This window comes from Oryctolagus cuniculus, chromosome 7 (assembly GCF_964237555.1).
Source record: "Oryctolagus cuniculus chromosome 7, mOryCun1.1, whole genome shotgun sequence".
Classification (NCBI taxonomy): domain Eukaryota; kingdom Metazoa; phylum Chordata; class Mammalia; order Lagomorpha; family Leporidae; genus Oryctolagus; species Oryctolagus cuniculus.
The window spans coordinates 48,892,996-49,029,402 of record NC_091438.1 but is presented as its reverse complement, the minus strand read 5'-3'; the positions used below and the strand labels follow the sequence as shown (position 1 = coordinate 49,029,402).

The 136,407-nt window shown below is 48.3% G+C and overlaps 8 protein-coding genes, 3 long non-coding RNA genes and 1 pseudogene across 26 annotated transcripts; 5 read left to right on the top strand and 7 right to left on the bottom strand.

The window, feature by feature from the left end:
* Nucleotides 1–3,539: 3,539 nt before the first annotated feature.
* Nucleotides 3,540–20,541, bottom strand: ANKRD35 (ankyrin repeat domain 35). 2 transcript variants are annotated; one of them, XM_017345933.3, is made up of 14 exons: nt 20,306–20,541; nt 14,985–15,115; nt 14,171–14,262; nt 13,748–13,812; nt 12,943–13,000; nt 12,680–12,750; nt 12,301–12,407; nt 10,965–11,149; nt 10,328–10,365; nt 8,165–10,174; nt 5,110–5,199; nt 4,841–4,906; nt 4,270–4,373; nt 3,540–3,724 (listed from the first exon to the last, which is right to left on the bottom strand). In XM_017345933.3, the coding sequence occupies exons 1-13, from the start codon at nt 20,342–20,344 to the stop codon at nt 4,311–4,313; spliced, it is 3,015 nt and encodes a 1,004-aa protein (XP_017201422.2). In that variant the 5' UTR covers nt 20,345–20,541; the 3' UTR covers nt 3,540–3,724; nt 4,270–4,310. The 2 variants fall into 2 exon arrangements, with proteins under 2 accessions (XP_017201422.2, XP_002715430.2); XM_002715384.5 differs by having other exon boundaries at nt 14,171–14,259; nt 20,306–20,489.
* A 4,112-nt stretch (nt 20,542–24,653) lies between these two features.
* Nucleotides 24,654–43,790, bottom strand: ITGA10 (integrin subunit alpha 10). Of its 4 annotated transcripts, none has more exons than XM_002715382.5 (30): nt 43,606–43,790; nt 42,077–42,188; nt 41,773–41,882; nt 41,417–41,508; nt 41,074–41,188; nt 40,287–40,414; nt 39,962–40,110; nt 38,811–38,961; nt 38,099–38,264; nt 37,860–37,933; nt 37,487–37,631; nt 37,136–37,284; nt 36,762–36,905; nt 36,420–36,623; nt 36,033–36,163; nt 35,191–35,357; nt 34,953–35,095; nt 34,059–34,172; nt 33,767–33,852; nt 33,449–33,590; nt 33,191–33,283; nt 32,980–33,056; nt 32,751–32,840; nt 32,269–32,353; nt 31,981–32,094; nt 31,668–31,748; nt 31,425–31,538; nt 30,212–30,307; nt 26,572–26,685; nt 24,654–26,273 (listed from the first exon to the last, which is right to left on the bottom strand). In XM_002715382.5, the coding sequence occupies exons 1-30, from the start codon at nt 43,655–43,657 to the stop codon at nt 26,202–26,204; spliced, it is 3,510 nt and encodes a 1,169-aa protein (XP_002715428.2). In that variant the 5' UTR covers nt 43,658–43,790; the 3' UTR covers nt 24,654–26,201. The 4 variants fall into 4 exon arrangements, with proteins under 4 accessions (XP_002715428.2, XP_008262764.2, XP_008262765.2 ...); XM_008264542.4 differs by having other exon boundaries at nt 36,420–36,620; XM_008264543.4 differs by lacking the exon at nt 36,762–36,905.
* On the top strand, nt 26,698–28,877 carry LOC100357497 (tubulin-specific chaperone A pseudogene; annotated as a pseudogene).
* A 726-nt stretch (nt 43,791–44,516) lies between the features above and the next one.
* On the bottom strand, nt 44,517–53,276 carry PEX11B (peroxisomal biogenesis factor 11 beta). 2 transcript variants are annotated; one of them, XM_002715647.5, is made up of 4 exons: nt 52,973–53,276; nt 52,056–52,171; nt 51,434–51,635; nt 44,517–45,704 (listed from the first exon to the last, which is right to left on the bottom strand). In XM_002715647.5, exons 1-4 carry the CDS (start codon nt 53,026–53,028, stop codon nt 45,299–45,301), a joined length of 780 nt encoding a protein of 259 aa, XP_002715693.1. In that variant the 5' UTR covers nt 53,029–53,276; the 3' UTR covers nt 44,517–45,298. The 2 variants fall into 2 exon arrangements, with proteins under 2 accessions (XP_002715693.1, XP_008262763.1); XM_008264541.4 differs by lacking the exon at nt 52,973–53,276 and adding an exon at nt 52,782–52,921.
* An 8,409-nt stretch (nt 53,277–61,685) lies between these two features.
* On the bottom strand, nt 61,686–63,420 carry RBM8A (RNA binding motif protein 8A). Of its 2 annotated transcripts, none has more exons than XM_002715645.5 (6): nt 63,306–63,420; nt 62,997–63,056; nt 62,788–62,865; nt 62,466–62,602; nt 62,026–62,162; nt 61,686–61,917 (listed from the first exon to the last, which is right to left on the bottom strand). In XM_002715645.5, exons 1-6 carry the CDS (start codon nt 63,370–63,372, stop codon nt 61,872–61,874), a joined length of 525 nt encoding a protein of 174 aa, XP_002715691.1. In that variant the 5' UTR covers nt 63,373–63,420; the 3' UTR covers nt 61,686–61,871. The 2 variants fall into 2 exon arrangements, with proteins under 2 accessions (XP_002715691.1, XP_051713294.1); XM_051857334.2 differs by having other exon boundaries at nt 62,788–62,862.
* A 101-nt stretch (nt 63,421–63,521) lies between these two features.
* Nucleotides 63,522–65,656, top strand: LOC138850551 (uncharacterized). Its single transcript, XR_011390470.1, has 2 exons — nt 63,522–63,649; nt 65,358–65,656. It is a non-coding gene; the product is annotated as an uncharacterized lncRNA (long non-coding RNA).
* A 4,471-nt stretch (nt 65,657–70,127) lies between these two features.
* On the bottom strand, nt 70,128–94,776 carry LIX1L (limb and CNS expressed 1 like). The gene is made up of 6 exons (XM_008264538.4): nt 94,382–94,776; nt 87,525–87,688; nt 81,486–81,626; nt 73,073–73,168; nt 72,633–72,710; nt 70,128–72,292 (listed from the first exon to the last, which is right to left on the bottom strand). The coding sequence occupies exons 1-6, from the start codon at nt 94,671–94,673 to the stop codon at nt 72,050–72,052; spliced, it is 1,014 nt and encodes a 337-aa protein (XP_008262760.2). The 5' UTR covers nt 94,674–94,776; the 3' UTR covers nt 70,128–72,049.
* LOC103350076 (uncharacterized) lies at nt 72,189–81,396 on the top strand. Its single transcript, XR_011390471.1, has 3 exons — nt 72,189–72,327; nt 72,575–72,794; nt 81,257–81,396. It is a non-coding gene; the product is annotated as an uncharacterized lncRNA (long non-coding RNA).
* A 1,610-nt stretch (nt 94,777–96,386) lies between the features above and the next one.
* ANKRD34A (ankyrin repeat domain 34A) lies at nt 96,387–99,877 on the bottom strand. Of its 2 annotated transcripts, none has more exons than XM_008264530.4 (2): nt 99,748–99,877; nt 96,387–98,834 (listed from the first exon to the last, which is right to left on the bottom strand). In XM_008264530.4, the coding sequence occupies exon 2, from the start codon at nt 98,716–98,718 to the stop codon at nt 97,231–97,233; it is 1,488 nt and encodes a 495-aa protein (XP_008262752.1). In that variant the 5' UTR covers nt 98,719–98,834; nt 99,748–99,877; the 3' UTR covers nt 96,387–97,230. The 2 variants fall into 2 exon arrangements, with proteins under 2 accessions (XP_008262752.1, XP_002715690.1); XM_002715644.5 differs by lacking the exon at nt 99,748–99,877 and adding an exon at nt 99,362–99,526.
* On the top strand, nt 98,395–113,752 carry POLR3GL (RNA polymerase III subunit GL). Of its 7 annotated transcripts, none has more exons than XM_017345930.3 (12): nt 98,395–98,532; nt 99,341–99,435; nt 102,800–103,017; nt 103,727–103,762; nt 108,574–108,631; nt 110,666–110,833; nt 111,173–111,302; nt 112,068–112,136; nt 112,436–112,492; nt 112,710–112,783; nt 112,912–113,022; nt 113,283–113,752. In XM_017345930.3, exons 6-12 carry the CDS (start codon nt 110,708–110,710, stop codon nt 113,367–113,369), a joined length of 654 nt encoding a protein of 217 aa, XP_017201419.1. In that variant the 5' UTR covers nt 98,395–98,532; nt 99,341–99,435; nt 102,800–103,017; nt 103,727–103,762; nt 108,574–108,631; nt 110,666–110,707; the 3' UTR covers nt 113,370–113,752. The 7 variants fall into 7 exon arrangements, with proteins under 7 accessions (XP_017201419.1, XP_008262753.1, XP_051713292.1 ...); XM_008264531.4 differs by having other exon boundaries at nt 102,682–103,017; XM_051857332.2 differs by having other exon boundaries at nt 102,639–103,017.
* A 5,696-nt stretch (nt 113,753–119,448) lies between these two features.
* Nucleotides 119,449–134,687, top strand: LOC127493758 (uncharacterized). Of its 3 annotated transcripts, none has more exons than XR_011390458.1 (4): nt 119,449–119,491; nt 121,359–121,525; nt 124,004–133,579; nt 134,253–134,687. It is a non-coding gene; the product is annotated as an uncharacterized lncRNA (long non-coding RNA). The 3 variants fall into 3 exon arrangements; XR_011390459.1 differs by lacking the exon at nt 119,449–119,491 and having other exon boundaries at nt 121,511–121,525; nt 124,004–125,792; nt 125,998–133,579; XR_011390460.1 differs by lacking the exon at nt 119,449–119,491 and having other exon boundaries at nt 121,410–121,525; nt 125,098–133,579.
* TXNIP (thioredoxin interacting protein) lies at nt 127,188–130,842 on the bottom strand. The gene is made up of 8 exons (XM_002715643.5): nt 130,593–130,842; nt 130,048–130,120; nt 129,785–129,932; nt 129,570–129,672; nt 129,173–129,429; nt 128,930–129,086; nt 128,664–128,815; nt 127,188–128,538 (listed from the first exon to the last, which is right to left on the bottom strand). Exons 1-8 carry the CDS (start codon nt 130,840–130,842, stop codon nt 128,503–128,505), a joined length of 1,176 nt encoding a protein of 391 aa, XP_002715689.1. The 3' UTR covers nt 127,188–128,502.
* Nucleotides 134,688–136,407: the final 1,720 nt, after the last annotated feature.

Below are 136,407 nucleotides of genomic sequence, written 5' to 3'. Positions count from 1 at the left end.
TGGCCACTTGGGGAGTGAATCAGCAGATGGAAGATCCTTCTCTCTCTGCCTCTGTCACTCTGTAACTCTACCTTTCAAATAAATAAGTCTTTAAAAAAAAGTTCACTGGAGGGGCAGGTATCTGGCACAATGGTTAAGACCCTGCTTGGCATGACTGCATCCCACATTGGAGTGCCTGGGTGCTGGTTCCAGCTCTGCTCCTGATTCCAGCTTCCTGCTAATGTGCATCCTGGGAGGCAGCATGACATGATTCAAATACTTGGGTTTCTGACACCCATGTGGGAGACTCCAGTTGAGTTCTGGGCTCCTGGCTTCCACCAGGGCTGGGCCAGCATTTGGGGGAGTGGACCAGTGGATGGGATACATCGCTATCTGGTTTTCAAATAAATAAATAAATGTTTAAGTTAATTTGAGGTTATAAGTTTTAGCATCCCCAGAGGATGACAGAAAACTGGGAAGGTAGGCACCTGAATCCAGCCCTGTGTACAAGCTCCATGAGGACAGGAACCTTCTCTGCGTTGTTCATACTCTGTCCCCAGCGCCTGGCACACAGTAGGCTCCTGAAATATGTTTCATAAACTGATGTTACCAAAGGAGGGAAGCTGTGAATCAGGACCAAGTTCCAGATTGAGGGCATCCAAAGACACAGCACAGCCTTCACCTGCTGTCCCCACACAGCCCCTATATCTGAAGCCTGAGGAATGAGGGAGAAGTAGGAATAATGAGTCCCTACCAAAGTCTTGTTAAACAGGCAACTCAGGAGGAATAGAGGGACCATCTGGGAATAAAGACATTTCTTTATGAAAGCAGAGAAGATTCCAGGGCTGGGAGTTGTTGGGATAACAGTTTATGGTTTGTATGGAGGGAGACCGGGAAACCAGAAACTGAAGGTTCCCCTCCTGTGTTAACATTAGCATCATTCACCACTCTCACAGCTCAGCCATCTTGGGATCGGCTTCCAGGAGCCCCAGAGGGAGTCAGAGGCCTGGATTCCATTACTGAAGCTGTTTCCTGACTCATGCTCAATCTTAGCCAAAGGATCTCCCCCTCTCCGGGCCCTTCTCTCTGTAGTTTCTTCCTCTTCCCACCCCACACCCCGTATATAATGAGGAATGTAGCAGTCCTTTGGTATTCTCTGGTAATTCTGAGAGTAAGAAGGAAAACAGAGTTTCTGTTCCTCTTGATAGAAATCACTCAGACCCATTTAATGTCCCCCCTTGGCAGCTGCACCCCTTCTCCAGCCACACCTCCTGTCCCCATGCTCCCTACCTGAAAGCAATCCCCTGCCCCATCCACACAAATCCCAAAGCTGACCCACACCTTCTGCAGGACCTGCTACAAATCTCAGCAACTCTTTTTCTCCCTTGGCCAAACTCTGGAGGCAGACTGCAGCCCTAGGGTAGCCCCCTATCTTCCACACCAGCTTCTCCCCACTCTGCTCTCCACCAGTCTCTTCACTGCCAAACCACTGCTGTCTGACCCAGCGTAACCCAGCAGAGGGCAGGCCCAGGGAAGAAACGGAGGGATCAGAGTGTGGGCCGCTGAACTACAGTCCCACAGTTTGGAGGAATTCACTGCCTCGTTCTTACCTGGCAGTCTGACTGGTAGAGGCACAGGAAAGGGAAAGAGACCCAGAGTAAGTAGCTGAGACACCTTTTTTTCAGTCTGAAAATGGAACCAGAGGGACGTAAACTCTGGGTATTCCTTCATCCTTTTCCCAGGAATCAGACTTTGTGTCTTTCTTTGCACTTGAGGCAATGAATGGTGATCACATGAGACCATGTGTTTCAAATCTAGCCACATTGTTCAACACATGATACAATGTTACACTGAACATCTGGAAAAAAAAAAAATCCCAAGTTTCTCAATCTTCCCTTTTCCTTAAAAGAGATGATGGATTTAGGAGGTAGAGGGGAAAAAAAATAGGACCAAGCTACTTTAAGCACCATTTAGGCGGGCTGGCGCTGTGGCACAGCAGGTTAACACCCTTGCTTGAAGCGCCGGCATCCCATATGAATGCCAGTTTGAGACCCGGCTGCTCCACTTCAGATCCAGCTCTCTGCTGTGGCCTGGGAAAGCAGTAGAGGAAGGCCCATGTCCTTGGGCCCCTGCACCCGTGTGGGAGACCCGGAAGAAGTTCCTGGCTCCTGGCTTCAGATCAGCATAGCTTCGGCCATGGCGGCCAATTGGAGAGTGAACCAGCAGATGGAAGACCTCGCTCTCTCTCTCTCTCTCTCTCTGCCTCTCCTCTCTCTGTGTGTAACTCTGACTTTCAAATAAATAAATCTTTTAAAAAAAGTTTTAAAAATAAAAGAAAGCCCCATTTAGGTCCTGGCTGCTCCACTTTTTTTTTTTTCTCCACTTTCAATCCAGCTTTCTGCTAATGTACCTGGGAAAGCAGCAGAAGGTGGCCCAAGTGCTAGAGCCCATGCACCCATGTGGGGGACCCAGAAGAGGCTCCTGGCCCCTGACTTCAGATCAGCCTAGCTTTGGCAGTTGAGGCCATTTGGGGAGTAAACCAGTAGATGGAAGAAAATCTCTGGATCTCTCTCTCTCTGTGTAACCCTGCCTTTTAAATTAATGAAATGATAAAATCAGTAAATTGAGCCATTTGTGATAAAAAAAAAAAGTAATGAAATAACTCCCAAAACACAGAAGCAACCAAGACGTCCTTCAGTAGATAAATGGACAAATAAACTGTGGTATGTCCAAACAATGAAATATCTTCCAGTGCTTAAAAGAAAGGAATCATCCAGCTATAAAAAGACAAAGAGGAAATATGAATGTATATTTCTTTTTTTTTTTTTTTTTTGACAGGCAGAGTTAGACAGTGAGAGAGAGAGACAGACAAAGAGTTATAGACAGTGAGAGAGAGAGACAGAGAGAAAGGTCTTCCTTCCATTGGTTCACTCCCCTAATGGCCGCCACGGCTGGCGCTGCGCCGATCCGAAGCCAGGAGCCAGGTGCTTCCTCCTGGTCTCCCGTGCGGGTGTAGGGACCCAAGCATTTGGGCCATCCTCTGCTGCCCTCCCAGGCCACAGCAGAGAGCTGGACTGGAAGAGGAGCAACTGGGACTAGTACCTGGCGCCCCAACCGGGACTAGAACCTGGGGTGCTGGCGCTGCAGGCGGAGGATTAGCCAAGTGAGCCACAGCACCAGCCATGAATGTACATTTCCAAGTTAAAGAAGCCTGGGGCAGGTGTTGTGGCACAGCAGGTTAAACTGCCACATGGGACACTTGCATCGCATACCTTAGTGCCTAGTTCAAGTCCTAGCTACTCCACTTCCAATACAGCTTCCTGATAATGTGCCTGGAAAGGCAGTGGGTGATGGCTCAGGTACTTGGCCTCCTCCATGTAGGAGACCCGGATGTAGTATCTGGCTCTGGGCTTCAGCTTGGCCCAGACCTGGTGAGTGAACATGAAATTGGAAGATCTCTTTCACACCCGAACTTTCAAGTAAACTTTTTTTAATCCTAAAAAAAATGGTCCCTCCCCCTGTTCCCTCTTTGATGGAAAAAATGATGACACCCAACACCATACTGCCTCCTGCTTTATTTGCTGTAGACTTGGTTGCCATCCACACCTCTGGTCTCCTCCATGCTGAGGAGTTTCTCAGGTTCTCAGGTTTAGGATCCGTGATGTCAGGTAAGGCCCCTCCTGCCTCCACAACCACACCTCGATGGAGCCTCCATCCACCACTGTGAGGGATGATGCTTTTATTCCTTGAAAGGAGAGATTCAAGGGTGAGATGCACACCTTCTACATCTTCAGTCTTCTCCACCCACATCAGTGTGCTAACAGGGACCTCACCAGTGTGGACTGGAAAAAACGTCACCTTCATAGGGGCAGGAGAAGACTGGGGGATAAGTGCTCTTGAAATAACTGGTGTGCAAGTGAAGGAGAGATTCTGGAATGCATGGAGTTCCACCTCGGGAGCAAGCTCACACCACCCTCCCACGGTCACTCGTCCTCCGGGGCATCCCGCTACTCTAGACCTGGAGAGCCACCCAATCCCGCTTTGCAGCCTCCAGCCCACAGGGCTTTAGTTTGCTTTAGTTTGCCTGCTCACTGATTCCTGACTCCGCCCAGTGATGCCTTATATTACCTCTCCTCGGTCGACTTCACTCAGATGCTCTGGGACCCAGAGGACTATCCAGTGTCCACTGTCACCGTGGTAAAAGGAGAGTCCAATTCCCCACTATAAGCCTGCTTTCCCAAGTCCTTTGTCCCAAGCTCCTTCCCTCATCACCTTCAACCCACAACTCACAGCACAGACGTGTCTCTCTGAGGGCACACCAGGAGGCCACCTCATGCCTCTTGCATACTGAGGATTCGCAGCAGGATATTATAAACATCTTGTTCCATGTAGCCCTGACAGTGAAAGAAAAGAAATAAAAGGAGATGATGGAGAGAGAACAAGGGCAGACAGGTGAGAGAGCAATTCTGTGGCATAGGGGTAGCTATTTACCATGGACCCTCACCTACAGAATTTAACTTCTCCATGGTTCTTGCCCTGTCTTCCTAAAGAGGACAATGATGTTTTACTTCTCAGGGCTACTGTGAGAGTCACACCTCTGAATAAGGAGCAAAGCACCCGATACACCATAGGTGTTCCATTCTGTAGAACTAAAAAGTAGGGGCAAATACTGTGCCCCCAACACATAGTCAAACACAACCGGCTTGATTTTACTGATGAGATCTAGAGACCAGACAGACGGTGGGTGCAGCTCTCTGAGGAATGCCAAGCATGTGCTTTACAAGTCAGATGAGGGACCCCCAAGGACCCCCTACCTCACCCACTCAGTGCTTTACCTGCCCCTAAACTCTGCCACGCTCACCTGAGCAGCATTCAGCAGATGATTTCTATAGGCTGAGATGATCTCTTCATGGTTCTTCTGGGAATCCTGAGAGTGAGAATCCAGGGGAGGTCACGTGCTCCGCTCACCCTTCCCAGTGGTCAGTCTTCCCAGGCCGGCGCCCTTCGCCCAGCCTGCACCACTGCCTGGCCAGGCCTCTGTACTTCTCAGAATTTCCCCCACACAGTCATCACTTCCACTGTCCACTTTCTTCTCTAGCCCTGTCCATTTCCCTGAGGGCCAAAACATACCTGCAGCTGCAGGGCAAGACGAGCCTTTTCTCCCCGAACTGCTAGCACTTCCTCCGAAAGCTGCTCCAGTTTCTTCAACAACTCCTTGATCTGAGTCCAAAAGAAAAAAAAAAAAAAAGGAACCAATGAGGCCCTAGTATTTCCCTCTAAACACCAGCCAGGGTCAAGGTCAGCTTCCTTTTATTAGGAATTTAACATATGCCAGATACTTTTACACATATTATCTCATTTAATGCTCAAAACAGCTTTTCTTCTGTGAAGAACACTTCTCTCTGTTACTATTCACCTTTTATAGATCAGAAGTCTGAGTTAAGTAGTTTGTCAAAATCATGTATACAATAAGTGATAAAGTAAATTTTGAACTAAAATCCCCTGGACTCCGCAGTCCATGCTCTTAACTCAGTACTGGATCCTGATTTACTTCTGGCTGCTGAGCACTAAGGGAAATGGAGAGGGCTGCTTGTGGCTGGTAAGGCAGAGGCACAAAGGCAGTCATGGTAAATCGCAATGGTAGGAGCAGTGCTGATGTGAGGAGTCAGACTGGCTAGTAGGCAGTCAGGTTGGTCCCCGGGGAAACAGAGTACAAAATGCTCACTTCCCCCAAAAGTCCTCTTTAGCAAGGTCAAAACTGCCTGCCTCACTCCTTGGGAGCTCCCAATTTTATCATGAGAATAGCAAGGGAGTGGGGATTCCAACCTTCTGAGCTCACAATTTACAATGAAAACAAGTTCCCTATCCTCTCCCACCCCACCCCCACCCCCAGCCTCTGATGGCATTTTTGTTTTATCCTGAGCAAGCCAGACAGGGCAAGTAAGATTACAGATCAGGTCTTTTGATGGGTTTTGCCCCACACTGCCTGCAGTGCCAGCATCCCGTATGGGCTGCACCCTGATGGGAGACCGGAAGAAGCTCCTGGCTTCCAATTGGCACAGCTCTGGCCATTGTGGCCATCTGGAGAATGAACCATCATGGCCATCTGGGGAGTGAACCAGCGGATGGAAAACCTCTCTCTCTCTCTCCCTCTCTCTCTCTCTCTCTCTCTGCCTCTGCCTCTCTGTAACTGTGCCTTTCAAATAAATAAAACACAAAAACTGGGGCTTAAGGATGTTGAAAAATTTGCCCAAGAACAATCAGTAAGTTTTGAAATGGAAACTGAAATTTAGACAGTCTTAAGTCCAGAGACTACTTTCTTAATCACTATACTACTTTTTTGCATTTTTATCTATTTCCTTTTTTCAAAAGATTTATTTATTTGAGAGGTTTTTTTTACAGGCAGAGTGGACAGTGAGAGAGAGACAGAGAGAAAGGTCCTTCTTTGCCATTGGTTCACCCTCCAATGGCCGCCACGGCTGGCGCACTGCAGCCAGTGCACCGCGCTGATCTGAAGCCAGGAGCCAGGTGCTGCTCCTGATCTCCCATGGGGTGCACAGCCCAAGCACTTGGGCCATCCTCCACTACCTTCCCAGCTGCATTGGCAGGAAACTGGATCAGAAGTAGAACAGCTGGGACTGGAATTGGCTTTCTGGATATTGGATGCAGAAGTCACAAATGGTGGCTTAACCTGCAGTGGCATAGCACCGGTCCCCCACTCCATTTTTCTACTTTGATCTTCCACACAACATAAGATCCCTCCTCTCTTTAATTAATACCACCTCACCCAAGTTGTTCCTCTGGAAAACATTCTGTTTTTAAATACTCTTAGTATATAAAATGTATCTACTTTATAGTTTTTAAATCATTCTAAATGTGATCATATAGTTTTTGTTTTTGATTTTTAAGATTTATCTATTTGGTTGAAAGGCAGAGTTACAGAGAGGTAGAGGCAGAAAGAGAGAAAGAGAGGTGCCTTCCATCCACTAGCCACTCCCCATATGGCTGCTGGAGCTGAGGTGATCTGGAGCCAGGGGCTTCCTCCAGGTCTCCCACATGGGTGCAGAGGCCCAAACAGCTGGGCTGTCTTCCACTGCTTTCCCAGGCCACAGCAGAGAGCTGGATCGAAGTCGAGCAGCCAAGACTCGCGCACTACAGTTGGTGGTTTTACCTACTATGTCACAGCGCCGGCCCCATATAGAGTTTTAATAATAAGTCTGAATTCATTTGCCTCACAGGCAGCTCTATAACTTCTAAATCATTTGTAAATAAACAAAATGGATCTCATTTGAAGCACAAAGACTCACACTCACTTTTAGAACAAGCAGTATCTAACAGGAGTTTTCAAGCTTTTTTTTTTTTTTTTTTTTTTTTTGACAGGCAGAGTGGACAGTGAGAGAGACAGAGAGAGAAAGGTCTTCCTTTTTGCCGTTGGTTCACCCCCCAATGGCCGCCGCAGCCGGCGCATCGCGCTGATCCGAAGGCAGGAGCCAGGTGCTTCTCCTGGTCTCCCATGCGGGTGCAGGGCCCAAGTACTTGGGCCATCTTCCACTGCCTTCCCGGGCCATAGCAGAGAGCTGGCCTGGAAGAGGGGCAACCCAGACAGAATCCGGTGCCCCGACTGGGACTAGAATCCGGTGTGCTGGCGCCGCAAGGCGGAGGATTAGCCTATTGAGCCACGGCGCCGGCCTCAAGCTTTTTTTCTTTACATTGTTCCCCTCTTTGCCGAAGGAAACTTTTTTGCAGAGCCCACTCTGAAGCCGGAGGGGAGAGGGAAGGCTACAGCTGGCTCCACTGTCTTTTAACCCATCAGCCCCTGAGTCACCTCCCAAGAACCTCAGCAAAACCACAACTTCCCTTTATACTATTGGGCCTCTTCCCAGGTTAATGCTCAATTTCAGTCAAAACGCTGATAACCAGTGATGTTCCACGGACGGTGGCTCTGAGCGCAATGCTTCTGAACCCCGGGTCTCCAATTTTAGGACCTAAGCCCCCGGTCCCTCTTCTACTTATCCCCCCTCCCCTCAACCCCAGCTCCTCAGACCCAGAGCGTGGCATGGTGCCTGCGAATCACTGATGCTGTGCTGGGGGTATTAAGCCACGGTTCGCTGGATTCAGCTTAGCAACGCCCCAAACACGCAGAAACTTTCCCCCAAAGCTCCCCCGCGGCCTCGCAGCTGCTCACCTTGGCCTCCTTGTCCCGGCAAGCCCCAATGAGATGCTCCGTCTTCTCTTTGAGCAGCTCCGCTGTTTTCTCGAACTGCTCGGAGCGCCCGCGCATCTCGCTGGCCTGGCGCTCCTGCTCGGCGGCGCGCGCGGCCAGGTCCCCGCTCCTGCGGCGCTCCTCGGCCACCGCTTCCCGCAGCTGGCCCATTTCCCGGCAGGCGGTGTTATACTTTTCCAGCAGCACCTTCAGCTCCTGGCCCCAAGCCTGGGCCTGGGCCACGAGCGAACCCCGGGTTTTCTCGTGCTGCCGCAGGCTGGCCGCCTCGCGGGCCCGCAGCTCTGCCACCTCCTCCGTGGCTTGGTAGAGCAGCTGCTTCAGCTTCCCGATCTCCTGGCTCTTCCCGCTCATCGTGGCCTGGACAGCCCGCAGCTCCTCCTCCAGCTTCCCCAGGTCTTGCTCCAAAGCAGCCACTTGCGGGGGCGCGGGGGCCTTGGAGGAGGCATCCGGCTCCCCACCTGGGGACAGGGACCCACGCAGCTGCTGATTCTCCTTCTCCAGCCGAGCCAGCACCTGCTGGGCCTCCTTGTGCCTGTCCACCAGGGCACTGATGCAGGCTTGCAGCTCCTGCAGGGGCTCAGCCGCCATGCCCCCCGCGCTGCCCTTGCCCACTAGGTCTGGGGGCAGGCAGTCCCACAGCCCTCGGAGGCCACTGCTCTGGGAGGCCAGGCGCTTCCGCAGCTTCTCGGTGGCCTCCTTCTCCAAGGCCAGTTCATCGGTCAGCAGTCCCACACTCCGCCGCAGCTGCTGTAGCTGGACCTGTGCCTCCGGCTTGGGCACAAACTCGTGCTGCAGCCGCTGGCTCAGGGACTTCAGCTCGCCCTGCAAGCGCTGCCGCTCCCGCCCAAGCTCCCCCAGCTCCTCGAGCAAGTTGCTGTTGCTCAGTCTCAGGGCTGACACCTCCTTCTCCAGCTGTGCCTTTGCCAGGCCTGCCCCTCCTGGGGACAGTTCTTCTCCTGGGGCCCCTAGAGGCTCTCCCCGGGCCCCGGGAGCCCTTTTCTCCTCTTCATTTTTTCTGCTGCTTCTTGGGGCTGCCTTTGGGGCTCCCTGTCTGGACTCCTGGGCAGGGACGCCAGGTTTCACCTGTAGCCCTGCATTTGCCCTATCCAGCCTCACCAGCACCTGCTCCAACCGGGCCTCCATCTTCTCCCAGGCAGCTGCTGCAGCCTCAGCCCTGGGAGTCCCCAGGCCTCCCTCCAAGATGGGTCTTGACAAAGCTCCCCTAGCTGCATCCTTCTCACGCCACACTGCAGCCAGTTCCTCTCTTAGTTGTAGCAGTAGCTGGGTCATGGCTGCTGTGCTCGTTGGTCCAGCCGTTGCACCTGCTGGGGCTTGGGCTGGAGCAGCTGGCATAGCATGCAGCTGGTCAGTAACATCAGGGCCAAGGATCTGTCCTCCATGGGCGGTCTGTCCCCCAGGGCCAAGGGTCTGTTCTGTGATTTTCCTGCTGGTCTCAGCCCCTGGGCTCTGGGATAGGCCCTGTTTTTCTGATTGGGACCTTCCATGGACTTCATCCTGGATCTCTCCTGGAGCTGACTCCTCCCCTCTCTTGGGAGTGAATGTTGAGTTTGCTGAGGTTGCAGTCTGTTGCTGCTTCTTTAGCTTTTGTACACATTCAGCCAGGGAGTCCAGAGGACAACCCTGCTCCATACCATCGCCTCCAGGCCGCACACCGGAGCCCTGCCCTTCTGGAGCTCCAAGCTCTGGGGCTAGGAGGAGCCCTAGCTGCTGCACCTGCTCTCGAATCTGGTTCTCCAGACCCAGGTAGGCTGCAGCTTGAGCCTTACACTCTTCTGTCTTCTGCACCAACTCCTGCTCCAATTGAGAAACTTTCCTCTGCTCCTCCTCATATTTGCACCTCCAGTCTTCCAAGCATAGGCCTTCATCCTCCTCTTCCTCCTGCTCCTCCTCGGGTTCTGCTCTCCATGGGCTTTTTGGTGGAGAACCCACCTGAGGCTCAGATGGAGAGGCCTAGGTCAAAAACAGAGCAGTGAAGTGAGGCCCTGCAGCTAATCCAGCCCCTGGAGGGCTTTTCTTCTCTCAGAATGTCTTCATGTCCCAAGGGTCACTGGGATAGCACAGGGTGGCTTAGGAGCAAAAGGGGGAAGGCACTTAGGGTCTTACCTGGGATATACCATCTGGGTGTTGAACTAGCTTCTGACCTGTAAGAAGGAAACATGAGGACAATGAGAGAGAAGACAGCATCCATGAACATCTAGCCCATGTCCTTGGACTTCCTCTGAGATGAGAGGCTCCTCAGTGGTGATAACCCTCACCACGTAGCTTCCTGATGCCAGCAGCTCCTTTTGTATAGTGGGTCTCTAACTACACAGCAGCTTTGCCTTCCTAGCCCAGAGAGTCATACTGGCCACCATTGCCAGGCACTGTCACAGGCACCAGGACCTCAGAGATGAGCAAAATCAAAGCAGCCTGTTATTCAAGGGGTTGACAGCCTAGTAGGGGAGAGCAAGATTGACAAGCAAGTCAGACAAACCTACGAACAACTGCAACCCATAAATGCTAGCAACAGCACTAGCAAGAGTTGCCCTCAGTGAGACAAGACAGCATAAAGTAATTTTGTGAGCGTGTTTTTGGAAAGCTGGTCATCTCATTCTAGCAGCAATAAATAAGTAAACCGTCAGCTAAAAGTGGCAACTGTTCGTCAGATGAATTGCTCCCGGGGGACCAAGTGGGATTCTAAGAAACCTCTTTGATTCTGTGGCTGTCAAAGAGAACCTCGAAATTACAAAAGAGCCTTTACCTCCCCGCCGCCGCCGGTTCAGGGCCTGCCGGAGCAGCTTCCACAGCGCCTTGTCTTGTGTCCGCAGGGCATAGTGCAGGGCGTCATGCCCTGTGCTGTCCACGGCCCCGGCATCTGCCCCGTGGCTCAGGAGCAGCTCGGCCACCTCAGCACTGCCTTTCTCACAGGCCAGGATCAGAGCTGACCTGTGGGTTGAAACAAATCTGAGCAAAAGCTTTCTCCGTTGAATCCAGGCATCCTCGTTCCAGAAATTCCATTCATTCACAGGGGGGCGCTGTGGCGTGGTGGGCTAAGCCTCCGCCTGCAGCACCAACATCTCAAATGGGCGCCAGTTCATTTCCATGCTGCTCCTCTTCCGATCCAGCTCTCTTGCTAATGGCCTGGGAAAGCCATGGAGGACGGCCCTAGTGCTTGGGTCCCTGCGCCCGCATGGGAGATCCAGAAGTGCCTCACCTCTGTCTATAACTTTGCCTCTCAAATAAATAAATAAAAATTCTTAAAAAAAAAAAAAAAGAAAGAAATTCCGTGCCCTGGGTAAGCATTCATTCAGTAGGGTCAGGAAAACAGACCACCACTAGCCAAGGAGAAAATATTAGACCAGATTGGAAATTTTCAAATGTTGTTCCTTAGAGCTGCAGCCTCAGAAAGCAAGGGACCAGTCAGAAGGGCTGCGTTTTTAGCTGCTCCATGTATTGAGGTTCTGCTGCTTCTTTTTTTTTTTTTTTTTTTTTTTTTTTTTTTTTTTTGACAGGCAGAGTGGACAGTGAGAGAGAGAGACAGAGAGAAAGGTCTTCTTTTTGCCGTTGGTTCACCCTCCAATGGCCACCACGGCCGGTGCGCTGCGGCCGGCGCACCGCACTGATCCGATGGCAGGAGCCAGGTACTTATCCTGGTCTCCCATGCAGGTGCAGGGCCCAAGCACTTGGGCCATCCTCCACTGCACTCCCTGGCCGCAGCAGAGAGCTGGCCTGGAAGAGGGGCAACCGGGACAGAATCTGGCGCCCCAACCGGGACTAGAACCAGGTGTGCCGGCGCCGCTAGGTGGAGGATTAGCCTAGTGAGCCGCGGCGCCGGCCTTTTTTTTTTTTTTTTTTTTTAAGGAAAAAAGGATCCTATTGGTTAGAAGAGCAGTAAAGTATGTCAATGAATGCAGAGGTGTTGATTCTACTTCTAGGGTCATCTCTACTAGGCAGGTGGTGGAGGCAGCATGCAGAGCACTATCAGGGAAAAAATATTTCCAAGAACAGAGGCCAACCAGTGTCCTTCCCCAACACACACACACACTCTTGCCCACTGGCTCCTTTCTAGAGCAGTCAGGGAGGCGGGGAGCGCTCACTTGTCATCCTTGTCTGTGACGTTAACTCGGGCGCCTCTCTGCAGCAGCTGGGAGCAGATGGCCGCGTGACCGCCCAGCGACGCAATCATCAGGGGTGTGCGTCCATCCTGCGTCGATTGTAGAAAGGGGACTAGACACCATCCTCCCACCTCCTCCCCTCCCCCACACCTCTCCAGAAAAATGTCCACATCCTGAGGCCAAACACTTCTTTGGGGAGGGTTGGAAACTCTCCAGAAGAGAGGTTTAGCCTCTCTGTAAGGAAAAAGAAGAGGGCCAGGAGAGAAGCTACAGGAGGGAGGCACTGTTCCACCCCGGATCACTGGACTCGGCCAGTGAGGCTGAGAGACAGCAGCAGCCCAGCCGTCCATCCAACACTCACGTTGTCCAACACGTCCAGGAAGGCTTCATGGTCACAGAGCAGGAGAACGCTTGAGGCACAGCCAGAGGAGGCTGGGGGAGAATTGAGGGGCGGGTAGGTTAAGGGGAAACATGAAGAACCCCCTCAGACCATATGCCATCATCTCCGACCACTCCAGCCGTTAGCTTCTTGGCTGACCTTCCCACCCAACGTTAGCCTCTGCTGCCCTTGCCCGCCCTGTGGTCCCTGAGGTCCTGTCCCCCGCCCCGGCCCCTGGCACACACCTGCCCAGTGCAGGGGGCTGCGGTTTTCTGCATCCACAGCGTCTTCATTAGCACCGTGCTGTAAGTAGCCACAAATGGAAGCAGCATGGAATGTGGTGTTGAGGTCCTCGTCCCCCTCCCTCACTGGGTCACCCACTTCCATGGTAATGGGGGACGGGCGGAAGGGCTGCGGCTCTGGGCAAGGGCTAACTGCCAGGCAAGCCCAGCCCATTCCTGGCAAAGGAGAGGCAGCCTGGATTCTCAGCCCTGGTTCCTAAACCTAGGGCCTAAGAAAAATCAGATCATAGAGAAATAAAAATGTTAAGGCAAATAACCGAATCCTTCGCTGATACTCTAGGATCCTGATGGTAAAATTTGGAAAAGGTCAGGAAGAACAAAAGCTGGATAGCCAAGTGCCCAATGGCTTGTTAAGATAACTGTTTTGTTTTTTTTTAATTCCTAGAGATACATTTATAAACTGTCCACATGTCTTTTGATATGTATATATCTCTTGGTTACTAAACCAGGAATTCCTCAAAAACAGAAGGGCTGCAGTTGAACTTGAAGCCCTCTGCCTTCCTTCCACCTGCCCGTCATCACAGCAGTTAGTCTCTGCATTGGCTCTGCAATGGGAGAGCTGACTAGTCCCTGGGAGCTGTGCTTGCTGCCCATGGCAGGTGCTAAATAAATGAGTAAATGATTATCAACACTCTTATTGGGGCTGCTAGGGGCACACTTGACCATCTAGGATTTATAACCACACAGTTAGGAGCCTCTGGGTCTACTTCGTCCCTTCACGGGAATAGTACTGAGGGGTCGCCCTCACCTGCAGTAGGACCTTGACACACTGCGGCTGGCAGGAGATGGTGGCCAAGTGCAGGGCGGTACTTCCTGGGAACAAAGACAGAGAGAGGAAGGGTGGGTGGCCCCACGCATGCTGATGACTCACAGGGAGGGGAGGTAAGAGACGCACAGATAATCAGAGGGAGATTAGAGAAAGAAGCTCTCAGCCACATGGGGCCAGAAAGTCCTGTTCCCCCAGCGCTGGGTACTCTGCTGGAGGTGGCAGGAGGTGAGGTGTCCCCAGTTTGCCAAGAGGTGAACCCCTCAGAACCATGCTGGGCAGAACTTACTGGGGAGAGAAGTTGGGGGCCACTGTTGTATGCTCCAGTAGGGCTCAGCATGAGCCCCCACCACTGCTATACAGGAACAGGCGGAGTCAGAGAGCCCAGCGTGTGGCCCAACTCACCATCCTCATTTTTGCTGTTGATGTCAGCCCCGTTTGCAAGCAGTATAGTCAGACACTCCGTCAGGCCTTTGGAGGCTGCCAGATGAAACCTGCTGGAATCAAGGCAGAAGGATGAGGAGCTGGAGAATCTTAGCAAGCACTGCTCGCGACACTCCCTGCCCTAGACAATCTCAGTGCAGAGAGGGACATTTCCCCAGCCTGGCTTCCCGATAAGGGGAAGGCACAGGGCCTGCAGCCTTAACATCAGAGGAAGCTGGAGGCAAAGACAGAAATAAGAGCGACAGGTCTCAAGGAGGGAGTCTCGGAGTATCATCGGGAGTATCATCGGGGTGTTCAGGAAACACAGAACCCTCAGTGGGAATGAGAGTCAGCAAGAGCAGAGCAGAGGGCTGCACAGGTAGAGGCAGAGGAGGAATAGTATTTCCTGTGTCCTAATCACTCCCTCTACCACTGTGACTACCACGGCTACCCTTTCATTTCTGAGTTCCCAAGCATACACACCTTCGTACTTGCGCAATCAAGAAATACTCTATTTTGCGTATGCATTAGTCTGCTGTTGGTCTAATGGGTTTTTGTCTTTTTTGAGTACTGCCATCAGTCTGGGTTGGGAGGTAGCTGGAGTTCAGGAACAAGATCTTCTTTCCTCACTTTGTTCAGCACTTCGTATATAGCAGAGGGTTATTGGTATGCTTGCTAATTTACATACTGAAAAGGGCTCAGAGGTTGCAGGTATTCCCTAGGCCTACATCCTATTGGTGTTCAGGGCTTTCAGAGGGAACCATTCCAAGGGCTGGGGTCAGGAGGACTTACTTACGGGGACTGGCCGTTGGCGTCCAGCTTGGTGGGCCGGGCAGACTTCCTGGAGGCCAGAGCAGCCACGCGTCCCACGTCCCCCCGTTGCACTGCCTCCAGCAGCTTCTGGTCGCGACGGTTCCATCTCTCCACCTGGTCCCAGGCCAAACATTGTGTGAATACATAGCAAATAGGCATGGTTTGGAGAAAGAAAAGGTAGGATACCAACCGCGGTGCTGTGTGTATGTGTGTGTGTGTGCACATCCCTGAGGGTTTTTCACTGTCCCATCAGTCACTCAGTCAGGATCACTTAGACCTTTCTGGGTGGGCCACCCAGAATATTAGACAACTCATACGCTACCAAGAGCCAAAAAGTGCCTGGACTACTGAATGAGAAATAATTTATGAGCGCTGAATGGATCGTATTTGGAATATCTTTTTATCATCATTATGATTATAGCTGTTGAGTCCCTGACCTCGGAGCAGTCCTAGCCAGGACGCCTTTCCCTTTTGCTCTCTAGGTCTTGCTGGAGCAAACTCAACCAACTTGACCTGCTCCTGATCGGGCCCACACTGCCTCCCACCAGGCCCTGCTGCTGTGCTTTCGGTCTTCAGTCAACTGAGGAGTAAATGAAGGCCTGTGGCTGTAAGTCACAGCTAGGAGTGACTTAAAGTATGTACTACCCATTGGCTTTGGGCTCCAAAGTTGGGAGGGGAGGTACAGAGAGTTTCAGTTTTTCTATATCACGCCCTTAGCTAATCTCTCTTCCTCTTCCATGGCAAAAGACAGGTCTCTAGCTACGCTTGAGGAAGCTGCAAAAGACAGTTCACTTCCTGCACCTCTCCTCCCTCCCAGTGTCCCTGGCGGGGAGCAGCTGTCCCAGACAACAGCCACACCTGGGCATGCATTGTTCTATCATCCAGCTTGAGTTTTGCGGGTGTGTTGGGGGGAGTAATTACGATAATTAAAGCATTATAGGCTGTCAAAGAGGGAGAGCTGTGTTAAAAACAAAAAACACATCGGGGCTGGAAGCACAGACAAAGCCTAGTCTGGCCCAGAGAGGGAGAAGGAAAGAAGCGGTGGCTGTAGAGATCTGCGTGTGATGAAAGGGGCCTCGCTGAGCGCCCTGCCAGCCGGTCTGAGTCTGAGACCTGGTTCTGCTCCATTCTCCGCCATGTGACCTACCGTAGGCTTTAAACACCTCTACACTGTTTCCTCCTCTATAAAGTGTGGGTAGTAATAACTACCTCATCATGCTGTGAGCATTCAACAAGCTTATGTGCATAAAATCTTGTTGTAAACTGGCATCCTTGTAACAAAACAGGAAGTAGTGGTAGACTGGCGGGGGCCACATTCCATTTTATGAGGTCGAATCTCAACAAGAAAGAGGATATAGGAGGTGAAGAAAAACAGGGTCTGTGGAAGCCCCATAACTCATTTTCAAATATTGTTTACATAGCCAGGACAAATTATTAAGCAACAACAAGAAAGATTTAAATGCCCAGCCATAAAATTATCTGGGGCAGATGGATCCTGAGATAATACCCCTGTATGGCAACTGTAAGCCCTCGGAGCCTGCTCAAGTGTTATTTTGATTAACCTCGCAAGATCCCTGGAAAGTAGTCATGACTTTATAACTTATTTTATTTCTTTGGCAGAAGAAGAAATGGAAGCACACTGAAGTTAGTAGGAGCAGACAAGAGTGACAAAACCGAGATCAGAACCCAGGCCATCTGTTGCCCCAGTCCTCATTTCACTGCCACAGCACACTACTGCAGAGCTGCAGGAGAGTTTTACTTACTTCCAGATAAACAGTCTCAGGTTGCCTCCAAGGCAAAACCACCCACCTTCAGATGCTACTCTGCACTGAGAAGAATCGCCAAAGGTTAGTTCTCAAAGGACAAAATAAGCGAAATGACTCCTCCACATACCGGCAGACTCTGACAAGTAAGAACACTCTCCATTGCTCCCTGGTGACTAGATTACCCCCAGGAAAAGCAGAGAACCGGAACAATGCCTTCAGCGAAGAGCAATGACCTCAATCTGAAGTTCTCTGTGTGAAATCTTGATGAATGAAAGTTAGGCATGTGAGGATTTCTTTGAATTTCAGCTTCCTAATGACGTAACAAGCAGATAGCTCCATGTCCATAATAAGTGTACAATAAATGTTAGCTCTAATCCCCTCCTTCCTGCCTTTGCTGGGCATATTTTGGATGTTCCTGGGTTCAGAATTCTCCAGACAAGGGAGTGGAAGGCAGGGATCTTGCTCACATCAAGAATATCAGCCAGGCTGTAGCAATGTGGATCCTTTTCTTTCCAACTAGATATCTAAATCCATGCAATTTACTCCCTATAATCTCATTATACTAAGAGGAGTTTAGAAGGGCTGTGAAGGCCTCAAACTTAAACTCTGCAGAACTGGAGAAAAGCAGCATTGAGGGATGCTTCCGGATTCCAAGACCCAGTCCACGCTCACCCCAGCTCCTTGGAAAGGAGGCACTGAATCATGACTGTAATCTCAAAAAAAAAGAAAAGAAAAGAAAAGAAAAAAGATTAAGTTTTGCATTCCTATAACCAAGATTAGGGGACATTGTAGAATTAATTGTACCCTCTCATTATCTCTCCCTCTCTGTGTATTCATAAGAATCCTATCAAGATAGAAGAACAACAGATAAAGTGACTTCCGCTGCTGTAGGACAAATGAATGGATAAGGAATGGCTGCCCTGCAGGAACCAGGTCCTGGTTGTCAACATATTAAATGCAACAGGCAGGGCTGGCATTGTGGTGTACTGGGTTAAGCTACTGCCTGTGATGCGGGCATCCCAAATGGGTGTTGGTTGAGTCCTGGCTGCTCTACTTCCGATACAGCTCCTTGCTAATGGATCTGGGAAAGCAAGAGAAGCAGCAGAAGATGGTTCAAGTCCTTAGGCCCTTGCACCTACACGGGAGACCTGGATGAAGCTCCTTCGGCCTGGCCCAGCTCCAGCTGTTGCAGCCATTTGGGGAGTGAAATAGCAGATGGAAGATCTCTCTCTCTCTCTCTTTCAAATAAATAAAATAAATCTTAAAAAATTTTTTTTAAAAAAATGCAAGACATTCCTCTAAGCTGATCCACTGCCAACAGTTGGGAGTGATTTTCTAGTCTGCTCCCTAGCTAGAGGAGACTCATACGTAAGACACCCTCAAAAAAATCTTCTAGGTGAGTAAAATAAAGTGAGAATACAGGAGCTGAGCATTTGTTTGGTTTTGTTGAACTTCCTATATCCTGGATGACTTAGATAAGTTTTAAAATGATCACTGATTTTTCAATCCTTACCCTTGACTGAGGGTTTAAGGCTCTGGCCCTCGACCCAGGGGTGTGAGTGGGGATGAAACGAGGCAATCTTCCAGTAGGACTGGAAAGCCAGGCTGTTGGGGCAGCCAGGAAGGCTGTCACACTATTCCTCTGACAAGTGGGGCCCAGAGTGGTTAGCCACCCAAAGGAGTGGAGGAATTTATCGTAAGTATGGGGAAGCTTCATGAGGAAACAATTTGCCGTTGAGCTGACCTATTTTCAAACCTTCTGGAACCTCAGGCTGACTGAGGCAATAATTTTCTTTCCAGCTAGATAGTTCTAATTCCATCCAACTTCCTATAATCTCATTATAGCAAGCTTGTTAGACCAAGAGTTTAGGATGGCTGGACATGCCTCCTGGCCAATGCTCTGCAGAGCTAGAGTTTAGAAGGGCAGAGGCATGGCTCCACATTCTCAGAGCCAGCCCACTGCCTACTCCAGCACCCTGGAAGGAAGGCACTCTTCATGGATTGGAGGATTAGCAATGGGTTGCCCATTTTAAACAGCAGGCAGATTCCACAAAGCTGAAAAGGAAAGACAATCTTGAGGGCTTTGAGCAACTAGCGAGAAGTCTCTATAAATAAGAAGATTGTGATGAGTCTGTCCAGCCTCCGTTGCTGGTCCCTGTAATAGGTAGTATTCAGTCCCTTCTTGACTGGTTGATCAGTGTGTGGAAAGTAGGTGGAGAAGCAGACGTAAGTGGGACAAGGACAGGCCTCAACAGAGTTCCTTCTCTTGCCTCATAGCTTTCCTCCAGGTTTCTATGTCCTGCCCTTGCAGAGTGAGCTGAGAATGTCTCATATTTGCTTAGGGATGACACCACGAAGTCGAGTTAGCAACGCAATATTACTACAAACAGCTGGCTAGTTAATTTCTAAAATGACCTATTATCCCAATGTTCACAAAAATGTCCACCCCCAGATACGGGCTATCTTTGTAGGAGACCTTTAGAGAAAAGGAAGATAGAGCCTCCCTGTGCCACCGCCTCTGTGATCCCCCTGGGTTTTGTTCCGAGAGCAGTAGAGTGACTTCCACTGCGAACTTGCAGAGTAAGTCCACACTATCCTCTTCTCTCATCACTTTTCCCCAATTCAATCAAAAGAAGCAGAGAATACAAGCACTAAACGAGGAGGTGGGGGTTCAGGGCAAAGGAAGCAGTGAGGAAGAAGCAGGCAGAAGGCCTCGACTGGCCCCAGAACCAGTCTGATGACTGAACACTGCAGTGAACTGGCTGGGGTGGATTCTGCAGACAACTCACCCAGTTCCTTGGGGAGCAGCCAGGCAACTGTGCGTCCTCTGGCAGCGCCTGTCGGGCTGGCCAGACTGCAAGATTAACCCCCCAGTGAGCAGGCAGAAGGAGGTCCAGGCGAGAGAGCAAAAGTGGGCCTGCGTGACTGCTGGGCAGAGGGACGGGCAGACTGGGGAGGCCGGAAGGCTGTGCTTGTGGAAGCACCAACTGAGAAGTGACTTGGGGAGATGTCTGTGGGTTAACAGTGCTGGTGCATGGGGAAGGATGGAGGCAAGGCCAGGGGAAGGCAGGGCTGGGAGGACTTGTTGGGCTGACAGGAAACAGAAAGGATGCGGTCCTATGGGAAGGAAAGATTGTGGGAATAGATGGGTACATTAGAACTTGGGAGTGGGCAGGGGCTGGGGAAGACGCCCGTGGGGTGGCTTAACAATGGGAGACTGAGAAGACCTAGACGACAGGGCCTTGGGGAGGGGTCAGAGCTGTAGAAAACAGCCCAAAAGTTGAAGTGTTGATGCCAGGGAGCTAAGGAAGCCAAAAGAAAGATCCTTGTGGAGGCCAGAGGCTAGTAGGAAAGTCAGAGGCTGGGGGGCAGGTTATGGTCAACTTTAGCAAAGCTGGTGGGCTGCAGTGCGGGGACGGAAGCTTCGGAAAGACCGACAGAGAAAAGGCGATAGTGCATGAAGGTGGGACTCAGGACTGTCACCACAGAGCTTGAACCCCATTGCCGTCCCCGGCATCCCATATATTTTAACACCTACCGCCACTTGTGAGCTGGAGCAAGAGAAGATGCGCTTCATGGCCGGGGTCAAGGCCACGGGGGGACGGGGACGCGCGGAGAGAGCCGGGCCACAGGTTCCCAAACCCACTTGCACCGCTGCGGCTGTGTAAGAAGCAACTGTCAAAAAGCCGAGCCGACCCCGCCCCCAGGCCCCGCCCTCGAGCCCGGCCTGCTCAATCGGAGAGGAGAGTCCGAGGGCTGGGCTTAAAGCTCCGCCCTCTCACGCCCCTGCAGGAGCAGAAAGCCCGCAGTCTCCGGCTGCGACAGGGGCTCGGTCCCAAACCTCGCCCTCCCGTCTGAACCCGCCCCCGGCTCTCTCAGGGAAGACCGCCGGCGGGCTCCGGCCGAAGCCCGTCCTCCGGCCGCTGTGCCAGGCGGCGGCTCCGCCCCGAACCCCGCCTCAGCCCCGCCCCTCCGCGCGCCGGCGCGGGAAACGGCCTGGAATCTTCACCAACTGTCGCTTTTAACCGCCAGCGACCGCGCTTACACTATGCAGAGGCCAATTCAGTTACCGCTGCTTCTTCCCTACCCTGTTCCCCGGGCCGCGACCCAAGCACAAAACGATTTTGAAGAGCGCGGTCTGGAAACGGGAGGAGACTGACTGTAGGGCCAAACAGAGCGGCAACCGGGGACAAAACCTGAGGAAGGGAGATTGACTTTTACACTTCTTAACACATCGCTGAGTTAGAAAAGGGCAACGGGGAGGGGGACTTGAGCATTTTTAAGATTACCCCCTGGGTGGGAGAGAGGGGCCAGCGCTGTGACGTAGAGGGTAAAGCGGCCGCCTGCAGTGCCGGCATCCCTTATAGACACGGGTTCGAGTCCCGGCTGTTCCACTTCCGATCCCGCTCTCTGCTATGGCCTGGGAAAGCAGTAGAAGATGGCCCAAGTCTTTGGGCTCCCGCACCCACCCATGTAGGAGACCTGGAAAAAGCTCCTGGTTCCTTCCTTCAGCTCAGCTCAGCTCAGCTCTGGGCATTAAGGCCATTTGGGGAGTGAAACAGCAGATCTCTCTCTCTCTCTGACTCTGCTTCTGTAACTCTGCCTTTCAAACAAATCTTAAAAAAAAAAAAAAAAAACACACACACACACACACCTCATTCCTAGCTCCAGTGTTCTGTTAACTCAAATTCTCATTTTTTTAAAAAATAATTTATTTATTTGAAAGAGTTACACAGAGGGAGAAGGAGAGGCAGAGAGAGAGAGAGCTCTTCCATTTGTTGATTCACTCCCCAGATGGCCACAACAGCCATAGCTGCTCGATCTGAAGCCGGGAGCCAGGAGCTTCTTCCAGGTCTCCCACGCAGGTTCAGGGGCTCAAGGACTTGGGCCATCTTCTGCTGCTTTCCCAGGCCATAGCAGAGCTGGATCGGAAGTGGAGCAGCCACCCGTTTGGGATGCCGGCACTGCAGGCGGCGGCTTTACCTGCCATGCCACAGCCCCAGCCCCCTCAGTCATTCTCGCTTGAACTGCCAACAGTCATAGCCGCCTGGTCTTTCCATCTGTCCTTTCTCTTCCCCATGCCCTGAAGAGCCCGCTAGAATGTATATGCAAATCTACAGGATAAAGTCCAAAGTTCTTAATGAGTTTCCAGGCCCAAAACCTCCTTAAAGAGGAGCTGGAGCCTGTCTGCTTTCTCAGTCTCATCTGAATTCCCTACGCAGTTGGCGATCAATCCTCGCTGGAATGCTTCCTCTCACATTTGGAGGCCCAGGCCAAGTTTTTTTTTTTTTCTGTAGTTTTCCGTACAGCTCTGCCCAACAAAGTGTACCCCTCGTGTGTGACACACTCCTAGTAGTTAGGGCTGCACAGCATTCGCTCTGCGTCTCTGCCACTGTCTACATGTCTGTTTCCACTACTAGACTGGGCTCTTTAATGGTAGGACTTGTATTAGGAGCTTCATGTCTGAGAAAGGAAGCAAGGAAGGGCAAGTGGGGGCGGGAGGCTTGGATGAATCAGTCCTCAGTTAAGTCCCCCTCCATTTGGGGGCTGCCTGGGAGTAAACTGGTTAGGGAAGTGTGTTAACCTAAGTATGGCCTCAGCTCAGTCGCAAAAACAATGCACTCCATAAAGGCTCATATAGCCTGTGAAGGACGCCGAGGGCTACCACGGGCCCTTGCCTGTCACAGAACAACTCCCCAGCATGACACAGAATGGTGTCCCTACCTAGAAGGCCAGACAGGCCACTATTCTGTTAGGCAACAGAGATGTAGCCCCTGCATTACTGTGGCTTAAGCACACAGCTTCCTTGGGGATGCTAGAGGAACCCTGGGTATGTAAAGACATCAGGTTTGATTTCCATCATTAGAACTTTGATCAGCAAGTTATCATCTTAGAGGGTTCAAGAACTTATTTAAAAGTGGATGAGGCAGCGCTGCGGCTCACTAGGCTAATCCTCCGCCTTGCGGCGCCGGCACACCGGGTTCTAGTCCCAGTCGGGGCGCCGGATTCTGTCCCAGTTACCCCCCTTCCAGGCCAGCTCTCTGCTGTGGCCAGGGAGTGCAGTGCAGGATGGCCCAATTGCTTGGGCCCTGCACCCCATGGGGGACCAGGATAAGTACCTGGCTCCTGCCATCAGATCAGCGCCAATGGCAAAGGAAGACCTTTCTGTCTCTCTCTCACTGTCCACTCTGCCTGTCAAAAAATAAAAAAATAAAATAAAAAAAGTGGATGAGGCATAGGATAAGATCTGGTGGAAAGAGACAATAGCATATTAAGAAATAAAGCTTCAGAGTCTAGGAGATGGGTCACCGGAACATGAACACCACTGCTGCTTCAATATGCCTTCTCACTGAATCCTCACAGCACATGGGAAATCATTTTATAGCAAAATATTTCTATAATACTATTTACCATTCGGTGAGCATTTACTAAATGCTTATTTTCCTCGGATGGTCTCATTTAGTCCCCCAAGCCCTAATAGGTTTAAAGATGAAAAAGCCTTGTTAAGTGGTATATAGCTTGATTTAAGCCCAAATCTGTCTTCATTATTAGCTACTGGATGGTGGTATATTTTCACCTGCGCCTCAGGGAAGTTATGGGTTGCTGTCTATCGGCTCCCCAAATCTATATACTTTACACTCTGTAGTCACTTACAAAGGTGAGAATTGGGACCAGCGTTGGGGCACAGTGAGTTAAGCCACAGCTTGCAATGCCAGCATTTCATATGAGTGGAGGTTCAAGTCCTGGCTACTCCACTTCAGATCCAGCTCCCTGCTAATGTACCTAGAAAAGCAGCAGAAGGCCCAAGTGCTTGGGCTTCTGCCATCCACTTGGGAGACCTGGCCATTGCATCCACTTGGGGAGTAAACCAGCAGACCTAAGATCTCTTTGTCTCCCCTTCTATCTCTGAAACCCTGCCTTTCAAAAAAATTAAGAAATCTTTTCTTAAAAAAAAAAAAAAAAAGGAGGCGTGGCCGGCGCCGCGGCTCACTAGGCTAATCCTCCGCCTTGCGGCGCCGGCACACCAGGTTCTAGTCCCGGTCAGGGTTCCGGATTCTGTCCTGGTTGCCCCTCTTCCAGGCCAGCTAGCTCTCTGCTGTGTCCCGGGAGTGCAGTGGAGGATGGCCCAAGTCCTTGGGCCCTGCACCCCATGGGAGACCAGGAGAAGCACCTGGCTCCTGCCATCGGATCAGCGCGGTGCACCGGCCACAGCGGCCATTGGAGGGTGAACCAATGGCAAGAGGAAGACCTTTCTCTCTGTCTCTCTCTCACTGTCCACTCTGCCTGTCAAAAAAAAAAAAAAAACAAAAAACAAAAAACAAACAAAACAAAAAAAAAAAACTCAACAACAACAAAAGAATGAGGTGTGAATTGCTCAAGGACAAGCTTATCTGTAAAGGTAGAGTCACAGAAAACATTTGAAGTATTTCATAGCCTCAGGCGTTTAGCTTAGAGGTTCGGATGCCTGTGTCCCACAGCAGAGGGCCTGGGTTTCATCCTCGCTTCAGCTCCTGACTCAAGCTTCTTCCTATGCAGACCCTGGAAGTAGTAATGATGGTTTACATGATTGGGCTCCTGCCACCCACATGGGAGGCCTGGACTGCATTCCTGGGTCCCAGTTTCAGCCCTGGCTGTTGCAGGCATTCAGGGAGTAAACCAGCAGATGGGAACGCTCACTCTATCTCCATCTCCATGTCTCTTTCTCTATCTCAATCTCTATCTTTCTCTGTTTCTCTAACTCTCAAACAACAACAACAACAATAACAACAAAACCATTTCATAACTTTGTCTTCCAGGGACTCTTACATGATCTCAGGCGAGCCAAGAATCTACTTCTCGCGATTCTGAGCAACCTAAATCCTAGTGAACTAAAAGAGAGCCAGAAGTTATTTGACACTGAACTTTATTTGTTTTGACCATCTGATAGACCGTCCACCCTGCTGGGAAACAGAGACAATGCCCATGCTGCAGAAGGCCTGACATGCCAAAACAAACATTGTAGCCAGGCCTCTGGGGCAGCCTGGGAGGACAGGTTTGGAGGCCGCTGGACAACTGCCCAGTCTTCTGTCTTCTCAGTTCTAAAGGGCCATTCTCCAAATGGCTGTCAGGGCGGCACTCTGGAGAGCAGAAGCTGACTTGTGGATCCAAAGTCTTGATTACAAAGAATCAGAAGTTACCTAGTTGTCTATGAGAACCTGACGGCCTTGACTGACCTTGACCAAAACACAGGGCAGCTGTGGTGAGAGGCAGTTCAGAGACAGAATTTCCCTCCGGGATTTTCACCAAACATCACGCAAGGGCTGGCAAACTGATTCCTCCAGAGAAACTCGACGAAATGTGAGTGTGGTGGCCCCAGAAACATTTTCCTAGGACTGTTTGTGCTACACAACCAATGCTGAGCAAGTGAGGACCTGCTCCCCAGAGACCTCCCCTTGCAGACCCCACTTGTCTGGATCTCAGGGACTGCTGCTTCCCAAAGCTGATAAAGTGAAGGAGTTTCCCACCATCAAGCAGTCACCCCTTCCCTTTTCTCTGCTTTCTATCAGAAAGCCCCAAAGGAGCACGCAAGCTGGAGTTAAGGCCGGAGACAAGTGGAGGAAACGCTGTGACAGGTACGCAGTATTCGCTGCTATTCCAGCTCTTGCCACCTGGGGGCGCCTGGCTCCAGAAAACCGGGCACGAGGCCCTGGCTTCGCTCCCAGGAAAGCTGAAGGCTGGGAAACCAACGCCCAGCAAGCCTGGGGGCAGCTCTGTTTCACCAGCACCTGAGGGCGGCCCAGTGCTCCACGAAGTCTCAGGTTTCGGGGAGCGGAGGGGGGGCGAATGGCAGTTGCCTGTCTAAAGGCTTCTCTGTTCCTTGGAATTGGACAGAATGTCTCTTGTGGCTTTTCCTCCTCCCTCCTTTTTTCCTGTTGACTCTCCCCATCCGGCTCTATGAATCACCAGACTGCACAGGAAAGCAGCAGATGTTGACTTTACTTCTTTCAAGCCAACGTCAGCTCTCTCCTGTGGAGTAGGGGGCAGGCAGGAAGGTGGGGAGGGGGGTGGAGGTATGATAACCCTCGTCCTTTCCCAATTTGAGGGAGGGCAAAGAGGGACCCTGAAAGGTATCAGGAACCTTAGGCAAAAAAATTCTTGATTGCTGCGGCTGGGGGCAAGGGAGCCCGGACAAAGACTCCAATGTTGGCTGTGGAATGAGGATGGTTGGGAGGAGGAAAGCAGAGGGCGTGCGCATGGCCCACGGCGGTGCCAGCCCTGCGCGTAGAGGTAAAGCCTGGACTCTGGCCAGCAGCATCCTCAGGACTGGAAAGTCACGTCAGGCTGCAGGTCTGGGGAGACAGCCCGAAGGCTGCTTCTTGTCTCATCGGGGCCCCCAAACCTCTACTCTGGTGCCAGTCTCTTGAAGGAGCTGCCAGGAAGAACCTTCTAGAGCCTTATTCGACATTCGTCGCTCCAACTTCTCTTTTTTCTTCCTCGGGGATTTTCTTACGGGCAAAGAAGCCAAGCTGTAGACACAGAGAAAAGAGTCCTCATCAAATGCCCCGACTGGGGACCTCGCCAGCAGCCCTCACACTTATCTGCCCTCTTCACTTTTGTTCTCCTTCCAAAAATAAATAAAAATCTATTTTATTTGGCTTAGTTGAATTCAACAAATGTTTGTGGAGTACAACGAGGGAGATCTGGGAGTATGACACCCCCAGCCTGCTTAGCGGCCCAGCACAAATCGTGTTCTCCCTGCTATAATCAAAGATTCCTCAGCTTATGGACACCAGGCTGCAGCCTCCCCACGGAAGCAGTGCTTACCTTCCACAGGCAGAAGACAAGGAGAGCAAGCAGGAGCAGCCCTCCCAGGACACTGCCGATGAGAATCCACAGGGAGACGAGGACGGGGCGGGTCTGAATCACCTCCAGCAGGCTCTGGGGGCAGGGGGTGGTTTCACACATGTGCCCTTTAACCCAGCTGGCCTCCCCCCACTTTACAGCAAAGCCAGCCCCCAAAGAGAATAAATAACCTCTTCCTACTCAAAGGAAGGGAACCAGAGGACGGGGGGTAAAAAGAGATGAAGAGGAGATGGTAATGGGTGCAGGTGTACAGTTGGATAGGGGAAATAACCTTTACTGCTCTATGGCACAGTAGGATAACTATGCTTAATGATAAGTAATTGACTGCATTAGGGCTGGCATTGTGGCACAGAGGGTTAAACCACCACCTGCAACTCTAGCATCTCATATCAGCACTGGTTTGAGTCCTGGCTGTTCCACTTCTGATCCAGCTCCCTGCTGATGCACCTGGGAAGGCAGCAGAAGATGGCCCAGGTGCTTGGGCCCCTGCACTCATGTGGGATACAAGGGTGGAGTTACAGGCTCCTAACTTTGGCCTAGCCCAACCCTGCCCATTGTGGCCATTTAGGGAGCAAACCATTGGATGAAAGATATCTCTCTCTGTCACTCTCCCTTTGAAATAAATACATCTTAAAAACAAAAAACAAACAAAAAAACCTGAGGCCGGCACTGTAACATAGTGGGTAAAGTCACCTCCTGCAGCGACAACATCCCACATGGGTGCCGGTTCAAGTCCTGGCTGCTCCACTTCCAATCCAGCTCCCTGCTAATGCACCTGGGAAAGCAGCAGAAGCTGGCCCAAGTGCTTGGGCCCCTGCACCCATATGGGAAACCTGGAAGAAGCTCCTGGCTCCTGACCTGTCCAACTCCAGCCATTGTGGCCATTTGGGGAGTGAACCAGCAGATGGAAAGATGGAAGATCTCTCTCTGTCTCTTCTCTCTCTCTCTCTCTCTGTAGTGTTGCCTTTCAAATAAATAAATAAATCTTTAAAAAAAAACCCTTATTTTCTAAAAAGAAATTGAATATTTCAAAATAGCTAGTCTAGAGGATTTTGAATGTTTCCACCACAAATAAATGATAGAGGTCTGAGGTGACAGATATGCCAATTATCCTGATCTGATAATCACGTTTTAAACATGTATCAGAATGTCACACTGTACCTCATAAATGTGTATGATTACTATGTGTCAATTAAGAATAAAAATGGGCCCTCCCGGCCACTCGGCTCCCACCCCTCCTCCGCAGCGCTCCGGGACCATGGTCGACCCTCGCATGAGGCAGATCAAGATCAAGACCTGCGTGGTGAAGCGATTAGTCAAAGAAAAAGAGATGTACGAAAAAGAAGCAAAACAACAAGAAGAAAAGATTGAAAAAATGAGAGCTAAAGATGGTGAAAATTATGCCATTAAAAAGCAGGCGGAGATCCTGCAGGAGTCCCGCATGATGATCCCGGATTGCCAGCGCAGGCTGGAAGCCGCCTACACCGACCTTCAGAAGATACTAGAAAGTGAAAAAGACTTGGAAGAAGCCGAGGAATATAAGGAAGCCCGGCTAGTCCTGGACTCGGTGAAGTTGGAAGCCTGAAACCTGTCTGCGCAGGGTGCTTTTCACGCTAAAGCCTGGGGTCCACTCTACAGTTCATTACTGACCACTGCTCTGTTCAATGTGATTGTTCTTATGCAGTTACATGTATTTTTCTTTGCCTCATTTAGTACATCAATGAGTTTATCTAATAAGCTTGTTTATTTCAGATTTTATAAATATTTTTATTAACCTGTTATCATTCAATCTCATAGATATTTTTGACAAAAATAAAATCTGTAGATTCTGTTTGAAGTCTAGCTATTTTCCTTCAGAAACATGAATTGAGTTAAAATAGGATAACCCCCCCCCCACCACCACCACTTTTTTTTTTTTTTTTTTTGAGTAAAAATCTAAATCGTTCGGCTGGCACTGTGGCTCACTGGGTTAAAGCCTTGGCCTGCAGTACTAGCATCCCATGTGGGCACCGGTTCAAGTTCCTGCTGCTCCACTTCCAATCCAGCTCCCTGCTAGTGCACCTGGGAAAGCAGTAGAAGATGGCCCAAGTGCTTGGTTTCCTGTACCCACATGGGAGACCCAGAAGAAGCTCCGGGCTCCTGGCTTGGGCCTGCCCCAGTCCTAGCTCTTGTGGCCATTTGGTGGGTGAACCAGTGAGTGGAAGATCTCTCTGTAATTCTGCCTTTCAAATAAATAAATAAATATTCAAAAACAAAAAGAATAAAAATGTATTTTGGGGGAGCAGGCAATATGGCCCAGTGGGTTAAGCCATCACTTAGGATGCTTGTATTCCTTATCAGAGTGCTTGTCCAAGTATTTGGGCCATCCTCCACTGCTTTTCCAGGCCACAAGCAGGAAGCTGGATGAGAAGAGGAGCAGCTGAGACTTGAACCAGTGCCCACATGGGATGTCAGTGTTGCAGGTGGAGGCCTCATCTGCCACACCACAACGCTGGCCCCTGGCTCCTCCACTTCTAAAACAGCTTCCTGGTAATGCATCCTGGGAGGCACAGATGATGGTTAAGTAGTTGGATCCCTGCCACCCATGTCGGAGACCCAGATGGGGTTCTGGGCTCTGACTTTGGCCTGGTCCAGCCTTGGTTTTGCAGGCATTTGAGGAGGAAACTAGAGGACAGAAGTTCTCTCTGTGTCTCTCCGTGTCACTCTGCCTTTCTAGTATATGACTGTAAATAAATAAACATTTTAAATACTTTTTTTAAAGGAAAGAAACTGAAAGAGGAATGGATGCAGTGGAACCCTAAATGTACTGATTTATCACATTTTAAAAAATAAATATATCTTTTTATTCCCATTTTTCCACAAACCTTTAAAAGAGTTCATTTATTTTTTATTTATTTGAAAGGTAGAGAAACAGAAAAAAAAGAGAGATAAAGAGAGATTTTCTGTCTGCTGATTTACCCCTCAAATGCCAGGAACAGCCATGGCAGGGCCAGGCCAAAGCCAAGAACCAGAAACTCAACTCAGGTCTTTCACATGGGTGGCAGGGACTCAAGTACTTGAATCATCACCTGCTGCCTCCCAGGGCGCACATTAGCAGGGAGCTGCAGTGGAATGCAGGTGGGACACTGTCTCAGGTACCGCACTATGGGATATGGGCATCTCAAGCAGTGGCAGAACCCACAGTGCTACAATGCTCACCCCATCATACTTTTTAAAAAGTTGTATTTATTTTTGTTAATTTGAAAGGCAAAGCAAGAGAGAGAGAGAGATGCTCCCCAAATGCCCACAACAGCCACATCTGGGCCAGGGCAAAGCCAGGAGCCAGGAACTCCCTGTGGGTCTTCCATGTGGCTGGCAAGGACCAAGTGTTTAAGCCATCACCTGCTGTTTTCCAGAGTGCATAAAGAAGGAAGGTGGTTTGGAAGTGAAGCAGGAACTTGAACCTGGGCCTTCTGATACGGGATGTGGGCACCTCTGTGCCACAACCCCTGCCCGATTCATCATTTTTGACTCACCCATTGCTGCCTAGTGGAGAGCATGCAGGTACCCCCACCCCATCATCACTGTGAGGATTTTCACAGCTCTCTGACTCCAGTCCCACCTCACTCCAACGGGAGGCTTCAGTCAGCTGCAGGACACTGCCCTCTTCAGTTCCCAGTTCAAAGGTGCTGACCACTGTCAGGGACTTGAACTTGGCCTATGGAATAAATGCATTGAAAGTCATTTAAAATGAGCCAGCATCAGGTGTGGTTCTTTGGAACCCTGAGAACAAAGTTGAGTCTGAGAGGTACAACTTCCAGGGCTCCCAAGATCAGAAGCAGAGGTTGCAGACCAACGGGAAAAGGGGAAAGGTAATAGACGCAGAGCCTCTGGTCCTTCATTTTGAGCCCTCCTTTTCATTGACGTTTAGATGTCATCCCCTCCTAACTGCCACCAAACCTGGTGTTTAATTCTCTTTCATCACTATATCAAGATCCTTGGGGTCAAGAAAGGAAAGCTACCAAAGATGGACAGAGCAAAGCAGACCTAGAGAAGGATGGTTTGCCAGACTCACCTTCCCTAAGCCATGTGCCTGTATCCCGGGGATTCTCAGTTATTCATAGTAGGCAGTATATGGGAAAGCACAATATAAACCCCTCGCGCTAGGTAGCCACTACAGTTAAGATTAATTTTTCTGCTCAGGAACTCATGCTGAATCCTGACTGCCTATCTTATTAAGTTCAATCTCATCCCCTTAGCTTCAGAGGCCTTTCATAACCTGGATCCCCTCTAAACCACACAACCTTATTTCCCATTACCCTCAATTCCAATCCTGCATACAATAGCAATTATTTATTCACTCATTTAAGATAAATATATTAGGCAATGAGTCTGGTACAGTGTTCAGTGTTGGTCACATTCTCCTGAGTATTGAGTAATAGAGGGCGTTTTATATAATAGGCACTTGAAGTAGTAGTGATTGATTAGGTATCCCATAAATATTGATTGATGGCAAATGGAGGGAAATACAAGGATAATAAATGGTTTTTACTGAGCCCTCAACATATGTCCAGCTCACTATTCTTTTATTCTTTATGACAACCTTGTGAAATAGGTATTACAAAGGTATTACGTTTCCTATTTTAGATATCAGAAAGAAGAACTCAGACAGATGAAATAACGTGTAAACAGTAAAATAGCTAGAAAGAGGCAAAAACTGAAACTGACACATGGGTCTGTCTACTTCCAAAGCCTATGCTGAAGTTCCACAGAGGAACAGAAGGGGAGAATAGGAAAAAAAAGAAAGAAAGAAAGAAAGAAAAAGAAAGGTTTACCCTCCGGAAAAATTCATTGTGTATCAGCCTCAGCAGTCCTACAGAGACCTCGGTCCCCTTTGGCAGCTGCCCAAGGCGGCACCTCACCACCTGACACCGGGTGTTGCTCTCGTTCTGGCAGAAGAGACACAGATCAGGACCCTTAGTGGAACAGCTCCCCTCCCCCACTGCAGCCCCTCCCCCTGTCACAAGGCATCTGCCTCTACTTGCAGACACACTCTGGACCCCTCTTGTGAGTCCTACCAGTCTGTCTGTGTGCTGAAGCTCCTCTGGATGCACAGGGGGTCCTGGGGCCTCGGTCAGGTTCTGTACTGTGCAGCTTGCCTGGAGGAAGATCCAGACTGAAAGACCCTCGGGATGGGTCCGAGCAGGGCCATACTACCCACACTCTCATAGCTTTTCCCTGTATAACCCCCTCTCTCAAAGGAGCTACACATATGCGTGATCCCTCCCAGGGATCCCGGAGAGCAGGGGCCAACAGGTAAGTTCCTGCTGTTGTGTCCAGCCTCAGTGTGCCCACCAGCTCAAGACGGCAGGGTTCCTGGCCCAGACTCACATTGCTAGTGATGACTTGAGACAGTGACAGGAAGTAATTGCCCCCGTGGGCCACAGCTGGCAGGAGGGCCGAGATGATGAGGCCTCTGACCACATAGCATCCAAGGTTCTGAACCTAAGAGGAAGATTGGATGTGGGAAGAGATGCGAGACAGAGACCCTTCCTCATCTGTTCCCCTTCACCATAGATACCAGGACATCTAACAGACTTTTCCCAAACGGTTCTTGCTCTACCCCTCCTCCACCTCCCCAGCACCCACACTCATGCCAGGACCCCTCCAACGTCTCACCCTAAGAGTGGTTTTGAACTCAGGGCCAGGACCCACTGGGAGGGTCCCATATGGGTGAACTTCATAGCGGTGCAGGGTGGACTCACTGCATGGACACCAAATGAGGAAGAACATGGTCATAGCCATGGCACAGATGCAGAAGCACATGATCAACACACACACATGCATTCGGGGAAGGCAGGGCCAACCCGGGGATAAAGACAGGGGCTATATGGAAAAGACAGAAAGGGAACATGCCATAGACTTGATGTAAACTTTAGGGCCACACCCCGTAAACCCTCATCCCAGCTCCAATGTCCAAGGCCCAGGAAAGTAAGATGCTTCAAAGAGAAGGTTCAGTGTGAGTGGGATCGAGGCCAAAAAGACTGAAGAGCCCCAAGGGGTTGGGTTTCTGGAAACATGGAATTAAATGAAATGAGACAGAGACGAAACATAAACGGTGTGGAGTCAGCATTGGGTCCCAGCTGGGAGCCAGGCCATACCTAGAAAACAGGAGGTGAGGCTCGTATTGAACGTAGGCTGAGGTCTGTGCTGTATTATCTTGAAGGGTCCCATTTGTCTCCAGGCTATCACTGTAGGATCAGGGGGAGAGGCGTCCATCCCAACCCCTCCTTAGATACCCTCCTCTGTTAATAAAGGAGGCAATGCTGTCTGTCCTCCCCTACCCCCCACCCCGATCAGGACTCAACAGGAGAGGGCATGGAGGAACACCTGGTGGCAGCCAGCCTCACGATGACCTGGCTCAGGAGGGAGAAGCAGCTAAACTCAAACTCTAGCAGAAAGGTGACCTGGGGACAGAGAACATGGGCTAACACGGAACGACTCCAGAGGAACAGGCGCCTCGTGTGCCTCCCCTGCTGAACTCCCAGGACCCCAGCCCCCACTCTCCTAGAGCCCCTTTTTCCTCAGGGCCCCAACTCACCTTGGCTCGAGCCTGGAAGACAGGATGCCCCACGCTGCAGAGCCGGGCGTGAGTGGAAGGGGCTGTGCACTCCATCTTTACTGGGCTGTCCCTCTGAGGGCAGAGAAATGGGGGTGGGGGCTGGAGCCAGGGCTGCAACTGCTCTCCTATCCACATGCTCTAACCCTGGGCCTTTCCCAGACCATTTCACAGCCAACACCAAGACCCTATCTTCCTCCTCCTCTCTCTCCACCTCCCAGCCCTACCCCACAAGGGCACCTGAGGAGTGAGACTGGTCAGGTGGAGGTTTCTAGAGAAGCTGAGGCTCAGGCTAGTGTTGTAGGCATTTTCCTTTCTGTTCTCCAGAGCGGCTGACACCACTACTTTCCGCCGGCCACCCCGAACCACAAATGGGGCCTTTCTGGGAATGGTGGATAAAGGGAAGAGACCAGGACTTAGGAGAGGTGCTGAAAGTCTCACTTCTGTTATCTTGGAAAAGGAACAGCCTCCCTCCACCCTCCAACCCCCCAAGCTCCCTTCAAGTCCCTTCCAGTCTGTTTCAAGTCACCCTGCTTGCCCAGTTCACGTCCTGCCGACCTGGAGCCCCTGATGTCCATATTAACTCGGAGCACCAGGTCTGTGACACATTCATTGTCAGGACCACAATCCTTTGAGAAGGGGACCTGGAGGAGAGAAGACAGACTGAGGGCTGAGAAGAAGGCAAACCAGGAAAAACGCAATTGGGAGAAATAACTAGTGGGGCCACTTGGCTGACAGGCGTCCGGGTGAGATTTCACTGGCACCTCAGTCTCCCCCCTCCCCTTTCTCTGCAAGCCACTGGGAGGGCGGTACTGGGGCCCAGGGCAGGGCAGGGCTTGGCACTGCTGACCAGCTTTCGTATAGACGTGGGTGAACCTTCCTCCAGCACAGGCCCCGGTTTTGTGGTGTTGTCCAAGGCAAAGGTCACAGTCAAGGCCACTGGCCGGAGATAATCTGATGTATCCTGAGGGGCACCAGATTCCAGGATCATGAGGAGCCAAGGCAAGGGATACAACCCAGACCCCTGGCAGAATATAACTGACGTAGTCTTTTTGGAGAACTTTCTGAGTGTTGAGCATGGTTCTAGGGTTTTATCAGTACTATTAAATTTAATTCTGTTTTAAAAATCTTATGATATAGTTTTGCTTTTTTGGGGGGGGGGGGGTGGCTCGCGGCTTGGGCGCCCAGCGGGCAGGCTGCAGGGAAACTGGGGGCTCTGGGTTGCCCGCCCTGAGCAGCAGTGTACACTGCCTCAGTGAGCACTGCACCGAGGCGGTGCGGCACAGGTTCACCTGCATGGCCACATTGTGGCTGCTGGGCCTGCAGGGCTGCCAGACTTTCTTGCAACTGCAGGGCTGTGAGCTGCACCCGCTAGTAGCTGTCCAAATACTTGGTGGCCATTGGCTGCATATAGCCGGGGAAGGATGACAAGGTGGCGGTGGAGGTGGGAGGGTAGCCCCTGCCTTGGGGCTGCAGCACCCTTGCTCTTAGGGGTGAGTGGGCAGGGGTATGGGCCATGATATAGTTATTACCATCACCCCTTTACAGACAGGGAAACTGAGGTCTGGAGGCTAAATGACTCCCCAGAGTTTATGGATGGCAAATGGCAGGCCTAGGATTCAAAGCCAGGTTGGCCTGCCTCCAAAGTCTGACTTGTCTCCCTTTCACAGCTTTGGCTTCCTTGCTGATCCACCCGAAACCCCTCCAACCCGGCCTTCTCCTCCTTCTCAGGCCCTCTCCTCACCAGCACGTGGAAGTGCAGCTGCTCACAAGTGACATTCCCCACACTGAGCCGCAGCCGCCGCGGGGGCAGCCTCTGGCCCGAGCCATCAAAGGCTGCGCGTGCCCCCGACGTCCACTCATCCAGTGATGCTGTGAACCGCGTGTCTAGTGGAGGAGGCAAGAAAGAAGGTAGAGAGGGGCGCAGAGACCAGGGCAGGCGGCGGGACGGGAGCCGTCTGGAAGGTACTTGAGTCACTCACAGAAGCGGCGATCCCAGCGGCCAGGAGTGCGGGAGGTGACCCGGAAGCAGAGGGCGGCGCTCAGGCAGGCGGCCTGCTGGCCTCGCCGCTTACAACCCTTATGAACCACGCTGATGGCTGGGGGGGTCACATCCAGTGATGGGGTCAGGTGAACGATGGGTTGGGAGCTGGGAACACGGTGGGAAAGAAGTTCTAGTAGTGCCGAGTGCACCCCTATGTTGTCAAAGGAGAGAAGGCCTGGGTGTCTGACAGAGTGAGATAACAGGTTTGCTGTAAAAAAGCATTTACCTTGTCCTGGGCACTGTGTTAAATGTTTATGAAATTATCTCACTTAATCCTGAAAAATAACCTATAAGGTTAATTTTTATCCTTTTTAAAAGTTTATTTTTATGTACTTGAAAGGCAGAGAGACAGAGGTCTTCCATCTGCTGGTTTACTCCCCAAATGCCCACAACAACTGGGGCTGGGCCAAGCAGAAGCCAGGAGCCAGGAACTCCATCTGGGTCTCCCATGCTGGTGGCAGTGAGAAAGAACTTGGGCCATCACCTGCTGCCTCCCAGGGCTGCACATTGGCAGGAAGCTGGACTGGAAGCAGAGGTAGGTCTCAAACCCAGGAACTCTGATATGCACAGTGGGCATCCTAAGCGGTGGTTTGACCCACTGTGCCACAATACTCACTCCCAGGTCCTATTATTGTTCCCATTTTTAAACTAGGAATGAAGGTACAGTTTTGTAGGCCAGAAATTCAACTCTTCATCTGTGACTCCCAAGCCCTTGCTCTTAATAGTTAGCCTATGCTATTAATTAATTAGCCTATTAATACCTGAGCTGGGACTCCTCACCTGAGCAGGATGGCTGCCCCCTGGGCACCCACAGCCACATCTACCAAATCGTCTCCATCCAGATCTAGCCGGCCATCCACACTTCGGCCAAAGTAGCTGAGGGCCTGTGGCATAGAGGCTGCAGCAATTCGCTGAGAGGGAGAGAGGGGAGACTGAGGCAGGGACTCACAGGAAAGGTTCCCCAGCATTCTCATCTGACTCTTCCTAATCTCCCATCAGGCACGGGAATCAGAGACACTTGCCCATGTTCATAAGTCCCTAGTTCAGCCTTGCTTTTGTTGCATACAGATGCTCAACTTGGGTCTCAAGCCAAGGAGACTATTAATAAGCAAGGAGCACACCTCCCTTCCTACCACCGTTTGGTAGGGACATTTGGGCACTGCTGACCTGGGCAGGATGGGGCCTGAGTCCACCCTGGGTTCCATGATACAGGTACAGGGCTCCCTGGTGCCCATCCTCCAGGGGTGCCCCCACAGCCACATCAGCAAAGCCATCTTGGTTCAGATCAGGAAGAGCACCCATTGCAAAGCCAAATCGAGCATCCTGGGGGGGTTCAGGCTGAAGCGTTCCTTGGAGATTCAACAAGGACTGCTGGTGAATGTAAGGAGATAGAAGACACTAATCTGGCAGCACCAACCTCTCAGCGAGCTCTCTAATGTATGTATCTTCTCTTCTTCCCTCCCTCCATCCCTCTCACCCCAAGTCCTAGGGAGTCCCAACAAGTCTCACCTGGCCCACCCGATACACATACACACGTCCTGTCTCCTTGTTCTGGGGTCCCAGGAACATGGGGGCAGCCACAAGCAAGACATCAGTTGTTCCATCCCTATCGGTATCCAACGGGCAGAGCTCACTGCCAAAGTATGAGCCAATCTGGGGAGCGGTGGGTGGTGAGTACCCCAGAGAAAAGAAAGTGATTGTGGACAGGTGGACTAGTGGGAAGCACTCACCACCCTGTCAATCTGCTCCCTACATCCTGAAAGATTCTGCCAACCAGAATTTAACAGACTTTTCAGGCCTGCCTCTTGTCCATTCACACTCTTCCCCCACAACCTGGAGGTCCCTGGGGGGTCAAGGGTCCCACCTTTCTTCGGGTGCACTACCTGCTCCCCTTGGAGACTCTGGGCGACCCTCACAGACCCATCTTTCTTAAGCTGGAAGGCGATGACTTTTCCTCGATGCCTAAACCGCGGAGCCCCTGAGAGAAAGAGGCGACGTCCACCCCGCAAAAGCATGGAGGAAACAGAGTAACCTACAAGTGGACAAAGCATCAGAGGGAAAAGAGAAACAAGCTGGAGTGAGAGTTGCGGGAGTCCCTAAAGGCCTAGGAGGAGGTCTGGGGTGGGATGTGAAGGGAGTGGTAAGAGTTAAGAGGGAGTACCTCACACTCCCCCCTGCCCCGGAAGCACTTCCTCCACTTCCTCCTCCCGTTCCCCTGGCGCTCTGCCACTCACCTAGATAGGCAGCATGGTTCTGTAGTGCTGGGGGGAACTCATCTTCCAGGGCCGTTCGTGGCGGGAAAAGGCGGTGACCTTCTTCAAGCCATAGCACTGAGCCCCCCCAGTCATAGGCTCCCACCATCCCAAAGAGAATCCCATCCTGTGGAGCACAACCCAAGGCGGTCACTGAGAAGACAAAGGAAATAAGGAGAAAAATCTCTCCGGGAGTGAGAGGATCCCATGGAAAGGTTCGGGAAAGCCAGGGCGGAAGCTGCTTAGAGGAGGAACGTGGAGGGACATTGGGGTTCAAGCTGTCCATGAGGGGTCAGAGGTTAGGAGGGGTCGGAGGTTGGGAGAGGTCTTTGAAAGGGTCAAGAGCCTGTCCAACCTTTAGGCGATGAGTGGAGAAACCGATCTGAGACATTTCCAACCCAAAGGAGCTTTCATTTTCTCCATGGGACCCTTGGCATGAGAAAATATTGAGGCCAGGTCAGGGGAAGACCCTCTCCCCTTGGCCTTAATGAACTCCCTCTAGAATCCCACTTAGACTCCAGATTGTGTCCCCTTGTCTACCCCCTACACACACACCCCCAAGCCTGTCCTCCATTTCTCCAGGATAAGCATTACCCTCAAGGCCAAAAATCCGGTCTCCTAGCGCATCCACAATGTCAGTCAGTGCAGCCTCATCCGTGACATTGAAGAAAAATCGCTCATCAGGATCACTAGCAATAGCTCTGATTTCCTTCAGGAACGAGCTGGGGTCTCGCTGCCTCCGGAGATAGTGGCCCAGAACCTGAGGTCAGGAGACCGGGACAGAGTCTGTTGGCTGAGTGACTGAAGTGTTAGGGCTGATTCACAAAGCAGCCCACCAAGGTGAAGGAAGGGAAATACAGCTGACGTTTACAAAACAACATCCAGAACTTTTCCTCAAGTTCCTGGTCTTCAAAGTCACTCCTCGGGGTGGGGGTGGGGGCACCGTGATGCAGCAGGTTAAGCCGCCACTTGGGATGCCTGCTCCGGATACAGGAGTGTTAATCTGAGTCCCAGCTACTGAGCACTTCCAATCCAGTATTCCTGCTAATGCACCTTGAGGGCATCAGATGATGGCCCAAGTACTTAACGTTCCTGTCACCCATGTGGGGAGACCCAGATGGAGTTCTGGGCTCCTGGTTATGGCCTGGCCCAGCTCTGGTTGTTGGAGGCATTTGGGGGTTGAACAAGCAAATGGAAAATCTGTCTCTCTCTGTCACTCTGCCTTTCAAATAAATAAATAAATCTCAACAGCAACAAAAGCACTCCTCCCTCCCCTATTTCTTCCAGACCCAGAGTTAATTCTCACCGCAATCCCATAGCGAGTCACCCTTCCAGCCTCACAGGCCTTTAGTGCTGTGGGAAGCTCCTCCCCATCATGTGATTCTCCATCAGTGACCACCACCAGGAGCCTGGCAGCCTCTGGTCGGCCTCCACGGCTCTGGCTGAACCCTTCTGTGCTGAGGAGAGAGAGAGAGGAGTGGGGTAGGATCACATGCGCGCGCACACACACACACACACACACAGGATTTAATGCTGTCAGCAGTGCCCCAGGACAGGCTTTTTGCCTTTTTAGGCTGCTTCCCAACAGTGTCTAAATCAGAGTCCTGACACAGAGTAAGAGGTAGAATGCAGAGTACCACATGACTACAGACTTCACTCATTCACGGGTTCATTCAATAAACAGTGCACTTGAGAGAACACATCTTTTTTTTTTTATTTTTTTTTTATTTTTATTTTTTTTATTTTTCTGACAGGCAGAGTGGACAGTGAGAGAGAGAGACAGAGAGAGAAAGGTCTTCCTTTGCCGTTGGTTCACCCTCCAATGGCCGCCGCTGCAGCCAGCGCACCGCGCTGATCCGATGGCAGGAGCCAGGAGCCAGGTGCTTTTCCTGGTCTCCCATGGGGTGCAGGGCCCAAGCACCTGGGCCATCCTCCACTGCACTCCCTGGCCATAGCAGAGAGCTGGCCTGGAAGAGGGGCAACCGGGACAGAATCCGGCGCCCCAACCGGGACTAGAACCTGGTGTGCCGGCGCCGCAAGGTGGAGGATTAGCCTATTGAGCCACGGCGCCGGCCGAGAGAACACATCTTAAGAGAATAAATGTAGAATAGGGGAGAACAGTCAGGTCAGAGGAGTCTTCCCAGAGATGAGTTTTGAATTTGGAAAGTAGGCCAGGAGAACCTGAGGGTCAGGGTCAAGGTTGGAGTGGAGGGATGGACAGAGAGAGTTCTGTCTGCAGAGAGAAACAAAGCAGAAGCATGGAAAGACGCAGGCATAGATACTTGGTAGAAACCAAAGGGAGAGAGTACAATGACAGCTGATTTGCTTCGTGCACCATTAGTTTGCATAGAAAAATAAGCATGTAAGCCATCCTGGGATGTATACACTGCACCCCAAACCCGCCCCTTCTGAGCGTTCCCCACCTTGGCCTCCCACACCCCCTGCACAATGCCTCACCATGCCACCATTATTGCTTGGGCAGTCTTCGTTTCTCGCCCCTCCCGCCGACTGAGGTTCCTTGCTGCTCTCACCACTTCTTCCTTGGTTCGGAAATCTCCCAGGGACCACTCATGTACAGCGCTCTCCCCATATTGTACCAGTCCCACCTGACAATCAAGTGTGCAATCAAATGGAATGTGAGCAGGTGGGAGGGGAGGGAAGGGGGGGAGTGTTCGAGAGATTGGAGATGACTAGCAGGATACCACTGAAGACATACTCTACACTTAGCCCCTCTCTTCCCATCTCTCTCCTGCCAAAGCCAACCATATATTTTTTCTCTTACCTGTATCTGCTCTGGATCAATAAATAGTCTCCCTACCAGCCTTCGCAGGAAGGTCTGAACTTCAGACCAGGGGTAGATGCTGTTGGAGCCATCCAAGACGATGACAACATCCATGTATGTAGGGCAGCCTAGGAGGAGGATATTTGGTCAGCAAGGGAAGAGGTGAGCATATTCAATTCAAACATTTATTAGGCACTTCTTACATGCAAGGAAGGAACTGTGCCAGGCCCTGAGTAAGTGTAGAAGTGAATGAAAGAGGATATAGGCATATATTCAATTCACCAAACAACAAAGAAGAAATAAAGAAGTGCTAAGTGGAAACATAGCACCACTCTGTGCTATGGGAGAATGAACGGGTCGGTTCTGATGGTGGGTTAGAAGAGGAGGCAGCAACCGAGAAGATACTGAAGACTGAAGATATTTGAAGAGAGGGGAATATAAAGAAAGGCATTTGGGTAGAGAGCATTTCAAACAAAAGGAGATGGAGGTATGAAAATAGATGACACATAGCAGAACCATGAGGTGAACGCTCATGGCCAAGGCATAGAGTGTGTGAAGGGCAAAGTTATTTTTGAAGTTGGCCAGATCAGATCATGGAGTCATGATGTCTTGGTAGGAAGTTGGATTCTAGTCTATTAGGAAACATGGAGCTTTTGCAGGCACATTCGGTAGCAAGGAGGACAGCCGTGCAGACCCTCTGCTAGGCACATAACCCTTCTGCCCCAGCTTCTCCCCACCCAGCACCCCCTTCTAGGAACTGAGTCCTCAGGCCCTTCTTCTGGCTCACGTTGGGCAGTGGGTGCCAGGCTTCCCTGAGGCCGAAATGAAGCATCCACACGGGCACAGATCCCAGAGCTGAAGACAGAGCTGCCGCAAGCACGAGACCAGAGAGGGGCACAGGCCTGGGGATGGGGTGGGGTGGGGGGACATTGTTATTTCCAGGTTTGAGAAGGTACCCTCAGAATAAGTTCCCAGTGCAAGGAGACTTTGAGACCACTTCCTGAGATGTCTGACCTTGCTTTCTAGCGATTTTACCTCCTTGATCTCTCCACATAGACCAGCTTCCCTTACCACACCATTCTCTACCACCAACCTTCAGAGACCCCACAACCACCCTTTCCTTAGCTCACCATAAATCCCCCATCGCCATCTGTCTCCAGCAGAGACATCCCCAGGTGCATGTTCACAGCAGGGCGAGATGAATTTCCCAGCTGATGATCACCTGGTTGGGATTGCGGAGGGGGTGGGGGTAGGGGTGGGGTAGGGGTAGGAGTGGAGGAAGAGCATGGGTCACAGGTTGTGCTTGAGTTCAGGGTGATTTTGGAAGAGAATTAGAAGGGATTTGCATCAAGTTGAGGATGTGGCGTGTGAGTCAGAAGGGTGAAGAAACAGATGTATAAGGGATCAAGAAACAGATGTATAAGAAACAGATGTATAAGGGATCAAGGTCAGGGGTTAGGAGGGGAAGCATCAGGCATCCTCTTACCCAAGTGGCTCTTGGCACATGGGGCACTGTGGAACCCTCCAATGGGACAGCGATAAACATCCCCCCTCCGATCTCCCGAAGGCCCATCCCAGGGGGCACCCACCAGCATCCTAGGAGGAGGATATGACATCAGCATGGGGTGAGCATGACCCTTGACACAGATCAGAGAAGCACATGGAACTGGCAAGTTTAGAGCCCCAGCCACATTCAAAAGACAAATTAGCGTAGAATCCCATGCATCTTGCCTCCCCTTCATCAGCACAACCACAGTCCCATTCCCATGGTCTTCTCATTTCCTTCTCACCATCGCCGTCCACCCCCAACATGTTGTAAAACGCTGTATCCAAATTCAGCCTCTGGTGGCCCTGGGAACATGCGTGGGTGATGCACGTCCAGGTTAAAGGAGAAGCAGAGCCCTGGGGGTGGGAGTGGTGATGCAGGATCATAGGGTTAGCATGATATGTTGAGAGTCAATGAATGACCAGAGACACACAGCCAGAGAGGAGTCAGGAGAGAATGTCTTAATAATCTCAGTCTTTCTGTCTGCTTCTTACGGGTCAGCTCTCCTGGCCTTTGTCAACGCCATGAACTCAGATGATCCCTTTCCCGCGTTTGGGTCTGGTGGCCCTCTGCCACGCTGATGCACAGCTGTATTTCTATTCCCTCTCCTGAAATCTCATTCGCAGACATGTCTGGAAAAGTCAAGTTACGCTTTGCTGCCTCATTCCTCCTACGCATCCTCCTCCTCAATGTGTGAGGGTCCAGGAAGGGAGCATGCCTTCCTGCGGTCCCAGAACAACCCTTCACAGCACAACAGGGAGGAGAGGAGGCAAAGGAGCACCGAGTGGCTGGCTCGCTCCCCTTGATTCCCAGCGTTCCTGCCACACTCTCACTCTCTCTAATGTCTAGGTCCCTGGTTGATGCCAGCCCTGGAAACCTCAGTGGTAATTAACTGGGTGGGGCCACCCGCCTGCTCACACACAGTTTGCCATCCATCCTTGCCGAGGGTCCGTCCCAACAACCCAGAGTTTCCCACAACCCACCTCCTTTTAACTCGTTCACCCTCCTGTCTTCTGCCTACCTCCATGGTTTCAACCTTCAGCCCATAATCAAGGCCCACAATCATGTTCTGGTTGATTCTTCCCTCCTGACTCCAATTCCTTTAAATCAAAGCTGTGTATTTTTGGAAACGAAGATTACAGAGCACTGGAAAGGAAAAATTCCAGGCCTCTTGCCCCTCCCATGGTTCTTTCACCATGGTGTCTTGCTCCTTATTTTCAAGCAACTCCCTCTCAGGCTATAACCCCCAACACACACCCACCACTGCTAAGGGTACAGCCTATGCCAAACCATGCTAATTTTCAGAACGGTGTTTTCTATGTGAACCTGATTGCATTCAGGAAACTAGCAGGGCCACCTGATCAGGAACTGTGTCTCATAGTTTAGATAAACCCAGAGTTCTGACCACATAGTCAGTTATGCCTCAGGCCTCAGGGACCACCAACAGTAGAAAGAAGCAGAGGGAAGGAAGAAAATAGGAGTCAGGCTAGCCACGTGCAAGGTCACATGGTGTTTCTTTTCTGCCTCTTCACTCCTATAGGGCTTCAAAGGTTTCAGAAAATTAAATGCAGATCTAACGCGAGGCCCTAGGCAGCTTTAGTCCCTGCTAGTCATGGTAGTGAAGTTGTCATTTATAAGGATGTTAAGCAGACACACACACACAATATGCAGAATCAGTATTAACCTCTTACCCCAACTCCTAAAGAATGTAACCCGAATGGTCCCAGTCCCAAATCTCCCTTCCCCACCAGAAACGAAGTTCACCTCCCTCACCTGCCAGGAACATCAGGGGCAAGAACAGGTGAGGGAAGAGGACGAGCTCCATGCCTGGCCGTTCTCTGTCCGTACGTGCAGTCCTCTGTGCCTCTGTCCCTCTCCTTTTCTGTTTTCTTTACTTTCCCTCTCATCCTGCCCCCTCCCATTGGCAGCTAAAAATAAAATTGGAAGGAATGGGAGGAGTGATGGTGGGGAACTGTGGGGAGCCCCAGACCAAGGAAAGGACTTAGCCTTCTTAGTCTGTTTCTCTGCCTTGATGCTGCCCCCTGGAGGCCTCATTTGAATATCCAAGGAGAAGATAATTTTGACCCTATCTCCTACTTATTTTCTATCCTTTACTCTTGCTAGGTAATACTTTTCTCAGGCTTCAAACAGAGAGTAGGAGTGGAAGATACTCGTTTTCACTCCCTAACCTTATTTATTCCAACCCGGGATAAGGAAAACGAAAGAGCTGACGAAAGTGTATCATTTCCCCATCTACCCAGGGGCATCCCAACATATGAAGACATAGCCCCCAGACCAAGCCTCATCAGCCCCACTCCATGCAGTTCTGTTCGTAGCTCTTAACTTATGCTGCCTTGTGATGTTCTAATCTTTGGAGTAACTCAATCTATGAGCAGGTTGTGTTTTGTGGAGCCAGGATAACTACTTCAGCATTAAACTGCATCCCCTCCCCACACTCCAAGTCCTCAACCAGGCTATAAAAACTTCTTGAAGTTTCTGGTGAGAACCGAGGAACTTCTTAGCATTTAGTATGTCCACTACCTAGTATTTTGCCCTTCACATTGTAGATGCGCAATAAAAACCTGTGAGTAATGATGTTAGTGGAAAACCCCATGGAAAATGTAAACCACAGTGATAGGAACAGGGGCCTCAAATGACCAGAGCATGAGTGACCAGACCAAGTGTTGATGAGCAAAATGATCTTTAATTTGCTGACCTGGAAGAGTAGAGGGCACGGGCCATACCTATTTACACTGAATCACTGTACAATATTTACAAGATGCTAGAGACAGCATTGTGCTAGACAGGCAAAGAATGAGTAAGAACAGGTAGGGATCAGAGCTCTGAAATAAAAGTAAGCAGAAATCTGAAAATTTAAGTCCAGGAAGGGTAAGGACCAAATTATGAAGGAGGCTGGGGAGGGAGACATGGGGGAAGAGGAGGAAGAATCAGTAACCTATGGTACAAAGCTAGGAGAGTTCACTGGGATATAAAGTCTTAACATTACAATTTGGAATTTGAAAGAGGAAAAATCTGTCACAAGCTACCTCTGTGAGAAAAAAGAAGGTAGTTAGAATCTTACAGACCACACCTTATACCTCCTCTATCAAAAACTAATTTTGCTGATAAAATTCTTGGACAGAGGACTGAAAAGGTAAAAAAGAGATGTATAGTGACAGAATCTTACACAGACTTAAGAGAGACAAAGTACTGAAATGTCAAGAGAGACACAGCAATGAAAGAGGACAAGAACAAAAGCTCAGGCATACCTGCGGATTACAATCACTACTGATTTCACAGTCACCTTTCCTTATCTCATTTTCCCCAAAGCTCCTCCCTCCACTTCTAAAATCACTGGATTTTAACTTTAATCCAGGAGCAGCATTAGAATAAGGCCGGTACAAGAGGGATGATGTAAGATTCCATCTCAGCGAATCAGGTCCCTTCCTTATCTTCTACCAGGATGTTAGGGCTTGAGTCGTAGCCAGGGACAGATTAGGGTGAGGATAGACAGGATGGAGGACACAAGGCCACAAAGCCCCACAATCCCAGGGCCACAGCGCCAGAGGCCTAGCTTGTCCAGTGGAATGAAGAGATCACAGGCATTTCTGACCACATCCAGGAGCAGCGGGGGATGACCTCGAAGAACCCGAGCCAGAAGTAGGACTCGGAGCCGAAGCTTCAGAGCCAGTTGGGGAAGGCCTCCTCCTGGAGTCCCTGGGCCCCCAGGCCCCCCAGTTTCAATTGCTCCTGGAACACCTCCTGCAGAACTCTTCAGTCGCCGGCTACAAGCTGAAGACTCTTGTTCCATGAGTAGGCGAATCTCATAAGCATCACGGCTCAAATTCATGATGAGGGAAAACAGATAGTACCTGAGATACATAGGGCAGAAGGGTCAGTAAGGGCCTATACACTTACTGATCATATCCAACATATCACTTTAACAAAGGGATTGATTATACTTTAAGGGCATGTGTTTGTCCTAGTAGTTAAGATGACCACATCCCCTATCAGAGCACCTGGGTTCAATACCTCGCCTCCAGCTACCGACCCCAGCTTTGTGACAATGCATACCCCAGGAGGCACCAGTGATGGCTCAAATAATCGGGTTCCTGCCACCCATGTGGGAAACCTAGTTGAGTTTCTAGTTCCTGGCTTTGGACTGGCCCAGCCTTGGTTGATGTGGGCATTAAGGGACTGAATCAGTGGATTGGTGCACTCTCTTTCTGCCTCTCAAGCAAACATATACATTGAAATAAGTCACACATACATAAAAAGACAAATACTGCATGATTTCACTTATCCGTGGAATCTAAAATAGTCTAACTCGTAGAAGCACAGATAGAATGGTAGTTACAAGGGGTTGAGACATGGGGACACGGGACGATGTTGGTCAAGGGTACAAAGTTTCAGTACTGCAAGATGAACAGATTCTGGAGATCCAATGTACAGCATGGTAACTATAGTTAACAACATTGTATTGTGTACTTGAAATTTGCTAAGAGGGTGGATCTTGAGTTTTCTTATTTTAACAATGGTAACTATAGGAGGTGATGGATACATTAACTAGCTAGGTTGTTGTGATCATTTCACAACATGCATGTATAAAATATGGAGCTGTACACCTTAAATTTCTACTTGGCAATTATACCCCAACAAAAATTAAAGAAAAAAATGTCCTCCCCCACCTTCTAGAATTAATATGTGTTTATATGTACTTTAAGATCTTGGTTTAAAATTCATGAACATCACACAATCTTCCAAGATCAACCTCAAATTTCATGTCTCCACTTGGCAACCCCTTAGCACACACACATTCAACCTGACATACAAAATGCAAACTTGAAAGAACAAACTTCAGTTGTTTCAGAGATGCAGACACAGCATAGATCATCTAAAATGCAATCCTTTAAGAAGAAGAAAGAGGCACGGAGGTGTTAAGTAATTGCCACAGGGTGGAAGTTGTGTGGCACCGGGTTAAGTTGCTGCTTGGGACACCTCCAGCCCCTCTCAGAGTACCTGGTTCAAGTCTTGGCTACTTGGCTTCTGATCCAGCTTCCTGCTTATGCACCTGGGAGGCGGCAGACGATAGCTCAAATACTTGAGTCTCTGATGCCTATGTAGGAGAGCTGGATGGAGTTTCTCAACCCTGGCTTCAGCCTGGCTCAGCCCAGGCTGTTGCAGGTCTTTGGGGAGTAAACCAATGACTGGAATATTTCTCTGTCCCTCTGTTTCTCTTCCTTTCAATTAAGTGAGCAAATCTTTAGGAAAAATAATTTTCTTAAGTACAAAATCTGGGGCCGTTGCTGTGGCACAGTGGGTTAACGCCCTGGCCTGAAGTGTCTGCATCCCATATGGGTGCTGGTTCTAGTCCCGGCTGCTCCTCTTCCAATTCAGCTCTCTGCTATGGCCTGGGAAAGCAGTTGAAGATGGCCCAAGTGCCTGGGCCCCTGTACCCGTGTGGGAGACCCAGAAGAAGCTCCTGGCTTCTGGTTTCAGATCAGCGCAGCTCTGGCCATTGCAGCCATCTGGGGAGTGAACCAGCAGATAGAAGACCTCTCTCTCTGTCTCTACCTCTCTCTGTAACACTGCCTTTCAAGTAAATAAAATAAATCTTTTTTAAAAAGTCCAAAATCTGTTTATTTTTATTTTTTACTTATTTGAGAGGCAGAGTTAGAGAGAGAGGGAGAGACAGAGGGAAAGGTCTTCCATTCCCTGGTTCACTCCCCAAATGGCTGCAATAGCCAGAGCCGAGCCAATCAAAGCCAGGAGCCAGGAGTTTTTTCCTGGTCTCAGGCCATCTTCCACTGCTTTCCCAGGCCATCAGCAGAGAGCTGACTCAGAAGAGCAACAGCCAGAATTCGAACAGGCGCCGATATGAGATGCCAGCAACACAGGCAGAGGCTTGGCCTACTACACTACAGCCCTGGCCCATTTTTTTTTTTTTTATTTTTAAAACACTCTGACAATGATGGGTTGTACTCAATAAATTGTCATACCTTCAAAATATAAACTAAATTTAGCCACAGCATAAGACACTCTCTTTTTCTCCCTGGACTACTGCTTTAATACTTTTTGTTTTTAAATAATTTATTTGAAAGAGAGAGAGGGAAAAACACTCTCCCATTGCTGGTTCACTACTCAAATGGCCACAATAACCAAGGCTGGGCTGGGGCCATGGCCAGGAGCCAGGAACTCAATCTAGGTCTCCCACTTGGGTGGCAGGAACCCAATTACTTGAGCCATCTTAAGCACGGAAGCTGGATTCAGGAGCTGGAGCCAGGGAGTGTACCCGGGTACTCCGATCTGAGACATGGTGTCTTAACTGAGAGGCCAAGTACTTGTCCTGCTTTAATATTTTAATCGGTTTCTCTGTGGTCATATTTGCTCCACCCTCAAAAATCTTCTTTCTTAAAGTAACTAGCATAAATATACATCACACTATTATTCTCCTTCCTAAAACTCCATGGTTTTCTTCCTATCACATTTAGAAAATACTCTAGATACCTTAGACAGGTTTAGAGATTCAGCATCATCTGGTCCCTGCCTCTTTAGCTTTATCTTGTACCATTCTTTCCCTTAACCACTATGCTCCCAGCAGGTTGGTTTCTCTCTATGCTTTGCACCCATCAAACTTGTTCCTGCTTAATGTGTTTGCACCACCTAGTCTCTCTACCTGAAATATTCTTTCAGAATCTTTATGTGGGGCCGGCATTGTGGTGCAGTAGGTTAAGCGGCAGTTTGATGCCAGGATCCCATATCAGGTGCTGGTTTCAGTTCCAGCTGCTCCACTTCCGATCCAGCTCCCTGCTAATGTACCTGGGAAAGCAGTGGAAGGTGGTCCCCGTGCTTGGGGCCCTGCCAACCATGTGGGAGACCCGGATGGAGCTCCTAGCTCCTGGTTTGGCCCAGCCCCGGCCATTGCAGCCATTTGAGGACTGAAACTGCAGATGGAAGGTCGCTTTCTCTGTCTCCCTGTTTTAACTCTGCCTATTTCCAAATAAATAAAAAATAATTTTTTTAAAAAGAGAGATTTCTAGCTTGCTTAGACCTAAAAAAATAAAAATAAAAAAAACTTCATGTGGCTGGCTCTTTCTGGCTCTACAGATCTAAGTTTAAATGTCAACTCTCCAGAGAGACCTTCCCTGACCCTATAATCTAAAATAGTGAGCTACTCACTCTCTACCACATGACCCTATTTTAATTTCCTGAATAGTACTTGCCACTATCTGATATATTTAACTAAGCATTTATTCATGTGTGTCTTTACTACTATGTAAATTCCATAGGAGTGGAGGCCTTGCTCATTTTTTATTTATTTTAAAATGTTTATTTATTTGCTTGGAAGGCAGAGTAACAGAGAGAGAGAGAGAGAGAGAGAGAGAGAGAGATCTTTCACCTGCTGGTTCACTCCTCAAATAGCTACAATGGCCAGAAGCCTGAAATTCCATCAGGTCTCCCATATGGGTGGCAGGGGTCATGCTCTTGGGCCACCTTTTGCTGCAGGGAGCTGGATCAGAAGTGGAGCAGTCAGAACTGGAACAGGTCCTCCAAGATGAGATGCCAGCATTGTAAGTGGCAGCTTAACCTGCTGTACAACAATGTAGCCCCCTGTTCCTTTTTTAACCATTGTATGTCTGTGTCTAGACCAGTGCCTGACACATAGTAAGAGCTCAATAAATATTTGTTGAATGAAATAAATAAATTTAGCAACAGACTCTGCTAGGAGTGACTTTTCCATACAGCTCCAGTCATGCCTCTGCCCCCACCACACATTGTGAGCCATGCTATAGTTGTAAATCACTGAGAAAGGCAAGGCAGCAATGGAGATAGAAACTTGCAAAAGAACAAAGGCAATCATAAGGAAGCAAAGTAAAATACAAGTGACATATCCAGTCATCCCTTGGTATCCAAGGAGGATTGGTTCTAGAATCCCCTTCAGCTACCCAAATCTGTGCATGCCTAAGTTCTTATATAAAATGGTATAGTATTTGTATATACACTGGATAAGTCCTCCCATTCATATCAGGGTACCTCCCCTTCTCTTGCCCCACTGCAATCCATTTTCCACATCTTAGCAAGAGATGCTTTTTTTTTTTTTTTTGACAGGCAGAGTGGACAGTGAGAGAGGGAGAGACAGAGAGAAAGGTCTTCCTTTTGCCGTTGGTTCACCCTCCAATGGCTGCCACGGCTGGTGCGCTGTGGCTGGCGCACCGCGCTGATCCGAAGGCAGGAGCCAGGTGCTTTTCCTGGTCTCCCATGGGGTGCAGGGCCCAAGGACTTGGGCCATCCTCCACTGCACTCCCGGGCCATAGCAGAGAGCTGGCCTGGAAGAGGGGCAACTGGGAAAGAATCCAGTGCCCCGACTGGGACTAGAACCTGGTGTGCCGGCGCCGCTAGGTGGAGGATTAGCCTATTGAGCCATGGCACCGGCCAAGAGATGCTTTTTTAAACACAATTTGAAACATGTCATATGCCTGTTTAGAACCCTTCAATAATGTCCCATTGTAACTTCAGATAAAATTTAAACAGAACAAACAAAATCTTACCATTGCCAAAGTCAATGAATGTTCTGGCCCCTGTCTATCTCAAATTTGAAATTATGTTCTTTACCCAATATTGTTCAACAAACTGGCATTCTTTCCATTACTCTAATTCCCTGAAGTTTTTCTTGGTTCAAGGCCTTAGAATGTACTGTTTTCTCTGTTAAGAAAAGTCTTCTGGTATTATTGGCTTTTTTTTTTTTTTAATATTTATTTGAAAGGCAGTGATACAGAGTGAGAAGGAGATGCAGAGGGAGAGGTCTTCCATCTGCTGGTTCACTCCCTAAATGGGTGCAATGGCCTGGGGCTGGGAACTTCATCTGGGTCTCCCACATGGGTGGCAGGGGCCCAAGGAGTTGAGCCATCTTCAGCTACTTTCCCAGGTACATTAGCAGGGAGTTGCATTGGAAGTGGAACAGCCAAGACTCAAACTAGCATCCTTATGGGATGTGGGCGCTGGAGGCGGCAGCTTAACCCATTGTACCACAACCACAATGCTAGCACCTATTGTTGACTTTTATCTAACTCCTGCTCAGACTTCGGGTCTCAACTAAAGTATTAGTTTTTCAGAGTTTTTCCTTTGTAATCTTTCTTAGCTCCCCTTGTCATATTCTCTAATAACATCCTATACTTTTGCACAAATCTGATTTATTTAATATCTGATTCTACCAATAGACTAGAAGCTTCATGGGAGCAGGCACCATATCTGCTTAGCTCTTTGCTTTATCCCCTGGCCCATAGTCAGCATCAAATATTTTTGGAATGAATGAATGAGCAGGCAGTGAGGGAGGCATAACCTGTGGTGTAGACAGAAGCAGAATTGAAGTAATATAATATCTTGTCTTGCCCAATCTTAAGTCATTCATCAATGCAGGAGCATCTGTTTTCCATCTTCCTCTCCTTGTTATTCTCGGATACTTTATCTAAACGAAGCTTGGAAGCTAAGTGATGAAGACTTATATACTTCAGGACAATCCTGAGAGAGCTTTTCTCTCAAAAAGGTAAGCTACCCACTATGGAGGCTACAAAAGGTCTTGTAGGATAAAAGGATATCAAACCTGAAAGAACGCTGAGCCCACTTCTCCTGATCCACACGGGGAGCTAATCCAGACTTTCCAGCCCACAGGACATTGTCACAGGCGAAGTACAAGGCTCGATTGAGGTGGCTAACAGTGATGCAGAACCTCAGGACCACATCTGATAGGTGCACAGCTCTTTTGGCTGACTCAAGAGCATCTGCTGAGTTGCCCAGGCGTAGCACTTGTGGAGATGAGCAAGGGAACACAAGGGTTTGGAAGTAGAAAGGCAGAGAGAAAGAAAAAGCAAGAAAGCAAGAGGTGAAAGTTGAGCAAAAGACAGTAACAAATAATAATTTTTTTTTTAAAAAGAAACAGTTCATTCTTTTTTTACTTCAAATTTTAATTATTTTTTGCCCCAGATTAGTTTTGTTAAACTTGCTCCCATTCTTTCCCATCTTCCATTACTTCTTTATCCTCTGCTCTTGGATCAACCCAAGGCACGCAGAGGTGCAGAGCCCAGTGAGGGAGAATTGGCAGAGAAGGGTAAAAAAAAAACAAAAACAAACAAACAAACAAACAAAAACCAAGAAGGAGGGGCTGAGGGAGAACACCCAGGGACGGAGGAAGGGCTGGGGATAGAAAGAACGGCACAGTTACTTACGCTTCCTGCCCAGGCTCAGATGGCCCTCCAGTTGCCGAATCTGTTTCTGTAGCTCAGGACTGGCCCCGTGTCTCTGCAGTGCGTGGCCAAGAAGGGAACAGGCATACTGGGCGGCCCTGGGGGAGAGGACAGGCAAGGTAAAGTGGAGACCTCCTTGACCTCCTCTCAGATCGGTGCTCCATAGGGCAGCGCGCACTCCCGTTTGGCCCAGCTAGAGCCCATTCCCTGGCCTCCTCATTCAGCCCGCATCTCACTGTTTCTCCTCCAGGTCAGGGAAAGGGAAAAGCATAAGGAAACAAGGGCCTGGCAGGGGGTGGGAAGTAGTATTCAGTGTTGAGAAAAGAAGGGGTTTGACCCTGATGAGGCTGGAGGGGGCCGACGAGGGGGCAGCGGTCGGTATCCCGGGAGCCCCGCAGTGTAGCACCGCACTGGACGCGTGAGGCAGGGGCGGGAAGCTGGAGGGCAGATTCCTTAGAATAGGTGAACTAAGAGACTCAAGGCCCTCGAGCTGATCAAGACCAAAAGACAGGAGGCGGAGGACCTCCTGGGCGATAACAGGGTGAGGGGACACAAAGTGGGAACGCCTCCTTCAGTCTGGGGGACAGAGTTCCGGTCGCCATGCCCCGCGGGGCGAACGTTCTTCATTCCACCACCGCCCAAGGAGGAAACTGTTGGTCTCAGTGGACACGGCAACCCTGGGCGGTCTCCCCACTGGCCCACTCGTGCCTCAGTTTTCCCATATTTCCCGTGAGCAGAAAAGAATCATCTCTTCATGGCCGGCTCAAATCTGTCCCTCGCGGTCCGTTCGAGCCCCCGTAGCCGGAGTTGACCCTTTTTGACCCCCGTAGCCTGAACTGACCTCGCCTCACGAGGCTCTCCCTCTGCCCGCCCTCCCCGCATTCCTATTCAGGCCGCACCTACACAGTCGCTCCCGGGCCTGACTCTGAGCACTGAAGCGGACCCAGGCGTCCATGACAGCGGCAACCCCGGCTCCGCGGCCCTGCTCCCGCTCCACTTCCCGCCCCTAGTCACGCCTCCCAGGCGACCCAACGGTGCCGCGCGAGGGACAAACAGCATCAGAAAAGAAAGCGAGTGGAGCAGGCCCTTGAAGCGGAAGTTTGGGACGCGAAGCGCTTGTCTCTACACCGACACCTGCGTGATATTGTGCGTGTGCCTCCATCAGAGCATCCCTATTCCCTAAGCTCTCTATTCCCTAAGCGCGCCTCCGGGGGAAGCTTCTCCTTTAAATACTCAAGACCCAGGGCGGGGCCTGCAGGGGTTGGGGCGGAGCTAGAAAGCGCCTTGGCTATCTCCAAGCCTGGCAGCTGGGAGTTTTCCCTGCCCCTTAGGGTGCGCCCGGCGCTATACACTCCACGCACATGCACGCACGCTCCGGACGGCTCGAGGGGCTAAAACGGTCTAAGGCAATAGAAGCCCCAAGCTCAGACTAGCCTAAGGAAATAGGCGCATGATTAGCTCCAGATCCCCGTTCCCTGCAGGACCCTGACAGCTGGACAGATGACCTTCAGAACTGAAAGTCTCCAGAGACAGAGCGGAGGAAATTCGCAATTACTAGCTTCAGATCTTAAAAAGGAGGGCAAAGCATCAGTGGCCAAAGCTAACCGCTTCATACTACTTCATTGCCCCCACCTTTCCCTTCCAGGACATCATGTCTGCAGGCAACGACACTCCCTGGGGGTTAACAGGTATGGGCAGGATCAGGCGTGGAGGTGGAAGTCTCAGAGCTGCCCACATTCTCAGCTGCAGCCAGGGTTCGAGATGGAGTGACCACTGTGCCGTTTGTTTCTTTGACTGGAGGAAAACTGGCTGTGCTGTGGTCAGTGACAAGGCAGCGACCCAGCCGGCTCCGTCCCTCTCCGGGTGGTGACCCTCCGTTCTTTTAGCAGTTGCCGACTTACTGGTCACTTTTGCGGTTATGCCCCTAGATGCCACCTGGAATATCACTGTTCAGTGGCTTGCTGGGGACATTGCTTATCAGACACTCATGTTTCTGAAGCTAACGTGATGTATGCCGCAGCTTTCCTTCCTGTGGTCTTTGGGTTTGACTGCCAGGCAGCAATACTCAACCCACTTGGACTCTGCTCAGGTAGAAGGGAATTTCTTGGGGTAGCTTGGGGACTTAGCTTGCTGCTTGCCTTGCCCCAGGTAAGTGACTTGGGACTCAGGGCTGGGCTGGCCTGGACAGGGCTTTGGGTGTCAGTGTGCCAGGCCACCATTAGCCATTAACCTGGGAGGCAGCCTCCGCTGTTTTCTACAAGTTATTATCATGTGCGTGTTAGTTTACACGTTAAGAGCCTACTTTTAGCCCATGAGAGTTTCCCAGGCATGGAAAGCCAAGGCACTGTGGCAAACAACAACAACAAACCCTAAATGAAAGATCTCTGTGAGATCCCAGCGGAAAGAACGGGCCATCAAAGAAGGAGGTACCTTTCTCTGAAGGGAGGAGAGAACTTCCACTTTGAATATGGCCTTGTCTAAGTAAGATCAGAGTTGGTGAACTCAAGAGGCTTCCATAGCCTTGGCAGCTCATGACAAGAGCCTCGGTCATAAATAAGAGTGTCAACTGTTAAATCAACAATGGGAGTCACTGTGCACCTGCTCCCCATGTAGGACCTCTGTCCTTAATGTGTTGTACTATGCAAATTAACGGTAAAACTACTACTCAAACGGTACTCTATACTTTGTGTGTCTGTGTGGGTGTAGTTTGTTGAAATCTTTACTTAGTATATACTAAGTTGATCTTCTGTATATAAAGATAATTGAAAATGAATCTAGATGAAGAATGGGATGGGAGAGGGAGTGGGAGATGGGATGGTTGCGAGTGGAAGGGAGGTTATGGGGGGAAAAAGCCGCTATAATCCAAAAGTTGTACTTTGGAAATTTATATTTATTAAATAAAAGCTGAAAAAGAAAAAAAAAAAAGAGCCTACTTTTAAAGAACACCCTGGGCCTTATCCTTCAGGATCACTGCACCGTGCTTTGTCTCCACCTTTTTACATCTTCCCAGTTCCACCACCCTCAGATTAGTGCAGAGAAACTCAGGTGAGGGAAGAAACACACCGGAGTCCATTACAAAGAGTGAAGTCATGCTTTGGGTAAAACTTGGTGGCACATTCATTCATACATTTAAAAAATCTGTGTTCAGGTTAAAATGCTAAGGGTACTGCAACAGTGTCCTGACTCCAATAAATGAAAGTACTGAGACAAGTGAAGCAATTGAAGTGTTATGCTAAAGTAAGGAGCTAAAGAACACATCCCCCACTCCACCCCCAGCCCCTGCTGTTCCAGAGACGTTAAAACTTGATTGTCAGCTCTCTCATGCTCTCCTCCTCTCTCTTGCCCTCTCACCCTCTCCCCTGGGCCATCGGGCTTCCCCCAACAACAATAAACCTTTCCTTTAAACAAAACAAACAAACAAAAACTTGTTCAAAGATAGAGGTTAGACAACTTAAAGCAGGAGAAATTATAAGGAGTACAGAAGGCAGGGGATCTCGAAGTGATTGATGCTAACGTTGAGGACTAGAAAATGCTAAGTAATGATCTAAAAAGGAAGGGCCAGATCACAAATGTTTGTGCTTTACCTTGAGGACAGTGGAAAGACACCAAAGTAGGGAAGATATTCTGATTTTTTTTTTAACTCTTACTGTGGAATGAGTTTGTTAAAACTGGAAACACAAGGTGTATAGTGGGTTAAGATGCCACCTGCAGTGGCAACAGTTCTAAGGACTAAAAAAATATTGCTTCCAACCGTTTGTTGCAAACAGGACCTCTACCACCCCAAGCATTAAATAGAAACCTGCTGCCACAGTCCAGTAGGAATTACGGTAAAGTTGGTTTTTATGAAGCAAATTTTAGATGTAGACTAGGATTTCAAATACCAAAGTTTCTGTTGCATTATTTGCCTATTTTGTTTTCCGAGTCTAGGCTCTAACACTAACTATAAGGCTTGGACTCAGTTACTTGAAATCCATGGGCCACAAGATGATGGACTAGATGAAGTTTTATCCTTTCCAACAGCCAAACTGACAATTGCAGTTTCTATTTGTTTCAATGGCAAGCCAGTCACGTGTATAATACAGATGCAGAAGGTGATATATATTGGGTTCAAAATTAGAGTCATTTTGGATAAACATTGTAAACCTTCATTTGAAAGGCACAGAGACAGATGGACAGAGATCTCCCATCTACTGGTTCACTTCCCAAATGCCTGCAATAGTTTGGGCCAGGCTGAAGCCAAAAGCAGTGAACACAATGAGAGACTCCTACATGTAGCAAGTACCAGACCCAACCACTTGAGCCATCACCTAGTTACTGCCTCTTAGGGTGTGTCTAAGCAGGAAGCTGTAACTGGGAGTGAAGCCAAGACACTCGCATATGGGATGTGGGCATTCCAAGTGGCATCTTTTTTTTTTTTTTTTTTTTTAAATATTTATTTACTTATTTGAAAGTCAGAGAGGTCTTCCATCTGCTGGTTCACTCCCCAGTTGGCTGCAACAGCTGGAGCTGTGCCGATCTGAAGCCAGGAGCTTCCTCTGGGTCTTCTCATGTGGGTGCAGGGGCCCAAGGACTTGGGCCATCTTCTACTGCTTTCCTAGGCCATTGCAGAGAGCTGGATTGGAAGTGGAGCAGCTGGAACTCGAACTGGCACCCATATGGGATGCCAGCACTGCAGGCGGTGGCCCTATCAGCTACGCCACAGCGCCAGCCCCCACAAATGGCATCTTAACTGCTAGACCAAATGTCCATCCCTGGATAAACTGGCTAACATGTGGTTATTTAAAATATCAGCATCAGGGTAGGCATTGTAGTACAGAGTTAAAGCCATGCTTGGAAATGCCTGCATCCCATTTTCAGAGTGCTGCTTCCAATCCAGCTTCCTGTTAATGTATCCCAGGAGGCAGTGGGTGATGCCCAACTGCTTGTGCCCCTGCCACCCATGTGGGAGATGCAAATGGGATGCAAATGGGATTCGGGCTCCTGACTTCGGCCTGGCTCAGTCCCAACGGTTTTGAGATTTGGGGAATGAAGTAGTGGATGAAGATCTGTCTCTCTTGCTTTGCCTTTCAAATACATGAAAATAAATGTTAAAAAAAATTAGTGTCAAATTTAAAAAGTTTTGACAGTATAATTTTTAAAACTTATTTATTTATTTGAAAGTCAGAGTTACACAGAGAGAGGAGAGGCAGAGAGAGGTCTTCCATTCGATGGTTCACTCCCCAATTGGCCGCAATAGCCAGAGCTGCGCCAATCCAAAGCCAGGAGCCAAGAGCTTCCTCCAGGTCTCCTACGTGGGTGCAGGGGTCCAAGGAGTTGGGCCATCTTCTACTGCTAGCCCATGCCATAGTAGAGAGCTGGATCGGAAGAGGAGCAGCTGGGACTTGAACCAGCACCCATATGGGATGCCGGCACTTCAGGCCAGGGCGTTAACACACTGCGCCACAGTGCCAGCCCAACAGTATAATCTTAGTGTAGTGGGGGTATTAGTAGGTAGGAATTATTTTTGTAGGGTACAGTTCCATGTTATCAGTTGTTGAAAGAGAGATTTTTACAATAGATGGTAAACTGCATATAAAAATAGGAGAAAGGGGAAATACAACAAACATATATAAACAAAGCTATGCACCAAACTCTAGATTCAAGAGCTTTCACTATTTTTATACTCACATTCAGTACTTCTATGCATAACAAACAAACAAAAAACCCTCCAAAACTAAACCTAACAAAGCAGCCAGAAATATTCATACAAAAAACAGAGGAGGAAAGACCACTCAGGAGTAGCTGAATGGTCCGATTACACTGATCGTTAACTTCAACTGTTCTTAAAATTCTCTGGCTGGGTCCCACGCTATGACGCAGCAGGTTAAAAGCTTCAGCCTGCAGTGCCAGCATCCCATATGGCAGCTGGTTTGAGTCCCGGCTGCTCCACTTCCAATCCAGCTCTCTGCTATGGACTGGGAAAGCAATACAAGATAGTCCAACTCCTTGAGCCCCTTTACCTGTGGGAGACCTGGAAGAAGTTCCTGGCTCTTGGCTCCAGACTGGCTCAGCTCCAGCTTTTGTGGTCATCTGGGGAATGAGCCAGTGGATGGAAGATCTCTTTTTCTCTGGCTCTACCTCTCTCTATAACTCTTTCAAATAAATAAATCTTTAAAAAAAATAAAAAATTCTATGGCTTTGGCTGATACTATTACTCTCCTTTCACGTAAGTCCCTCATGCCTGCTGAAATCATTTTCCCAAATGCCTTATATTTAGGAATCTGGTACCTACTGAGTTTACCTTTCATCAAAGTAATAGCAGCTTGGTATAAAAGAATGGAATCAAAGCGCTCTAATCTTTCAGCTCTGAACTGAAAAAATACTCATTACTGAGTCAATCCAAAAGCCCAGCTACTTATCAAGAAGCGGGAGGGGCAGCCAACAGCATCTGGAAAATGTTAAACTTTACTATTTAGGGGCCGGCGCTATAGCGAAGTAGATCAAGCCTAAACCTCCAGGACCAGCATCCCATATGGGTGCTGGTTCATGTCGTGGCTGCTCCTCTTCTGATCCAGCTCTCTGCTATGGCCTGGGAAAGCAGAAGATGGCCCAAGTGTTTGGGTCCCTGCACTCATGTGGAAGACCCGGAAGAAGCTCCTGGCTTCGGATCAGCTCAGCTCTGGCATTTGCATCCGTTTGGGGAGTGAACCAGTTGATGGAAGACCTTTATCTCTGTCTCTCTCTGTAACTGTACCTCTCACATAAATAAATAAAATCTTAAATTTTTAAAAATTATTTAAGTTTCACTATTACACGTGTAATTGTACATAGTTACTAAAGGTTACTTAAGAGTGGTTGCAAAGTAACCTCAAATTTTAGCAGCATTGATTTTATACAGTATCTTTTTTGTTTTGTTTTGTTTTGTTTGTTTGTTTTTGACAGGCAGAGTAGACAGAGAGAGAGACAGAAAGGTCTTCCTTTGCCGTTGGTTCACCCTCCAATGGCCCCCGCGGCCGGCGCACCACACTGATCCGAAGGCAGGAGCCAGGTACTTCTCCTGGTCTCCCATAGGGTGCAGGGCCCAAGCACTTGGGCCATCCTCCACTGCACTCCCTGGCCACAGCAGAGAGCTGGACTGGAAGAGGGGCCACCGGGACAGAATCCAGCACCCCAACCGGGACTAGAACCCGGTGTGCCGTGCCGGCGCCGCAAGGTGGAGGATTAGCCTAGTGAACCGCGGCGCCGGCCGATTTTATACAGTATCTTTTCCCACAAAATTTATTGACCTATCAGGAAAACCATTTCGGCTAATGAGGTGGTAGAGATTATCATCCTTCCATAAATACAGTGTAATTTTAGAACTATACTTAAGAAGCCTGGGTTAAGTTCCAGGCTTTAACAAAATGTTAGTACCATGTTCAAGCCTAAGGGGAAGACAAATATTTTCAAGATAGTGCTTTTTGAAATGCCACTATGGATAGCCATTACTTGGTGCTGCAACACTCCATGTGGAATTCAGGGTGAACTGGGAGGAGACAGTGTGACACAGCGGGGTAGGCTGGGTGGTGCTGGAAACCAGTTCCAATAGTCCTCAACTCCACTCCAGCCATTCTTGTTCCATACTGCCCACCGTGCTGGCTGGCACTCTCCTCCTTCACTTAGTGTCACCAAAAGCAGCTACAAGGCTTGATGGCAAGAGACTACTTATAGCCTCCTCACCTTCTGCTGCCTCTGTGTGACTGCCATGGCCATCTGTCATAGCCAGATCAATCACCCTCAGTGTTTCCAGTCTCCAAACAAGAGAGGGGAGCTGTGGTGAGATTCCAATTCTCAAGCCTTTTTCCTTACCCTCAGAATCATGCCCTCTAAACAGACAGATTATTTATGTATCTACATAACAGCTATCGAAAAGTCACTAAACCAAAATGAGATCCTAACCACATCCCTAGCACCTGATGGGGGAGATCTTATTGAATGCTTTCAATTCTTAATAGCTTTTGCTAAGCTGTTAGCAAGGTGAGGACTGGGATGAAAGGTAGTAAGTAGACTCCTTGAACACAGTCAAGTCTTTTTTTTTTTTTTTGACAGGCAGAGTGGACAGTGAGAGAGAGAGACAGAGAGAAAGGTCTTCCTTTTGCCATTGGTTCACCCTCCAATGGCTGCTGCGGCTGATGCGCTGTAGCTGGCGCACCGCGCTGATCCAATGGCAGGAGCCAGGTACTTCTCCTGGTCTTCCATGGGGTGCAGGGCCCAAGCACTTGGGCCATCCTCCACTGCACTCCCTGGCCACAGCAGAGAGCTGGCCTGGAAGAGGGGCAACCGGGACAGAATCCGGCGCCCCGACAGGGACTGAAACCCGGTGTGCCGGCGCCGCAAGGCGGAGAATTAGCCTAGTGAGCTGCAGCGCCGGCTCACAGTCAAGTCTTACAGCAGACTTGGTGGCTTCATATAACAGAGCATCTCAATCAAAACCTTTTCTACCCTGTGAGGGGAAAGGATTCCACACTGGCAGGATGGGAAGAGCAGGGTGTGCAGCATTCTCCTCCTTGTGGGGGAGAGTTCCTTCTCACTATCCATATAGCAGTTCACACTAAGTTGAACTGGTTATGCATTTGAGTATATTTTCCAAATTCTCAGCCTTTGCTGGTCAATTTGCCCTCTACCACTCCTTAGACAATCACCCCATGTTCATCTTTGGGCCCTGTGACTGGCCCTACCTATCTAGCTGGCCTTCGTCCTCTGCTGGACACCATACTACCTACTGGGTGTGTGGTACTGGCTCTCCCCTTCCATGATAACAGAAGTCCCTCCCAGCCTAAGCCCCATCTTTTCCTCTCTGGCCTCCTGAAGGCTCCTTTGGATCCCCTCCTCTATGGGACCTATGCCCTTGGCTGTTGAAGAAGGCATCAATGACTTAAATATACTCCTCTAGGGAAGGAGGACAGGGAGCATGCCCCAACAAGATTCAAGCCCTCAGACAGCTGGAAGTACAAATATAACATCAAAAAGGGAAAGAAAAGCGAAAGAGACATTCCTACAACACCCATTTGCTCACAACCCAGAACACAGGACCAGAGTAATTACTGTCTAGAATCTTACAAACATCTCACTCACTTCTACCCTCGCTCTTAGCATCCACAAAATAAATAAATAAATACAGCCATGTCTCTAACCCTTCTGAGACTTGAGACTATGTCTACTATAGAAGCCTTTTTTTTTTTTTTTTTTTTGACAGGCAGAGTTAGACAGTGAGAGACAGAAAGATCTTCCTTCCGTCGGTTCACCCCTCAACTGGCTGCCACGGCTGGCGCACTGCGCTGATCCGAAGCCAGGAGCCAGGCACTTCCTCCTGGAAATTGATCTCCCATACGGGTGCAGGGCCCAAGCACCTGGGCCATCCTCCACTGCCTTCCTAGGCCACAGCAGAGAGCTAGACTGGAAGAGGAGCAACCGGGACTAGAACCCAGAGTACCAGCGCTGCAGGTGGAGGATTAGCCTAGTGAGCCGCGGTGCTGGCCTACTATAGAAACTTACATAGAATTCAGTCCTTGGGAGAAGTATCTTCACAATGACCCATACCACCTTTCTATAAACAGTGCCTCAAGACTTTCGATATCAGAACAGGAAAAATGATTTTAAATGTAGAAAACAAAAGAAAAACATTTATTCATGATTCAAAAAAAAAAAAAAAAAAAAAACAACACTAACTGATAGGGTGAGACGTTAAATATAAACAGTGAGCTTCAGTGGCCCTATTCCTCCCAAGACTGAATGGCCAAACGGAATCTTGCGGAGACCACCTGGATAACACAGGAGCTTTCAACGTCGTCTCCGGTCTGGACTCCTGCTGCGTCTTCGGCCACCTCTAGCATAAAGAGAGACGAGAAGTTCATCAGATGGACATGACACAATGTCCCTGTTCTGTTCTGCTCACACTTCCTTCACCAAGATAGTGTTTCCCTCTCCACTTTACCTCCTCTTGCCCTTGGGTGGACCTCGAACAAAACACCAGTCCACGCTGATCGGCTGTCCCATCAAATCCTGGCCATTGAGCCCCTCCATAGCAGCCTGGGCCTCCTTGTATGTTTCATACTCAACTAGAGTATATCCCTAAGGCAAGAGAACAGACAGGTATTGAAACACTCATTGCACCAAGCCTCATTGAATATCTTCTCAAATCTAAACTCACAATTAAGTAGAAAAACTGGTACATTTCCAAGGGTGAATGTATACCATTATTCCTACTATATACATATCGTATGCCTGTTTCTGTCTCTTTGCTGTGTCTAACAAAATCAATTTCCAATATCATCTTATTTTAACTTTACTCTGCCAACCACACAAACATGGGCGGTAAACTACCAATGCTGTTTAAAGGGAAGACACGCAGCAATCAAGTGTCAATCAGGATACCTTCAGGTATCCTGTACGTCTGTCCAGGTTAAGGTGGATATTTTTTATTTCCCCATACTCTGCGAATTTGTCATGAATGTCTTCCTCAGTGGCTTCCTCGTGGACTCCAGTAACGAAGAGAATCCAACCTTCGACAGCTGTTGAGAAAAGTAGGAAAGCTGGGTGAGCACACGAGAGGCAGATGTCTCCGCAAGACACTTCAGTGCAGACTCCAGAGCCTTGGTTAAGGTTAAGCTATCTCTGATGCCACCCCTACTGTATTGATCTCTGTTGCTCCTATGTGCCTACAGACACAAATCCCCACAGGTTTCATTTCACTCACAGCGTTGTGGTCCGGGTTCATCGCCATCCTGCTCCACACTGTCGTAATCCTCCCGCATCCGCGCCCGTGACCCCTCTTCTATAAGAGACACACAAGAGATCACCGCAAACTTCCCCCTTCTCCCACCGTTCCCCCGTCTGTCGGGCAGAGACTCCGAATCTCCTGACTCGCCCTTTCTGACCCCTCTATCCCATCTTCCCCCAACTCACCCGAGCCAAAGCCGCGGCCCTTTCGCTTCTTTGCTTTTTCTTTCAGTTTGTGGATGCTCTCTGGAGCCCCCAAAAGAAAAAGAATGAACAATAAAAACAAACATCGTTTGAAACAGTTTTTTCCCAAGCCGACGCCGCCACCACCTCCAGTTTCAGTCCCTTCCCGGTACCGCCCCCATTCCTCCCAGAGGGGGTGGGGTCTCTAACCCAACCAGGACCCGGATCCCGGATCCCAGTCAGGGAGAATTTTCCTATTGCGCCCGCTCTCGCACCTTCCCCGCTTCCCGTAGCCGCCTCCTCTCCCCTCACCGTCCCCATCCTCATCCATGGCGAAATCCTCGCCCCCGGCCTCGTGAAGATCCAGCACGTCCGCCATGTTGCCTCCGAGCGCTCGTCTCTGCCGCTCACTAGGCGCCTCGGGAAACTGTCGCAGAGGGGAAAGGGCCTCAGTCAAGTCGACCAATCAAAGGCTACCTCTAAGTCCCGCCCCCTGGCGCGCTGAAAATACGAAATGGAGGCGGGGCTAGTTCGGGAAGAAGCCGGAACTGTTCCTGCAGCCATTTTGAGCTGGTTGCGAGCTAAGTGCACCGCGTTGTGGCGGGCGGAGGTCGTGCCTTTCTGCTAATTACGGTAGCGGACGAAAAATGCTTACAGTGAGTGCCGGCCTAATTTCTAAGTTAGGGGGTTGCTTTCCGCCTCTTTTCATCCCAAATTATGAAGTGGATTTTGAAGCAGGTTTTTTTCCTCTTAAACTTTTATACCTGTACCCAGTTCCGAGGAGCACTCAACGTAGATCAGAAACTTTTTTAAAAAAATTCGTTAAGGGGCTGGCGCTGTGCCTTAAGGTTAAGCATCGCCTGCGGTGCCGGCATCCCATGTGGTTGGGACACCCGGTTGGTGTCCTGGCTGCTCCACTTCTGATCCAGCTCTCTGGTATGGCCTGGGAAAGCAGTAGAGGATGGCCCCTGCACCTGCATGGGAGACTTAGAGGAAGCTCCTGGCTTCGGATTGGCTCAGCTCCGGCAGCCGTTGAGGCCATTTGGGGAGGGAGCCAGCAGATGGAAGACCTTTCTTTCCCTCTTTCTGTAACTCTGCCTCTCACATAAATCTTTGAAAGAAAAATTAGTCAGCAATGCCCACTCCCAACAGCTGCTTCTGGAACATACTGAAGGAAAGGAACACAATATGGTTGCCATATAGCAACTTACCTACCGTCTGTGGGAATTAAACGGCCTTAAACAAAATAGGGGCTTTAATTTCTTTGAAAAATGGTACAGATATTTGACATTTAAAAACCTAGGAGGGATCTGTATTCTGGTAAAAGGAGTTTAGCCACTGCCTGCGGCGCTGGCATTGCATGTTGGAGCACTTGGAGTTCTGACTACTCTGCTTCCAATCCAGCTCCCTGCTGATGTGCTGGGCCTGGGAAAGCCACCGCGGATGGTGGGCTAACTACTCCCCTGTCACTCGGTGGGTGACCCGGATGGAAGTCCAGGTTCTTGGTTTGGCAAATGAATCCGCAGGTAGAAGATGTCTTCCTCTGTCTCTCCCTCTGTGTCGCTCTGCTTTTCAAATGAATAAATCTTTAAAAATAGGAGCCCATGTTGTAGTGTAGTGGGTTAAGCCTGGCATTCGAGTTCTAGTCCCCACAACTCCACTTTCCATCCAGCTTCCTGCTAATGCCCCTGGGAAAGTAGGGGAAGGTGGCCAAAATCTTGGGCCCCTACACCCATGTGGAAGATCTAGATGAAGTTCCTAGCTCCTGCTTCACCTGGCCCAGTCCTGGCCATTTGGGAGGTGAACCAGTAGATGGAAGATTTCTCTGTCGCTACCTCTCACTAACCTGCCTTTCAAATAAATAAATCTTAAAAAAAAAAAAAAAAACAACTAGGAGTTGCGACAAAAATCCCTATTTCTCTTAAATTCTGGAATCTTCATGTAAGCTTTCAGTAACATTGGGCTGCATATTCACTTATTTATTAATCAGTTATGAAGGCCTTTATGTGTGTACAGAGGAGGCACTGGGACTATAAGGACAAAAAGTGGCACCATCAACACACTGTAATAATAGCACAGTATGAAAGTGGAAATTGCTGTCCCAAAGTGCTACAGTCACACAAAGAAAGTTTCCAGGGCTGGGAGGGCTTGGCATTTGAGCATTCTAGGATGAGTAATTTTCCAATCAAAGCAATTGTGTTGAGATTAGGTCACACTAATCCTCTGTTCTCATAGATAGTGAGGTGTTCTTAAAAAATCAGCTGGAGGCCGGCGCTGTGGCAAAGTGGGTAAAGCTGCTGCCTGCAGTGCCAGCATCCCATATGGGCGCCGGTTCGAGACCTGGCTGCTCCACTTCCAATCTAGTTCTCTGCTGTGGCTTGGGAAAGCAGTGGAAGATGGCCCAAATCCTTGAGTCCCTGCACCCTGCGTTGGAGACCCAGAAGAAGCTCCAGGCTCCTGGCTTTGGATTGGCAGTTGCAGCCAGATGAGGAGTGAACCAGCACTTGGAAGACCTCTGTCTCTCTTTGCTTCTCCTTCTCTCTCTGTGTAACTCTGACTTTCAAATAAATAAATGTCTTTCAAAAAAATAAGTTGGTCATTGTACCTATGAAAAACATTAAATCTGTTCTCTTTATATTAATAAAAAAAATCAGTTGGCCATATCCCTACGTAAAACCTTTTCTTGATGTTTTGTTGCACATGATACATTACAAAATCACACTGCTTTACTTACATATATTATCAACCTCCTCTACCAGTAACTTTTATCTTAGCCTGCACTTTGTGTCAAATGTGGTGTGCAACTTTGTGTTCCCATGGCCCTTTCTCTAGTTCCTCATACTGCTGGTTCAGCCCCATCCTTTAGGTCTCAGTACTGCCATCCACAAAGGGGAATTCTCTACCCTATTCTGTGTTTATTTCCTTCACAGAACTTAAATAGGAATCTTTAATTACCTTGTTTATTTTGCAACTTGTTTACTGTCTGTTTTTTTCCATTAAAATGTAATACTTAACAGCAAATATGCCGATTTACAACTATATCTCCAAAGTTTAGCCCAGCGCCAGCCTCATAGTAGACATTTGGTAAATCTTTATTGAATGAATGAATATTTTTTTTTTTTTTTTTGACAGGCAGTGTGGACAGTGAGAGAGAGAGACAGAGAGAGAGGTCTTCCTTTTGCCGTTGGTTCACCCTCCAATGGCCGCCATGGCCAGCGCACTGTGGTCAGCGCACCGCGCTGATCCGATGGCAGGAGCCAGGAGCCAGGTGCTTTTCCTGGTCTCCCATGGGGTGCAGGGCCCAAGCACTTGGGCCATCCTCCACTGCACTCCCTGACCACAGCAGAGAGCTGGCCTGGAAGAGGGGCAACCCGGACAGAATCCGGCGCCCCAACCGGGACTAGAACCCGGTGTGCCGGCACCGCAAGGCGGAGGATTAGCCTAGTGAGCCGCGGCGCCGGCCTGAATATTTTTTAAGATTTATTTATTTGAAAAAGTTACACAGAGAGAAGGAGGAGCAGAGAGAGAGAGAGAGAGAGAGAGAGACAGGTCTTCCATCTGCTGGTTCACTCCCTAAATGGCTGCAATGGCCGAAGCTGTGCCAATCCACAGCCAGGAGCCAGCAGCTTCTTCTGGGTCTCCCACATGGGTGCAGGGCCCCAAGGACTTAGACCATCTTCCACTGCTTTCCTAGGCCATAGCAGAGAGCTGGATCAGAAGTGGAGCAGCCAGGACTTGAACCGGCGCCCATATGAGATGCTGGCACTGTAGGCAGCGGCTTTACCAACTATGCCACAGCGCCGGCCCCAGAATGAATGAATATTAATTGCAAAAAAATTGTGTATACCTGATACTATATGACTGGGAAGTAAAGCTGGAAATACAGTGTTGGGTCAAAGTGCCATACTAAGGGTTTTGGAATTTATTTTGTAGGAAGTCATTTTTTTTTTTTTAAGATTTATTTATTTGAAAGGCAGAGTTACACAGAGAGAGAAAGAGAGGCAGAGAGAGAGAGGTCTTCCATCCACTGGTTCATTCCCCAAACGGCCACAATGGCTGGAGCTGCGCCAATATGAAGCCAGGAGCCAGGCGCTTCTTCCAGGTCTCCCATGTGGGTCCAGCAGCCCAAGGACTTGGGCCATCTTCCACTGCTTTCTCAGGCCATAGCAGAGAGTTGGATCAGAAGAGGAGCAGCCAGTACACAACCCGGTGATCATATGGGATGCCGGCACCACAGGTGGATGCCACAGCGCTGGCCTTCAGGAAATAATTTCTCTACTTCAAATATCTGACTATTTATGACTTTTAAAAAAGATTTATTTATTTATTTGAAAAGCAGAGATAGAGAGAGGGAGAGGGAAAGGGAGAGAGAGAGAGATCTTGAGAGATCTTCCTTCCACTGGCTCACTCCCCAAATGGCTACAGTGGCCGGAGCTGGGGCAATCTGAAGCCAGGAGCCAGGAGCTTATTCCGGGTCTCCCACATGGATGCAGGGGCCCAAGGACTTGGGCCATCTTCTACTGTTTTCTCAGGCCACAGCAGAGAGCTGGATTGGAAGTGGAGCAGCTGGGACTCAAACTGGCACCTATATGGGATCCCATCACTGCAGGTGGCAACTATACCTGCTATACCACAGCATCAACCCCGTCTATGATTTTTAACATTTGCAAATAACTGCCATATTACTTTTTGCTTAGTATTTTTCCTTAAATAGACTGTTTAAAAAGTAAACCTTGTGGGGGCCATGGGTCAATCCAGCTCTCTGCTATGGTCTGGGAAAGCAGTCCTTGGGCCCTTGTACCCATGTAGGAGACCCAGAAGAAGCTCCTGGCTCCTGGCTTCGGATCTGCCCAGCTCCAGCCGTTGCAGCTATCTGGGGAGTGAACCAGCGGATGGAAGACCTCTCTCTCTCTCTCTGTAACTCTGCCTTTCAAATAGACAAACAAATCTAAAAATGAAAAAAGTAAACATAGGGGCAGGTGTTTGGCATGGCAGTTTAGAAGCACTTGGGATCCCAAATCAAAGTGCCTGGTTTGAGCACACTCGTCTTCTGATCCAGCTTTCTGCTAGTGTTCACCATAGCGTCAACAGACTATGGCTCAAGTACTTTGGTCCCTGCCACCCAGGATGAGTTCCAGGCTCCTGGCTTCAGCCTGACTCAGCCCTGGCTGTTAACAGGGCATTTTTGGGGTGTGAAACAGCAGGTGGAAGATACATTCTTCTGTTTCTCTGCCTTTCAAATAAAATGAAAAATAAAAATGGAAAAAAAGTGTTTTTCTACTAAGATAAGGACGTAACTAATTTCTTTTTAAAGATTTATTTATTTGGAAGGCAGAGTTACAGAGGCAGAGGCAGAGGCAGAGAGAGAGGTCTTCCATCCAATGGTTCACTCCCCAAATGGCTGCAATAGCTGGAGCTGGGCCGATCTGAAGCCAGGAGCCAGGAGCTTCTTCTGGGTCTCCCACATGGGTGCAGGGACCCAAGCAGTTGGGCCATCTTCTACTGTTTTCCCAGACCATAGCAGAGAGCTGGATCAGAAGTGGAGCGGCCAGGACTCTAACCAGCACTCACATGGGATGCTGGCACTGCAGGTGGCGGCTTTACCCACTATGTCACAGCACCGACCCCAGAATGTAGCTATTAAAAATAGAAAGTATTGGGGCCAGCGTTGTGGAGCAGCTGGTTAACCTGCTGCTTGCTAAGCTGGCATTCTGTATTGGTGTACCAGTTTGTCTTGGCTACTCTGCCTTCTAGTCCAGCTTCTTGCTAATGCAGGAATGATGGCTCAAGTACTTGGGTTCCTGGGAGAACTGGATGAAGTTCCTGACCACTGGCTTCAGCCCGGCCCAGCTTTGACTGTTGCAGGAATTTGGGGTGTGAATTGGGATCTGGAAGATCTCTCTGGCTCTCCCTGTCACTCTACCTTTCAAATAAAAATAAACAATTTCTAAAAGATATACAATAAAAAACATTTACCCATCTACCTCTAAAATCATCTCAGTTAACACCAAATGTTTACATATAAAACTTTGGTGGTGGTGGTGGTGGTGGTGGTGGTGGTGGTATGAGGCCACGTTGTGGTGAAGCAACCCAAGCCACTGTCTGCAATGCTGGCATCCCATACCGGAACACTGGCTCAAGTCCCAGCTGATCCATTTCCAATCCAGCTCCCTGATAATGTGCCTTGGAAATCAGCGAAGGATGGTCCAAGTCACTAGGGCCCTTCCACCCACATGGAGACCTGGATGGAGTTCCAGGCTCTCAACTTCCGCCTAGACCATCCCTGGCCATTGCAACCATTTGGGGAATAAACTAGCAGATCGAAGATCACTCTCTTTCTCTCGCTTTCTCTCTCTCTCTCTTTCTCTCTCTCCCCTTCAAATAAATAAATAAATCTTTGAAAAAATAAAATAAAACTTTGGAAAATGCTGCTAAAGGTAAAGATAACTAAGTGATGGTTTAAACAAGGAATAGGACAGTCTTAAGTATTGTAGAAAGAAATGTGACAGTAGTGTGGATGTGAAGGAGGAAGGCAAAGACTAGTTAGCAAGCTATAGCAGTGGTTTAGGCTAGAGATGAGAAGGAACCAAGGCAGTAAATGTGGACAAAACAGATTAAGGAGTTTACATAGGAGCTAGATTCAACATTAAACGATTGGATGATGATAGGGAAAAGTTGAAGATGGATCAGAAGTTTGTGGCTTAAATAACTGTGTGGATAATAATTCCTTAACTGATTTGGGAAGTCACAGGAACAAGTATAGAGAAATGGGTTTTATTTTGGATATGTCAAAAAAGTGTTTCATGTTCAAGTAGTGATGTCCATTGTGTGGAACTATAGAGGTAAACACTCAAAACAGGGTGAAGTGGAAAAAACAGATTTGGGGATCATATGTATAAGTTTAAGCCCCTATCGTGGGTAAGGTATGGAATAGGTAGAGTTGAAGAGAAAGGGCCTGGAACAAAATCCTTAAATGTTTGGGTGAGGAGAGGCAGGTTGCCATTCCCTAGCATTACTGTCTTATTTCTACCACTTAAAAAATACTAATAAAAGTAATTTTGTAGTATAGATGTGAAAGAATGGAGCCATTTTAGAGCTCCTCTGTTACATGTCTCAAGAAAGACTCGATCTGGCTCACTAGACCAAAATCTATTTTTAATTGTTAATTGTATAAAATTATACATATAAAATACATAGAAAGTACTAAAAAGAGTAAAATCTTTGACACCAAAAGAGAACATAATCAGGGAACAATTTTTCTCAAGTTCTTTGATAAAAGCATAGACATTTGGTAAAAACTTATTGCTTACTGGTTGGTATTTGAGAAAAAGAAAATAAATCCAGAAGGTGCAAAGACAATTCTTTCCATAACTTGCCCCCTTAACACTTCTTTTCCCAGAGAAAGGGGCATAGGAGAAACTGGAGTGTTTCTGGTTTCTGGATTATAAATATCAATTAAAACAGACACACCTATTATTTAATGACAGCACCTCTACCCCCAACCCTACATGTGTTTCATGGAATACAAAGATGGGGCTATGGAGACTTCCAGGAAGCCCCTTTCAAGCAGTAACACAATTGTAGCTGGTTTCCTTACCTCTGATCCCACATGTACCGATCACCAAGATGATTTCAAAGCAAGAAAGCTGCCTTTCAATCTTGCCTCTAATATGGAAGAGCAAACTGTGGCCTGTTTCCTAACCTCTTTCTAAAGCAAAGTCTGTATAATCATTAAGTGGAAAGTCCACTTAATTACAGGAGCATTTAACTTCACAAGTTCAGTTTAGGAAATGCACTCAGCAACAAAGTTCTGTAAGGGAGATCACAGAGACAAGGGAAAAACATATCTTAGACCTCCAAAAGCATTCTCCAAAAAGAGCCATCATCCAGATCATTCCTCTCTTACATCACCCCAGAGAATGATATTAAAAACACAAACAGTTGATCATTGATTCTTCTTTCTTCTCCTCAGTCTCCCAAGATTCCAGTCAGAAGTGTTGTAGTATCAAACTCTCATCTAATTCTGATCAGCTCATGCTCTAATGATCAATGTAGAGGAAGAAGAACAGAGAGAAAGCAAGTGAGAATCTAAGGTGCATGTATCTAACATAGTAAACATAGCAACACAGAGGGAATGTGCAGAGAGATTTTGGCTCTCATTCACCAAATAAGGCAGACAGTGCTTCCAAAGAGCAAAACGTTGGGAGAAGGGAAATATGTTTTTGCTTTCTCCAAATCTCAGCTGGCAGGAAGGTCTAAATACAGGGTTTAACTAAGTTGAGTGAGCAAGGGAGAAGTGAAAAGGGAATATTGACAGATAATCAGTTTCAGCGTTGACCCCTTCCTATTGTAGAGTGTATCCAGAACTCTGGATTACTGGCACAGTATAGATGTGCCCCAGAAGCGAATTAGGCAGTAAACCTCTACAAATCATGTTTACAGTTCCTTTCTTGTTCCTGGGCAGTTTCTCAGGAGTGATTTGAAAATAAGAAGTCAAATCTCCACTTCCTTCCTAATAAGGTAAGGAAGTCTCAAAACAAAGTAGCATTTGGAGGCAGATAAGAAGCAAGGTAGTGGCAGGGAGGGCAGGACTTTCAGGCAGGCCCAGCTGAGGATTAACCAAAGCTAAGGCTTCATGTTTGTTGGAGTCCAGAAGCAAAGAGGAATGAGGGTGAGGGTGGAGCACACAGTCATTCAGGCTACCTGTTATTTTTAAAGGAGGCATGAACCCTTGTCAATCATTGTGCTATGGAAATGATTACACAGCATTAACATGGAAGTTTAAGAGCCAAGAAAGCTCCAAAGACAGGCTGCTCTTTCCCACGAAGTGGAGACGAAATGTTTCAAATGAAACTACATCCCCAAACTGGAAGTTAACAAAAAGGGATCTCTTAGCAAATAGGAATCCAGATGTAGAATTTATACATATACATATATATATAATCTATATTTTAAAGTATAAAATTGAGAAAGTATATACAGAAATCATCCTACGTCTTAGAAAGGAAACATACAAAAAAGGGCCTGGAGAGGATGGGGAGTAGGCGGGTGCACGCCTAGCAGTTGGAGGAATGCATATTGCCCAACTGTCCAGCAGCCAGCATGAGGATATCTTTCTTCTCCTTGTGAAAGCGCAGCTCCTTGCCTGCCAGCCGGGCTTCATCCAGCTCCCGCTCAGTGGAGGCCAGCTCTCTGGACAGTGCCCCTGGCACACTCTGCTCTCGGCTCACCCAGTCCAAGGCCATTTGGTGGCGAATATCATCATCTAGGGCCCGGTGCGAATAATGAGCCAACACCTCCTAGTCGGGGAAGGAATGTGAAGATTACGGAGAAGGTAAAAGTTCATATCATACCACATTGGCCCATTGGGGACGAGAAACTCATAGCTTTGGAGTCAGAACTAAAGTCAGCACCGCAGTTTCCCAAGGAGACACTTCACAGAAACCTCCAGGTGGGGGAAACACGGTAGCAAGCAAATCACAGTCATCATCTAAATAGGAAACATCACAGGAGTGAAGAGGGTATGTAGGTAACGATCCATATATTCATAATCTGATAACCATATGCCTACTTATTCCAAGATAGCAGCCACCTCAACATAGTCCTTCGGCTAGACCCTGCAACCGTAAGATCTCCTACCTGCCGAGAGCACTGCCTTTCTCTCATGGCCTTGAGGCTGCCATTCCAGTGCAGCAGCTGGAAGACTGTCATCAGCTCCTGGGGGAAGGAGATTGAAGGACCAAGACAGTGATTTTATATTGGCAAGCTGCATCTGAATGACGTGGGGGACCTTTTACAAAGGTATTGTGGAAGCATCTCTCACCACCAACTCTGATAGACCCTTGGGGGAAGAAAGGTGTTTATATTTTGAAAAATATTCTAACAAGGGAGGAATTAATAGGAAGTATGATATATATTTTATATTATATATGACATATTATATATGATATATGATATATATGTATATATGTTATATGTATGATATATCATATATGTTATATATGATATAATATATGATATGTTATATAATATATATATATATAATGTTATTAGAGCCACGAAAGTAAGTGAAACAGTACCTGGAACTCTAGCATTGACTTGCCCTTGTTGGATTCCAGCATAAATCGGAAGGCACCGATCCCTGTATTTGGATTGTCTGCTTCCTCCCTGTTGCCCTGGTAACAGAAGAGAGGAAAAGAAAAATAGATTTTGGATCAAGATTTTCACCTCCAGTAGCACTGTCCAATAGGAATATGGTATAAGCCACAAATTTAATTTTAAACTTTCTAGTCACCATACTAATATAAATAGATAAAATTAATTTTAATAATATACTTTATTAACCCAATAAACTCAAAATATTTTTCCTCACTGTAATCATAAAAATATTAATGGAATGTTTTTTAAAAATATTTTTATTTTTATTTTCTTTCTCTCTGTCTCTCTCTCTCTTACTATCCACTCTGCCTGTCAAAAATATTTTTATTTTATTTTTATTATTTTATTTATTTGAAAGAGTTATATATATAGAGAGAGGTCTTCCATCCACTAGTTCACTCCCCAAATGGCCACAACCAGGCCAAAGCTTGGAGTCAGGCGCCAGGAGCCAGGAGTGTCTTCTGGGTGTACCACATGGGCATCCTCTGCTGCTTTCCCCAGGCCCCAGGGAGCTGGATAGGAAGCAGAACAGCCAGGACACAAACCTGCCCCATAAAGGATGCTGGCATCAGCAGCTTTACCTACTACCCCATAGTGCTGGCCCCCTAAAGCACATTTCATTTCAATTCATACTTGCCACATTTCAAGCGCTTCGTGGCCATATGTGGCTAGTGTCTATTCTCTTGGTCAGCAAAGACCCACAGGACCCCAGAGTAATCATGCATTTTAAAATATTTTATTTACTGGGGCTGGCATTGTAGCACAGCAGGTTAAATTACCACCTGCAAGGGGGCCGGTGCTGTGGCATAGCAAGTAAAGTGGCCACCTGCAGTACCAGCATCCCATATGGGTGCTGGCTGGAGTCCCGGCTGCTCTACTTCTGATCCAGCTCTCTTCGATGGCCTGGGAAAGCAGTAGAAGATGGCCCAAGTCCTTGGGCCCCTGCACCCACGTGGGAAACCTAGAAGAAGCTCCTGGCTTCTGGCTTCAGATCTGGCACAGCTCTGGCCATTGCGGCCATCTGGGGGAGCAAACTATTGAATGGAACACCTCTCTCTCTGCCTCTGCCTCTCTGTAACTCTGCCTTTCAAATAAATAAATAAATCTTTTTTTTTTTAAGTTATGACCTGCAACACTGGTATCCCATACTGGAGTGCCTGTTTGAGTCCCAGCTACTCCACCTCCAATCCAGCTCCCTGGTAAAGCACTTGGGAAAGCAGTGGATGATGGCTCAAGTTCTTGGGCCCCTGCCACCCACATGGGAAACCCAAATAGAGTTCTTGGCTTCTGGCTTTGGCCTGCCCAGCCCTGGCTGTTGCAGGCATTTGGGGAGTAAACCAGCAGATGGATGGACGTTCTCTCCCTTTCCTTGTTGTTCTGTATAAATAAATAAATAATAAATTTTCAAATAAATAAATTTTTAAAAAAGTTTATTTATTTATTTGAAAGTCAGAGTTACAGAGAGAGAGAGAGAGAGGGAAGAGGATAGAGAGATCTTGTATCCACTGGTTCATTCCTCAAATGGCTGTAACGACCAGGGCTGGGCCAGGCCAAAGCCAGGAGCCAGGAGCTTCCTCAGAGTCTCCCATGCAGGTGCAGAGGCCCAATGACTTGGACCATCCTCCACTGCTTTCCCAGGCACATTAGCAGGGAGCTGGATTGGAAGTAGAACAGCTGGGACTCAAACCAGAGCCCATATGGGATGCTGGCACTGCAGGCTAGGGCTTTAACCTACTGTACCACAGTGCTGGCCCCTAAATAAATATTTTTAAAAATTAAAAAATAAAAAGGAATCAGTAGGAGCCATAATAATGAGAATGTCTAGGCAGCATTTTGACTTCCTAGCCATTTGTTTACTATGTATGCTGTAGTTGTATGACCCAGCAGGTGTATAACTACTATACATTGTCCTACTTTCAAGCCTAGCATGTTCAAAAAACAATAGAAGTTAAGAGTGTGAACTGGAACTATTACTAGTCATAATTACCTTATAGGATTGTTTTGAGAATTAAATACTTTTTTTAAGTTAAAAAAGAATGAAAAAGAGATACATGTGCTCTAAAACCTACAGTGAGGGGTTGGCTTTTGGTGTGGTGGTTAAAATGCCACTTGGGACACTTGCATCCCATATCAGAGTACCTGGGTTCAAGTCCTGGCTCCACTTCCAATCCCAGCTTCCTGCTGATGTCCACCTTGAGAGGCATAAGATGACAGCTTAAGTATATGTGTACCTGCCACCCACATGGGAGCCCCAATTGAGTTCCAGACTCCTGGCTTTGGCCTGGCCCAGTCCAGCTATTGTGGGCATTTAGGGAGTGAAACAGTGAATAGATCTCTCTCTCTCCTTTCTCTCTCTCTCTCTCTCTCTCTCTCTCTCTCTCTCTCTCTGCCTTTCAAATAAAGTGAAACCAATAAATACAAAATAAAAACTTCAGGCAATTCTAAAGTAAATGCATTATTAGCCTCACCTTCGTATACAGTATACAATCATATATAATCTAAATCCATTCTGGTACTGGCTATGGTTTGGTGACATTTGGTGGTGGTTTTCCTCTCTGGTTTATATACTGTGGGTAATTTCAAATCTTGGGTTTGGCTGGAACTTCCAAAACAGGGTATCTCCTAGTTTACTGATGACTCTTTTGTCAGCCTAATCTAGGAAGAGGGGGCCAGGAGACTGCCGGGAACGTAGTAGTCCTGCTCCGTCCTGCTTTCTGAGAAGCTACCTGCTCTTTCTAGCCATTTCCACATATACTCACACCCCAACGTAAGAATTGGTTCTGTACTCTGAGAGAAGGACTAGGGTAGAGGTCAGAAGCCAATCAGATTGGGGCCGGCACTGTAGCATAGTGGAAAAAGCTGCTGCCATTCTGTATGGGCGCCGGTTTGAGACCCCAATGAAGCTCCTGGCTCCTGGCTTCAGCATGTCTGAATGAACCAGCAGATGGTGGCCGACGCCGCAGCTCACTAGGCTAATCCTCTGCCTTGTGGCGCCAGCCGCAGTGCGCCAGCCGCGGCGGCCATTGGAGGTTGAACCAACGGCAAAGGAAGACCTTTCTCTCTGTCTCTCTCTCTCACTGTCCACTCTGCCTGTCAAAATAAATAAATAAATAAATAAATAAATAAATAAATAAAATAAAAAATAAAATGAACCAGCAGATGGACAGTCTCTCTCTCTCTCTCTCTCTTTTTTTTTTTTTTTTTTGACAGGCAGAGTGGACAGTGAGAGAGGGAGAGACAGAGAGAAAGGTCTTCCTTTTGCCGTTGGTTCACCCTCCAATGGCTGCCACGGCTGGTGCGTTGTGGCTGGCGCACCGCGCTGATCCGAAGGCAGGAGCCAGGTGCTTTTCCTGGTCTCCCATGGGGTGCAGGGCCCAAGGACTTGGGCCATCCTCCACTGCACTCCCTGGCCACAGCAGAGAGCTGGCCTGGAAGAGGGGCAACCGGGACAGAATCTGGTGCCCCGACCGGGACTAGAACCCGGTGTGCCGGTGCCACAAGGCGGAGGATTAGCCTAGTGAGCCGCGGCGCCGGCCCAGACAGTCTCTCTCTTTCCCTCTCCCTCTTCCTCTCCCCCTCTCTTTGTAACTGCCTTTCAAATAAATAAATCTTAAAGATAAGAAGCCAATCGGATTATATCCAAATTCATTTTATTGTAGAAAAGTAAAGATCAGCAAGGAATTAGAAATAAAAAGCTGGAGGGAAGGAAAAATGTAATCTTCAAAATTGGGCTTTAGGGCTCCGAGGAAAATAACCATTTATTTTTGTCTATAATTGTTCAATATGATGCCTTATTCACTACCTTCCAAACTTTTTCATGACATGGCACATATAAAATAATGATTTTATCTGTACAGCCAATGAGGCCATATGGAGAAAGCTGCTGGTACCCACAGGAACTTTGGGCTGAGAAGTCCATCTGTGCCAGGACTTGCCCATCTGCTGATCTGATGGAGAGGATCGACCTCATGGTCCACTGATAGCCTATTCGAAGTATCTAAGAATGGCATGTCCTACCAGTTGGGAAGCTACCAGTTAGGAAGCCATACTCCCACATCTAACATGGTTAAACCAACACATCTATTCAACAAACATTTATCATAGAATACTTGGTAAGTGAAAGGATTACTAGAATATAATTGGAAATAAATTAGAGATAATTTAACCCAACTGATCTATTTTACAAATGCAAAAGACAAACTGAAGCTAAGTGATTTGTCAAAAGACAGAGTACAATATTGTGCCAGATTCAGAACCTTTAGGAACCAAGGCTAAGGGACTGGCATCGTGGCACAGCGGGTTAAGCCGTGCCTGCGACTTGAGCATCCCATATGAGCGCTGGTTCAACTCTTGGCTGCTCACTTCTGAGGCAGCTCCCTCCTAATCTGCCTGGAAAAGCAGCAGAAGGTGGCCAAAGAGCTTGGGGGCCCTGCCACCCACGTGGGAAACCTGGATGGAGTTCCTGGCTCCCGGTTTGGCCTGGCTCAGCCCTGGCCATTGCAGCCATTTGGGGAGTGAACCAGTGTATGAAAGATCTCTCTCTGTGTCTCTTTGTGACTCTGCCTTTCAAATAAATAAAATATACCTTTTTAAAATAAAAAAAAAAAAGGTAGAAAGCCAAGAATGGGAGCATTACCCTTTATCCATGGCTAAGCCCAAATGAATATTATTCTGAAGAATTGGAATTCTACTGGGAAATTAATGAGAAATCCATTATTTCTCAGTTTTGGGGGTTAATCAAAAAGAAGCAGTGGCATGGGAGAAATAATAATTTACATTTCTTAGACACTTTATAATATACACTGCTTATGACAGACCTGAGATTTCTTTCCTTTTTCCTTCCTACACCCTTAGTGTAGTATCCTTAGTAACCACCATCTCCTACATGCCTCAGAGGAGACTGAATATGGCTCAGCTCCAGAAAGTAAATTTGCTAGTAATTTGTTCTTCTAACATTTTTTATTCATTTATTTTTATTTATTTGACAGGAACAGGGATAGAGAGACAGACAGACAGAGGTCTTCCATCTGCTTGTTTACTCTCCAAATGCCCAAAACAGCCATGGCTGGGCCATGCTGAATCCAGGAACCAGGAACTCTACCCAGGTCTCCCACATGAATGGCCCAACCACTTGAACCATTCCCTGCTGCCTCCCAGGGTGTGCATCAGCAGGAAGCTGGAATTGGAAACAGAGTCAACATTCAAACTCAAGCATTCCAGTATGGGACACAGGAATCCCAAAGCAGTGTGGCATCTTTTTTTTTTTTTCTTAAGATTTTATTTATTTGAGAGGCAGAGATACAGAGAGAGAGAGAGAGACGGAGACATGGAGAAAGGTCTTCCATCTGCTGGTTCACTCCCCAAATGGGCACAACAGCTGGAGCTGGGACAATCCAAAGCCAGGAGCCAGGAACTTCTTCCAGCTCTCCCATGTGGGTGCAAAGGCCCAAGCACTTGGGCCATCTTTCACTGCTTTCCCAGGCCATAAGCATAGCTAAATTGGGAGAGGAACAACCAAGACACAACCAGCACCCATATGGGATGCTGGTGCTGCAGGTGGAGACTTAGCCTACTATGTCACAGTGCCAGCCCCCAGTGTGGCATATTTAACTACTGAACCAAACACCAGCCCCAGAAATTTGTTTTACACTGGGAATTCTGAGAAGCTGAATGGAGGTCTGCTAGGGAGTTTCTGGGAAAGAACTCTTTACTACTAACTAGAAACACTAGAAAATATAGTCTCTGTCTCTGAACGTAGGTATGTTTATATTGAGTGTCTGAAAATCTGCAGCCAACTTGTACCCTGACGGCACTGAGCCCAAGGAAAAAGTCAACATCTAGAAGAAGGCTGTGTGGAGAGATGGAAATAATCTAAGCCAGTAGATAATGATGTACTTGATCCATGGAATCAATCAGCCCTGAAATTTTCTCTATTTCTGAACTTCCTGTCATATTGGATAATACATTTCCTTCCTTTATTTATTAAGTCAATTCAAAGTAAAATATTCTGTTATTTGCATCCAATGGCATCTAAACAGACAACATGTGCTAAGTGCTTCAGTATATTATATTTTTTATTTAGCAATCCTATTGAAAGCAATCCCATTCTGCAGATGAAGAGACTGAGACTTAATGCAGTAGCTTCTGCAGTTACACAGCTAGTAGAATCATAATTTCTTTTTTTTCTTCTTCATTATATGCTTTATTGAAGACAAAAGTCCCAAAACACATCCACTACCCCCCAACCACTAGTAGGCAGAGTCTTCCTTCATGTAGCCATGTCTATGGGTATCCCAAGATATAGTTCTCTCCTCAAACATTTCATCTCAACTATAGAAATGGAGCTGCAAAGGGTATACAAAGATAAATGAGATTTTCTTGCCATTGTCTAATACAAACACTTCGGGTGACTCAAGAAACATGAGTAACAAGGAGTGAGAACTATGTAATTAACGAATGGAATGTCTGTTACCTATGTTGGAATTGGCACCTCTCTGACAAAATCAGTTTGTGTGGACATGAGCACATGGAGAAACATGTGCCAGGTGGTAGAATCATAATTTCAATACGTGCTCCTAAGTACTACACATCCTGCTTTTTAATAATCCAAACTGATGATTCATTTTACAATACCACGAGGTGATTGAAGAAAAGCAAATGTACTTTCTCAATTTTAACTTTTTTTTTTTTTTTTTTTGACAGGCAGAGTGGACAGTGAGAGAGAGAGACAGAGAGAAAGGTCTTCCTGTGCCGTTGGTTCACTCTCCAATGGCCGCCGCGGCTGTCGCGCTGCGGCCGGCGCACCACACTGATCCGATGGCAGGAGCCAGGTACTTATCCTGTCTCCCATGGGGTGCAGGACCCAAGTACTTGGGCCATCCTCCACTGCACTCCCTGGCCACAGCAGAGAGCTGGCCTGGAAGAGAGGCAACCGGGATAGAATCCGGCGCCCCGACCGGGACTAGAACCCGGTGTGCCGGTACTGCAAGGCGGAGGATTAGCCTAGTGAGCCACGGCGCCGGCCATTTTAACTGGTTTTAATATAAAAGTATTTGGGGCTGGCATTATGACATAGTAGGTAAAGCCACCACTTGTGACACCGGCATCCCATATGGGCACTGGTTTGAGTACTAGCTGCTTCACTTCTGACCCAGCTCCCTGCGAATGTGCCTGGGAAAGCAGTGGAAGATAGCCTACATGCTTGGGCTCCTGTATCCACGTGGGAGACCTGGAAGAAGCTCCTGGCTTCCACCTGGCCCATCCCAGACATTGCAGCCATTTGGGGAATGAACCAGCATATGGAAGACTTCTCTCTTTGTCTCTACCTCTCTCTCTCTCTCTCTCTCTCTCTCTCTCTAACTATGCCTTTCAAATAAAAAAATGTTACATATATATATGAATATATATATGTGTATGTATTTTTATTCCCTACAGATGCTATTGATTGGGGCAAAAAGATAATAGGAGAAAAATGGATCGTTCCTAAGTAACATAGTAAAGCCAGTATATTTTTAAATATTTATTTATTTGAAAGGGAGAGAGAGAGAGATATCTTCCATCTGCTGGTTCACTCCCTAAATGCTTGCAATAGCTAGTGGTGGGCTATGTAAAAGCCAGGAGCCAGGAACTCCATCCTGGTCTCCCATATGGGTAGCAAGGGCCCAAGAACTTGGGCCATCTTCCACTGCCTTTCCAGGCACATTAGCAGGATGCTGGCTGGAACTGGAGCAGCTGGGACTTAAACCTGCACTCTGCCATGCAATACCGGTGCTATGGGATGTCAGTACCTCAAGCAGCAGCTTAACCTACTGTGCCACAAGGCCAGCCACGCCATTCTTACCATGTGTTCTTTTAAAAAAAAATAAACAAAATTTTCCTATCCATTCCTGAAAAGGAAAAAGACCAAGCCACTGCATTGGAAAGGGGTTAGTTATTAATGTCATATAGTAATAGAGTCAGGAGACATATGACCACAAAAACAATCATAATAAAGGAATAGTCAGGGATAAGGTTTTAAACCAAAATTGGGAAAAGCAAAATTCAAGTTCAATTTCCATTTTGGGATAGCTCTAAAATTCCATAATTCTTGAATTAAAATTTTCTAGATATCAAAGACATACAATCAAAGAAACAAAACAAAACAAAAAACCCTACAAACCCACATACAGAATTACAGCCTGAGATACATGGACCTTGTGACATGCAAGATTGACAGAGGAAACAGAAAGAACAGACACGGAGACAGGTAAGAATGCATGGGTATGCCCCAGGAATTTACAAGATTTCCCAATCAGCCACTTCTCCCACCCCCACCCTCCTTTCCAAATGACTTACGTTGAAAGATGCCAGGGCCTCCGAGACACTCTTCTCAATGAACTCATCAGTGATTCTTCGCGAAGGATGTTCGTTAAACACAGAGTTCATTAACGCAATCTTCGCAGCACTCCGCCGAGCCTCAGCTTTAGTGGGGCAAAACTAGGCAGAGGGGAGAGAGAACATAAATCCCGAGTGTAATTGAAAAGCAAGGATCAGTGGGAAAGAAACACTCGAAATAGAAGACAGTTGGACATTCTTCAGGGGTGGGGAAACTTTTTCTGCCAAGGGCCATTTGGATATTTATAACATCATTCACAGGCCATACAAAATTGTCAGCTTAGAAAACGAGCCTGCTATAGATTTAGTGATTTCTGAGTCCTGCCTGCAGTTGCCTTGGCAGGGCCAGATCAAATGATTTTGAGGGCCTTATGTGGCCTGAGGGCTGGACGTTCCCCACCCCTGCTTTAGACAAATCAGTTGTATTTGACACACTTTCCAAAGTCTTTAACTGTAACATGGTTGGGATGTTTGGAAATATAACTTTGATTCAACATCCTGAAGTCATTAAGGAACTGGAGACAGCTGTAGCTCATTCCAAATTGAATGCAGAATAAGGAAAGGCTGCTGAAGTCAGCATATTATCACTGGACGTGAAAAATACCTCTGCTTAAACTGTCAACGGAATTAATTACTCAAAAGCCAGACTCTGGCCAGCTTGTGAGAAATTTGTAACTTGTTTCCTTGGTCTGTGGACAGGCAAGGTTGTTTGGCTTCAACTAGATAACCCGTGATTAAAACAGAGCTGTACTGGGGCCAGCAAAGCTGCCACCTGCAGTGCCTGCATCCCATATGGGCGCCAGTTTGAATCCTGGTTGCTCCTCTTCAGATCCAGCTCTCTGCTGTGGCCTGGGAAGGCAGTGGAAGATGGCTCAACTCCTTGGGCCCCTGCAAAAACGTGAGAGACTGGAGGAAGGTCCTAGCTCTTGGCTTCAGATTGGCCCAGCTCCTGCTGTTGCAGCCATTTGGAGAGTGAACCAGCAGATGGAAGACCTCTCTCTCTTTGTCTTGACCTCTCTCCCTCTCCAATTCTTCCTTTCAAATAAAATAAATCTTTAAAAAAAAAAACCAGAGCTGTATCTAGGCTGCTTCTGCAGAGGCCTCTATTCTCTCTTACATGCACCCATCTGGTATTCTCAGCCTTCACTTTAAAAATAAGTATTTATTTATTTGTTTGAAAGGCATAGTTACAGAGAGAGAGCGAGAGCGAGAATATCTTCCACCCACTGACTCACTCTCCAAATGGCCACAAGAGCCAGGGCTGGGCCAGGTGAAGCCAGGAACCAGAAATTCCATCGGCATCTCTCCCACACAAGCAGGAACTTAAGTAGCTGAGCCATCATTTGCTGCCTCCCAGGTGCATGAGCTGAGAGCTGGGTCAGAAGCAGAGTAGCCAGGTTTCAAACCAGCACTTCGATACGGGCTGCTGATGTTGTGACAAAACCTGCTGTGTCACAACACTGGTCCTGGATTTCACTTTTAGTTCTGAGCAGGCAATTTCTCCAGTAATGTAATGAGCCAAAGAAGCTATCTCTGAACAAGGTCTAAGTTGAAGCCAAAGAAGGAATTCATTGTCATTGTCTTTTTTCCTCTCCAGTGAAAGCAAGGAGCAGAAGGGTATTTAGGGGAAGGAAAACTGAGTTGAGGAATGCAAAGAAAAATAAAAAATTAATCCATTTACATTATATCTAACATAGGTACCTTGGAACAAGCCTGATTTTTCAGAAGTCTTAAGTCATTCAACCTCAGAGCCCTAGCCACCACAGTATTCCTTCATAACTCAGCTTTATTGGCTGCCTCAAAGGTCTCTGTGCCCTTTGCCATTTATGATCAAGATTAGAAGAAAGTGAAGTTGCAGTCAGGGGTGGCATTTGGTGTAGCAGTCAAAGTGTTGCTTGGGGCACTCCCATTCCGTATCTGAGTGCCAGGGTTCGAGTCCTGGCTGCACTCATGATTCCAGCTTCCTGCTAGTGAACACTTAGGAGGGAGCAGATCACAGCTCAACTACTTGTCCCTGCCATCCACATGGGAGAGTAGGATGGAGTTCCAGGCTCCTGGTTTCAGCCTGGCCCATCCCTCGCTGTTCAGGGCATTTGAGAAGTGAACTAGCAGATAGAAGATTTCTCTGTCTCTTTCTGTATATCTGCCTTTCAAACAAGCAGAAGTTAAAAGATGAAATTAAAAAGTTGACTAGGATATGTTCACTACTTAACCATCCTTACTCTCATTAATTCTTAATTTCCTTTAGCTGACATTTTCCTCTGAGACAGGATATGGAGTTTGATGCACTAACCCTAAATTTTCTTGCTCCTAAGGTTCCTCCAGTTCTACGTCTCTTGCGCTAGTCTGCTGCCTACTTTGTAGTGCTGTTTCTGAAAAAGCCATTTGTAAAAAAATAACACTGGAGAAATTTCACCTGCCAAAGTGAACCTAAAAGATACAGGCTAAAATTGGCCACAAATAGATACTTCAGGAAATAGAAATAAAATTACTAAACTGCTTCAGTTATGGGCTACATCATAAAATTATCAAATTATGGTAATTATCAATAATTGTGATGAGTAAAAGAAGGGAAAGACTTTATTCTCAAAGAAGAGAAAGCAAAAACATGAGTCATCCTGGGTATATATTTATTTCTCAAATAGCTAATATTCTGAGGGCAAAAGTTTGGTTTTCTGATTTTGATATGGGCCTAGGTGTCTTAACACCAGGTTCTTGTCCCCCATCGAAATAAGAATACAAAGCAGAGGCATACAGTGACAAGGGAGAATTTATTTAAAGGAGAGAGCGGGAGTGACACATATTGATGTGGGCTGCCCTACAGAGTCGCCTATGAATAGAGAGATGAGAGAGAAAGAGGTAGTCAGAGATGGGTCCTCAATAGGAATCAGGAACAAAAGAGGGTGCCTAATTCCAGTCTCTCCAGTCTCTTATGAGGGAGGGGATGGTACCTTAATTGAACAAACAAACAGGGTGGGATCTTAGCATGCATTACGCTTTCTGGGATTTTTATGGTGCCTCCACATGGAATTTAACTTCCATGTGGTCATCGTACTATCTCCCCCTTCCTGGTCCTGGATGAGACACAGGTGCATCCTGGGATGATAGGCATGTTAGATTGACAGGTGAGGGGTAAAATTACAATGCAGGGCTGGCAAAAATTCTAGCTCACCTACTTCTATCTAACTCCCTGCCTTGCTCCCCCATATCAACTTGAGATGAAGCTTTCATGGGACTATTTCTGTCTGACACAGGAACTGATCTGCAATGGCTCTCATTCATGCAACAGATTGTCTACTACATGCTGAGTGCTGACTGCGGTGGTAGCAATTTAATACTGAACAAGAAAGAATATAGACATACTCTAAAGACACTTTTATGGAGTCTTGTTTCCACTGTAAGAGACAGTCAGTTATAACTTGTTATAATAAGTGATCTGATAGGGGAAGTTTAAGGTACTATGGAAGCACATAGCAGGGGTTCTAATCTTATCTAAGGGTTACAGGAGCCATTTGGGAAACTGAAGAGGTGTCTATTATCTTCTTTAAATTCCTATTCAGACTCCTAAATTGACATTTCAAAAGATTGCTTTCCTGTTGGCAAGGTAAAAAAAAAATCCATTTTTAGCAGTTAGCACCATGGCACAGTTGGTTAAGTTACCACCTTCGATGCTGGCATCCCAAATCCAAACAGTGGTTCAAGTCCTGGCTGCTCCACTTCTGGTCTAGCTCTCTGCTAATGTACCTGGGAAAACAGTGGAAGTTCTTGGGTCCTTGCTGCCCATATGGAAGACCAGGATGGAATTCCAGGCTCCTGGTTTAGACCTGGCTCAGCCTGGGACATTGTCTCCATTTTGGGAAGTGAACCAGCAGATGGAAGATCTCTCTCTCTCTCTCTCTCTCTCTCTCTCTCTATTACTCTGCCTTTCAAATAAATAAAATAAATCTTTAATGAAAAGGGTGGAGGGAGGCGTTGTGGCATAGCAGGTAAAGCCACCACCTGCAGTTTGAGTCCTGGCTGCTCCACTTCTGATTCAGCTCCTTGCTATAGCCTGGGAAAGCAGTAGAATATGGCCCTGGGCCCCTGCACCCACCTGGGAGACCCAGAAGAAGCCCCTGGCTCCTGGCTTCAGATTGGCCCAGCTCCAGCTGTTGCAGCCGTCTGGGGAGTGAACCAGCAGATGGAAGACTTGCCTCTCTCTCTGCCTCTGCCTCTCTGTAACTCTGCCTTTCAAGTAACTAAATAAATCTTTAAAAAAAGGGGGAGGGTTGCCATTATGGGATCCTGAGAAATTACTATGAACTACTGTTAATATTAAAGATGGATTTTTAAAAGATCTATATCATTTATTTGAAAAGCAGAGTGCCAGAGAGAGTGAGAGAGCGAGAGTGAGAGCAAGAGCAAGAGAGAGAGAGAGAATCTGCCATTCTCTGGTTCACTCCCCAAATGGCCCAAACAAACTGGACTGAGAGATGGAAACCAGGAGCCTGGTACTGCCATCCAGGTCTCCCATGTGGATAGAAGAGGCCCAAGTACTTGGGTCATTTTTTCTGCCTTCTCATGCACATTAGTAGGGAGCTGAATCAGAAGCAGAGCAGCCAGGACTCAAACTGGCACTCTGATATGGGATGCTGGCATTGGAAGCAGGCTCTTAACCTGCTGAGCCAGAACACTGGCCCCAGCAATCATTGTTTTCATCATGATAGGTCATATCATTGTAGAATGTTAGTAGTAAAGATTTAAGAAATAACGTCCATGTGGTAGATGGGGGAACTGAGGTACAGAAGAGTTACCTGGCTTAACCCCTTGGCCATCAGGGAAAATAAAAATTTAGATTCCTACCACACATAGTCCTTCCCCTTTGATCTCCTAGAGTTCAAACATTGCTTTCTTTTCCTCTTTTTTCTTTAATGTATTTATTTGAAAGGTAGTTACAGAGAGGCAGAGAGAGAGGAAGAGAGAGAGAGAGAGAGAGAGAGAGGTCTTGCATCCACTGGTTCACTCCCCAGACGGCTGCAACAGCTGGAACTGTGCTGATCTGAAGCCAGGAGCCAGGAGCTTCTTCCAGGTCTCCCACGCGGGTGCAGGGGCCCAAGGACTTGGGCCATCTCTCACTGCTTTCCCAGGCCGTAACAGAGAGCTGGATTGGAAATGGAGCAGCCAGGTCTTGAACTGGCACCCATATGAAATGCCGGCACTGCAGGCGGCGTCTTTTACTGGCTACACCATAGCACTGGCCCCACATTGCTTTCTTTAGCAATTGCCTATAAAAGGGTACTGGCAGCAAGGAATAGTGTTCTTTATCCTCAAGAAAGAGATGGCAGAAAGGAAGTTAGAACGCAGAACATGGGTTGAGCGCTGGCAGTGTGATATACTGAGCAAGGCATATCCATAATTTCTTTTTTTAAAATGAAGCTTTTTTGTTTTGTTTTAAGATTTATTTATTTATTTATTATTTGAAAGGCAGAGTTACAGAGAGGCAGAGGCAGAGAGAGAGAGGTCTTCCATCCATTGGTTCACTCCCCAAATGGCTGCAACAGCTGGAGCTGTGCTGATCCGAAGCCAGGAGCCGGGAGCTTCTTTCCAGTCTCCCATGGGAGTGCAGGGGCCCAAGGACTTGGGCCACCTCCTACTGCTTTTCCAGGCTATAGCAGAGAGCTGGTCAGAAGTGGAGCAGCTGGGACTTGAACTGGCACCCATGTGGGATGTCAGCACAGCAAGTGGTGTCTTTACCTGCTATGCCACAGCTCCGGCCCCCTATCCATAATTTCTCAAATTCAAAGTGGGTTTGAAGTTTTGCATGCTGAAAGAAATGCATGCTACTGAGGTTCTTCTCTGGTCAAATGAGCCTCAGATGCTTGCCAGAACCATTTATCCAGAATTGACTTAGGTCCTCAAATATGTGATTTCACACAGAGATTTCATGGTCAAAGTGATAGAAAAAGCCCTTTATTATCCCCTAAGCTCTCCTCTTTGCTATTGCCACCTCACAACTCTTACCTGGAAACTCCCAAAGCAACTTCCCCCAGGCAGGGTGACATAACAGACATAGGGAGGGCTGTTGGAGGGAACCATCTCATAAACCACTAGCGCCCCATTCTTCAAGTCAGCCCCACGGGACTGCTTCATCTGCCAGAATTCCTGAAGTGCCTCCACCACATTCACTACAAAAAGAGAAGACATCAGCCATTAGAACACCTCAAATGGTGCTGAACTTCAATACTTACCTGCAATCTCTACCTATTTTGTGTTCCTTAGCAACCTATCGTCTTTCTTTCTTTCTTTTTTTTTTTTTTTTTTTTTTTTGACAGAGTGGACAGTGAGAGAGAGAGACAGAGAGAAAGGTCTTCCTTTGCCATTGGTTCACCCTCCAATGGCTGCCATGGCTGGTGCACCGTGCTGATCCGATGGCAGGAACCAGGTACTTATCCTGGTCTCCCATGGGGTGCAGGGCCCAAGGACTTGGGCCATCCTCCACTGCACTCCCTGGCCACAGCAGAGAGCTGGCCTGGAAGAGGGGCAACTGGGACAGAATCCGGCGCCCCGACCGGGACTAGAACCTGCTGTGCCGGCGCCACAAGGCGGAGGATTAGCCTAGTGAGCCGCGGTGCCGGCCTACCTATCGTCGTTTAAACGAATAAAAACCTAGACTGTGATGAACTTAATTTGCATTCAACCTGCCCTCCTCTCTCCCCTCTCTGAGTTCACGTTTTGGTCAGACCTAGACACCAAAAGAGCAGTAAGCTCTTGTATGAGTAGGAATTCACTAGGTAAGAAGTGAGACAGTAGTTTTCTGAGCATAAGGAACAGTATGTACAGAAGCTCTGACAGCAGGGAGCAAGGTGAATAAAATGACTGAAGGCCACTGTGGCTACAAAAGAGGGAATAAAGGGGAGAGTAATGTGGGATGGAGTTGCATTCCCTAGAAACAAGACTAGGGGATGGGGGTAGTGGAGACAGCTTTGCAAAAGGAGGCAGGACCAAGTAGGACCACGTTAGTCTCTTGACTTCAGCCTAAGGCACTGGGGAAGCAGCTGAAGGATTTTAAATGGGAGGAGGTATGAGATCAGTTTGACTTGGAAAGGATCATTTTGACTTGAAAATCTCAAAAGATTTCAAATAGCTGTAACTGAAGCCTCACAACCATAAATTACCACACATGCTCTTCAGTGTCTTGCAACAGGACCACTGTCCTACCCTTAATTACAACAACTCACTCATTCTTTTATATTGCATTAGCTCAGGTTTATCACGAAGACACCAAGATGGGAAAGTCATGAAAGATTTACAGCAGTGGAAGTAGGAGAGGCCAGGGACGGCCTTCAGATTACAGCAAAGGTCTGACACCTGTGGGAAAGAGAGATGGAAGAAAGTTTGGATTTGAGAGTCTCAGACTGTAGTGCAGTTCCCAGAAAGCTTTGGCCTAGTAGGAAACCCTCATGCCAAAGGCATCCAGCATCCCACCAGGATGTGTCTGCCTTAATATTCCCACGGTGTTCAGCCATTGGCTGAGAACAGCATACGGGAAACGTGACCTCAGTGCAAATGTGGAATGGACCCAGAGAAGGCAACAGCTAGGCTGGTAGTTATGCTCCCTGAAGCAGGAAAGTTGAATAGCCCATTTTCATGGCTGCCACACACACATTAACCAAAAATATGAACACTTGAGAGGTGGATGGCTCCATTCTAGGCATTAAGGATGAAGAAAAAAAAATCAACAAACAAACAAATACCACAGTCCTTGCCAGCAAGGTGATCAAAATGTAGTGGTGCATAGTAACAGTTTTCTCGCCTGCTCAGCAGCCCCTGGGCACCCCATGTACCCACTGAGAGTTTGAAAAGCAGCGTAAGTTCTTTCTAATGTCCTATATTTAACTGACTTTAGAATGTTTATTCTCTTATTAAAAGACAGCATGAAAAGGAAACACTCTTTCCCACCATTGGTTTTGGCAAGGGCTCTTCAAAGGTCACACCGCCCAGAAAACTTAGCCATTGTCGTTGTTTCCACTGAGATCTTTTCAGTGCCAGTTCCCTCTTTGAGACAATCTAGCACAATGCACTGGCTGACAGCTCCCCTGACAGCCAAACAACGGGGAGAACTGTGGGATAAAGAGGAAGGGGGGAGACCACCATAACTGGGAAAGTCCTATTTGAAACCATAGGTCTACCCCACATCCAGTTAAATCTCACTTGGCACAGAGTTACAGGACTATTTTTTAATGACTGCTCAAAGCCAAAGGAAATGGAGAGTTCTGCTTCAGAAATGTGAATATGAAATGAGACATTGAGAAAGTGGTCCAGAAAAAAGCAATTAACCGTGATCTGCATCTGAAAATGCTCATGGACTTTTTCATTTTTAGAGCTGGAAGGAACTTCAGAGATTATCTGGCCCCACTTTAAGCTACGGAAGGACAAAGGACTTGCTAGGGGTCACAGGGCTGTGACAGAGTTTGGGATATGGATCTAGATATCCCGAGGCCAATGTTCTCTCCAATCTGGGGATCTCAATCCAGGGCCCAAGATGCAGTCCATGACTGAGCTTCACAGAGGCTCACGAGCCCCCTAAAACTGTTGAGTAAAATTGTGTGTGTGCATTTGTGTGTGTATGAATATTTGTACATGGTGAGCGCACAGCCCAGCGTTTTTATCTGATTTTCAGTGAGGAACCATGAATATAATCGTTTACAAACAGATAAAGAACAGTGAGTTAGGAGACATACGCATATACGACAGCTACATTTGTTTTCTGGAAGTCTCTGACAGATGCAGGTCTGAAAGGGACAAGAAACACCAAGGTAGTTCATAATGTTTAAGTGTTTGCACCGTTATGTTGAACAAGAACAAAAATGAGCATAGTTTGACTTTTACCCTTAGGAGATAAAATAATAGATGAATGTCTACATGGAATGAGATAATCTGTCCATCAGAATAAAAACACTAAACCAACACATTAAACTATGGTCAAAACTTTATATCATATGAATTAAATACAATTTTGTGGTGAGGGAGCAGAGATAATGAATAGAAGGTGAAATTGAGTGGTAAGTAAAAAGACTCCCCCTGATCATAAAGGATGTTGGGAACAGGCTGGCCCAGGTTACTTCACATTTTTATGACCAAGAGAGAAGCCATTATTATGGCAATATTTCATCTGATAGTTCGAATTCTAGTTGTTAGAGCATATCCATGAACAGCCCACAGTGCACAGTCTTTTTGGAAGGGAGGGAGTAACAGTGACCTTGGGGAGGACAATTGTAGGCTGAATAAAACCTCCTGCCAAACTGTCTAATATCCTAATCTTCAGAACCTGTGATGTTACCTTATACGGCAAAGCCTTTGCAGAGTGTTTAAGTTAAGGAATCTGAGTTGGGGAGTTTATCCTGGATTTTCTGGATGGGCCCTAAATGCAATCACAAGTGTCCTTATAAAATGAAGTCAGATTTAACAAAACAAAAAGGAGCAGGCATGAGGCAGAGATCTCTACCACAGAGGCTGAGTTTGGAATGATATAGTCATGAGCCAAGGAATGCAGGCAGCCACCAGAAGCAGAAAGAAGCATGGAACAGATTCTCCCCTGGAGCTTCTGGTGGGGGGAGGGGGACACATGACTGCAGATACCCTGATTTTCACATAGTGATGCTGATTTTGCACTTCTGATCTCCAGAACAGTGAGAGAATAAATTTCTTTTGTTTCAAGCCACTGATTTTCTAATGGTTTGTTACAGCAGCCACAGGAAACTAATATAGGGATTAATTCACATTTCCAAAAATTGGAAATATTGAGACCAATTAATTTAATTCCAGTCACAGGAAAAAAAAACCCTGTGATTCTGAGGAAAAAAAAGCAACTAAACAGAAAACACTACACAAGGTTCATTTGTTCAACCTAGTGGACTAGCTGGGCAAAATCTCCAATCATGAAGCCATACTATAAAATAAAGTGAGAGCAATAATCCCCAAACAATAGGGCTGAAGACTACAAGGGCAAGGAAAGTGATTTGCTCAATCACGCCAGTTTATGAATTGCCAGATGTCAAATATGAGAAGGGGACTACATGTCAATGAGGGGGCAAAGGAAATGGTGAGGCTAACAAAGCCTATCATACATACACTTCAAAATGCATAGCAATAGCATCTACTTGTTGAGTACCGTGTGCTGCACATGCTGCATTCATTATCTCATTTAATCCTCACAAAACTATCAAGAGATGTATTATAATACTGATCTGTACAAAAGCAAACTATTTCAGAAACAAACCAGAAGTAGCAGAACCAAGATTTAGAGACATTTATTGGTCTCAAAGCCAGCCTTCTTTCTTCTGTACTATCCTGCTTTATTGCACCATTAATTTTCACACATGCTCTATTTAACAGAATATGAGCTCCATCGAGGTAGGGACTAACTATCTGTCTTGTTTACCATGTAACTGGTGATCAATAAATATTTGGTAAATGAATGGAACAGATGAGGCATAGAGATTAAGCAGTTTCTCCAAGATCACACTATTTAACAGGGCCAGGCACTCTTGATTCCAAATCCTATGCAATATAAACTGACGGAAGATCCTACAGCATACTGAGCTGTGTACTTATCCTGGATGGGTGGGAGTGGGGAAGAGATAAACACAAACAGGTGAAACAACAGAACAGTTTTGCATATAAATGTTGAAATCCTCTATGAGAGATGGTAAATCTAAAGACTTTGACTGGAAAAGTTAACTCGGAGCAGTCAGGAAGAAGCTGAAGGATGTGAATTGAAGATGATGTGGTAAAGCATTGCTGGATCTGGGAATGGTTTGGGTGGAGACCAAAGTAAATTGTATTCTCGCAAATCCCATGCCATCAGTCACAAGGGTATGTGGGTATGTGCCAGTGGCAGCTTTGCCTATTAATCAAAGCGGAATAAATGATTCCATGTGGAGAAGGGCTTCTGAGCCAAATCGGCAGAGATTTTGCTTGCCTGAAGCTGAATTATCTGCCAAACTCTCCTCAAGGACTGGCTGGGTACCCAGGCTGGAAATGAGAACTTCAACAATAATGAGCCAGACTGTGAGAGGAAGTGGGAGGTTGGAGGAGAAAACCACCAAGGTCTGAAGCCTGACCGATTGCTTTCTGTCAGCACAGTCCCCTCATTCCCTCAGCCCTGCTAAGGAAATGAGAACGTTTTTACAGAACACTCGGTGTGGAAGCAAAGCCACAGGCTCTCCAAGGAGCACAGACAAGCGGTCTGTGCCCAGAGTCAGGAGAGCCTTCCTGGGTCTCAACTTAAACAGACCTGAAGGAGCAGGAGAGTACCTGGTGGCAGTTCTAGCCCATAGCCTTCTTAACCCTAGGATTTGAGTAGAAAAAGAACTATATTTCCTTATGATGAATTTCTGAATCCTAACCATTTGTATCCTTAGTACCTAGCAAGGCCCTTGCCCCAAAGCAAGATTTCAAATTCTATGAGGAATCATAGACAATTAATGAATACATCACTAGGCACATAAAGAAAAGTGGATCTAAAAATCAGTTTTTATTGAAATCTTTGAGTTTACGCCATCTGGGTTTACGAGTGGGAGGAAATAAATGTGTTTCTTAAGGAAATTTGACCCAACAAGTTTGATATAAGAATTATTTTTAAATATCCAGTAAGTATCAGTTGAAGTGGCTCAGTTAATCCCTATCATAATCTTTGAGGAAACTAAAGCACAGGCATTAAGTCCCTTCGCCCAGAGATATAGCTGGCCAGTGACAGAGATTTCCAAAGCCTATGTGTGCTCTTTTCACAACACTTCCCCCCTCCCCCAAAAATAAAAAACAGTTATTGTCTATAGAGAAAGCCCTGCAACCCTTTTTATTGTTAAACTAGAAAGTTAAAGATACAGTCAGTCACTTCCAGGTCAGGCAGGACCTGGTCCATCAGACACAAGAGATGTCTTCAAAATCCCAGACTTAGATCCTGGCTCCCACACCCTCCACTATGTATTCCTTGTCCCTTATGCTGTAAATCTGGAACTCCAACCCAACAGGAAACTCTACATTGGTTAAACAAAAACAACAAAGAAAACCCTCACGTGCCCTTTCCCAGAAATTAGGCATCTTCAAGATGATGATTTCTAACCGAAATGGAGTTTCTACCTGGCTCCTTTCCACGGAATTTAACATCGAGAGAGAGAGCCAAGACCTGGAATTTATCCTCCGTTCCTGGGCTAGGGCCAGACAGACAGAGAGACCAGAGTTGTGAGGCCCCCATACTAAAAAAGACATCCAAGTACTAAGTCACAGGAAGCTGCTGTGGGCTCAGTGGGACCGGGCCAGAAAAAGGCACAATTCTTTGGGAGCAACTTGTGAGGGCACCCCCTAACTCCCCAGCAAATCTGAAGTTAGAAATTCCAGAGTGAAGGTAAGTACGTGAAGAATTAAACAGTCAGGATGAAGGAAATGGAGTTCAGGAATCGCCGAGATGGCAGAAGAAATGCTGAGGGCATATGGATGAGAAAGTGCCTTGAATCTGAGATAAAGGACAGGATCGCACACAATGGGGACTGCTTCGCAGAGGTCAAGAAATGTGAAGGCATTAAGCTACAGCAGGAATTCCATTTCTGAAGAGAAAGGTTGGGAAGAAAGGATTGTTTCAAATAAAAAAAAATTGGGGTCCCTGGAGAATATATTAATAACCCGATGAAGGGGAGGGGTGGAAGGTTTAAATGTGTGTATTGTGCGTTTGTGCATGTGCGTCTGTGCAGCCCAGAAGGAAACTCCCCAAAAGGAAATGCGTGTGGGGACTCCACGCCAGGAAAAGCGATCCGGAGGGCTGTGAGAGCGGGGCCCCTTTTCGGAGGGTGTCCCGCAGGAGGCCAGACCCGCAGACTCACCTCGGCCATAGCCCTGCGTGTGCTTGGCGAAGCTCCTCACCACCGCCTCCACGGCCTCCCGCAGCACCGCGGGGCTGCCGGCGGCGCCGGGAGGCAGGGGCAGCCCCGGGGCCCCCGACAGGAGCAGCGGCGGCGGGGGCGGTGCGGGGGGCGGCGGGGCCGGTGGGGGCCCCGCCGGGGGTGTGGCGGCGGCAGCCGCAGCCCCAGTCACTCCGGGCCGCAGCGCTCGAAGAGTACCCCTCCCGCCGGTGCCCACTCCAGGCTGCAGCCGCTGAGCTCGCATCGTCTCCATCCCGGCTGCCAGTGGAGTAGCGGCCCGGAGCCTGCCAGCCTGGCGAGCTAACGGTCCCAGCCACCCTCGTCAGCAGCGCCCGGGGACTGAGGGCGGTGCCGGGGCCCCGCCGCCAGGCAAGTGGGGGCGGGGACGACCCGGAGCTCATGCCAATCACTAGCGAGGGGCGGGAGGTGGAGGGCTCCGGCTCCTCCATAGGCGAGTTATTGAGGAGGGTGGGGGTACTGAGAACCAATTGCAAAGAGAAAAGGCGATACCCTGTACAGAGGAGAAGCGGAGCTCGGGCGCGACTTGGGGAATCTGGTGGCGGGTACTAGAAAGCCGGCCAGATCCGTGGGCGGGACTTGAGAAAAACACAGGCCTGGATGCAAGACCCGGGAGAGCTGCAGACAGAGAGGATTCGCAGAGCTCGTCGGTCGGATCACTTTGTTTTTCTAATGTAGAAGAGGAAACGGGGGCGGGGGGGGCTCAGAGAAGTGATGTAATTTGTCCAAGATCACAGGCAATTGGTGGTGGAGCTACAGCGAGGAACGGTATCGACATGTAAGGAGCAAATTCGTGCAATGTATTTTGGTGCATTGTCTTATTTAATAAGCACATTCACTAGCTAGAATTCATTATTTTACAGATAAGAAAATTGGTGCTCAGGGAGGCCAGGTAAATGGCCCAAAATTAAGTAACTAGGGTGTGGCGGTTGGGGGGGGGGTCTCAAATACGTGTTCGGTTTAAAATTTATTTAACTGAGAGAGCGAGAGAGAGAGCTCGTATCCACTGGTTCACTTTCCAAATGCTCACAATGGTTGGGACTGGCCAGCTGAAGCCTGGAGCTGAGAACTCATTGAGGATCCCCAACGTGGGTAGCAGGAACCCATTCTGTTATCCATTATAGCAACCTCCCCGGTTCTACATTAGCAAAAAAACTGGAGTCAGAGCCAGGGCCAAGTGTCAAGCCTAGGCACTCCAGTATGGCATGGGTGTGTCCCAGCTGCAAGGCTAAACACCTGCCCAATGTAGGTGTTCCAAGTCCCCCTGTTTTCATCATGTCACTATGCCACATTGTTGTGTAATTTTCTGGTTTCACCTGTTCTAAATTGGGAGAGGGAGTAAGAGAGCAGAATGGATGGCCCCCAACCTCCTATGTGAGTGCAAGTTAGAAATACAAGGAAATAAAGCAAACTGAGAAATCCAGAGAGCAGATTAAGAAAAGTACTCTTGGGGCCGACCCTGTGGTGCAGATTCAAGCCCCAGCCTGCAGTATCGGCATCCCATATAGGCGCTGGTTCAAGTTCCGGCTGCTCCACTTCCCATCCAGCTCCCTGCTAATGTGCCTGGGAAAGTAGCAGAGGATGGCCCCTGTACCCATGTAATAAGAATGGGGGCTGGCGTTGTGGCTTAATGGGCTGTTGCAGCCATTTGGGGAGTGAACCAGCTCAAGTAAAATATAAATAAATCATTAAAAATAAGAAATAAAGAATGGATATAGGAGAGGCTGGAGGAAATGAATGCCCATCAGGTGCCTTAAAACCTTCAGGACACAGAACATTTCTGCCTTTTCTTCTACAATCCCAGTTGGTCAGTTGGACTCCTGGAGAGAAAACAGCTGAAATCTCTAGGTACCCCTCTAGTTTATTATAGCTATAAATTAGTGTCACCCTCCCTCCCCACTTCTCATTTCCCACATGCCACGCCTCTAGGCAGAAGTGACAAAACAAAGACTTCTGAACACATTTATTTGATATGTCAGTGGAGAGAGGAGTGAGTTAGGGTTACTCCCCACTTCCATCTGTGGGGGTGTTCAAAAGCTCAGACAGACAGAAGAGCAGCTTGGAGCCCATGACCCGCCCCTTTGGAAAATGAGTCAACCTGTAGTAGTGGCTGGCGGAACCCGGTGGGAATAAAAAGCAGGACATTGAGAAGCGAAGTTGAGAGCAGGAAGGGTAGCAGCAGAACTGAGGCTGGGGGCTGCTGCAGGAGCCCCCCAAGAAGAGTAAAGAAGGTATCCTGAAACGTGACTGGGGCTGGAAGCAGGGCATGAACAAGGAGCCAGGCCTGGAGAGAGAAGCAAGACCTGCAGACCTGAGTGGTATATTCATGAACAGAGTGTGCAAAACCATGATAGGCTGTGTTGCAGGGCATACATGGAAAGCACGGGATTGCTTCAGCAGGAGGGCGAAAATACAGGAGACTACCCATAAGTAGGGCTTCCCTACTGTTTCTGAAGAAATGCAAGTGAGTTTGGGACCTTAGCACAAGTGGTCCTGTGTGTTTATTGGTGTGTGGAGCCTGTGGGTTCACAAACAATCCACATGCACGTGAAACATCCAGGCATGAATGCACGTGTCTATACACTCAGTAAATAAGAGTATTTGCCTTTCCACGCTAGTAAGATGACTGTGCTTGTGGACACATCATGTTGACCCATGTGTGCGTGCACCGTGCCCATGAGCACATGCAAGAGACCCCCTATGTCCCTGGTGTGTGTGTGTGTGTGAGCTGATTCTCCCACCTGTCCCATCAAGACCCTGCTCCCCACTCTCCTCGCCTCCTCTCAGACGTCTCAACGCCCTGGCTCCCCTGGCCCGCCTAGACTCTGGAAGCCCCCTAGCAGGCGTAGCTGCTCAGTCTGCATGGAGTGGCGTCTCACCAGCTTGCGCTTGGTCCTGGGAGAGCCTGGCGCCCCCGCATGCGGAGGGGCAGGCAGCGAAGGCGCCCGACCTCCGGCTTGGGGACGAATGTCGGGGATGGGAGGGTGGGGGCTGACGTTGAGCGGAGGCAGGAAACCTGGGCGCGTTTGCGAGATGTGGTCCAGGAGCAACGTCCCGGAGCCCCTCCGCTCCAGCAGCCCGGGGCTCCGCCTCCGTCCGCTCAGCGGCGATACAGCCCCGGGCAGACTCTCCTGGGACTGGCGCGGGGAGGGAGCCGAGCCGGCTAGAGGGAGGGTCAGCGGGGAGGCGCTGTATCGGCGACGCTCCAGGGACAGGCGACTGGACTCGGGCGAGTCGGGGCAAAGATGTCCGGGGGTGTCGAGCTCCACCGGCTCCATGCGGCTGAGCTTCTGCCTCAACCCCGAGGCTGGGCCAGACTCCTGAGCCTCGGGCGCTGTGTTCCGGCGCGAGAGAGGCCCCCCGCCCGTCACTTTCTCCGCCCACGGGGGCGGGTCCTCCGGGCCTTCGGTGCTGTGACGTCGGGAAAGACGGGGTCTGCCGCTCAGGGTCAGCCCGTTGAAGTCGGCGGTCAAGCGCTCGATCCCCGGCCTCCCTTCGGCGGGCGGAACCGGCTGTGGAGGGGCCACCAGGCCCCAGGGCTCGGAGTTGAGCCTTTTGAGTGGTTTCGGGGGATGGCGGGGCGGTTTGGGGAGAGGCTCTGAAGGGGAAGGGTCATCGGGGGGTTTAGGAAGAGGGAATTCGAATACGTCCCGCTTCTCCTCCTCCTCCTGGGCGCGAGGGGACAACAAGCCACGCCCTCCTCCTGCAGTCTGCAACTGGATTTCTGAAGGCGACGTGCAGACTCCCGGGCTAGGTGGAGCGGGAGCAGGATCCTCCACCCCCGGGGACGGTGGAGAATTGAGATACTGCCGCGTCTTCTTGGTGCCCGAGGGCGACGTATCGGTAGTGATGATGATGACCTCCGTGCCCTTGGCCTTGCAGGCGTCCAGCAGTGTGGCGAGGGTCTCGCGGTCCCCACGGTCCAGGGCGTGGACAAGCGCCGAGGCGCCTGCGTGATCTCTGACGGAGGGGTCTGCGCCGTGCTCCAGGAGCAGCGAAGCCACCGCGGCGCCCCCACCTCCGGCGCAAGCATGCATGAGAGCCGTGCGCCCTAGGCGGTCTGCGATGTTGGGGTCCGCGCCTTGCTCCAGGAGGTAGCGTACCATGCGCGCCTTGTTCTGGGGGTCGTCGTAACGGGCCCGACAGGCCGCCATTAGCGCAGTCTCCCCCTGGGCATCGCCCTCATTCACGTAGGCGCCCCCCTCCAGAAGCAAACGGGCCAAACGCAGCTTACCCTGACCCACAGCCCGAAGCAGAGCGTGGCCCTCGGTGTGCAGCATAGCTGCGGCTGGAGAGAGGGCACTGATGGAGCCGGGTCTGGGACCTGCCGCAGATGGCTAGGGGTCTGGGGGTGGTGCTTGACAGAGGCCTGGGGTCTCAGTGATGAAGCTGAACCCTACAAGAAAGAGATGGATCATATTGGCGGATTCAGCAAGGAAACTGAGGCACCGCTGGAGGCGTCCGGTGTGAGGCGACACACAGTCCTGCCTCTAACTCGTGCCTTGGAGCCTCCCCTTCCCCCCAGCGCATGCCTGAGGAGGTGGGAAGGGTGCACCCGCGCTGAAGGGTGAGCGCGCGTGCAGCTGCGTACGTGCACGCGCAGAGACATCCGTACCCCCACTCTCACCCCCACGGCTTCTCAGACCTTTCCAGCATCCCCCTTTTCTTACCCACACTTGGAATCCCCCTTTCTAGGATGCTGAACGCCACCCACCCACACACATGCTCCCGTATAAACACATATTCCCATTCCTAACCTCTTTTAGGTTGCCACAGCCCCAAAAATTGAGTAGGGGGAGGGAAGCAGCTTGCATTTGGGACCTAAAACGGGTGGAGGGAGAATTGGGGGTTTCTTTTGCTCCTGCTGTATTCCCCATCACTCCTTGCTCTTTCCCCTCCCAGGCTGTGCACCCAAATAGATACCTGAATGTCCGCAGAATCTCTGCCTGGCCAGGATTGAGGCCGTGTTCACCGGACAGCCGGGGTGGCGGAGCCAGGTTCCCAGGGGCCCACATGGCGTGGGGGGGCACCCGATTCCCTTGGTGTCAGAATCTGCGCCCCGGCACCGGATCCTGGTCCCTCCTCCCGGTGCGCCCCGGGCACAGCGCCGGCTCGGGAGGAGAGAAGCTGGGGGGGCGGGGGGGAAGGGGGCGGAGCTCTCCTATGCTATTTATAGCCCAGTCTCTGCGGGTGGGGGCGTCCGGCAGCAAACCGCTCCCCCACTCATGCACACATAAACCCTGAAAAACCTGGAGGCTCCAATCTTGACTTCCCTTATCTGAGCCGACCTCCCCTAAGCCCCAACAAACCTAAAGTGTCCCTTAGGGGACGACTCCGAGACCACGACAGCGACCATCCGAATTCTCGGCAGAGCCTCAGCAGATCTCCATTCTCCGCATTTGGTGTGCTTGTGCGCCAGACTTAACCTGTCACACACCGCACATGACACACTGTGCAGAGGGGTGTAGCCAGTCGATTGGGATCCGGAGCCGGCATCCATACGGTAGTGTGCAGAGAAACGGGAGGTCTGACTGCCTTCTTGCAGTTGAAATCCCTGGTAGATCACGGTCCAGTCAGGAATCAGACAGGGAGGTACATCACTACCCCACCTCCACCAAAAGGGGACACACAGCACAGAGAGCCTCAGCTCCTTTATGCAGACCCCTTAGATGAGCAGGAAGGAAAGTGGATGTCTGGGGGCATTTTTACATAGGGCGAGGGGCGTTCCCAGGTGCCGCCTCCTTCTAATCTTGGGAGGAGAGACCTACTAGAAAGGGGGCAGGGAAAGGAGGGAACCAAGTAACACCTTCTCTCATTGCATTTCCTTACTCTCAGTCTTGCTTAGACTCTTTATTTTTCCATCTTGCTTGAAGGTCTCTATTCTGGTTGCTCTTGGTGTTTTCTGTCTTCCTATCTGTCACTATCTGTCTCTCTCACTGTCTGCCTCTCCTTGCCACCTGCCCTGTCTCCATGGTTACCATAGCTTCCATCTGCATATTTTAGGAATGAATTTCTGTCCAGCTGGAAGGTACCAAGGGAAATGGGGGAACGAGGAAAGAATGCTAAGGATCTGAAAAGTTCACCTAGGGTCCTGAGATAATTTAGACTGGAGGTCCGCAGACACAAGTGTCTAAAAATAACATCCCTGGGGCTCATGAAGTGGTCTAGCAACATAAGGGAAGGCCTGTTACCAGGCATCCTGTATAAGTTCTGGTTCAAATCCTGGTGGCTCCATTTGCAACCCAACTCCCTGCTATTGCGCCTGGAAAAGCAGTGAAAGTGACTCACGTGAGAGACCTGGATGGAGTTCCTGTCTCCAGATTTCAGTTTGGCTTCCTGTCTCCAGATTTCAGTTTGGCTCAGCCCTGGCTATTGTAGCCATCTGGAGAATGAACCAGTGGTTGGAAAATCTTTTATTTCCTCTCTGTAACTCTTCTTCTTCTTCTTCTTCTTTTTTTTTTTTTTTTTTTTTTTTTTTTTACTTTTGACAGGCAGAGTGGACAGCGAGAGAGAGAGAGAGAGAGAGAGACACCCCCAATGGCCGACGCGGCGGGCGCATCGCACTGATCCAAAGCCAGGAGCCAGGTGCTTCTCCTAGTCTCCCATGGGGTGCAGGGCCCAAGCACTTGGGTCATCCTCCACTGCACTCCTGGGCCATAGCAGAGAGCTGGCCTGGAAGAGGGGCAACTGGGACAGAATCCGGCGCCCCAACCAGGACTAGAACCCGGTGTGCCGGCGCCACAAGGCGGAGGATTAGCCTATTGAGCCACGGCGCTGGCCTGTAACTCTTTTTTTTTTTTTAAAGATTTATTTTATTTATTTGAAAGGCAGAGTTAGAGAGAGAGGTAGAGAGAGAGAGAGAGAGAGAGGTCTTCCATCCACTGGTTCACTCCCCAACTGGCCACAACAGCCAAAACTGTTTCGCTCTGAAGCCAGGAGCCAGGAGCTTCTTCCAGGTCTTCCATGCAGGTACATGGGCCCAGGCACTTGGGCCATCTTCCACTGCTTTCCCAGGCCATAGCAGAGAGCTGGATCAGAAGAGGAGCAGCCAGGACTAGAAACATTGCCCATATGGGATGCTGGCGCTTCAGGCCAGGGTTTTAACACACTGTGCAACAGCAACAGCCTGAAATAAATCAATAGATCTTTAAAAATTTTAATTTATTTTACTTTATTTTAAAAGATTTATTTATTTATTTGAAAGGTAGAGTAACAGAGAGGCGCATGCGGGGGGTGTGGGAGAGGAGTCGTCAATCCACTGGTTCACTCTCCAGATGACAGTAACAACCAGAACTGAGCCGATCCAAAGCCAGAAGCCAGGAGATTCATCTGGGTCTCCCATGCAGGTGCAGGGGCTCAAGGACTTGGGCCATCCACTACTGCTTTCCCAGGCCACAGAAGAGAGTTGGATCGGAAGTGGAGCAGCTGGGACTCAAACTGCCACCTATATGGGATGCTGGCACTGCAGGCGGCAGCTTTACCTGCTATGCCACAGTGCTGGCCCCTAAAAATTTTATTTTAAAAAGTAATGTCCCTGGGCGAGGAAGAGAGAGAAACATTTAAACATTTGCAGGGAAACTACCCATTCTTAACCAGTTGCTGTTTTGTGTATGGCAAGTATGTGCCAAGTGCTTTACATACATTATGTTCAACCCTCACAATTCTGTAAGATCGAAATGACTGTCTTCTTGTTACCTGTGAAAAAACTGAGATGTAGGAAGGCTGAGCGTGGTCTCCAAAGTTTCACAGGTATGTTTTTGTCCTAATCAAAGACTGAGCACTACACCTACTGCTCCCAGCCTAGAGGCCATTTTCTCTGACATCTGGGAAGTTCGTGTTGCCTACGTCCTAGATTGTATTTCCACTCCCAACTCCTTCCCTGTTTCTGTTTTCTGGGAAAGTAACACCCTTCCATCCTGCCCTCCCCTCTTTACCACAGGGCTTGGAGGGGCTACAAAGCAGGGGGAACGCAGAAAACCCTGGTTCCCCGATTCCCCAGTCCTTGCTTTCCCAAACCCGCTTCCCACCATCCTCGCAGATTTGGTAACAGCCCACAGAAAAACATTTTTATAAAGGAATTATCCATTGGCGGTGCCGGAGGGAGGCAGTGTAGGACTGAAGGGAAGGTTGTAGTGATGGGGGAGAGGCCACGTCACAAGAAGAGTGGTCCCCTTAAAAGGCAGCGTTCATTTTTCGGCAGGGGCTCTCCTCTTTAGGCCTCTCCGTGGGGACTTCCTCAACAGGGCGCTCCCACGCCAGCTTCCCTCTGCGAACCCTCGCTAGCCAGAGGCGCCTCCATCTGGGATGAAGTCGCAAAGAACTGCCCCGTGGTGACTACAACCCCGTCTCTCCCGCGCCCAGCCTCCCAAGCCCCGGCTCCAGCAGGCTCTCCAAGCCCGCTCCTTCTCCTCCTTGGCTTTAAGTGGGCGGACCTCCCTCCTCCGCCTCCCCAAGATTGGCCCCGAGAGCCCACCAATGAGGAGCTGCGGGAGGCGGGCCTAGGACGCCACCAGCTTCAGGAAGACCAGCAAATTTCAAGTTGGCCGCGGCGTGGGCTTCGCCTGGGGGAGGGGCAGCAGGTAAGGCTCTGACCCGGTGGCTGCGACCTGGTTCGATCCCACACTTCCCCAGCTAGTTGTGCGGGCCGGGCTGCGAGACAGACAGCGCTTTCCAGCAGCCTGTTGGCTCGGCGCCCTCGGGCTCCCTACCCGCTCTGCCCCGGGCTCCCATTGCTGTATTGATTGTATACCAGAGAACCCGAGTTCTCTATTGCGTATCCGGCACAGAGATTCGTCTTAAAACAGAAAGTGTGAAGGACTCGCTCTTGTACCTCTGACCCTTTGCGATGACATCACCTGCCCCCCGTCTATTAATATTATCCCACCGACTAAGAGCCTCGCAAACTCCTGTTGTCCACTAGGACGCAGCTGAAATAGTCCGTCTACCTGTAGCGTTCCCGGACCGCCCTTCTTGCAGAATGAATTATTTCCCAGCCTGATGGTCGCATAGTATGCACACCTGGATGAGAGCACTTAGTGCACACGCTCACTTTATATTTCTGTTCTTCTTAAAATACAAGATTTTGTAGGGCGGTTCCAGTACTTAATATGTAGTGCTCAATTAAGCTTTAATTGAATGTAACTGATTTCCAGGAACCGCACTCTCGTTGGGGAGGTGGAATTTAAACTCCTAAGGTAATTAGGGATGAATAAAAGACAATACAGCATGTAATTAAGGGCCGTTACATTAGTGGTTCATAACATTGGTGTTTTGTAATTGCTCTCATAGTCCGGAGAAGAGAGCCAGGAGAACCGGAGTGACCAGGTGAGGCCTTGTGAATCAGAATGTCTCCAGTTTGTAAAGGCCTGTAGAAATCATGATTTGTTCAATCATTCATTCAACATATATTGAGCACCTAACGTGTGGGAGCCACAATGCTAGACGATGAGGACTATAGCGAATCACGTGCTCCAGCTTGCACCCTACCTCTAATAAATCCCATTTAGCAAATCGTTACCCGGCATCTATGTGAACATCTTTGGTAAGAGAACTCCTTATCCATCTTTGCATATCTTCCCATTTTTGGATAGTTGTTCTTCAGTCACTATCAAACAAATATTCTAAAGAAAGCATATGTAATCAGTGAAATGCATTCCACACTTCCATTATAAAAGAGGGAGATCTGTCCTGGTTGTAGCATCTTAAAGCAAACCATCCTGTTTGATTTTTGATACGTACAATTTCATGATTATGATGTAGTGATAACTCAATACTTTTTTATTTGTATCTTTTCAGTTTATTTTTCTCTGTGTATATATATGCATGTGTTTGTCAAACATAAGTAATGCCATGTGATAAATGCAATTTTATGTTTTCTCCCATTCCATATTATATTATAAACATTTTTCTAATTTTAAATATTTGAAGTCATAATTTTGTGGTACATAGATATTAAATAGATTAAATAGGTTAAATAGATATTTGCTTTTTTTAACTGTTCATTTATTTTTGGACAGAATTTGTGTTACCATAAATAACTTTTTGATGAACATACTGTACTTCTATCTCTGACTGCATATCTGATGGCTTCTTTAGGGTAGATTTTTTAAAAATCAGATTATTGGATTAACTATATAAGCTTTAAATGGTTCTTGATTCTAGTGATCAAATTGCTCCCTTGAAAGGTTGTATTTGTAGTATTTGTGTGAGGTATGAGAGTATTCATCTGAAAAACATTCATTATAACCTGATTATTATTTAAATATTTGTCAATTTGATAGATGAAGTGTGATTTTATTGGTTATCCTTTTATCAATTGCCTATTCATGTCCTTTGCCCATTTTATTTTTTAAGATTTATTTATTTATTTGAACGGCAGAGTTACAGAGAGCAGAAGCAGAGAGAGAGAGGGAAAGATATTCCATCTGCTGGTTCACTCCCCAGATGGCTGCATTGGCCAGAACTGAGCTGATCTGAAGCAGGAGTCACGAGCTTCTTCTAGGTCTCCCACATGGGTGCAGGGGCCCAAAGACTTGGACCATCTTCTACTGCTTTCCCAGGCCATAGCAGAGAGCTGGATTGGAAGTGGAGCAGCCGGGACTTGAACCAGCACCCATATAGGATGCCAGCACTGCAGGCAGTGGCTTTACCCATTACACCACAGTGCTGGCCCTGGTCCATTTTTCTATAGGAGTGATTTTTTAAAAAGATTTATTCATTTGAAAGGCAGGATTACAGAGAGAAGGAGAGACAGAGAGAGGTATCTTTCACCCACTGGTTCACTCCCCAAATGGCTGCAGTGGCCAGAGTTGGGCCAATCCAAAGTCAAGAGCCAGGAGCTTCTTCCAGGTCTCTCACATAGGTGCAGGGGTCCAAGGACTTGGACCATGTTCTGATGCTTTCCTAGGCACATCAGCAGGGATCTGGATTGGAAGTGGAGCAGGTGGGTCTCAAGCCAGAACCCATATGGGATGCTAACACCACAGGCCCCTGTGCCACAGTTTTTGTTCTTTTTGCTTCCTGCTATATCACTAGCACCTAAAACAGTTTGGCAAACAATAAATATTCAGTAAATATTTGTTTGACTTAAAGTAATAATAATATTATTACTATTATTAATCCCACTTTAAGGATGAGTAAACAGGATGAGAGAAATAAACTGCCAAAGTCAATGGAGATAGGAAATGCTGGAGCTGGTACTGAAATCTATGTTTTAACCACTACAAGTACTGTTTTCTTTAAAGTTAATAATTGCTAGTGTTTTCTGTCTGATCTGTTGAGACTTGCCTCTTGGTAACTTCTTGCACAATACACAGGCATGCATGATTGGGAATGGGTATAGTGTAGGAGAGTTGCTGTTGTTTGGCAGAAGCAGAATGCAGAGTGGACTTTAGGGAAGGTTGTTGTAAATTCCTGAGCTAAGTGGGGTAAATGGATTGTTTATAGTTTCCCAACAACCAGTTTAGTTTATTGCCTGGATTACATAAAATGTTGTCTTCTTTTTCCTCTGCATCCTTGGGTCATTTGTTTAATATGTGGAAATGGAATTAGATTTGTTTAACCTCAAAGCTCATGGCCTTTTTTTGACTCATCACTTTTTGGAATCAAAACAGCTCCCATCTCTGCTATTAGAATTGTATCTGTTGGGGCCGGCGCTGTGGCACAGCAGGTTAACTCCCTGGCCTGAAGTGCTGGCATCCCATACGGGTGCTGGTTCTAGTCCTGGCTGCTCCTCTTCCAATCCAGCTCTCTGCTATGGCCTGGGATAGCAGTAGAAGACGGCCCAAGTCCTTGGGCCCCTGCACCCACATGGGAGCCTGGAAGTAGCTCCTGGCTCCTGGCTTCAGATCGGCGCAGCTTTGGCCATTGCGGCTGTCTGGGGAGTGAGCCAGCGGATGGAAGACTTCTCTCTCTGTCTCTACCTCTCTGGGGAGTGAGCCAGTGGATGGAAGACCCCTCTCTTTGTCTCTACCTCTCTCTGTAACTCTGTCTTTCAAATAAATAAAATAAATCTTTAAAAAAGATAACTGCATCTGTCAAGTGCAAAGATATCTAAACCAACTGGCTAGAGTGTTCTTTCCCTTGAAAGGGGCTGAAGAGGTGATGACAAATTCTCTAGTCTCCAGGAGGCACCCTCTGTCCCTTAATGTGTGAGATTTTATATATATATAGATAGATAGATAGATAGATAGATAGATAGATAACACATACATTTATGTATATGTATACACACATACATGTATATATTAAATACACATATATGCATATACATGATGTAATATATGCATATATAAATTTGTACATAAATCTCTATATATAATGTATATATTTTATATAAAGGCAGAGTGACAGAGAGACAGAGATCTTCCGTGCTGCTATCCATGTGGTGGCAGAGACTCAAGTACTTGGACTACTATCCACTTCCTTCCCAGGTACCTTAGCAGGAAGCTGGATTGGAAGTTGAGGAGCCATGACTCGACCTTGCATTCAGATATGGGATACAGCTGTCCCAAGTGGCAATTTAACTTGCTGTGCCATGATGTCCACGCTTATGTGGTTGATACTGCTTTTTTTTTTAAGATTTATTTTATTTATTTATTTGAAAGTCAAAGTTACAGAAAGAGGTAGAAAAATGGAGAGAGGTCTTCCATCCACTGGTTCACTTTCCAGATGGTTGCAAAGGCTGGAGCTGTGCCAATCCGAAGCCAGGAGCCAGGAGAGCTTCTTCCAGGTCTCCCACGTGGGTGCAGGGGCCCAAGGGCTTGGGTCATCTTCCACTGCTTTCCCAGGCCATAGCAGAGAGCTGGATCAGAAGTGGAGCAACCAGGACTTGAACGAACCAGTGCTCATATGGGATGCTGGCACAGCAGGCAGTGGTCCTACCCACTACACTTCAGTGTCAGCCCTCAAATGGCATCTTAACTGCTAGCTGTAAGCCAGGAGCTTTTTCTGGGTCTCCTTCATGGGTACAGGAGTCCAAGCGCTTGGGCTGTCTTCTATTGCATTCCCAGCAGAGAGCTGGATTGGAAGAGGAGCAGCCAGGACTAGAACTGGCACCCATATGGAATGGCAGCACTGCAGGTGGAGGATTAACCTACTGGGCCATGGGGTCAGCCCCTGTTATTGTTGTTTTATTTATTTGCAAGGCAGAGAGACAGAGAAAGAGCTCCTATCCACTGGTTCACTTCCCAAATGCCTATGATGACCCTGAGGGGATGAAGTCAGGCGTGTGGAACTCAATCCAGGTCTCTCGCATGGGTGGTAGGAACCCAGTTACTCAAGCCATCACATGCTACCTTCCAAGGATTGCATTAGCAGGAAGCTAGAGTCAGGAGCAGGAATTAGATCAGGAATCCAACCTGGGTACTCTGATATGGGATGTGAGTACTTTATTTTTTTAATTTTTTTTTATTTTATTTTTTGACAGGCAGAGTGGACAGTGAGAGAGAGAGACAGAGAGAAAGGTCTTCCTTTGCCGTTGGTACACCCTCCAATGGCCACCGTGGCCCACGCACTGCAGCTGGCGCACCGCGCTGATCCAATGGCAGGAGCCAGGTGCTTCTCCTGGTCTCCCATGGGGTGCAGGGCCCAAGTACTTGGGTCATCCTCCACTGCACTTCCCTGGCCACAGCAGAGAGCTGGCCTGGAAGAGGGGCAACCGGGACAGAATCCGGCACCCTGACCAGGACTAGAACCCCGTGTGCCGGCACCGCAAGGCAGAGGATTAGCCTAGTGAGCCACGGTGCCGGCCCAATTTTTTTTAAGATTTATTTATTTATTTGAAAGGCAGGAAGTGAGAGAGAGAGAGAGAGAGAGAGAGATCAATCTTCCATCTGCTGGAGCTTCATCTGGGTCTCCCAGATGAATGGCAGGGGTCCAAGCACTTGGGCCATCCTCTGCTACTTTGCCTGCATTAGCAGGGAGCTGGATTGGAAATGGAGGAGCCAGGACTAGAACCAGCTTAACCCTCTGTGCCACAGTGTGAGCCTTGTTTTCCCAATTAAAAATATCATATATTCTTATAGTACCTTTGTTACAAATAATGAACCAAATTGTTACATTATTAGTAACAAATCCATGCTGGACTCAGACTTATTTGTTTTTTAACCTAATACTCTTTTTTTTTTTTGCACCAGGATTCCATCCAGGATGCCACAAGATATTTAAGCTGCTCTTGGCTGTGATAGTTTCTAGGTAGGTAGGGAGTAGTAGTCAGATACGATGAGCACTGCCCTTCCACTGGAGTCTGTCTGATACTTTTCTCATGACTAGACAGGGGACATGGGTCTGGGGGAGGATGATGAGTGAGGCCACGTGCCGTGCCACATATCATATTTATTTTTTTTGACAGGCAGAGTGGACAGTGAGAGAGAAAGAGAGAGAGAAAGGTCTTCCTTTGCCGTTGGTTCACCCTCCAATGGCCGCCATGGCTGGCGTGCTGCGGCCGGCGCACCGCACTGATCCAAAGGCAGGAGCCAGGTACTTATCCTGGTCTCCCATGGGGTGCAGGGCCCAAGCACTTGGGCCATCCTCCACTGCACTCCTGGGCCACAGCACAGAGTGGCCTGGAAGAGGGGCAACCAGGACAGAATCCGGTGCCCCCACTGGGACTAGAACCCGGTGTGCCAGCACCGCAAGGCGGAGGATTAGCCTAGTGAGCCGCGGCGCCGGCCGCCACATATCATATTAAGGGCATACACTATCAATATGGCTCATGGCTATTGATGTTGATCTTGGTCACCTGGCTGAAGTACTGTTTGTCTGGTCTTTCCACTACAAAGCCGTTCTGTAACTTGCCCTCAGCTTTCCAAAACTGCGTCAGATGAAATTTCTCATACACAGTCCACATGTAAAGAGTGAGGGTTATGCTCTTGCTGTTTTAGGGTGGAGTATCTACATCACTATTTGGCCATTAGGAACTGTTTCAGTTCTGGCCCTGAGGCCTTTTGACATAGCCCCATATGGCTTTTGTGTGTGTGTGTAAGATTTATTTATTTGAAAGTCAGAGTTACACAGAGAGAAAAGGAGAGGCAGAGAGAGAGAGAGAGAGGTCTTCCATTGGCTAGTTCACTCCCCAATTGGCCACAATGGCCAGAGCTGCACCGATCTGAAGCCAGGGGCCAGGAGCTTCCTCTGGGTCTTACCACAAGGGCTTGAGCCATCTTCTACTGCTTTCCCAGGCCACAGCAAGAGCTAGATAAGATGTGGAGCAGCTGGGACTTGAACCAATGTCCGTTTAGGTTTTACTCACCGCACCACGGCACTGGCCCCTGTTGTGGCTTTGAGTGAACCCTTACATTTTGGCACCTTAAAATGCTCCAGACTCTTCTTGTGTGTTTTCTGCCCAGTCCTGGAATCAGCTCTTTTCCAAAGAGCCCTGGTTCTTTTCCTAGGAAAATGGTATTAGATCTGGGTACTGTTTGCTGCTGGGATGTCACTTCTTTCAGGTTTCATTTTCATTTGGGGATTTTATCACCCATCCTAGCTGTCTCTGCCTGACTCCTCAGCACCGACAGCAGGAGACAGAGTTCAGTTCAGCAGAAGAAGGAACTTAGGGTTCATCATAGTTGACCACAGTAGAGTGGACTGCCTTGGGAGAGAATGGACACCTTGTCCATGGGAAAATGCCCCCAGAAGTGGCATAATGAACAATTAGAGTAGTTTTACCCTGCGAAGGGTTTGGACTAGCAGACCTCCAAGGATGCTTCCAATTTTAAGAATCTGTGCTTCTAAGTGGTGCTCAAAAGGAGTAGTTTTTATTTTCTCCTGGTTGACAGTGAGGTTGGTAGCCCCTCCCTGTGTCCCCCGCCCAGTGCCTGCATGCTGTCTTGTTTCATAAATGTTTTGCTGAAGTCGTTACATTGGATTGAATTGGGATTTTGGTTGGGTTGGAAAGGCAGGGAGAGAAAAAATTCAAAGCTTATATATAAAAATGCAGATAGTAATTTTCTTAGTAACGTAGAAAAATTTTGTTCAAGGGTCTAATCGCCCACTTCATTATACTGTAATGACACCATATTGTAATTATCTGGCCAGTTGGGACTGTGTCTTATCCATGTTGATGTTTTCATAAATACCTGGCCTGACAGTATGTCTTCTCCCTCATAATCTGTTGAATGATGTTGATTTTCAAGTCCAAGGGAGAAAAGGTTGAGTGTCTTCTATCTTCTTGGCCCTCTGTCCATTCTCCTGTACTTTTTTTTTTCTCTTTGTTTTTGTCTCTATCAGGTTTTTCTCACGAGATCTCGGAGTATCCAGGCCCCCTCTGCCATGGCCAGCCGGGGTGGGGGCCGGGGTCGTGGCCGGGGTCAGTTGACCTTCAACATGGAGGCCGTGGGCATTGGGAAGGGGGATGCTTTGCCCCCACCTACCTTGCAGCCTTCTCCGCTCTTCCCGGTGAGTATCTCCCCTCTCTCCCAAAGATTTCCACATGCCCCAGGCTGATCCTATATGACCCTGGATTCCTGGACCCCTGCCTATCAAAACACCATCCTCCTCATGCCCCTCCCTTACCCTATACTCCCAGTTCCCCAGTGATGTTTTCCAGACAAAGAGGTATCTTCCCTTACTTCTCACACCCCTAGATTGCCAGATTTCACAGTGCTGTGTCACTCCCCCATCCTATTCTGGCCCTCTGTGTAGCAGGGGCTTTGGATTAAAACAGGGGCAGAGGCCTTCCTAGGTTTGTACTGCACCGCTTTCTCCCTCAGCTGACCGCTGCCCCTGCCTCCTTAGCCCTTGGAGTTCCGTCCAGTGCCTCTGCCCTCAGGAGAGGAAGGGGAATATGTCCTGGCACTGAAACAGGAGCTACGAGGGGCCATGAGGCAGCTCCCCTACTTCATCCGGCCAGCTGTCCCCAAGAGAGGTCAGTTGCAATGCCAGCATCACGTTTGGGGTGCCTACTGAGCAGTGATGTCCCCTGCTCAGCTCCATGGGGGCTGGAGACGCACAAGAAATGCACTAACCAAGACTATAATTCCTTCTGTATCTTTATAGTATTTGTGGTTTGTTTTGGGGTCTCACAGAAGCCTTGGGACAGGGGGAAATTAAATATTAAGATCCCATTTCACCCGTACAAAGGAGAGACACATTAAGAAATTTAACAATCTGGTTATTAGAGACACTGACCAGTCAGAAGGAGGCTGGTGCCGGGTCTCGGAGTGAAGTACTCACCCTTGCCTGGTGGGTTAAAGCGAGGCCAGGGAGCCCAGTGAGTGCCATTGTGAGACCTGGGACAGTGGATATTTATCAGCTGGGAGGGACATAGAGTACTTCAGTGCATTGACAACTGGTGCTTTCCTGGATGAAAGGCCTTAAGTTAACCCCATTAATAAAGGGTAAAGAACTGACAAAAATGCTGGTTTCTTGTCCCCTAGTGTCTGCTCCACTGCAGCACACTTCTCAATATAACCATGGCCTTGAGCTAAGGGAGAAAACAAATCGTCATCATTTGGGGTGGTGAAACTGCAGACTGGAAGAGTGATGCGGTCTTCACTTGGGCTGACACCCTGAGCTCTGGGTTTGGGGTGAGAGGACTGCTGATTCCTGAGTATTGAGAGGGCTGGGCCCTCAGGAACAGCCCCGTTCTAGGGGCTCTGAAGGAATACAACTTTGACCCTTGACCCCTCAGATGTGGAACGTTACTCGGACAAATATCAGATGTCGGGGCCGATTGACAATGCCATTGATTGGAACCCTGGTAGGTGCTGGGTCCTTCATCCACTGCCTTTCGTTCAAACACTTGCGATATCTCAAGCCACCCTCCTCCCTCTGTCCATCCAGAATTGTAAACCAGAGCCTTGGCTGTGCTCCAAAACGCCCTCAGGGTCTACCCGGGAAACCCATTAATAACGCCCACTCCTCGGGGAGGCGTCCCGACCAGTTTTGTTCTGAACACCTTGGACCCAACCCTTTCCTTCCTGTCCTTGAAAGTCAGTCACCGTTCACCGGTGACCCCAGGCAGGGTCCCGTTAATGTGTGCATGCCTGCTGTTCCCAGACTGGCGACGTCTACCCCGGGAGCTGAAGATACGAGTGCGGAAGCTACAGAAGGAGCGTGAGTGTATCTGGACAGAGCTGGGAGAAGTTTCCTCCGCCAGCCCAAGGAGGCCTTTCCCCTGCTTCCCCAGTTCCCACCCAATCAAGCGCTGTTGCCAGATGCTGTGGTAGCCACTTGAGGGCAGCAGAGTGCCATGTTCCCTGCAGGAGGGCAGGCTAGGCAGCCGGCCAGGAAAATTGCTATCTGATGGTTCACTTTTTGATCCCTCCACCAGGGGCCCCCATTCTACTCCCTAAGAGGCCGCCTAAGACCGCAGAAGATAAGGAGGAAACAATACAGAAACTGGAGGTGAGGTGGAAGTGCGCCGAGAGACCTCCTGGGACCCTCACCCAGTCCCTCTCCCTTGGCCTGTGTGTGCCTCAGTTTTCCCTTCTGAGAGCTGAATCTGAGTCTCTTCCTGTTCATCTTCACGCGAGACCCTGGAGAAGAAGGAAGAAGAAGTGACCTCGGAGGAAGAGGAGGATAAAGAAGAAGAAGAGAAGGAAGAGGAAGAAGAGGAGGAGTATGATGAAGAAGAACATGAGGAGGTGAAGGGGACCCCCTCCTCTCCTCCTGCTCTGGGGTCTCAGCTCTTTATGCCAAGGTGTTCTGCGAGACACCTAACTGCCTCTGGAGTAGAGGCTTCCCTCCTCTTCCTGTGCCCCCAGGCCCTTCTCAGAACAGCTGCAGGTGGAAGGGCTGTGCAGGCTTGGAGTGGTGGGAGTTTGGAGGGAAGGGGCCTGGGACCCAGGCAGCAAGAATGCCAAGATGATGCCTGATTGTACTTTTTTTTTTTTTTTCATTTCAGGAAACTGATTACATCATGTCATATTTTGACAATGGAGAGGATTTTGGGGGTGACAGTGATGACAATATGGATGAGGCTATATACTGAAGAAGGGCCTGGACTCACATCGTCCTTCATGTGGGATGCAGGCAGTAGCTGTCCCTATTTGGTTTTGTGCATGAGAACTCATTTGGTCAGTGTCCAGATCACCTGTGTTTGGTCCCCGGAGCCACAAGTGGACAGCGGTGCCGGACAGCAGTCTCTTCTCTCTTTCTCCTCTTCCTACTTTTGTGTCACCTCTTCTCCTGGGGAAAGGGAAGAGGACCCACGTCCTCACTGTTTGAAACCAGTAAGAAGAATGGACAGAGGAACCCAGCTTGTTGGAGCTGAGACAGCCACACATACGCCCCCAGCCCATTTTACTACTCTTGCCAGAGGTCACTGGGGTGGGAGCCAGTTTTATATTTTTAAATAAAGGCCTTTTATCTGTTTCCCTGTCCTGGATGAGGCCTGGTGGGAGAGGCTAGGGGAATGACGGGGATGCTGATCTGAGTCTCATGTGAACACAGGATCACGGCCTGCTGTCTTTGTCCCTTCCTCCTCTCCGCCATGACAGGATACATGCAATCTGGGCTGTCAGGGAACTCATCTGCAGGGCTCTGCAGAGCGAGCTGCCGAGAAAAACAGCCCTGCCGCCAGCAGCCCTGCCAGCTGCTGAGCCTCGGCTTCCCAGGCTGTGGGGCTGGGATCGCCTCTGTTCACACCTGTTCACAAGGTCACAGGCCCTCTCTTTCCTACACCTGACCTTCACTTTGTCCTTATTTACAAAGAATGGTACCAGCTATTTTTATGGAGAGAGTCAAGAAAGCCAGGTGCAGGGAGGGAGGAGGGGAGAGGCACTGACTCCTGGGCACACTCACTCCTCTGCCAGCCTGGAGGCCCCACTTGGAAAGGCATGTCTGGCAGAGGGGGCCCCCTGTCCTACTCTGCACCTGCAGAAGCTGGTGTGTGCAGTTTCTCTTTTGCTTCTTCCCTTTGTGGAATTTAGTTAGCCTTTCTCACTCCCTTCTGGGGGGAGGGGAGTAGGCGGTGTTGCTTTACAGGAAGTAAGATGGGTGGGGAGGCGGAGAGTGACTTAGGGACACTCATAGAGCTGCGCCCACACAGTTTCCCTTGGGTGAGGTCACTTCCCCAGGCTCTGATTGGCTTCCGAGGAAGCCCTAGGTGAGCTGATTGGTTGCAGGCACTTGCCATGCCACAGTCACGGGCGAGCTGCGTGTCCAGAATAGGAACTGAATCAGGAGACATGCACAGATATCTGGGATGCTATCATAGTAACTCTCTGAGCATTTGCAAGTCAGAATGTAGGAGAACCTTCGAGAAATTCTCTAAGTGCCTTAGACAGCCTGACTGAATCCCTACAGCGTCAAATGATAGAGACTGACGATCTGTCCCCATTGCAGAGAATGAAGAGGGGCTGAGGCTCCACTTAAAGCACGTTAAAAGCCCAATTTGGATGTGTTGGTAGGTGCTAGGATAGAAGTAGCCAAGAAAGCAGAGAAGGAAACAAGAATAGAAACAGAACATTCCAGAGTTATTGCGCAATTTGTGATGATTGACGTGTTTCCTTTTCTGGCTGTCTAAGGTATTGTGTGAGTGGAGGTTGGGAGGGGCCAGTGGACCGAAGTGGGGTTTCCCATAATTATATTTCAGCCTGTGGTTGTAGTTAGGGAGAGACCGACAAAACACTTAAGTCAAAGACTCTGACAATTTAACTTTTGCCTTTCTTTTTACACACACACACCAGTCCTAACCTGGTCAGTTGGACCTTGGTCTGTGTTTGGGGCACAGCCACCCACTAAATCCCATTTAATTCCACTCTGGGAACTTAAAAGACTGAGAACAAAAGTTCTGGCTGAGAGACAGCACAGGAGGGCTGCGGCCACATTCCCACTCCCACTGCCCTGCATGTGCAACTGGAAAAGGAGGACAAAGGTCGGCGTGGCCACTTGGGATCTGTTGTGCTCCTCAAAGACAAGGTGTGGGAAAGCGCAGCCATTCTTGGACTTGGCCCTGTCTGGCCTCCTGCCTCTCTGGCAGATGACTTTGCTGGACAAAGCCTGAGACACGGGACCCAGCAGCTTCCCCAGATCCTGGAGTAGTTCCAGTTATGAGCTAGGCTGTCTCCATGGACCTTTCCCCAACTTACTGAAGGTGCTTTCAGGCAGACGAGGGCTAAAGCCTGGGGCCCAGGTCAGGTCAGGGCTACCGTTCTCTCCAGGGGACTACCAGAGAGGTCAGGGCCTGGGGCCTGCTTACAAACTGAACAGAGCACCCACACGGTACCTGCTCACCTTTGTGCCGCCAGCCTGCTGCAGCCTGTTTACACTGAACAACAGATCACTCTCAAACCCACAGCCTGGGCTGCGCTGGCCCCAAGCAGGATCAGGTCTACGGCAAGAATTCCGCCCTTCCCTGCCCTGTGATCCTTCCTTAGCCTCCTGGTCCCCTCTCACTCTGGGCAGACAGCTTGAGCGTGGGGTCTGTCTGTACATACGCTCTAGGACTCAAGCGGTTTGAGGGCGGCCTTACTGGGAGCCCTGGACGCAACATGTAATTTCTACTGGGAGTGGAAAGCAAAAAAAAAATAGAAGGTCAGAGGTCAAGGGGAAAGGATGACTAAGCATCCGTGGTTCCTTTCCTTGATTTCTATTGCAGTTTGAGCTTCGAAAGAGAGGAAGCGGGGCTTGTAGGTGTAGACTCGTTAGGAACCAAGCCAAGTGGAAAAACTGCTACCTCAGTTGGACAAAGCACCCCTTATGATCCAGCCTCACTGCTCGGTCGCTTTGTACCTTTGGGAAAGTCCTGTGAGTCTGCATGCATCAGCTTCCTCATGTGTGAAATGTGAATTTGGACAGATGGCCGCTAGGAGGACTTCTAGCTCCCACACCGCAGGGTGATACCAGTCTACCCACAAAAGTCCAGATCTACCCACAAAAGTCCAGATGCTCCTGAGAACAAAGGCAGGACACATCCACTTTTGCTGACCTCCTGCCATCCACTGGATTTCCCCACCCTATTTTCAGCCCAGGAGGCTAAAGATACCTCAGGCAGCTAGCCAGTCCTTTCCAAGAACTGCTTCAGCCAAGTAGCAGGAAGATCAGCAATTTTGTCAATTAGCAAGAAAGGAGACAAACCCCGAAGCAGAGTTCAAGGTCACCATCTGCAAGCTATGTTAGACCCTTGGAGTGAGGATGCTAATACGTCGAGAGGCACACCCCAGAGACTCAGACTCCAGACCAGCTGATGCAAAAGCAAGAGGATTTATTTGTCATCTGCGCAGATGGGCCTCCTGAACTCGGGAGTCCAGAGAGTGCCCCCAGCACAAAGCCACACGGTTTATATACCCGCAGCGACCAATCAAAAGCACTATAGAGTCCATGCACACAGCAGTCCAATCCGCGAGCTGATCATGTAAAGGGAATGCATCTTCTATCCAATCAGCTACGGGATCACATGGGAGGCCATGCACACAGCAGTCCAATCCGTGAGCTGATCATGTGAAGGGCATGCATCCTCTATCCAATCAGCTACGAGAACACATGGGAGGCATGCAACTCGTCGCCATTTTGTTGTTTACTTTTTTAGTAGTTCCTTTCCCTGCCAGCGCCATCTTGTTCACCCTGAGGGGGATGACATCTCGCTCCCTTTGTTCCCCTGGTGGGAGAGCGGCGTCCCACTTCCCACACCGTTATTTGAGTATTAGGAGGCATACAAACTGGGTTAGGTCTTAGCACAGCCAGGCACAAGTGTCGCAGCTAGCTAAGCATAGGGTCCCTTATTTTTATAGCTGCACCTAATTTTAGCTTTGGGGGAAAAAGTTTAGGGCTATAATTTTTAAACTTTAATTTTATTTGGGGCAAAGGTAACTTCTTGTTTTTAATGGTATTGGCTTAGGTCACTCCATCTTGGTTTGATTTTGAAGGTTCTTCAGCTAGAACTCAAATCAAGCAGGCCACCAATAGGTATGTGGCCGAGGAAGAGGTTAGGAGGGCGGGAGCTGCCATCTCCTTTCATGTGAGGGTACTTTAAAAGGTTCATGGAAAATGGAATTTAAAATATTTTTTTGAAAAAATTTTGAAATGTATACATATGAAGTATGTTTAAAAAGATCATAAAAGTGCACATTATTGGGGCTGGTGCTGTGGCGCAGCGGGTTAAAGCCCTGGCCTGAAGCGCCAGCATTCCATATGGATGATGGTTCTAGTCCCGGCTGCTCCTCTTCCAATCCAGCTCTCTGCTATAGTCTGGGAAAGTGGTGGAGGATGGCCCAAGTCCTTGGGCCCCTGCACCTGTGTGGGAGACCCAGAGGAAGCTCCTGGCTCCTGGTTTCAGACTGGTGCAGCTCCGGCCATTGCGGCCATCTGGGGAGTAAACCAGTGGATGGAAGACCTCTGTCTCTGTCTTTCCCTCTATCTATAACTCTTTCAAATAAATAAATCTTTTTTAAAAAAAGGAAATGCATATTATTTAAAATCTATGCTGGAGCCAGCATTGTGGCATAGTGGGCTAAACTGCTGCCTGCGATGCCAGCATCCCATATGGGCCTGGCTCATGTCTCGGTTGCTCCACTTCCAATCCAGCTGTCTGCTAATGCGCCTGAGAAAGCATCACCCTGCACCCACATGGAGACCCAGAGGAGGCTCCTGGCTCCTGGCTTTGGCCTGGCAGAACACCAGCCATTGTGCCATTTGTGGAGTGAGCCAGTGTATGGAAGATCTCTCTGTCTCTCCTTCTCTTTCTGTAACTCTGCCTTTCAAATGAATATTTAAAAAAAAAAAACAACAAAAATATGCATGGATTTCAAAATATTTTGCACCAAAAACAACATATTTTAATTCCATTTTTCCATGAAATTTTTTAAGGGCCCTTGTATGTCACATTTGGCCAGAAGACAGAAAAGAGAAATTGTCTAGACAGAATTGCTCAGTTAGTTAATTTGGCCAGACCAGGGGAGACTTCTACTCTACTGACCTTTCCCCAGCTGAAGTCTGCCTTTTCTCCAAGGTCATTTGGGACCACAGAGCTGAAAATAAGGAGTTCTAGTTTCCTGGCATTGCCTCAGAAAAGACTTTGGGAGCTGGCGCTGTGGCACAGCGGGTTGAAACCCTGGCCCGCAGTGCTGGCATCCTATATGGACACCGGTTCTAGTCCCGACTGCTCCACTTCCAATCCAGCTTTCTGCTATGGTCTAGGAAAGCAGTAGCAGACAGCCCAAGTCCTTGGGCCCCTGTGCCTGCATGGGAGACCTGGAAGAAGTTCTTGGCTCCTGGCTTCAGATCGGCACAGCTCCAGCCACTGCAGCCAATTGAGGAGTGAACCAGTGGATGGTCTCTCTCTCTCTCTCTCTCGTTCTTGCTCTTGCTCTTTCAAATAAATAAAATAAATCTTTTGTTGTTGTTGTTTGTTTGTTTGACAGCTAGAGACAGTGAGAGAGAGAGAAAGGTCTTCCTTCCATTGGTTCACCCCCTAAATGGCCGCTACAGCCAGAAGCCAGGTTCTTCCTCCTGGTCTCCCATGCGGGCGCAGGGGCCCAAGCACTTGGGCCATCCTCCACTGCCCTCCTAGGCCACAGCAGAGAGCTGGACTGGAAGAGGAGCAACTGGGACTAGAACTAGTGCCCATATAGGAATCCAGAGCCACAGGTGGAGGATTAGCCAAGTGAGCCATGGCGCCGGCCCCTAAAATAAATCTTAAAAAAAAAAAAAAAAAAGGAAAGACAAGACTTTGCCTAAATCCAGCAGGCCTTAATTTGCCTCTTCGTATCCTAGAGAGAAGAGAGGGTCCTCCTCCTCCCAAGGCAACCCTAGTGGGAGTCAGTGGGAAGACGCTGATCCAACCCTGCCTGCAGGACTGGAGAGGAAAGAATCCAGGATTCCTCAGATCCGATCCTGATCCAGGCCGGGAGGGCTGCTATCCCCATGACTTTGGAGTCTGGGACTATTCTCCATTCTCAAATCTCCCTCCTCCCAGGATCCTCAGCTGTGAACGTAAGCCTCAAAACTTAGAGCCTTGCCCCTTCCTGAAAGATCCTCATTGTGTGATTCCATCTCTCTCCATGTACGGTTTAGGAAAGCAGAAAGATCCAAATTCTAAATTCTGTCTCTAACATTCTTTGTCATTCGCAGGGCAGCGCTGATAGTCTTGGAATAGGAGGGAGCTGGTTCAAGGTGGGAATGGGGGAGAAGCTCACCTAAACTGGGGACGCAGGTTATAGGGAGAATGGTGGAGGCCAGGCTGCACAGGGAAAGCAGCCCTGGTGCTCGTTCTTCGTATGTTCTGCTACAGCAGGAGATGTAGGCGTTTTGGAGCAGAAATTCCATCTTGTGAGGTCACCAAGTTAATGCTTTTACCTCTTTTGTGTCAGGCAGAGTGGTGAAAGGAAATGAAACAAAGAAGGGCCTAGTGGGAGAAAGGGCAAACGCTAACCAGCCCTTTCCGAAGTCCTCCGTTTCCTTTCTCCAAGCCTCTTTCCTGGCACCTGGACAGCTTTCCTGTCCAACCACACTTGGCTGCCCACAGCCCCTCACCTCTCCCTTACTTGGCTTAGCTCCTCTTTTGGGTCTTGTTTTCTACGCTGAGCCACTACTCTAACACCTGTCCGGAGAGATCAGGGATAACTCCAACTTCCCAGGAACTGGACTGGGACAGGCCTGACTGAGGAGCTTGGGACCAGGAGGCAGACTTATCACTCAGACTAATTTTTTTTTTTTAATATTTATTTATTGGGACCCATGTTGTGGCACAATGGGTTAAGCTGTTATCTGTGATACCAGCATCACATATCAGCACAGGTTCGGGTTCTGGCTTTTCGATGTCTGATCCAGCTCCCTGTTAATGTACCTGGGAAAGCAGTAGAAGACAGCCCAAATGGTTGGGCCCCTGCCACTCACACGGCGACCCGGATGGAGTTCTGGGCTCCTGGCTTCGGCCTGGCCCAGCCTCAGCTGTTGTGATCACTTGGCGAATGAACCAGTGGATGGAAGAGCTCTCTCTCTTTGAAAATCAGAGCAACAGAGGGAGATCTTTTATCCTCTGGTTCACCCCCCAAATGGCCTCAACTGGTCTGAGCCAAGACAAAGCCAGAAGTCAGAAACTCCATCCTGGTCACCCATATGGATGGAAGGTACCCAAATACTGAGCCATCTTCTGCTGGCTTCCCATGCACCTGGAGAGAAGCTGGCTTGGAAGTGGAGCGGCAGGAACTCCGTCTAGCACTCCATTATGGGTTGGCAGAGTCACAAGCAGGGCCACAGCGCTGACCCCATTCAGACTCATTCTCATCTCGCAGATTCTTTTCTTCTTGGCTTTCTCTGCACGCCTTTATCTCCTCTCTTTGTCATGTCATGTTATACATTGTTGCTTAAATTGGCTTATTCTTGAAATGACGTTTTAAGGTTTATTTGGAGCCATAGAATACATTTGGCACATCTTCTCAAATGTCTGTTTTACTTTAAGATTTAGTTGGGAAAAAAGAATGATTTGGTTGGGGAGATAAACTACTTTTATACTAAAACCAACCCAAATATATTATGCAGGATTTATCAAAATTTGTGCTTTTTAGATACAAAATATAAGTAACATCAAAGACATTTCTGGTTTGTGCTGGCTACTTTGGAATGCTCTTGGAGCCTTAGAGAAAAATGGTTCACTGTCCTGAATCTTAGAAGAAATGCTTGAGAAGCTCTACTTACAGCTGGTTCACTCCCCAAATAGCTGCAATGGCTGGAGCTGAGCAGATACGAAGCCAGGAGCCAGGAGCTTCCTCCAGGTCTCCCATGTGGGTGCAGGGGCCCAAGTACCTGGGCCATCATCCTTTGCTTTCCCAGGCCATAGCAGAGCTGGATCGGAAGTGGAGCAGCTGGGACTCAAACCAGCAGCCACATGGGATGCCGGCACGGCAGGCAGTGGCCCCATCCATTATGCCGCAGCGCCGGCCCTTCAATTCAATTTTTTTAAAGAGAAGAACTATAAATGTTTCTGAAAATCTGCAAGCTGGTTCAGTCCATGGGCCTTCTGTTTGCTGTTCTGGCTTAGAGTTTCCTCCAGCTGTGCTTCAGTTCACCAACTTCTGCTAAAATCAAGATGCAGGAAGAGAAACAAGAATCACAAATGATCTCCCTTCCCCAATTCATCTCCCCTCTTGCTTCGCATTGATCTTGGAGCACTTGTATCAGGAATTCCCTTCTCCAACAACAGAGCAGGTAGGCAATATCAGAACAGCTTCTGAGATACAGGAAAAAGTAAGGGGGAGAGGAGGAAGTAGTCTTTAGATATAAAAAAGTATCCATTCTAAAGAGAAGGCCAGGGGCTGAAGCTGTGGCATAGTAGGTAGAGCTGCCACCTGCAGTGCTGCCATCCCATATGGGTGCTGGTTCAAGTCCCGGCTGCTCCATTTCTGATCCAGCTCTCTGCTATAGCCTGGGAAGCAGTAGAAGATGACCCAAGTCCTTGGGCCCCTGCACTCACATGGGAGACCCAGAGGAAGCTCCAGGCTCCTGGCTTAAGATTGGTACAGCTCTGACCATTGCAGTCATTTGGGGAGAGAACATGTGGATGGAAGACCTCTCTCTCTCTCTCTCTGCCTCTACTTCTCTAACTCTGCCTTTCAAATAAACAAATAAATCTTTAAAAATAAAAATAAAAACTTAAAAAAAAAGTGAAGGCCAAGGGAAGATGGAACCTAAATAGATCTACAGGGATCTGGAGTTTTGAACAGAAAGCTAAATTTCCACAGAACTGGAAGGTAAGGCAAGCATGAAAGAACAGGAATAGTGAGACTTATGAGAACAGGAGCCAAAGGATTCACGGTGAGTCTGTGTAGACGAAGGAAGCAGCCAGAATTAGACAGGTGAGGTGGAGAGGGAGTGGTCTCCAACCACAGAGCCATATAAGGGGAGCACAGTTCTCATGCCCCTAACACCTCATTCCTTCCTAGTGACTGAAATCTTTCTGTCCATCTGTACAGGGAGCTAAAAATAAACAAGCTGGGCACTTGGCCAGACGCTTCCAAGAACCTGTTTACTGACCATTTGATTTACTTGGAGAGGTCTAGTCAGCAGCTCCATCACCCAGCAAGGACTGACAATGGACCCAGCTCGAGGTCCCAGGACACCAGGCACGTGGAATTCATAATCCTGTCCTCACGCTGTCCTCATCTTCCTTCTCCCATCATTCCATTGCTTGGAGATAACCAATCAGTTGGTGGTCAGAAGAATCCTAGTCTTCAGAGTCTTTCCATTCTTTCCTTCTTATGTAACAGGCCCAACCAAGAGTAGGGGAGGATCGAGCTGAAGGAAAGTTAAGGATAGAACAAGAATAGCCTAACGAGGCTAAGCCAGGCCTCATCAGTGGGCTCACTGCCAGTGACCTTTGTGCTACTCAGTCTAGTCCACCTCAAGGAAGAACGTCAAAGGAGACACAAGACCTTGGAAAAAGACATTTTGTAGTGTAGCATTGTGAATCCAGCACTTTCTGTTTCTTAGTTTATCATGCCAACTGGAAGCTTTTCCCTGAATTTGTATCCTGCAAAGTTAAGAAAGCCCAGTTAATTTCCAGAAGGTGACAGGCTTAATCCATGGGCCTGGGAAGCACACTGGGAGTGTGAAAGAGAAAACCCTGGTTCTCCCAGATCTGTACCGTGAGATGCCGAGTGTATGTATAGAAGGCCTGTTCTGGCCCGGGGAGGGAGGAGAATCCCAGCAGTGAACTGCCTTCCCCTGCCATATTAACTCCAGGCTGAGTCAGCTCCTATACACTGGTGTCTTCCCAGGATTATTTTGTTTCCCTAACGCAGGAAGGAAATCAAGAGGAGCAAAGGGAGAGAGCCTTATCTGATAGGTCTGAGAGAGAGCTGTGGTTGGGACATGACTGGGAGTAAATTATTCAAAGTGATGATGAATATGTCTTTGCATTTTCTTTTTAAATTTTTTATTAATTTATTTGAGAGGAGGGGAGTGGAGAGAGAGAGGAGAGAGAGAGAGAGAGAGAGAGAGAGAGATTGCTTCCATCTGCTGGTGTAGTCCCCAAGTGCATGCAATGGCTGGGTTTGGGCTGAAGCCAGGAGGCAGGAACTTAATTAATCCTGATCTCCCATATGGGTTGCAGGGATCCAAGTACTTGAACCATCACCACTGCTTCCAGGGTGTGCATTAGCAGGTAGCTGGAATCAGAAGTGGAGCCAGGACTCCAACTCAGACATTCTGATGGGGGATGCAAGTGTCCCCTGCATCGTCCCAACGGTGGCACCAAATGCCCACTCCTCCCTCTTTTATTGTAAGTACCAATCACTTAGTTTCTTTCTTTCTTTCTTTTTTTAATTTGACAGGTAGAGTTATAGACAGTGAGAGAGAGAGACAGAGAGAAAGGTCTTCCTTCCATTGGTTCACTCCCCAAATGGCCACTACGGCCGGAGCTATGCCTATTTGAAGCCAGGAGCCAGGTGCTTCCTCCTGGTCTCCCATGTGGGTGCAGGGTCCAAGCACTTGGGCCATCCTCCACTGCACTCCCGGGCCACAGCAGAGAGCTGGACTAGAAGAGGAGCAACCAGGACTAGAACCTGGCACCCATATGGGATGCCAGCGCCACAGGCGGAGGAGTAACCAAGTGAGCCACGGCGCTGGCCCCAGTTGCCTTTGTTCTAATATTAACACTTCACATATAATTTTTGTTTGTTTTCAAAGGCAGAGTGGCAGAAAGAGAGAGAGGGAGAGACAGGGAATCTTCCATCTGCTGATTCACTACCCCAAATGGTGGCAGTAGCCTGAGCGGGCCCAGCCAAAGCCAAGAACTCCACCCAGGTCTCCTCCATGGCTGGAAGGGACTCAGTTCTTGTGCTGTCACCTGCTGCCTCCCAGGTATGTAAGCAAGAAGCTGAAATGAAGAAGAAGTGGAGATGGGATTCGATCCGAGGCACTCTGATGTGGGATGTGGGTATCCCAAGTGGTGACTTAACTTGCTGCACGGCACCTGCCCTACATATATGTTTTAATCCTCACAGTCTTCTGAAGGTACTACTGTTATTCCCTATTTAAGAAAAAAATTTTTAAAAATGTTTATTTATTTGAAAATCAGAGTTAGAGAGAAGGAGAGACAGAGAGAAATCTTCCATCTGCTGGTTCATTTCCTAAATGGCCACAACAGCTGGGTTTGGGCCAGGCTGAAGCTAGGAAGCTTCTTCTGGGTCTGCCATGCAGGTGCAGGGGCACAAGGACTTGAGCCATCCTCCACTGCCTTCCCAGGTGCATTAGCAGGGAGCTGGATCCAGAAGAGGAGCAGCTGGGTCTTAAACTGGCAACTACATGGCATGCCAATGTCACAGGGGTAGGCTTAACCTGTTATGTGGCCCCTATTATTCCGATTATACAAATGAATTTTGCACAGAAGGACTTAACAACCTTCCCAAGGTCACACAACTTTTTAAGTAGTAGGAACAGGACTTGAATTTAGAAAATTTGGCTATAGGGTTCATGCGCTTAACTACAACACTATCCCTGCTCTCCTTAATAGTATAGGAAGGTTAATCCCCAAACATTTTCCAGGTTCTACACTCACTGATTGGGTGAGGACCTGCAAACTCAGGATGGGTAGCCATCTCTGAAATAGTTTTTCAACTTAGGAAATGGAGGTGGATGTGTGGTCAGAACAAAAAAGGAACAAAATCTTACGGTCTCCCAGTCCAGAACTGTTGTAGTCAGGGTGCTTGGGTCAGGTACTGTGGCTTTTGGAGGGTCAGTAAACATTTTCCTTTCTACTTTATGCATCCCAACACTTACAGGTGGTCCGAGGAAAGACCTCTAGGAGGGTCTGCAGTCTGTTGAGTCAGGCAGAGACCCCTGCTTCACTGCACTTCATGTCCATCAGCTCCTGTGTGACTGGTCTTTGCTCGCTCAGATCCTCTCCAATGCTCACGCCAAGCGAGATCTTATTTCCAGTCTTTTCTGAGGTATCAGGGTAGCCAAGTTCCCGGGTTTGGAATTACCTTTTTCATGTTAATTAATTTCCTTTAGTTCTTTTATTTCTTTAGTTTTCTTTCTGAGTTGTCTCAGATCTTCCTAAACCAGAGTGGACCTCATGAATAAATGATACTCAGAACTGACTCTCCTCTAATGGCTACGTGTCTATGAAGGGTACAGCTTCTTAAAAATTGAGAGGCACGTGAGAAGAGCATGGGAAAATAAGCCCCCAAATATCCACCCACTCAAGTGGGGAAACAGCTGCGCCAGCACCGAGGCAAGTGTACTTCAGCTAGTTTATGCAGAAAACGCCCGGGGTGAGCTGGAGTTGTGCATCGAAGGAAGCAGTGTGGAGCCTTCCGCGCCCTCACACAGCGATGGGTTTCCTGCGGAGAAACAGCTCCAGCGGCTGCTTCCTGCCTCAGGTTTTGCTGCACTGCTCAGTGCCACAGTCACCAGTCACACGAAACTGTTATTAAAAATTTAGTGCGTCAGTCAAGGGAGCCACATTTCAGAGGTAAGTAGCCATGGGTGGTTAGTAGCTACTGTGCTGGAAAACAGATACAGAATGTTTCTGTCGTCATAGAAAGTTCTAGAGGATGGGGCTGGATTGGGGTACTAGGGTGTCAGGAGGGGATGCACACATCACGGTCCCCCAAGTCTCTGAAGGGGCCATGGTGTTAGTTATGTGTCCTCTCCCTGCCATTCCCTTTTCGTATCAGGTACCAGTGGCCAGACTGTGGATGCCAGCAGTGCTCCTGCCTCTCCGTCTCTCCGTCTCTCCATCCCTTTGTCTTGCCCTCTGGGCGGCTCTTGTCCTTGCTCTACCCTTCAGTCCCTGGAAAACAGGCTGCAGGTAAAAACTTTTCCATCAACTTTGACCTAATTTCCTGGTCACAAATTCCAAGGGGAGGTGCCACTAAAAATTCCTGAACAGGTGAGGAAGGGGTGGGGTGCAGTCACCATGGCGACAGGGAACACTAGAGAATGATATATTGATAATGAAAAAACAGTCAAAGAGGGTCAGGAGAAGATAGCAAGAGTTACAGAGAATGAAAAACAAACAAACAATTCAGTGGAAAAGGATCAACTTCACTTTGTGTTTCAATTCACACCGATTTTATATAGAACTCTGGGAGCCCAGTATTAGGAATTGGTATGTGGAAATCCATAAAAAAACAAAGTAATGGTCAGAACTGCACCTGTGTCAGAAGATCTAAATCACCAAGTATTATGTGTTACCCTCTGCCATCTCAGAATTTCTCAAAAATCAATTAAAGTGAAATCACGAGATCAGCCTGTTGTTACACCCCTAAGGAAGACATAGAAACTGCCAAGGCATATCCTAATTGAGCGTAGGGTTGTGTATTCAGCAAACATTTACTGGGTTATATTGTATGCTTGGCCAGAAACCAGGCTACAAACTACAGAAATTAAAAAAAAAAAAAAGTAGCTGCTTCCAACGATTTTGATACTTCTAAGTAAGCTCTTAGAAGTCTTAGTTATTCTTGTCAGTACATAAACTAAGTATACCAGGTTTATACTGGGAAGAAACCCTATGATGAAACCGTTATGAAAAAGAAAAACCTCGACCCTTTCCTTCCCAATCTCCTCATAAACCTTGTATCCCCGAATTTCAGCAATTCATGAACTGAGTAATGATTAGCTACGGATGCGTCAACTAGCTTAGCCCACCAGCAGTTCCCATTACAGTTCTTTGTAAATTGGGAAGACCAGACTTGTTCAAATTCCTTCTCTCTTCACATCCCCAAGCCCCCCCAGACTTCAGGATCAACAGCGAGTGTTCTCTCCACAAGTTTTGGGGGAGTTTTTTGTGAAGTGGGGGAAAGTTGTTTCAGGATGCCTTCTAAGAACTGCTCCAATGCTGAATCACAGACAAGAAGAAAAACACTTTTTTGCCATTAAAAATTTTTTATTTTTTACAAATGCCCCACCTGGGGTGAAAAATATATTTGGTTACATACAAAATATAGATTTTATCATACAAAAAGATACACAATTAAAATACAAAAACACAAAGTGAAAACACCTTCAGCTCACATACTTTCTGGCTGTATTTCTCAGAAAAGGGTGGCGCTCAGTGCTCTGACACAGGACAGCGAACAAAGTGCTATGGCTGATGCGGACTGACCAAACGCTAAGGGTGCAGAGGACCTGAGTGAAGACTTGCCCTCCAGTTTCTCATGGCAGTGTCTGGAGGCCCTCTGATACAGAGTTCCACCTTAGGTTTGGAGAGTCACAGTGGGCAAGGTTTTATAAAACAGCAACCTTTTCATAGGATTAGAGTGTCAGAATCATGTCATTCTGTACACTGGGACACAGTCTCTAACTTTTTTTTTTTTTTTTTTTTTTGGCCATTGTGCTTATCCCTAGAGACATAGATCAGTTGTAGCTTAATTTGCAATGAGAAGAAAAAAAATGTTTGACAGAACTAAAGTGCTAAGAGTATCACCTTAGAATCAATTCCAAGGAGTCACATAAAAAGAAAAACATTCTCCTATAAGAAAATGTTTCCATAGGAGTCACAGTGCAATAGGCTCTAAAAATGGCTTTTAAGACCTTTGGTGGAGCATAGTTACTACTGCTTTAAGCCAGGTAAAAGTACATTCTAAGCAAAGATAACCTTACAGCAGCTTCTTTTAATTCACAGGGAAGTTCTCTCCAAAGCTCAAACCAAACCAGCCTTGCAGGGTTTTTCTTTATTTCCCATTAAAGGAAAAAGGGAAACACTGATTTTAAGAACCTCCTCTTCCCAAAGTTTTGGCCATGATTCTTTTCATTTTGCCACTTTGCTAAAAAAATGACTCCATCTCACATGGCACGTTAGTTCAAGGTCTCATGTTGTTACAACGAACTATTGTCTCTCCCAAAACCACCTTGGGAAGACCTCACCAAAAGGCCATTTACATCCCTGACTCAATTAGTGAAATGCCTCAAGAACAGCTGAGAAAACAGGCTGGGCCTGAATCACTCGGAACTGTCTTTTCGAACCCACCCAGCAAACACTCCTGTATTACATTGTGCTGGCTGACGACGAGTCTGCACCTTTAAGGCCCAAGAGACTGCCTGCTGATCACCTCCTACATTAGGAGGTCAGAGGCTGGGGAGGACCCACACCCCAGTGCAGAGACTAAGTCTCTGAAAAACCAGTCCAGGAAGAGAGGCAGAAAGAAACAAGTGGGTACAGCTGCTCTTCTTCCACGTGTTCACTGCACATTGTTGTTGAGGATGCAGGGATCCACCTGGGAGCAAGAAAGAAGAGATCATTTCAGTATGTGTAAGAACTATAAAGAACCTGTGTAACACTCCAAGTCAATTTCCTACAGAGGCCTCAGAACAAATGAACAGTACAAATGACAGTTCTCACCTCTGTGTAAGTGGGTGGTGGCATGAACTTGAACTCAGGAGCATACATGAAAATAGGACTGTCTTGAGCGCCATCCACATCATCCAGCAGAGGAGTGGTGGGACTCTCCAAACGGTGATCTTCAGGAATAACATCCATATAGCAAGGGGGTGCTAGAAAAAAGAAACAGGGGGGTAAGCAGCCTGACCAAAAATAACACTGGGTGACAGCCATTTTACAAACCCAAGCAGAGCAGAGGGGAGGAGAAGACACTGGAGTTTGCTCACCTTCTGGGGTATCTGGGATGTTCAAATCTATCCAACTCATTTCAGAGCTGGTTCGGCTGGCCATGCTGGACGTCCGGCTGCTCAGACCTGACCTGCTCCCTATGACCAGCGGTAAGTCAAGGACGACTTTTTTGGAGCCAGGGACACTAATGTAGATCTAAAAGGAAGATGACCGTTTATTAGACAAGAGGTCTAGGGAACACATGACTGCTGGAGCACATCATCAGGAGCCACCCTACTCACCAGTAAGGAATATTCCACTCGAAGGATGTTGCAGCCCAGGATGGAAGGCCTGATTTTCTGCACCCGAAGGCTCTTGCCACGCCATGATGCACATGTCCCTGAGATGATATGATTGCCTCTGACTGATGACAACTTCTCAGTCAGCACCTTCGTCTGGCCATTGGCAAGGTAAGTGTGGCGGGCCACGATGGCCGCTTTGGGGACCACGATGCGGGAACATGTATTCTCAAAATCAGCGTGGATGGAAATGTCATCACCTAGCCACGAGAAGGAAGGCAACATTATCAACTGATCCTCAGCACCATCTCAGATGCTTCCTCTGTCCCATCCCATGTCCTGCAGCCACACCCACATTTCTGTTGTACTCTTCTACCCATTCTGAGTATTAGGTTTTTACCTTCACAGAATCCTTTTCTGTCAATTCGAGCAGAGACAGACACTCGCCCATCAGGAATGAACATGCAGGAAACTTTCTTCTCCTTTTTAGCAGACACAGGTGCCTATGGAGAAGGGGAGGGAAAAAGCTGTTTTAAGATGCCTCAATAGAACACCTAATATAATTAGGTACCACTCCTGTGACCCAAGAGAACTGACTCTTAAAATGAGCCTCACCATTAAATCCGGGGTATTGACATCCACAAGGTCCATCACTTCAAAGCGTTTCTTTGTTTCTTGAGTTGGCTGGCTGGGGCGATCAAGAAAAGCCTTCACCCAGTAGTCTACACAACCATATTTTCCTTTGAAGGATGTTCCCAGGGGCCTGTGTCAGGAAAAAGTAAACAATTATTTTTAAAAAGCTCCCCAAGAACAGTTAAGATATCAGAGGAGGGGGAGATTGTTAGAAGAGCCCAAAGATGCATGTAGCTAATGCCTACCCTTCGGGAAGCTCAAAGCCGAACTTGTACTCATATTTGTTTCCAGGTCTCATGATCACCATCTCATTCTCACCTGGAGAGAGAGAAAAGCAAGGAACCATTAGGTTTTATGTTACACTAAAATGCACCTGTGTGATAAGGGACATTCAGGCAGCATGCAAGGTATCTTAGTACTCCCATTTTCATCCCTTGTATTCTTCAATGAGAGACTGATGCATTTTGTTGCAAAGTCCTCCAATGTAGAGAGGCAGGACAGTTACCCTACTAACATGTCCAACAGCAAGCAAGCCAAGAATAAGCAATTTATGCACACAGACATCTTTAAACATGGGGGGGAATACCCTCCCTATCACCTCCACAGCACAGAATCCCCCCAAAACTGTACAGACCACCCTTTCTGGAGGGTGTGGGGGGTGTTCCCAAAACAAAACAAAAAACTAAACCAAACCAAATCAAGGAACTTAAAACATTACGTATCTGCTCCACTTACTCAATTCTCTTCCACAACCAGCCTCTAACCTCCAGCGAGGAGCCAGGCCGCTTACCTGTGGGCTGGTCCTCCAGGAGGAGGGTGTCTTCGTAGCGCAGGTAGTCCAAGCTCTGTTTGCACTGCTGGGACCCCTGCATCCAGAGGACTTTAGCCACTCCGCAAGCCAGGATCCTGACGGCTTTGACCCGAGTGACTTCGCACACCTCCACTATCACCCGGCCGGCCACCTTCTCCCCACTGCCATACACTTTCTCGGGGTCGTTGAAGACCACCTCAAAAGACTTGATCTTCTTGAACATCACCATGATGGGGCAGAGTTGACGCCCAAGTCAAAAATGAGGCACGGGGTACCCACAGCCCCAAATCCAAACTTCTTTGCAGTAAGTTATTTCACTCCTCCTAAGGAATAAGAGTGTCCTTAGGCAGGCTGTGTTTAAACACAAAATAAAACACAAGCAACAGATGAATCTTAATTAAATTTTAGAAAAGGTGTCCAGAATTTTCTAAGCTGCCAAGAGATTTCAAAAAAAAAAAACCAAGTTCTTTTCTTATTTTTCCCTAACAGCTGGAGGAGCGCTCTCGCCGGGGAGGCTAACAGCACCCCATGTGAAAAGAGCAGAGAAAGGTTTCTACCGCGAGCCGGAAACCGCTCTATATAGTTGTGGGGCTGGCGGAGCCACGCGAGCGCCGGCCTAGGAGCTCGTGCTGCCCTCGTGCACAGCGCTCTCATTGGTTGCCTGTCCTTGTTTACCAGGAGCCTGCCCAATCAGAGAGCTCACAGCGGCGCGTGGACACGGTGTGCTCCTGGCGGGGAAAATGGTTGTTGTGCACGGCGGCGCGGCGGCGCAGGGAGGAGGGGGCGGAGGAGCGAGGGGGGCTGAGAGGGTGGTGGGCGTCCTAGCGGTTTCTCTCGGGCCGGCTGGGAGGAGGGTCCCTATTGCCCTGAAGCCTAGTAGGGCAAGTGGGCTTTGGAGGGCGGGTGTGGACGCTTCTGGTCTGGCCGCGGCTTTTTGTGGTAAAAGGAAAAAGTGCTTATGAGGGAATTTCATGCCTAGTCTTAGCCAGTGCAGTTAATTTAGAGGCGAGTGTTTACTCCTGGCGCCCAAGTCGCAAGTCTGTGAAAATGAATCCCTTTGCTCCAGGAATACCTAAGGATTGGGACAGAGGGCAGAGAGTGCGGCTGTTACTACTGTTCAGAAAGTCCCCCTCTCTCCTCTTGGCGCCGCATCTTTAATGAAAAAACAAAAGCTGCTGTCTCTGACGAAAAGTCACTAATTCTGATCCCTCTTCAGTCTCTTCTGGACGTCGGTGTATGGGTGGGAGGTGCCCGCTCCGACCCTCTCCCGCCCCGGGGGGCTCTAGGACCGTGGGCTAGGCTGTTCCTGGTCGCGTGTACCCTCCTTTCTGTTCTCTCTGTTCTCTGGAACGGAAACAGGGCGTGTGCACATCCTGTTGCTTATCCCCTCGTCTCCTCAGTTTCTACCTGCAGGGTCGGGGAACACTTTGTGTTCCCTGCTTACCTCATTACCGGTCTAATGAGGTATGGCCATCAGTCTCTGATAAACTCTCCCTCCCTGCTTCTCCAGGAAAGAAAAATAAAATGGGGGAAAGAAAGGATGCTTCACGCTTCCCTTTCTTCATAAGCTACTTTCGCTCTGCTCTTCATCTACTCCTCCAGCCTACGAAATCAAAGGCACCTCCATAAATCTGTTGCCCCACGCAGCGCTCACGCTGGTGAAAAGCAAGAAAGATCGCCATAATAGAAGTGTCGGTGTAGAGCTAGCCATACCCCTGTTGGAAGGAACAATTTCCTGTGTTTTAAGTGGTTCCCCTCATCCCTCACCCTCGCAAGCTTTTGGAAATCAGAAGAGAAAGAGAAAGAAGGGTGGTCACAGGGCACAGGGCAAGCTAAAGGGAGCCCCAATTTCATTTTGTGTTGATTTCAGTTGGCTGTCAGGTGGGGTTTTCCCTGCTAAATGTAAAATGCCTTGGGAGCTAACTCCTGAGAACTTGTTCTTAAATGTGATAACAACAACTTGTATGCAGAACTGGAGTTCTCTTTTCTTTGATTCACAGAACCCTCATATATCTGTTGGGATGTCACGAGAACGTTACCTCATTTCTTAGGCTGGAAAGAGGAAGATAATGTCCCCAAGCTTTAGACGAGGAAGTAAATAAGAAGCCCGTGAGTGTGTAGAAATCCTACCCTTTCAGCAAAAAGAACGCTATTCACTGCTGTTCCTTCCTCATACACCTTAATTGGGTTGACACCCTGAGGCTAGCAAGTTACAACTCAACCCCAGTATTAAGCAAGCTCAAGAGTCAGACATGAAAACTGTGTTGAAACACACATACACATACTGTATCAAACCCCAGGAACATGTTGATCCTTAGGGTGTGTGGGTTTGAGGTGGCGCCCTGTTCTAGAAAGTTAACCAACTAGGCTTGATTTGTTTTGAGTTGGTCAACACTGTTGACTGAGTTACTGGGGACAGAGTAGTTGAGACTCTAAATTTTGAAAGTTAAAAATTGTGGCTTCCTGGAGTACTTTTAGTTCAGTATGAAAGTATATATAAATATGAAACATTGATTACAACGAAACAGATGACTCAACATTGGTATATTTACAATATGTAAACACATAAATTATGAGGGAATAGGAGGAGGGAAAGATTTTAGTAATGGATCAGAATGGTATTGAATTGGTACATATTAGAGACAAGGGAATGCTGATAATGTATTTATAAGGACATGTGTATAAGGTCTGAATTGTTAAATGTTAAAAATCCTATGGCAAGTCTCTCTCGTTCTGTTTCTCTGAGGCTCCAGTTTCTTCAGTCTTCCCATTTTGCAGAGCTCAGTACAGACCACTTGTTTGCTCTGTGTTGTGCCCAAGTTCCCTTGAATGCCAAGAGACTGTTTTGGCAGCAGCGGCCGCAGCAGCAGCAGCAGCCGCAGCACTACCAGGCCTGGAGCCAAGGCATGTTCTGAAATGGAGGCCTCCTGGACAGAGTTGTTTACAACCTTTCACCTTATAACTCGGTATTCTGATAAAAAACCTGCTCCCCCATTCTTTTTTCCTTAGTTCTTGGGTCAAAGGAAGAAAAAAAATCTTGTAAACTCCTGTTCTGAAACCAGGGTACAAACACTTGTGTTTTATGAGAAAAAAAGGATAGGCCCAGGAAGATCAGTAAAGTAGGGCTCTATCCGGGAGTTTTTCAAGTTAGATCATCCTTACCTGCCCATCTCCACCCCTCCGCACCCTAGTGCCAATAGGAAGCCAACTGGTGATTGTTTATTTGCTTTACTGTAGATCATAGACTAGAGCCAGAGCGCTCACAGAGGGAAGGAAATGCCCTCAGCACTGCATTGCCAGCCAGGGGCAAGGCTCTGATTGCATTTCTCCTTTTTTTAACCTCTAGCCTGACAAACATTCAGAGCTCAACAGCTGTACAGCTCCTGAGGCAAACAAACGCTTTTCTTCATCCTTTTAATCATTTCTGCCACCTCCAGTCTGTAATCTTTCCTTTTACTTTTATCCAACTCTCCCAATTTTTCCTTAAGAAATGGTTTAGTGGTAAACAAGGGTTTGAATGAGAGTGTGAAATTTTAAAACTGCCTGTGTGGTAAGCATAGATTCCAAAACTGTTTGCTTCAAGATAAATTTGTGTTTTATTTCAATTTTCCATGAATTTTTGATGTACCTCGTATGTAGATCCAAGTCATAGATAAATAAGAATGTGTTACTTTCCGGCGGTGACGACCGACCCATGCGAACATGCCTCTCGCAAAGGATCTCCTGCATCCCTCTCCTGAAGAGGAGAAGAGGAAACACAAGAAGAAGCGCCTGGTGCAGAGCCCCGATTCCTACTTCATGGACGTGAAGTGCCCAGGATGCTGTAAAATCATCATGGTTTTCAGCCATGCACCCTGCGCCAAGATGAGTGGGAAACCTTCCCAATAAACACGTTTTGGATATATCCTGTTTGTTGTCTTGTTTAACTGCTAGGAAGTTGCTGCCTCAAGTATTCAGGGACAACCGAAGAGTGGAATACTAGAGTCTCTTGGGGCAAGTGAGTGGCCAAGTACTTAAAAAAAAGTCCATTGGGGACATTTTTATCCACCTAAGCTCATTAAGAGACTATGATTTTGGCCGGCGCCGCGGCTCACTAGGCTAATCCTCCGCCTAGCGGCGCCGGCACACCGGGTTCTAGTCCCGGTTGGGGCGCCGGATTCTGTCCTGGTTGCCCCTCTTCCAGGCCAGCCCTCTGCTGTGGCCAGGGAGTGCAGTGGAGGATGGCCCAGGTGCTTGGGCCCTGCACCCCATGGGAGACCAGGAAAAGCACCTGGCTCCTGGCTCCTGCCATCGCATCGCATCAGCGCGGTGCGCCGGCCGCAGCGCGCTGGCCGCGGCGGCCATTGGAGGGTGAACCAACGGCAAAGGAAGACCTTTCTCTCTGTCTCTCTCTCTCACTGTCCACTCTGCCTGTCAAAAAAAAAAAAAAAAAAAAAAAAGAGACTATGATTTTAAAAAGAAATGGAATACAATATAAACGTTTATATTTTCTTAGTATCAAGAACTGACAGCCTTTATAACACAATTAAACACCTATTTTAATTAAAAAATGTGTTAATTTTATTTTAGAGTTCAAAGTTACCATCTGCATAATTCTGATTCATTGAGCACCTATAATGGGCCAAGTCCTTTAATTATGTCAATAATATTTATAAGATCTGTCATTTAATTGTATCAGTAATATTTATAAGATCATCTGTTATCTTGTTCCAGAAAAGATTTTAGGTTACATTATTTCATTTAGTTCTCACAATACTGTTATTATAGGCTAATTAAATCAGTCTCAAAAGGGTTAAAGAATTTTCCAGAGCTCATAGATTTTTTGTCAGTAGAACAACATCTTGAATCCAGGTCAGACCTATCTAAAGTATGTGCTATACTCTTTCTAATGCATTATCTTGCTTCTTGGTGATTGGACACATAGTATTTTGTTTGATCTTCATAACTTTCTTGAAAAAGATTCAGGTCAAGACTCAGAATTTTATAGTTAAAGAGAACTCTAACAGCATTTTATTTATTTATTTATTTATTTATTTGAAAGACAGTTACAGAGAGAGGTAGAGACAGATGTCTTCCATCCGTTGGTTTACTCCCCAAATGGCCACAATGACAAAGGCTGGCCAAAGCCAGGAGCCAGGAGCTTCTTCCAGGTCTCCCACGTGGGTACAGGGGCCCAAGCACTTGGGCCTTCCTCTGCTGCTTTCCCAGGTGCATTAGCAGGAAGTTAGTTTAGAAGTGAAGCAACCGGGACTCCAACCAGCATCTGTATGGGATGCCAGTGGTGCAGGGCAGGGCATTAACCTGCTGCGCCATAGTGTTGGCCCCATGGGCTTTTTTTTTTTTTAATTTAGCTTTAATTACAGTGGTTCTCCTTATTTGTGGGGGATACATTCCAGTACCCCCAGTGAATACCTAAAACTACAGATAGTAGTGTGCACTACATGTATTGTGTTTTCCCCTATACATACATTACTTATGATAAAGTTTAATTTATAAATTAGATTGACAGTAACAAGTAGTAGTAATGTAGAAAATGTATAACAATATAATAAAAATTATTGAATGTGGTCTCTTTCTCAAAATATCTTACTATACTGAATTCACTCTTTTTGTGATGATATGAGAAGATACATGGCTAGATGATGAGCTGAGTGAGGTGAATGATGTAGGCATTGTGACACGGCATTGGGTTACTATTGACCTTCTTGGGGCCAGCATCATGGGCAGTGGGTTAAGCTGCTACATGTGATGCCAGCATCCTGTATGACCAGTGGTTCAAATCTTGGATGCTCCG

Coding starts and splice junctions, on each gene's coding strand:
- ANKRD34A (XM_008264530.4), bottom strand. CDS start 98,718: ATGCTGCACACCGAGGGCCACGCTCTGCTTCGGGCTGTGGGTCAGGGT.
- ANKRD35 (XM_017345933.3), bottom strand. CDS start 20,344: ATGAAGCGCATCTTCTCTTGCTCCAGCTCACAAGTGGCG. Junction 12,751..12,942: donor CAGCCCCCTGCACTGGGCAG/GTGTGTGCCAGG, acceptor ATTCTCCCCCAG/CCTCCTCTGGCTGTGCCTCA. Junction 4,907..5,109: donor GTCTTGCCCTGCAGCTGCAG/GTATGTTTTGGC, acceptor TCTCACTCTCAG/GATTCCCAGAAGAACCATGA.
- LIX1L (XM_008264538.4), bottom strand. CDS start 94,673: ATGGAGACGATGCGAGCTCAGCGGCTGCAGCCTGGAGTGGGCACCGGC. Junction 87,689..94,381: donor CACGCAGGGCTATGGCCGAG/GTGAGTCTGCGG, acceptor CTCTTTTTGTAG/TGAATGTGGTGGAGGCACTT. Junction 72,711..73,072: donor AGTCAATGCTAGAGTTCCAG/GTACTGTTTCAC, acceptor TCCTTCCCCCAG/GAGCTGATGACAGTCTTCCA.
- TXNIP (XM_002715643.5), bottom strand. CDS start 130,842: ATGGTGATGTTCAAGAAGATCAAGTCTTTTGAGGTGGTCTTCAACGAC. Junction 130,121..130,592: donor CCTGGAGGACCAGCCCACAG/GTAAGCGGCCTG, acceptor CTCTCTCTCCAG/GTGAGAATGAGATGGTGATC. Junction 129,087..129,172: donor GAGTGGAATATTCCTTACTG/GTGAGTAGGGTG, acceptor TCTTCCTTTTAG/ATCTACATTAGTGTCCCTGG.
- RBM8A (XM_002715645.5), bottom strand. CDS start 63,372: ATGGCGGACGTGCTGGATCTTCACGAGGCCGGGGGCGAGGATTTCGCC. Junction 62,866..62,996: donor GGGCCGCGGCTTTGGCTCGG/GTGAGTTGGGGG, acceptor TGTCTCTTATAG/AAGAGGGGTCACGGGCGCGG. Junction 62,163..62,465: donor GACGTACAGGATACCTGAAG/GTATCCTGATTG, acceptor CTCTTGCCTTAG/GGATATACTCTAGTTGAGTA.
- ITGA10 (XM_002715382.5), bottom strand. CDS start 43,657: ATGGAGCTCGTCCTCTTCCCTCACCTGTTCTTGCCCCTGATGTTCCTG. Junction 41,883..42,076: donor GTTGGGGGTGGACGGCGATG/GTGAGAAGGAAA, acceptor TCCTCCTCCTAG/GATGCTGGTGGGTGCCCCCT. Junction 40,415..41,073: donor CCTGGCACCCACTGCCCAAC/GTGAGCCAGAAG, acceptor TCCTCCTCCTAG/GCTGCCCTACATACATGGAT.
- PEX11B (XM_002715647.5), bottom strand. CDS start 53,028: ATGGACGCCTGGGTCCGCTTCAGTGCTCAGAGTCAGGCCCGGGAGCGA. Junction 52,172..52,972: donor GCCCGGGAGCGACTGTGTAG/GTGCGGCCTGAA, acceptor CCTCTCCCCCAG/GGCCGCCCAGTATGCCTGTT. Junction 45,705..51,433: donor TGGGCTCAGCGTTCTTTCAG/GTTTGATATCCT, acceptor TATGTATCTCAG/GTACTATCTGTTTTCCCTCA.
- POLR3GL (XM_017345930.3), top strand. CDS start 110,708: ATGGCCAGCCGGGGTGGGGGCCGGGGTCGTGGCCGGGGTCAGTTGACC. Junction 111,303..112,067: donor GCCAGCTGTCCCCAAGAGAG/GTCAGTTGCAAT, acceptor TTGACCCCTCAG/ATGTGGAACGTTACTCGGAC. Junction 112,784..112,911: donor AAACAATACAGAAACTGGAG/GTGAGGTGGAAG, acceptor TCTTCACGCGAG/ACCCTGGAGAAGAAGGAAGA.